The following is a 144,179-nucleotide window of genomic DNA, read 5'->3' as shown; positions in this document are numbered from 1 at the left end:
AAACTGACCGATGTCAGAACAATTTAAACATGCGGTATAAGCATATAGATTGCTTAGGGGAATTGTCACAATATGTTAATTCTATTTTAAATTAATATTTAATATGGTATTTATAATATAACTTAATTATACACAAAGCGATACAAAGGAGATTTAACTGCACCAAAATGTTAGTATACACGCTGATTAGAACACTGTTGCTATAACATGAGAATATGCACTGTAACATCTATAAACAGCACGTCCACAATTGTCCGCAAAAGACAAATCACACATTATAACCAACACCAACATATCCATATATATATATATATATATATATATATATATATAAATAAAAACAGAAAACCCAGCACTCACCATGTTTAAACACTCGCAATGATGTATAAATAGGTAAATAAATAATGGGGATTTAGTTCATGGATTGATCAAAGCATTTAAGCACGCAGCCCACATCACGGGACCCCACTTTCTGCAGGTCCTATACTATCCGTCACACTGATGGAAACCTGTTAGCTGCTATCACATAGTTTAGACTGAAAAAATGTTACCTGGTTTAAAGCTCACCAGCCAGCTAATGGCTTTTAAAGGTAAGGCAGTCACCTGACATAGCTTCTATCACACTACCAAAAAGATAGCTGACACAGGTTAATATAAATGAGTATGCACATGGGGTGCATGAGAAAGCTATGATCACAAAAGGTTAATAAAAATTAACCGCATAAACAAAGTCAGAAATCCACTGCACTCGCCACTCCTAGATCTGGGGTGCAGACCTGCACTCGCCATTCCCAGGACTGGGGTGCAAGTGGCCTGTGACCACATTGCTTAAATAAATAAAAACAGAAAACCCAGCACTCACCATGTTTAAACACTCGCAATGATGTATAAATAAGTAAATAAATAATGGGGATTTAGTTCATGGATTGATCAATGCATTTAAGCCCGCAGCCCACATCACGGGACCCCACTTTCTGCAGGTCCTACACTATCCGTCACACTGATGGAAACCTGTTAGCTGCTATCACATAGTTTAGACTGAAAAAATGTTACCTGGTTTAAAGCTCACCAGCCAGCTAATGGCTTTTAAAGGTAAGGCAGTCACCTGACATAGCTTCTATCACACTACCAAAAAGACAGCTGACACAGGTTAATATAAACGAGTATGCACATGGGGTGCATGAGAAAGCTATAATCACAAAAGGTTAATAAAAATTAACCGCATAAACAAAGTCAGAAATCCATTTATCCAGAAAATATATATATATATAAAATAAAATATTACATTTAAAAACAGAGTAAATATTTGTATGTAAAAATATTTTCAAAATAGACAATATTGGTAATACTTACATAGCTCTGTATCCATATGCTCTACCTCCAGGATTTTTTTAAAACTGTGGTGATTGGTAGGGACTTCTGTGTGCAGAGGGTGCTTTGCAACAGGTGTGCTTGGTAACTGACTCACATTTAAAAGCAAAGTTGCTGTGAGCTTTAAACCTTGATAGCATACCCTGAGTTTAACACTAATGTGATGGCTATGTCCATGTTATAATTCTGAGCAATAGAGTAGGGACTTGCAGTAAAGTGGGGTCCCGTGATGATGGGCTGCAAGCTTAAATGCATTGATCAATTCATGAACCAAAACCCTACTGTTTATTATGTTTATTATTATTATTATTATTATTATTATTATTATTATTATTATTATTAGTTATTATGGTGAGTGCAGAGCCCCTGTGATTTCTATTTAAACAATGTGGTCACATGCAATGTTGCACCCCAAAACAAGGAATGGTGAGTGCCGTGGATTAGTGCTTTTTGTTTATTATGATTAATTTTTATAATTAATCATTTTTGTGATCACATTTTCTCATGCACCCCTCTTAACTAGTTATCTAACTTGTGTCAGCTGTTTTCCTAGGTGCTTTGCAACAGGTGTGCTTGGTAACTGTCTCACATTTAAAAGCAAAGTTGCTGTGAGCTTTAAACCTTGATAGCATACCCTGAGTTTAATACTAATGTGATGGCTATGTCCATGTTATAATTCTGAGCAATAGAGTAGGGACTTGCAGTAAAGTGGGGTCCCGTGATGATGGGCTGCAAGCTTAAATGCATTGATCAATTCATGAATCAAAACCCCACTGTTTATTATGTTTATTATTATTATTATTATTAGTTATTATGGTGAGTGCAGAGCTCCTGTGATTTCTATATCTATATATAGATATATGCGCGCAATGTATTTATCATTTTCTTTCTAAATTACACAAGTGGTTTCATAATATACAACATTACACGGCATGTTATAAATTATTTAGAGATTAGTCAGCGCTCTTGATATTTTCATTTTTAAAACTTTCATAGGCTAGTAAGCGGTAATGTAAATTCACAAATACTAAATATAATAGAGAGTACCATTAGATTTTCTAAATGATGCATTTTATAAACACCAGGATTTTTTTTATGCTTAACTGAATATTCCAAAATAGTTCAGTGAATATACAACATATTTTTTAACAGTAACCATTTGAAATTAAAGACCTCCTAACAACGCACTATTTCAATTTAATCAGACCTGCTGCATAATATCTTACTACTGATATGCTGTCAAATGCTTAAAACAATTATTTGGTTTAAACTTATTTTACACCGCTTATCAATTGAAATTAAAGGTTGTCTAATAACGCTAATGAAAATTAAATCTGGTCATGTTCAATATTAAAATGTAATTTGAAATAAATATCCGTTCATGTTTTTTTCACAGATTCATCCTCAACCCCATCCTCCAGAATGCATCCTTTTAATTACAGTATTGTCAAGCGTGAAACAGAATTTGTGGCCAACATATGCTGTACACAAACATCTTCCAGCAGGCAAACATATGCAGAGCCGTAAAAACTTATACCATTCATCATATTTAGGTAGACACACATGTATTCCCATGGCCTTAATAATAACCGTGACATGTCCTGACTTGTTCACTACCATACCATATGGAAGAATAACAGGAACAAGTAATCCCCCTGCTGATTATGCAGGCCTACCTGAAGAAATAGCGCAGTGGTAATTAGGCTTACTGACATGTTCTCTCACTGATTAATGCCCTGGTATGCATGTGTACTTTGTAGGGAAACCTTATGCCTTTGTTTTTCATCCATTGTTTGTAGTAAGCACCATTTGTGCCTTTTTCACCTGTTGTTCGTAGTAATCACCACTCGTTCCTTTTTCACCCGCTGTTCCAAACAGATATAAAACACTATCCAAAAGATATCATTTAATATTAAATGCTATAAATTCATATACATTTTATATTAAACGATATCAAAAAGGGAGGAAAAGTGGGAGTGCCAGGGGGAGGGGTTAGGGGCTTGGTTGGGGGCGTGGTACCTGTCAAATTAAGTTTGATGAAAAAGGGTTCTCTATCTACTCCCCAGCACTGCTGGTCCTGATAAGTAACAGCCAGTGTTTGATGCTCTGTGACAGTGTCTAACCCTATTCTCCCTTTTTAACCTAACCCTAACCTTCCCATCTGACAATGTCAACATTTCATCTGTCGACATTCTAAGAATAATGATACATCTGTTGGCAATTTAACCATGTTAACATGATAACTGTTGACTTTGTGGTGTCAACATTCTGAATGTCAACATCAACCTTTTAGATACATCCCTAATTGTCCACTGTATATGAGTGAGATGTAGTAATAGTCCAGTATGCCTAAGTTGTCTGGGTTCTACTTTCTACTTCTACTTTCTTGCACAAAGGATGATAGATCAAAGGACAGTGGGAGGCTGCTGTTATGGAAAAAAGTAAGATTAGTGCTTCTGCTGTCAGTATGCATACAACGTACATGTCCTGGTGTCAGGAGATATTGCAGGACATGTAATGTGGCTACTGATGAGAGAGTAATTTGAGAGAGCAAAGCAATACCTGGTGAAGTGTAGATATTTTTAATATGAGCTTTGATGTCGGTCACTGTGTGCCATCAGAGCTGGCAGCATCTGGATTGAAGGAGGAAGATATGTATTTCATCTAGGGGGTTTTCGTCAGATTAAAGCCTGTGGTGTTGCTTCCCCTTGGATATGTATTATATTTACCAATCCTTAGAGTGGACAAATTAAATTAACATTAATCATATGCCCACTGCAATGATTGGTGGATCAAATTCATATGACGGTAGCCAAGGGGAAGCAATTCCACAGGTTGTGATGTGACCAAGCCCCCCAAGGTTTCATTCCACTTAGCATAGCTATGCATAGTGAGGGTCCCACTTCAGACCAGAATAGGTATTGGAAAAATACACAGTAGTACATTTGAAAACAGAACATATAAAGATGTATATTCCTTGTAAGTAATAGCACTGTATTGAGCAACAAAAAGGGAGGGTCCCACTTCAGATCACAGGTATTCAGGTTAGGTAACTAAGTAAATCACAACTTACATATGTTACAGTCTCTTAGCAATCACTGTGTAAGACCCCTAGTACCACTCAGATGAGGTCTTCTGCCAATAGCAACCACCCACATTTCCCATAGAACACGACATGTTCACCAGTACTTAGGCAGTTCCCTGGTCTTATACTCAGGATTGTAGAGGTTTACACGGTTATCCTAAGGCTACAGGATGTTACGCAACTGATGGATACAGACAAAGATTAGGTGAGAGTCTTTCAAGGTAGGCCAAAGGTAGCCGCGGTGCAGCCTTGAGGGCTATAGTGAATGCAAGCTGTGAGGCGCAGCCTAGAGAGCTGATTTGTGGCCTTGAGGGTCGAGTTCTGGCTTTGGAAGCTGAGGTGTGGCTAGAGAGCTGATGTGAATTCAGACTGAGGAGTGGCCTTGAGGGCCAGGATGTGACCTTGAGGGTCAAGCTGGGGCATTGGCAGCTGTGGTGTGGCTTGGGAGCCGATGTGAATGCAGACTGGGAGGTGCAGCCTAACGGGCAGGGATGCAACCTTGAGGGTCGAGGTGCGGCTAGGACAGCCAAGGTGTGACTTGAGAGCCGATGTGAATGCAGACTATGAGATGCAGCCTTGAGGGCCGAGATGCAACCTTGAGGGTCAAGGTGTGGCTAGGACAGTCAAGGTGTGGCTTGAGAGCCAATGTGAATACAGGCTATGAGATGCAGCTTTGGTAGCCAGGATGCGACCTTGAGGGTTGATGTGCGGCTTAAGAGCCAATGTGTATGCAAGCTGTGCGATGTGGCCTGGAGGGCCGGGATGCATCCTAGACAGCCGAGGTGCGGCTTGAAAGCAGATGTGTATGCAGGCTGTGAAATGGAATACTGTGGCCACATAAAAGGCAGAGACACAGTGATGGAATGACCCACAGAACACTGCAGCTCATGACACAACAGAACTCTAGATGGCGGAATGAGAGTACAGGATGAGAATCAACAAAGGAAGGTAGAAACAGGCTCAGATGGGCAGGAACACCACTAGCAGGAACTGGGAGGACACGTCAGACACACTATAGCCAGCAATCTGACAATGAACCAGCAGGCTTAAGAAAGGTGCTGATTAATGGAATCCACAGGTGAGGAGGAGACATCATCCAGTATCAGGTGCCGCGGTCCGGCGTTAAAATCTCCTAGCAACTGAAGGTGCCATCCCAGGTATGGCGTGTACGTTGTCCAGAAACAGAATTCCAGGAGTGTGGCTGGCAACCCGGAGAAGGAGAGACACCTGAAGCAGCAGTAAATAACAAGGTGCGCTGGCGACTTGTAACAAAATATATTTAATAGTTAATTGCAACATAATATATTTATGAGTGAGGTCAAAGGTTCCTAATCAATTCTTATTACAGAGATACATTTCAAATTATGCAAAATAAATTGTGCATGAAGTTTCAACAGTTGTGCATAAAAATTTAATACTTAGCAGTTTATAAAACCAATTTTATAATGAATATTGACCAGTGGATCCCAAACTGGGTGCCCTTGCAGGAGTGCCATGGGTTGGTGGTCCTGGACCATATTATTTATGGTCCATGTGATAGGCAAAACCAGTGCTGGTGACTGCTAATCATACAATACAAGTAGATGAACAAACAGAAGTGAGTGCAACCCTGACTACCACCAAAGAATTGAAGCTAAGGATGACAGTTAAGCACAATTTACTTAATTTAATAATTATTGCTGAATTTCTAAAAAAAACAAAACATTTCCATTATTGGAGTTGTGACAACAATGCTGATACTATAGGGCGCTGTGATTCAAAATAGTTTGGTAAACACTGGTTTAGAATTCCCAATTATTATTTATAGCAACAAGTTTTTTTATTTAAAAAAATAAAGTGTGTATGAACTTTTTCTCCCTTATTAATAGTTCAATATATTTACTGCGATAATTGTCCAGTGTGTATGTGTGAGATAGTCAGATGAAGTAATAGTCCAGTATGTATGTATTGTATGGTGGACTTTAGAGTGTTCTCTGTATTGTACGGTGGTCACAAGGATGCTCCCTGTATAGTTTGTACACAATAGGATGTAATGTATATCTACTTCAATGTTCTTTGTGTTGCACACTGGCCTCTGTAATAATCCCCTCCATATTGTAAATCTGTCTCTAGGATACTCTCGTTATTGTATATTAGTCTCTGGGATATTGTAAAGAAGTATTTTAAAGGTTTGACATTTTTGTGACTCAGCCTACTTTTGCATCTTGCACTGGGCTTGCCTATCATCAATGTGGCTAGAAAAATGGTTTGCTAACTCCACCCACTTTTGTGTTGGCCCCACCCATTTGTGTTGGTCTATATGACAGCATTTTTTTCAGAATTTTTCCAGGGCCATGCTAACTTTCCAATCCAACACTCATAACAAGAGCACCTGTAAAAACAATGACCAATACAGAGGGGTGAACTGAAGTGTGACCCAGCAAGGTCAGGAATAGCTGCAAAAGTTTAAATGTTACACTATTCAATGCAGGGGCATTTCTAGACAGGAGGGGGCCCATGTGCAGTCTCCATCACGTGTCCCCCTTCTCTCACTCCGGTGGCCAGCAGTGCACTGCACACAGCGCGGCAAGCGCCGCACTTATATACTCTGGGCATGAGAGTGTGCACAGAGTCTAGAGTGCATGAGAAGGTCACCAGGATAATGGCTGCAGAAGCCGTTTTTCTTGTACTGGGCATACACAAAACGATGGGAAAATGGCCACAGCGGCAAGTTTCCAGCCATTTTTACAGTGCTGACACCCGCGCCGACATGGGACTCCAGAGAGGTAAGTAGAATATGGGTGCAGGGTGTGCAGTGCAGGCACCCCCTGGATCCAGGGGCCCATTTGAACTGCACACCCTGCACCCATTATAAATATGCCCCTGATACAATAATACATTTTGCTTGGTTCTCTCTGAGAGATTACAAGATTAAAAGGTGCATGTGAGAATACCCAAAACTCTGGAGTCTCTGTTTAAACTGATGGTAAAAATTGGCCAACACCTGAGAGACATGAAGGGAAAGTGGAGGCATCCCAGGATGTACTTGGGGCGAGATGTAATAGAGATCAAGTCTGCCGGAAGTGCGGGTTGCAGACTGATCTTGATCATTTTTTTTAAAGTTGCAGTCATTTACAAAGCAACCCAAACCGGTTTTGCCTTGTAAATGACTGCAACTTAAAAAAATTATCGAGATCAGTCTGCATCCCGCACCTGCAGCAGACACGATCTCTATTACATCCCACCTTTGGTGCTTGTCTACAGCCACTCCATGTAATAAATCCACCACTACTTGTCTGAGAGGCAGTAACTGATGCAGATTGATTAATATGTCCTGCAATTTTCTGTTATATCCCTTTATATCTGTGCATATACAGAAGAGGAGCCCAGGCATTCCCTCCTAGGGACAGTTCAGGTATGTATCTCTCAGATAGAATGCCTCAATGTATACAATGAGCAATATAATAAAATTGTGTTAGCTCTATATTGGGCCGGCCCAAGTTCTACTAGCACTCTGGGCATGATTCAGACCCAGACGCTATGCTGCGCTCGCTCTCATTGAGCGATTTTTCACAATCTGCGCAAGCGTATGAGTCGCAATGCATGTGTGTGAACCAGTCATTGCGATGGGAAAATGCTCGCCCATAGCCCGCAGTCGGACCACTATTTTGAGTGACAGATAGTGCGATTTGTGTGTGGTAACGGGGGAAGGTGCTTGTAAATGGAGGTGTGGATGTGCGAACGCAGGCATGCCTGACCGTCAGAACGGCATTTAATGGGTGTGCATAATTAGCAAAGTAGCGCCATTACACACATGACTGGGTTGTATTTTAGCCTGAACTGCTCGCAATGTTGTGGTGGGAAAAGGCTACCACAAGTGCTGCGAGCAGCTACGATGGCTCTTGATGTTCCCGATTAATCCTACAACTGCCGGAGATGACGTGTGTTGCGAGTGGCAAAGGAGTGTCTTTATACAGATGCGAGCGCATAGTGCGACTGCTCACTACTACTTAGTGGGCTGTTTTACACGATGCAGTGCGAGCACATGATTTAAATAGCCGGCCCCTTTTAGCCAGCAAGCGGCCGCAAATAGCGTCAAGGTCTGAATCAGGCCCTCTGTTCAAGAAATTTTGAAATGCCCCCCCCCGAAAAAAAACCCCAACTATATCCATAATTAATACTTTTATGAGATGCCGGCGCAAGGGATCCCGACAAATTCCCGCTGCCGGCATCCCGACAGGGTTAGGATACTGACACCTATCGGTTGGTATCCTGACCCTCCCCTCTCCCTAACCCTCCTTACTCAGTGCCTAAACCTAAACCCCCTCGAGTGCCTAAACCTAACCTCCCCCTAGTGCCTAACCCTCCCACTAAACCCTCTACTTGCCTTTGGGACACAGGTGGTCAGGATGTTGGTGCCAGGATTCTGACAGGTGTCATGATTCCGGAGATGATATTCTAAGCGCCGGCATCCCCTTTGTTGGGATACTGAATGTATACCATATTGGCCACCATTGGAAAAAAAGAAAACATATTAATTTCCAGCCTCCACAGAAGATGGACCTGACCTGTTGGAAGCAAAAGAGAAGATAGAGAGCAGCTCCTAGTCCCTCCCTCTCCCTCAGGCAATGCCAGCAGCAGCTGTAGCCTCAGTGTCTGCAGAGACAGGTCTGGTATTTGGCAGGGAGAGAGAGCCTGCAGGTTCTGGTGTGGTAGAAGATAGGGAGAGAGTCTGTAGGGCAGGTTTGGTGGGTGACAGGGTGAGAGAGCCTGCAAGAGAGGTCTTGTGTTTGGCAGGGTGAGAGAGTCTGTGGGGACAGCCTAGTAACATAGCAGATATGACTAGTGTGATTTGCCGCTGGATGCAGCTGATGAAGAGAGCTGACCAGAGAACCAATGATGCTGGTGCTACCAAGCTGAGCAGTAGCTCAGGCTCAGCCCCTCAGTACTCTACCACAGCATGATGATAAGGTGAGAGTCTGTAGGGCAGGTTTGGTGGGTGACAGGGTGAAAGAGCCTGCAAGAGAGGTCTTGCATTTGGCAGGGTGAGAGAGTCTGTGTGGACAGCCTAGTAATAGAGCAGATGCGGCTAGTGTTTTTTGCCGCAAGATGCAGCTGATGAAGAAAGCTTCCCAGACATCCAATGGTGATGGTGCTACCAAGCTGAAGAGTAGCTCAGGCTCAGCCCCTCAGCTCCCTACCAAAGAAGACTGACTGACCTTTTGGTAGCAAAAGAGAGAGAGAGCAGCTCCGAGTCCCTTCCTCGCCCTCAGCCTCAGGCAACACCAGCAGCGGCTGCAGCCTCAGTGTCTGTGGAGACAGGTTTGGTGTTTGGCAGGGTGAGAGAGTCTGCAGGGATAGCCTAGTAACAGAGCAGATGCAGCTAGTGTGATAATTATTTTTTTAAATGAGTCAGAAGCATTTTTTTTTGTTTTTCTTTTTTATTTATTTTTCGATATTTTGGAACGTAAACATTGTCAAACACATAATGTTCAAATCCACATTATAAATAAAACACCAAAAGAAATAAAAAATTGTATAGGAAGGAAAGGGAGGCTTTGATTGGTAAAATATGGGGGGTAGCACAAGATTGCCAATGCTGTAATTTTTTGGCTTTTAAGACCTAGACTGAAGGGAAAGATTTGTACCAGTCGACTAGTGTTATACACCGACTGGCCTTGTGTGAGGTGGATGGGATAGGGTCAACTGTGGCCATAGGGTCGGGGCTGGCTGTTGGTATTCCAGAGGTGGTGGGCATTGATGTTGCTGCTTGAAGGGAGGTGCGATCCCACATGGCATCGCTGTTGATGATGTTTGCCTGCTCCATGGCTATGGCTAGATGTTCCAGGGCCCCAGCCATCCATTCCAGGGCCCCAGCTGTCCATTCCTGGGCCTCAGCTGTCTGCTCCTGGGCCTCACCCATTCTCACCAAGCCTGCCTCTAGATTTTTAAAGATGGCGGTGTTCCGGTGTGTTTCATCCAAAAGCTCGGTGAGAAGGACCTCGGGCCTTAGGAGAGGGGTGTCAGGAGCGGGGTTTGCAGGTGTAAGTGTTGCTTCATCCCCTGCAAACACTCCTGACAGGCTGGGCCCAGAAATAGACTCTGGAGCAGGCTCAGCATCACGTTGTTCTTGTAAAAAATAGAAGAAATGCCTAAAATAAACAATATTGACTATATTAATGTGAGCCACAATCAACGTTTCAATGTGTAAAATAATAAACCAAAAAAATGATTAAAAAAATACCCTCAACACCATGCGGGGCTGTAATGTTAGCCATGTCAGTCTCCATGTTGGACATGCCTATCACCTCCCCCTTTTCAATACGCCCCAGACCCATTTCCTCTAATGCAGTGTATTCAAGGGACTCTGGGGTGGGCCCAACACCTGTACCCCTGGCATGGGCCTCCCAATCCACCATCTTTCCCTTCAGCCTGTACTTGAAGTCAGCCCATGTGAATGTTTGTTAAATAATTTTAAAATAAACTAACTTCATAATTTTGAAATTTACTCAGTTTGTCAAACTTACCGTCTCTTGACTTCTCTAGTACTCCAGACGATGGACCCCTCCAAGTTGACAGCATTGGCAATCTCCACCCAGATGCTTTCTTTTTGTGCTGCCCCCATATTTCTGGGTGCATGGACTATGCGGTCCATGGCCATACCAATTAAAACCACCATGTCCTTCCTAGAGAATGCCAGCTGCCTAAGCCTTCTCCAGCAGTGGCTCATCCCTTCCACTTCATCTTGTGAAGTATTCTCCACATCCTGAGTGTCTTTAAACAAACATTGTAAAATAAAAAATTCAGGTTTAGCTTACATGACAATGATTACATTGCTCACAATTATATTTGTATCAATTCCAAACCATTAGTATGGTCTAACTTACACAATTCTCCAGGAGTCTCAGAGAGATGTTCTGTGGGCTCCATTGTAAATATTACTGTAGAAGCATATGCTTCTACATTAACATTGTCTGTAGAAGCATATGCATCAATATTTATAGATGCGAACGCATCACTGTTGAAGTGACAGAACCAGTTGTCACTTGGTGATCTGTGACTTGCTATTTAAGGGTCCGTTTTTACTTCTATTTGGTGTGCGTTCTTTGATGTCTTTGGATAATTTTTGCATGTTGTCTAGAGCTTGCTATTTCGTTTTTCTTGGGCAGGTAAGTCATTATGTGGCTTTACTGTTTCAACTCCCATAAGTCAAGGTGTGTTTGCATGCCAGGGTTACATATTGACTGATTTTTGTTTGCACTCTTAAAGGTTGCTTTTCACATCACTTGTTATGTTTGTATTTTTTTCATGTAATATTTCACATATATTTTAACCACTTTTTTCAAACACTCATTAATTAGTCTTACACATCTATACTTTACACTGCACTATCACCCTTTTTCCAATTTTCATGTGATGCCCTGGGGGTGTCCTGGGCTGGATGTTTTTCGGGGTGCACTGTGCCCCTGACATGAACCCCTTAGTGTTAGGGACTGCTAGTGACAGAGAAGCCGTGACGAGGCCTAGCAGCATCCCAGGTATTTGCAAATGCATGCAACCAATATCTCTGAATTTCTATGACCATGCAGTCTTCATATATTGTTGCAAGTACTATTCAGTGTGCTGAGGAATAATAGGGGGTTAAATCCCCCATCCTTTTTCATCCTTAAGGTTTGCCACATTTGCTTTCAGACAGTCCATTTCAGGTCATTTTTCTTGGGCAGGTAAGTCATTATGTGGTCTTACTCTTTCAACTCCATAAGTCAAGGTGTGTTTGCATGCCAGGGTTACATATTGACTGATTTTTGTTTGCACTCTTAAAGGTTTGCCATATTTGCTTTCAAACAGTCCTTTACAGGTTGGTTTCTTGGGCAGGTAAGTCATGTGGCCTTACTCTTTCAACTCCCATAAGTCAATGTGTGTTTGCATGCCAGGGTTACATATTGACTGTTTTATATTGTATTTAATTTACAGTGTCATTATCTTGCCATGTAATGTTTACTTTTTATTTGGTTATGTTTTTTTTTTTAAATGGAATATTTTTTTTTGTTTTAGCAAAACTATAAGAATGGCAAATGCAACCCCTGTAAGATAATTTCAAAAAAGCACTAAAGATAAGTTTGGCTTTTTTCTTTACAGTTTGAACAAACTATTTTTCAGATAACATTTGGTCAAATGATATACTCCGTACTGTCGCACCCCTACCAATCTGCTCATCCTCCAAGGCATAAGCAGAGTAGGCGTGCAAGGCTCCAGATATTTTGAACACGTGTCACCCTGTTTGGAATGCCTAACAATGTTGTTTTGCGGCAATATCATCTATGGCCCCAGGTTATGCTAGATACTCTATCGATAATAGAGTGTGATCTAGAAAGTCAAACAAACATTCCTACAGCAATACCATCACTCACCCAGTTGTTGTCGGTGTTACATTGTTGTGCCTCAGGATCCTTTCAAACCACCTTGGGTGTGGTGGGTGGGATTTCCCAGCCATAATTTTCTAGGATCCTGAGGCACGTAATTCTGAATTTTCTTGGTCGTATCAGCCAATACATATGCCTTTGGATATGGAAACCCTTGGTGTGGTGAAGCAGCAGTTTATGGCTATTGCTGGCTTCCCACATGTGATAGGGGTAGTGCATGGCACTCACATACCAATTGGGCCTCCAGCTGCCCAAGAAAGCATGTTTAGGAACCGTAAACATTTTCATTGAAGTGCCTCCCTCCAGATCCTTTCCCTGAATGCCAAATTTGCAGGAAGTGCACATGACTCCTTTGTCATCCGTCAATCACGGGTCTGGCAAAAATTATCTATGATGCAAGGTGATGATGTGTGGCTTCTGAGTCATTTTTTTTTTACAATCAAAATTATTTAGAGATTAACAATGTAACCCAATTTTTTTTTATTCTATTTTTTTTCTTATTTTGTCTGTGTACAAGTGTTTTTAAATATATAATCAATTGCCATTTGCTACCATACATTACCACATTAACAATAAATATAAAGGCCAATGCATCACTGATAGGACAAGACCATTCTCAAATGCCTGGTACTATGTGAATCGCTATATAAGGCCATGTTTGTACCCATGATTTAACATGCATTCTTTCCTTACTATTGCAAGATTGGCATTGAATCTGCATTTTTGCTGTCTTGGGGCAGGTAAAGGATCGTGTGGCTTTTCTCTTGCAACTCCATTAAGTGACGGTGTGCCTGCATGCCAAGGTAGCATGATATATGCATATGCAGTGTTGGACTGGGACTTGAAGGGCCCACTGGGGTTATGTATTGGTATGGGCCCATGCTTAAGGGCAGTGGTCTTCCACCAGAGGGGGTGTGGTCATCCATCACAGATTCTTGGCTAACCATTAGGCAAATTCTGGTATAGTTTCTGTAGAAGAGAACCATGCTGATCAGTGGTCCTGCTCCAGCAGGTAACTGACCATCTAATAGAGTGACAATCTATCATTTGAGGTCTGGAATTTGAAAACTAGAGGAGGAAGTGTGGGCCCACAGGCAGTGGGGCCCACCAGGGATTTCCCCTGTACCCCTGTGGGCCAGACCAACCTTGTGCATATGCATATATTACAAACACATGCGTATGCATATATTACAGTGCGAAAACAGTTAAAGCAGAAAAAGCCTCTATATAAATGCTAACAAACAGCCATGTGTCATGGTGGCATATATGGTGGGAAGATGATCATATCAGTCAGACATATTAAGTTTAAGAAATTGCTGGGACATTTGGAGATATGAGTGTGGAGAGAGGGAGAGATTCAGGGGAGGAAAGGTAGATCTGGGTATCATCAGCATAGAGATGATAATGGAGGTCAAAAGAGCTGATGAGTTTACCTAAAGAGGATGTATACAGGGAAAAAAGGAGTGGTCTAAGAACAGAACCTTGGGGAACACCTACTGGGAGAGGATGAGGGGGAGAAGTTAAGCCATGAGAGGAGACAGAAAAGGATCGGTCAGAGAGGTAGGAGGACAGCCAGGAGAGAGCGGTGTCACAGAGACCAAGAGAGTGAAGGATTTGCAGCAGGAGAGGGTGGTCCACAGTGTCAAAAGCAGCAGAAAGGTCAAGGAGAATGAGCAGAGTAGTGGCCTTTAGATTTGGCAGCAAGGAGGTCGTTGCTGACTTTAGTGAGGGCAGTTTCAGTGGAATCATTCACATACACAGGAACCACAACCCCCCACTGAGTACAGTACAGATTGTAGCCTTTCAAGCAGAGCAGAGGACTGACCCCTCCCTATTCCCCCCCAGAAAAGCAGCTGTTATATCTTCCAATGATGTGCCTCTGTGTAAAGCACCTGAAATGCCCGGTGACCATTGTGCATGGTCCAATGTGATAGGGATAGGTGCCAGACGTGACCCTCACAATTATAGGGACTAATGCAAGGAACCCGATATAGTGTGGAATGATGAAAAAACCCTAATACTGATATGTTTAGGAAGAGTACTGTCACCCATGCTCCTGGGTTAGAAGGTAAAACTATCTGTCCTCCAGGGCAAGAGTATCTAGATTGGGAAGCAGGGCAAGGCATTAGGAAAGAGGCATTTGCCTACTAATGGTTTGCTGAGGACAGATCTGGGAAGGTATTTGAAGGTCCCAAAGGAATGTTCTGTTGTCAAGAAGTCTGCTAACACCACTTCCCCTCTGGTACCCTTGGATGCTCATCTGGGCATGGGTAAAGATGCTATTATGGGTCTTTGTTGAGAAATGGCCTCTGGAACCCTTATGCTATACTGAACTTTCCTCTGAACTAACAAATACTTTGGTGAATATCTGTGGTATTGGTGGTAATACTTTTGCTGGGGAACATGTGTCAGAGACAGGCAGTCAGAGTGTGAGCCAGGACTAAGGTGATGTGATGCTGAGGGAGGTGTCAGTGGCAACTGAGGTCATACAGCCTACTCAAGTCTGTGAGGGAGACCTGTGTGATTCTGCAGACTCCCCCCTGACCCCCTCTTGCCATCAGTTCACTCACACACACAAAAGCAGATCTCTGCCCACCTCTTGAGCCCTCTGGGACAAGCTTAGCTATTCAGATGGATGAAGGGGCTGACCCATCCCTGGACTTCCTAAGCATACAAACAGATCAGCCTCTCAGTGCAGCCATTTATGAAAAGCTGTGCTGGGAGGAAGATTATTTGTGCCAGGGAAGGGCTGGTGCCAACCCAGCCCAGGGTCAGGATAGGATTGGGTGTGAAAGGGAGGTTGATGTATGTCCCACTGTGTGATAATGCTGAACCTTCTCTCACCCGTGTTGTAGCCATCCCTAGAAGCATGAACAGGGATTTGTTAGCAGCCATGGGTGTACCAAAATTTGTCGCTGCTGACACACTGCAGGTAGCACCCCTGCCCCCAAGAGCGGAGCTCATTAGACTGGTCACCATGGGCAATGAGGGGCCTGATATAGTAAGTCATGTGCTAGAATCTACTCTTGATAGTATGGAGATTGCTTGTCTTAAACTAGGGACAGATGAGTCAGGTCCCCAAGACATGATGTCTAAATCTGTAGTGAACAAGTTATGTTGCACATATGTTTCTGATGGGACATGTAGGATTTCTGGAGTACCAGCAACAGCAGATTGTCAAATGTTGCCTTGTACTGAGATGGTTTCAGAGGGGGGAGATTTGTCCAGCCCCCTGGAGCTGCCAGTTCAGGACATGCAGGTAATGATAGATAGTAATGCCTTGGCTGACACTGCTAAGAAGGGTCTGTCAGAGTCTCAACTATTACTCTTTGAAACCCCATCCCCTAAGCCAGCAACCCAGGAGAATGATAACCACATTTGTAAAAATATGGTGTCTGGTTGTGCTCTCTATCTTGATATAGGTCCCAGGGAATGAGACATGGACGATGTTTGTTCTCAGATGCTTTATATGGAAATGATAAGCCCCTGTTCTGTGAAGACAAGACAGAGGGACAAAGGCACCAGGTTCTGGGTGGGCTTCAGGAGTCTGAGTAAGCCCACAGTGTTTGATGCCTATCCCTTGCCCTGGATGGGTGAACTGGTAGCTCAACCCATCCAGGCAGGGTACTGACAGCTGTTAGGGCACAGCACACGTGACTGAGGCATGCGTTGCCTCTGCCCCGTGCTGAACTAAATTGGGAGGTGTCGCGAAAAGATGGTTTTAAATCCGCATGGGCATAACTTCGCCGAATGCAAATGGTATAAACAAGTAACTTGTTTTGTTTGTCTCTTTAACTTGTTATGGAATGTTATCTGTGTGTAGAAAATGACAAGCCTTTGAACAGGTTGAAAGATAGGTTAAGGAAGTTCTGTGTTCCTGCCCAGCCATAAATGTCCAATGGTGCTGTGTACAGTGTATGTACCATCTATCTATTTTCTGTAGGAGAATGTTTTTCAAATTGTATAGCTGAGAGGTAATGGAATGGCTAGTGTTTGCTTAATGACCTAGGCTCAGGGTACAAGTTGTTATTGTCTGTGGTTTCCTCACTTGAAGCAGAGATCAAAGGGTGGTGTCTGGTTATAACCCCACAGGGGGTCAGGCTTTCAGGCCGAGGAGAGACAGACCAAATAGCAAGGTATCAAATCTTTCCCCTAGCCAGCTGAAAGAAGTGTCCAGCTCTGTGGACACAGGCCTAATCTCTGAGCTCCAAACAGGATGGAGTGAGCAATGATTAATTAAATGAAATACCCCTGCTCAAATATCTGGAACTATAGTTAGAGGGACAATGCCCTCTGAGTTGACAAGGGTTAAAATCAGCTCTGGGGGGAGATGAGGGGGGTGTCTGGAGAAACAGGCATAAAGCTGTATCTGACTTCTGGGTCAGCATTCATTTCTGAGGGGCTATCGTGCATTACCGAGTGATCCAGAGTTCATCATTGAGACTGCCCCGTCTCGCACCACTTAGTCAACGTGGTTTGTTTATTCCCTTTTATTTTATTTCTGAATTTGTAAGTAATTTGTGTGCAACCTTTTATAAACACTATTATATCTTGCAATTTTTGTAACTAAGCTTTGAAGATTTTCTTGAATTATAACATTAATTCTAGTTCTGGAACTGTGTTATTATGAGCCAAGGCCTCATTTGGCCCACGTTACCTATTTTTACTAAGTGTGCATAATCGTATAGCAGGTAAACGTACATGCTTACCCTGTATTTAATACTAAAGTTCCCGTTTGCTGGAGGCAACTATCAGGTTTAATTAACCACATGTTGATTTAAAGTGTAAAAGTCACAGGCGGCGACTCTCAGATTGGCTTATCTGTAGAGATTGGCCGGCGGTCCTAGGACAACGGCGTCAAGCGAGAAGATCCCATGTTGTCTGACCACCATCCCTGCACCCTCTTCCCCCCAATTCCTCCCCTGCACATGAATCAGGCCCTATATTCCTTACCACACAGACATAGACACATGTCCTCTTTGGTTAGTTTGGGTAGAAGCAAAGAAATCTGCACACAATATAATTTACCCCCTGTAACATAAAATACACTAATGAACCTGTCATCTACACTACACATTGGTGTCTTTTCACAATTATGGACGAGCTTTATACTTTAGTTGGACATGCTACATTATACATAAAGTGAATAAATGAATGACTGAGTATATTTTTATTAGAGATGAGCAGTTTGGTTTTGGCTCGGATGCTTGGATCTTCCCACCAAGTTCAGATCTCAGAACAATGCAAAACTTCATCTTTCTTGGACATTTGTACTGAGATCTCTAATATTTAGGGTAAATACTGTATATTGGAATATATGTTAATATTATTTTGATTATGTACAGTAAGTGAAAGAAGCATAAATGTTAAAAAATATCCCCCTAGCCTTTTTATTTTCTGTTATTTTCATGCAGTTAGAGCAAACTCATACATGTAAATCGAGAAAACCTGTACATTGATTTGTGAATAAGGATGGAAAATACAGTATATCTTCTATACAAGAGGTTTAGACTAAGCATATGGGAATAAGATTTGTGTGTTGGTTAATTCATTTGTATCTGTTTCCTATTTGTGTTTTTATGTTGAATTCATGTTTCCTCTTTTGTGGGCAGGTCTTTACAAAGATCATTTGTCAGTACACTATAACATAAGCTTAAATGTCAGTGACATATATGATCATCACTGGCGTAACTGGGGCAGGGCCGCTGGGGCTCGTGCCCTGGGTGCCCGGGGATGCCCCTGAGCAGTTACCCAATAGCGCCAGTTGAAGGGTGGGAGGTGGGCTCAGGCTAGCCAGTGCATTTACACACATTGACGCCATTGCAGTGGTAATGTGTATGTTTCAGCAGCCAATGAGAGTCAGACAGACTCTCATTGGCTGCTGCTGCACCCACTGCAAAAGTTGGGCTGGAGTTCACTCATGAGCTCCGCCTTCCAGCTGCAGCTGTGAGTTATGGGAGAGACTTCATGATGTCATGCCATCTCTCCCATAATGCAGAGCATTCCTGCCCGGGAAGACCAAGGTGCAGATGGCGGCAGAAGGCCTGAGCGGGGATTCAAGTAAGAGGGGTTTTTTTTATATAACTTGTGTGTCTGCACTACTGGGGGCACTGCATCAGGGGGGACCACTATTAAGGGCACTGCATAGGGGGTACCACTATTGGGGGCACTGCATGGGGGGACTACTACTGGTGGCACTATATAAGGTGCACTGCATAGGGGGGACCACTACTGGGGGCACTGAATAGGGAGGACCACTACAGGGGGCACTGTATAAGGAACACTGGATATGGGTGATCCCTACTGGGGCCCTGCATAAGGGGGAACACTTCATGGGGCACTGCATAAGGGGGATCACTGCTGGGGCCTGCATAAGGGGGACCACTATTGGGGGCACTGTATAAGGGGCACTACTGGGGGCCAGTATAGTGGGGACCACAACTGGGGGCACTGTATAAGGGGAACTAATGGGGGGCTGCATAAGGGGGACCACTATTGGGGGCCTGCATAAGAGGGACCACTACTGGGGACATTGCATACTTGGGGTACTGTATAAGGGGCACTACTGGGAGGCCACTACTGGGGGCACTGCATAGGGGGGACTGTATAAGGGGCACTGCATTAAGGTGCAAATGGAATGGAAAGCAATGTTCAGAGTGATGAGAAAGGGGTGTGTGTCATGTTGACATGCCACATTTTTAAACGGCGACGTCCATTTTTTGGTGCACACGCACAGAGGTGGGGGGCCTCATTTTTTAATTTTGCCCTGGGCTCCAAATACCCTAGTTATGCCACTGATGATCATGTTCAAGTATGGTGTGTCATCAGCTAATGTTGGCTCCTCTGGCACCAAAGTTTTGACCCCTGCGCTTCCAGAATGTGTGCGTACCTAGAAAGGGAGTGTGACTGCTTAGACTACACCAAAACTAGAGAACTGGCAATGTATCCTCATCACTACATCTTCTTCCTCATGGGTTGTCAGCCTGTTACACATATTTCCATGATTTCCAAATCTATACTTAGGGCCATATTCAATTAGGTGCGAAAAGTTGCGTTTGATGAAAAGTGTTCTCCAGTGCATACATGCGTATCATGCTATCCAATTGCTTGCAAATTGTTCGCATGTGCAAAAACTCCATAGGCAGAAACAGGCAAAAAGTTTTCAACATCTCAGAACAGGTGATAAAATGTGCAAAATCTCTATTTGTTGCTAAAAATGTGAGGATTTGGGGCCTGATTCACTACAGTACACAACTGTGAATACGCACACAATCTGCCGATTGCTTTGCTCTGTGCATGAGTATGCATCACAGTGCGCGTGCGCAAAATGGCCACTGCGATCGGGACTGCAATCGCAGTGACTATGCAGACCCATCACAGAGTGATTGACAGAAAGTACCGTTTGTGGGTGGTTATGGGGGGTGGTCTGCAAAATGCAGGCATGCCAGGGCATTTGAATGCCGTTGCAGGGGCATGCATAAATTATCCAATATGCAGCATGAGGCCTGATAGTGCGTGCTGAAGGGATTGGGTATGAAATCCCGGCTGTCCAGATGCCACAGGTCAGAATACTGACAGCGGCATCCCAACAGCCAGTATCCCATAAGAACTAACGGAGTCTCCCACTAACCTCTACCCTAACCCTCCCTCCCCGGTGCCAACCCTAACCTACCCCCTAGTGCCTAAGTCTAACCTCCCCCTCCCTGCACCCTAAACCTAAAACCCCCTTCCCAATGCCTAAACCTAACCTTTCCCCCTAGTGACTAAACCTAACCTCCCCCTCCCTGCACCCTAACCCTCTATCCCCGGTGCCTAACCGTAGCCCTGCCTCTAGTGCCTAACCCCACTACCTAACCCTGACTTCCCCCTAACACTTCGATACTTACTTTCGGGATGCCGGCAGTGGGGATACTGGTGCCATGATCCCGACCTGTCAGAATTTTGGTGTCGGTATTCAGACCATCGGCATCCCGCACGCCGGGATGCCAACTATATCCCGTGCTGAAGTTGGAAATTTCTCAGTAAGGTCAGGGCTTGTGCAAGTGTGCATGAGGCTGCGATGGTACTCGATTGTACAAGTGGTTTCGCTATTCTGCTAAACATTACAGATGTGTGTGAGGTAAAGTGGGCATCCTTATGTTGTGCATTGTGATCACAGTAGATTAGCTTGCTATTGCAGTTGAACTGCATGCGTACGCAGAATTGATATCCGTAGTGAATCTGGCCATTGGTTCAGAACCCTCTGGACACCCCCCTAATGACTAATTAGGTAAACAAAAATTAATTGAGCTTAATTCACCCTAATAATACATGTCATTTTTGGGGTGAAAATCTAAAAAGTGTTGGAAAATGGGCTTAAAGTACTAGTAAAAAATCTCAGCGCCTGATGACCAACTGCTGATAGATCCTCTATGCACACCTGCAGCAGAATAGTATGAGGTGTTGCCAACCTCACAAACTTGAACAATAAAGAAAAAAGATTCTGCACTGGAGTGCAAATTCAATCAATTACGTTTATTCATACCATATGTTATCTCAATAAAAACAGCATATCATAGCATATATATAAGTGTGTAACTCTCTCTTATTAACTCTTATATGTAGTGTCTAAAATAGAAGGCAAATTAAATCACTACCTCTATATGTATATTCAGGTTGGAATGTGATCATAGCGGCACAGGAAAGATATGAAAGCAACAGGAACAACAGTTGTTCCTGTTGTTCCTGGTTCCTTAATATCTTTCCTGTGCTGCTATCCTTGAATACCTACCTGAATGGTACACAGCAGTCATTGGCATAGAACCAGCATATCTGACAAAGTGACGACGGCCAGTGCTCCTGCTCAAAAGCTGGATTGATTGCAACGCCGTCAGGGCTGCCATCAGAAATTGTGGGGCCTGGTACTGGCAAAATAGGCAGGGCCCCCCCCCGGGATGGACGGAGCAGAGGTGGTGGGGTGGGACATCAGGTGGCGTGTAAACCAGTTTAAATACTGCTATAAAATTCACACACACATAAACTAAATTGTGTATATATATATATATATATATAGTGAAATCAACACTGATTCTAATATATATATATATATATATATATATATATATATGTATAGGATGTGTAGAAGGGCGCTCTGGTTCAAGTCACAAGTGATATTGCAACGTAGTGCAAAAATAAAGTCCAGTTAGTGCTAACAGGTGAGACACTTAAATCCCTCTGGTGAAGGTGGCAGCAGTCTTCCCGTATTCCTGAATGGCAGTAAGGGTGAATGTGATCTGGAAATAGGGTATGGAAAGAACATGCGCCTAATAGTGTAGTATTTCAAAATGTTTTTAGCACCTGCTCGAATATAAATGTGCATACCAGAAAATAAATCTTTAACGCTTATCTGTAAGTCTTTTGGGTGTATTCACAGCTTCAGGGTGACCAGGAACCTTAAATAAGATTGGCTCGCATCGAGCTAGAACAAGCACATATAGGGCCAAATGTAATAGGTTGTCTGTTTTGGTAAATTGCGAGTTTGGTGCTAAACTCGCAATTTTTCACAACTCTCCAATGTAATAGGGTGTCTGTTCACTAAAACTCGCATTTTTCAGAGTTACTAAAACTCTCCATTCTCAAACTCGCATCCAGATGTTTTCACATTGAAAACAATCAACTCGCCCAATGTAATAGAGTGTCTGTTTCAGACTTGCAAAAAAAAGATTACCAAAAGTCCCCAAATAATAGACCTGTTTCAGGCTAGCGAGTTCATCCTGAGCAGGTCAGATTAACACAGAAACATGCACATAACCATGAGATATGTACATGCTTCTGTGTGTACTTATGTTAAATGTTATAAAATAAAAAAAAAATTATGTGCACCCCCTCCCCAAAAGCATAACCAGCCCCGGGCTTTATAAAGCCTGTTCTGGTTCTAAAAATACAGGGGCCAAAATGCGTAGGGGGCCCCTGTATATTAAGAACCAGCACAGGGCTTTGTTGAGCTGGTCCTGGTTCTGGAAAATCTGGGGACAAAACAAGTAGGGCTCCCTTGAAAATTCCAGAACCAGCACTGAACTCTTTCTAGCAGGGGGATAATGCCACAGCCAGGGAAAACCTTTCACCGGTTTTTCCGGCCAAAGCATTATCCCTGACTGCTAGTCAGTCCAGGCCGGGGATCCCTGGGGAGTTGGGTACCCCCCCAATAAAGGGGTACTCCTCTCCAGGGCACCCCAGGCCTAGACAGATAGCCCGGGGCTTTCCCCGGCACCCTAGGGCGATGGGTGCCGGGTTGATAGTGTAAAGTGTAAAGTGTAAAATTTAATTTTCCATATTATCTTTATTTGTAGAACCACACATCGCGACATTGTATCATTGATGTAACCACAAGATTAACATCAATTAATCTTGCGGCTACGATGTAGCGGTTCCCACAATAGACGTCTATGGGGATTTCTCACCATAGACGGCTATGGGACACACAGGCTGGCCGCATTCAGCTAATCAGGGAGCTGCTCCGACGGAGATGCTCCCTGATTGGCTGGCGGCCCCTTCACTGACGGGGCACATGTGTGCCCCGGTCATTTACGCGGAGCAAAGGTATGTGTACACACATACCTTTGCTCGGTCCGTATGGTTCGGTTTTTTGCGTTTTTTATTTTAACCCCTGGATTGCCTACTTGCAGAAGAGGACGTGATTGACGCATAGTAGAGGTGAGAATGGATTTTTTTTTCAGGTCCACCCCTATGGATTACTTTGGATACTAGGTGAGTATGTGTGAGTGTGAGTGTGCATGTATTTTTTATTAAAATTATACTTTCACTGTCAGTTTGTTTATTTACGTATTTCTTTAGTTGTGGAACTACAAGTGCCAGCGGGCCCGTAATGCCCCGCATGCTGGTATTTGTGGTTCTCCAAATACCAGCATGCAGGGGAGGCTTGCTGGTACTTGTGGTTCTACAAATAAAGACAATATGGAAAATTTAGTTTTACACTTTACACTATCAACCCGGCACCCACCGCCCTAGGGTGCCGGGGATAGCCCCGGGCTATCAGTGTAGGCCTGGGGTGCCCTGGAGAGAGGGACCCCTTTATTGGAGGGGTCCTCAACTCCCCAGGGATCCCCGGCCTGGACTGACTAGCGGTCAGGGCTAATGCTTTGGCCGGGGAAACCGGTGAAAAGTTTTCCCTGGCTGTGGCATTATGCCCCCGCTAGACAGAGTTCGGTGCTGGTTCTGGAATTTTCAGGGGACCCCTACTCATTTTGTCCCCTGATTTTCCAGAACCAGGACCAGCTCAACAAAGCCCTGTGCTGGTTCTTAATATAGAGGGGCCCCCCACGCATTTTGGCCCCTGTATTTTTAGAACCAGAACAGGCTTTATAAAGCCCAGGGCTGGTTATGCTTTTGGGGAGGGGGGTGCACGTTTTTTTTTTTAACACACACAGAAGCCATCACGGATCTCACTGATCTGTGATGGCTTCTCTAAAACTCACACCTTTTAATGCTACTCGCATTAAAAGGTGTCAGTTTACATAGTCCTAAACTCGCCTGCACTCGCAAATGCAGTAGCCTCGAGCTGAAAAGTTCGCAGGCTATTGAATTTGCGAGTTTCAGTACAAACTCGCACTTTTTAAAAGTGCGAGAAATTGCGAGTTTGTACTGTTACTAAAACTGACACCCTATTACATTTGGCCCATAGTGTAGTAATTTTATGTCCAAATAGAATAGTGTGATAAACAGTTAAGAATGCATACCAGAATGTTACTTGAATCTCTGCATAAAGTACTAAGTCACCTCTTCAAACTCCTACAATGGCCCCAGCATTAGCATGTGCAGGTGGAGTAGGTCAGCTTAAAATAAGCAGAAAATGACCCTTACTCAAAGGAGCTTCAACAAGTGTTTTTTTTAATAATACTTAGTACATGAGGAATACAAGGTACACAAAGGGTTTAAAAAACATAGAAGTAAGATAAAGGAATGCTTATCTGAATAATCAGTAGCGTGGAGAGGAGCTGGAACAGGGGTCCCAATGCATTTCGTCCAAATAGACTTCTTCAGGGGTTGCTAGTTTAATTAGTGTTAACGCTAGGCTGTTTTAGCAGGGTGCTGCGCCCTGCCCCAATTTTTAAAGGGCAAAATAAGCCCTGCCCTTTTTAGCGGCACCCTGCTAAAACAGCCTGGCCACTTCTGTTCTTCTGCCGCATGAATAGATGCCGGCATCTATTCACATTAAGGGTGAGCTCCGTAGGTGCTGGGCATGCCCCCATTAGTGACACTGCTGGCTGGGCACGCCTTATTTAGTGACATCGGTGGGGCCACATCGCCCCCAACAGTGACGTCAGTGGGGCCATGTTCCCTTCACCGTCTGGTCCCCGCACTCCTGCACCCTGCCTGTCCCAAATCCTGCCGGGAGCACTATTAATTATAACAACAAAGGAGCTGCTTGAGAGATGAACATTATGTGAATGGATCAGCCCATTTTTCTGTGTACTGTGCATGCTGTGGAGCCAAATGCAGATATCTATGGGAAATTCAGAGTCGTACCCACTCATTCACATCTCCACTGACTGAAAGGGCATAACTGCTATGGTAAATGGGTGTTTGCACAAGTGTAACGTGGGACTGCTGACAGAATTGTGACCTATAAGGAGCTGTGAGGGCACAAAGATAAGTCTATTTTCAGAAGGATCTCCTGCACCAAGGATAGCGCTGGTGCAAGTGCACACCACATGTATGGAGAGGGGCAGTGGTCACATAGATTCGTACAGTGCCGAAAACAGGCAAATATTTGCATTTGGTTTCGTATATGCTATGTGGAACCATTTACTGACGGCTTGAGTGCAACTAAACTAATTTGCTGGGTTTTTCAAAATTGAGCACATTGTGGAGTGGCCTGGATGTCAACAGATGCAGATGTGCCTAAGCTGTCTTCCTGTATATCAACGTTAAATGTATGACCTTCACAGGAGGAGCAGTGCAGGGAGGTGGTGTCAAGTCTCGTTACCGGCTGCAGAAGTCCTCTGGCAGCTCTCAGCGGATTGCTGATGGGTTCAGCGCTCCAGCTTAAGACGGCAACTAACTTGTGAACTCCATTACCTGCAGACACAGGGTTCTCTGCAGCACCTGCATCCCTTCTAAGTGCCCGAACTATTTGTGTCCCCTGAGAAGGCTGTCTCTTACAAGGCTGCCGGGTGAATGTGAAGATCTCCTCATTGTCTATTCCTTCTATGGGTTGCTGCCCTGATTAACTGCTTTCTTTGGCACTGCTGAGGGCTGGTCACACAGCTGGCTATATTGCACACAATGAGTCTTATGGACTGTCCCTATATGGTACAACCCTTCCAGCTGTTATGTAGTTGTACAGGTGTTGGGGTTACCTGCCAGAATGTCTTCTATCTAATGGCCTGTACTCAATAACACTACTTGTATTATTGCCACACCTCTTAGTCTGGTTTCTGAAGTTTTCATTGTTATTGCCTATCTACTATGGCCCCTACAGAGCAAAGTTGTCCTGTACAGTCTCACAGGTGGCTGTTTTCAAACCTTCCCCCCAGGCATAACAAGTATAAAAGCACGGGAGATTCTACTTCACAGAGGAAGTGTCAATCTACTAACTCCGTTGACATCTTCACGTCTTCTGCTTCTGGCTCTCCGCTGTGACAGATTAGTGACAGTAAGGCCCTCATGTTGGACTCCATGAAACACCTTTTGTCCCTTTTTAAAGAGGAAGTAGTGGCTGAATTTAGAGCAACCCTCCAGTCTTGTCAGCAATCTATAGATGATTTGGGAGGTCAGACAGATCACCTGGAAACTAAATTGGAAGAAAGTTGTGGCTCCCATAATGACCTGATCATTCTACATTAAACACTGCAGACAGAGGTAGTGGCTCTTAAAGAAAAAAATCACGATTTGGAATACAGATTACTCCACAACAATATTAAATTGTGAGGATGCATTAGTTTCATATTAAGGAGGCAATTCATAAGGTAACTAGGCCATCAGAAGAGTCAGCAGTGATCTTGGGCCAACTTCAAGTATGCAAAGTATTCAGAGTCCTCTCGCTGGCCACCCTAGCTAGGTGTTGAACCCTCCAGCCCATCACCATTGCTTTACGGAAAGCTAACATCCTCTACCATTGGGGATTCCCTACCAAGTTGCTTGTCTCTCACAATGGCTCCACAGTCATGATCTCTTCTTTGTAGGAAAGCACAAAAGTACTGGCCACATGGAATCTGGTTGGGACTTCTCCGCAATCCAGTTCTAGCCCTATGGTTCAGCAGTACTGGCCATATTGAGACCAATGGGATGAAGTCAGGTTCCTTGTTGCAGATACTTGCATTTATCTTTTCAGCTGTATCTCATTTGACAAGGCTGCTATGCAATTTTTCCTTACAGGTATTTGACATTGTTACATTTGGTCATTCCTTATAGTTCCCTTAGTGTATCGTTTTGTTCACTATGTTATCCAGTACAGATTTCAAATGCTGAGCATTGCATACTTTATTTCTGTACAAATTGGAGTCCCGACTGGATACTTTGTAGTTAGCTATCCTCCTATACGGGCCAGCTAGAGCCTAGAGCAATGAATTTAACCTGTCCTAGTTAGTTAGCTTTGATACTGCATACCCCATATTTTCAGCTCGACTTTCTACCTGTCACCATATGTTAATTTTGAGTTGCTTTGGTTAGTTGATGTTATACATTTTTATGGGAAGTTAAGCTTTTATGTGATAGGAGACAGGCCTGTCATGGTTTGGTGGCCACTCTTGGCTTCAAGTGAAGCCAAATTGAGTTGTTTTTGTTATTTTTTCCTTCTTCCCTTTTCACTTTTGTTGGCTCTTCAATCTTCTCATGTATGTTTTATAATGGTGAGTATTGTATCAATTAATACAAGGGCTAACTCTCCGCACAAACGGAAACCCGCTCTGAACCATTTTGACAGACTGAAAGTACATGTATTTGCAGTTCAGGAAACTCACTTCCAACAATCTGCTCCACCAATGTTCACCAATCCAAGCTTCCCTTTCTGCTATACAGCAAACAGTATACATAAAAAAGCAGGTGTGGCCATTCTGATATCTAAACATTGCCCCTTTGTACTGGCAAGCAAACACAGATTTAAATGGCAGGTATTTAATTCTAAATGGCTGTTTAGATTGGATAGAGATCACATTGGTGTCAATTTATGCACCTAACACCTGTCAGCTGTGTTATTACTTGACAATTTATATATGGTTCTAGATCCAGTACTGGAAAGGTCTCAAACTATTTCTCCTTGCACTTGTCAACTCCATGAGTTTCTACAGGTTTCCGACAACTCATAGCAGAGTACGAGCTACCATGTGTGAAGCTAAACACCGGCACCTAGGAACTATTTATTCTTTTCACATGTGCATAGCTCATACTCTAGGATTGACTTAGCCCTGTGATAAGTGGACTTTGCACTCTATTAAGAAATTTTATATTTTACCAATGTGATGGTCAGATCATTCCCCTTTGTTTCTTGTCTGAGATATTAGTCATAGGTGTCGGAATGGAAGGTGGGGGGGTGTAGCTCACCCCCCAAAACATCTGAAAGGCTCAGTGGATGGTCACGGGCTGTGCATTAAAGCAATAGGCTACACAGCCCCTGCACTGCATGATGGAGGTGTAATGTGTGATCTTAAAAGACCGCACATTACTGTGCAGCCTATTGCTATAAAGCACAGCCCCTGACCATCTGTGGTGTCGCTTCTTTCCCTGCGTGCCCAGCAACAGCCAGGTAAGTTGGAGGGATGGAGGTGGGGAGCGGCAGAGGCATCAAAATGATTTTTTGTTGCCCCCAAAATAAAATTGTTCCATTGCACCTGATGCTAGTGTTAGGTATGTCCCCCCTGGTGACTAAATGACTATTGCTATCACAAGTAGAATCTAAACAGGCTCTCCAGCAATCAATGTTCTTTTTTCTAGACACCAATAAACCTGATGATGCCTGTCTATAATTTCTGGTGTTCCTTGAAGGCAGTGGTTGGAGGTGCTGCAATTCAGGCAGTGTCTAGGCTCATATTCAACATAGGCTAGAATTAGAATCTGTAGTTGCTAAGCTGGAGGAGGGGCATAAAGCAAACCCTAATAATAGGGGACAATTTAAAAAATTACTCCAAGCGAAGGAGAAAGTTCATTTTTACTCTTTAGGAAGTCCATCTTTCTCGCCTCAACTAAAAATTCTTTGTTTCTGGTAATCGAGCCAATAAACTATTGGTATGCAGGATAAGGGGAAAGCAAACAAGAGAAAGAGTGCAGAACAAATTTAATTCCAAAGGGGTTAAGGTTTCTGATCCTCTAGTGATTGAAAATATGTTCATTGACTACTATTCTCGTTTGTACAACCTTGAGATCGATTCTAATACCCCCAAGCCCCCTGTGAGGGTATTGAAGAGTTCTTGAAAGGGATAAATCTTCCTTCTCATGGTCCCAAATTCTATCTCTCCCTGGATTCCCCTTGGTCGGTGGAAGAGGTTGAATGAGCTATTTATTTATATTTTTAATTTTTAGAAGACCTTTACGGGAGATTTGGTGTTGGTGTCTGCGTTCAAAGAGGCTTGTAAGGGACGTTCCCCCAAGAAATGTTAGAAGTACAGATTCTCGCTCTCTCCCCAAACCTGAGAAGGCTCCAACCTCTGTTCAAAATTACCATCCCATAGTCTTGTTGAACACGGATGTTAAACTGTAAGCTAAATTGGTTGCTATCAGATTATAGGCCTGATTCAGCTTGGATCGCAGTTGCTAATACGCACGCAATCTGGCGATTGTTGCATTCTGCGCATTTGTATGCATTGCAGTGCATGTGCGTGAACAGGCCACTGTGATTGGGACTACAATCGCAGAGACTACGCAGACCCATCGCAGAGTGGTTGACAGGAAGTGCCGTTTGTGGGTGGTGACGGGGGTGGTCGGCAAAACGCAGGAATGCCAGGGCATTTGAATGCCATTGCAGGGGTGTACATAAATTATCCACTACGATGCTCTACGCAGCCTGAGGCCTGATAGCGTGCACTGAAATTAGCAATTTCTGAGTAAGGTCAGGGCTTGTGCAAGTGTGCGCGAGGGTCCGATGGTACTAGTGCTATGAGGGCATAGCGATCACAATGCAGTAGCATAATTTTTTGCAGTGGAAATGCGTACGTATTAGCAATTTCATTAGCAGTTGTGTTCCTTGCTGAATCAGGTCCTATGTCCTTTACTTCCCTCATTGATACATGCAGACCAGGAGGTTTTCATTATGGGCAGACAGGCTCCGGATAACTTCTGCCATGTCCTTAATATCATAGAGTATTGCGAGACATGCAGGGAGCCTCTACTTTTGACAGTCTTCATTGGGGTTACCTTAAAGCTGTCCTACTCCATTTTGGGTTTGGAGGTTTGATTTTTGTCTCAATTCTAGCCTTATTCTTCCCTTTGGCGAGAATATTTGTAAATAGTTTTCTTTCTGCTGGTTTTACTTTATTCAATGGTACTTGCCAGGGTCGTCCACTTTCCTCTGATTTTTATGCTTGTAATGGAGCCTCTAGCTGCAAAAATTAGGAACATGGATTCCATCCAAGTCCCCCAGAGAGGCAGTGCCTCACACAAGATGTATGTTCGCAGAAATATCTTGCTCTGCCTTTCAAACCCAGAGTTATCCCTCCCATCTTTACATTCAGTGTTTAAAGATTTTTCGCAAGTCTCCTTTTACTAAAGAAATACTAATAAAACTGAGGCCCTTCCCTTATATATATCACACTCTATGGGGGTATTCAAATAGGCTGCAAAAAGTTGGAATCGGCGATCATTTATTGCCGATGACGTCATTTTCGCCTATTTCAATTATCCCTGTATTCAATTTCAAAGACTTATCGCAGGTTCGAAAAGTTTTTGAAAAAAAAACGGGGATAACTTTTCACCATGTTATACATGGCGAAAAGAAGTACAGAATTGGGGTTTAGGGGTGCAGGCTTAAAAAAATTAGCCTGCACCCCTGGGAATTACATTTAAAAATAAACTGTGTCAAAAAAAGTTTTAAAAATAAATAGGGACAACCCAAAAAAAGAAATATAAAATTCGGGGTGAAATAAAAAAAAAGGTACAACAGTGTTTAAAAATAGGGAAATAGGTTCAGGGCTATTCTGCAAGTATGCGGCAGGTGTATTCTAAAATAGATTATTAGCGGCAGATGCATTTTTGCAGAATTTTTAAAAAATGACTTTAGGGACTTAAACATATATGCTAGTACCCATTTTCATGTACCCCAAATTGCATGGGACCACTTAAAAAAATGAAAAAAGTAACCTAAGTGCTCTTCTGCATCACTTCTTATCGGGAAAAAACACCTGCCGCGGCTATTTAAAAATCGACTTTCTTTTGCAGGCAAAAACGGGGGTACCAATAGTGATCCCCCATGTCTGGACATCTTAAAGGGGGTCCTACAATTTTTCCCTGAAAATTCTCGGTTTTTTTCGTACATTCCAATTCGCCGGGTCCCGTTTTCACTGATTTTGAATTGAATATGGGGATAAATCGGGCACACGCCCGATACTTTATCCCAGGAAAAGCTCAAATGTGGAGCGAAAAGTCCAACACAGACTTTTTGCTCCCAAATTGAATATGGGCCTATATTGGTTAATCTGCGTTCCACTTATAAATATGCCGCAAACCCAATCTCTTAGTTATCTGGTGGTTTATATATCTTGTAAGCAGGATCTCATGGCCTGTAATTATAACCCGCTTCTTAAGGTTTTTGATAAGAGCACTAAAGATTGGATGTTTCAGGAGGTATCATGGTTGGGTAAGCTAGCTGCGACCAAGATGGTCCTGCAGCCAAAACTGTAATAATATTTATTCTACACTATCTCTAGACCAATTCTTAAATTCAATAAATGATATTCTTTGTTCACAAACTATGTATGGAGTGGCCATAGATCCAGATTAGCTACAGGAACGTTATCCCTGCCCAACCTGGAGGGAGGATTAGCATTTCCCAATTGGGAAAAATATCAATCTGTATGTTTGTTGAGTCAAGCCAGAGATTGGTTTGATGAGACTTCTAAATCTTGGGTGTTCTTAGAGACTTTACACAAACCTTTAAACTTTCATGGCTCCCTGGATCTATTAATCCTTGAGGTTTGGGACTATCTAAGGCAGTTTTGCCTGCTATACTGGCTTGGCATTGGCTGGTGTCCGCCTCAGACAATATCTTGTTACCATCTCCTTGCCTGGCATAGCTAATTTGATGCTAGATTTACAGTTAGATTCTTGGGCCAGCTGCGGTCTATCCACATTGGTGGATGCTATGTCTGAAAATGGGTTGCCTACATTCTCATATTTACAGTCTGTTTACAATATTCTGGCTCTGGATTTATATAAATATTTGCAATTCAAACACTGGCTGCAGGGTGTCTTGCCTGTCCCTCTTTGTATGACGGTTTTTCCTGCATGTGAGTTTGTGCCATTTACTGTTTCTTGACACAAAAGGGGTACAACTTGGTGGTATCACTTCCAAGTTTTGGATGCTAAAAGAGGCAAGCTTGCCTGTCACACTAAGAGGACTTATCTGGGAGAGTGACTTATCTCAGCCATTGTCGAAGGCGGTTTGGGCAATAATATTTTGCACTGCTTCAAAGTGTCCCTGTGTATACATTTTTGAGAAATATTTTATAAATTAATCCAGAGTGTATCTTACCCCAGATAGAAAGCATAAAATATGTCCCTCTCAATCAATATTTTCTTATTGTGGACAGGTGGGGTAATTTTCTATATTTTTAGAACTGTCCACTACTCCAGGCTATTTGGCTGGCAGTTTTTATCTTAAGAAAGTACAGGTTGAGTCTCCCATATCCAAAATGCTTGGGACCAGGGGTATTTTGGATATCGGAATATTCCGTATTTTGGAATAATTGCATACCATATTAAAATGTCTTAGGTATAGTGCCCAAATCTAAACAGAATGCATTTATGATTTATATACACCTTATACACACAGCCTGAAGGTAATGTTATACAATATTTTCAATAATTTTGTGCCTCAAAGTTTGTGTACATACATGAAATGTATTTGTGTCATATACACCATATACACACAGCCTATAGGTCAATTTATACTTTATTTTTAATAATTTTGTGCCTTAAACAAAGTTTGTGTGCATTGAACCGTCAAAAATCTAAGTTTTCACCATCTCAGTCATGCTAAAAATATTCCATATTTCGGAATATTTGGATATGGGATACTCAACCTGTAATAGTTGTGACATTACCTGCTTCCCGTTAGTCACTTTGTTTTATTACTATATACGGGGGAGATGACATCAAATGACTGGTACCTTTTAGGTCATATTTTGATAGCTACACAAGATGCCATTGCACATCACAAAGGGTAAGATACAGAAATTTTTTTAATTTGAGACAGCAGCTTGTAAATATTCATTCTCAGCCTCATCTCCTCTTATGAAATGATTCAGTAGAGGTGAACACCGAGAAACACAGGGAATCCCCTCCTCACATTGTAGGACATCGATCCTAGCATCCTGGATTCCGCTCGTCCTCGTAACTGAGAAGTGGAACTTAGCTACTGCCCTCTTTGCTGTGTGCTTCCTTTCCAGGTAGAGTTTGTATATCTACACATCTGTAGATTTCATAAAGCACTTACCGTATATACTCGAGTATAAGTCGACCCGAATATAAGCCGAGGTACCAACTTTTACCACAAAAAACTGGGAAAACTTATTGACTCGAGTATAAGCCTAGGGTGGGAAATGCAGCAGCTGGTAGTGCCCCCAGTAGTAATTCCCCCTGGTGGTGCCCCCAGTAGTAATCCCCCCTGGTAGAGCCCCCAGTGGTAATCCCCCCTTTCAGTGCCCCCAGTAGTAATCCCCCCTGGTAGTGCCCCCAGTGGTAATGCCCCCTTTCAGTGCCCCCAGTAGTAATCCCCCCCTGGTAGTGCCCCCAGTGGTAATGCCCCCTTTCAGTGCCCCCAGTAGTAATCCCCCTGGTAGTGCCCCCAGTGGTAATCCCCCCTTTCAGTGCCCCCAATAGTAATCCCCCCTGGTAGTGCCCCCAGTAATAATCCCCCCCTGGCAGTACCCCCAGTGGTAGTCCCTTTTAGTGCCCCCTGTAGTAATCGCCCCCTGGTAGTTCCCCCAGTAGTCCCCCCCCAGTAGAGAGAGATGTAATAAGAATATAAAAAAAAATCACTTACCTGAAACACCCGCTCCTGGTCCCGCCGCTAACAGCTCCTCCGGCCGCTTTGCATTGGAGAGACGTCATTACTCAAGACATCTCTCCCGTTACCCACTGCGGGAGCCGGAAGATGGCTCCCGCAGAGGGAGCAGCAGCCGTTGAGAGTCTGACAGACTCTCAGCGGCTGCTGATTACAACAAACACGCAGCTGCCAGCTCCGGCGGCTGCGTGAAGTGTAGCACTGACTCCATCCGGTCAGCGCTACACTTCACTCAAGTATAAGCCGAGGGGGTACTTTTTCTGCACAAAAGATGTGCTGAAAAACTCAGCTTATACTCAAGTATATACGGTACTGTGGTTTCCTGCATCATTTATATCATTATTATGTATTCATGCCTATCCCGGTATAGGTGTATTCTGTATGTTGTATAGAAATTACAGTCTATGACTTGCTGGGCTGCTGGCATAATCAGGATGTGAGGGTTGGGATATAAATATCACAACATCCCAAGATAGCATTTATTGGTGCAATTGTTTGTGACAGTCACTTCAAATGCATTATATGGGTACTTGAGATAGGGTATAGGTTTATTCTGTATGTTGTATACCCCTTCCTTTGGCCTTGGCGTGCCCTATATTATGCTCCCATTGTCCCCTTCTCTTTTCTGTAGCCTTTTTTCCTTATGTGTGAAAAATGTGATAAAATATGTTTTTTTTATCTTTTTATTAAGATTTTCAAAATAGGGAAATACAAATCAAGAGAAAAGAATATAGTACAAGGTGCATTACAGAACATTTTTCATGAAGAAAATTTGACAAAAACAATTGTCTTTAGCTGATCTACGTTCAGAGCACGATATTATGTTATTATCTGAGTCATTTAAAATCAACAAAATTTAAGCAGTGAATATATGTGCAAATAAACTCAGAGTCTTACAATATAATCAAGCAACCAATAAACTAACCATGCAATGATTTACATAGATTACAAAAGTAAATTTGAATGAACATAAACTGGATCATACAATGCCGGTTAAGGAGATTGTATTACATTGAATGACATAAAGTTAGAGTGAAATGGAATGGGACAAACTGAATTTTGGGCCTGATTCAGAGCCACTCGTAAGCGGCAGCTCGTTCGCTCCGAGCGATGTTTGCCCAACTGCGCATGCGTACGGATCGTTATACGCATGCGCGAACCAGTCAGTGCGGTCGAAATTCATGTGCTTGCAAAATAGCGAATGCCTGATAATTTGAGTGACAGAATGAGGTGTATGTGGGTGATAACAGGGAAAAGTGCTTGAAAACGGGGAGAGGAAATCCGATCGCAGGTGTGCTTAAAGGTCAAAACGGGCATTTTAAGGGAGTGCATAATTAATCCAGCAGCGTCATTGACAACGTCACTTGGTTGTTTTATAGTCAGAACTGCTCGCAAAATAGTGGTTGAAAAAACCAACCACAAGAATAGCGAGCAGTTCATACGCTGGTCGATGTACTCGATTAATCTAATAAATAGCGGACATGACGTATGGTGCGAGCGGCCAGGGAGTGTATTTTTCAAATTTACGTTCGCATGTTTTGCTCGCTCGTTCAGACTTAGAGGCGTGAACAGACCGCAAAGTGCGAGCGGTTCATTCGAATAGCCACCCCTTTTTAGAAAACGAATGACCGCAGATAGCGAGCGGCTCTGAATGAGGGCCTTTGTTCAATGTAAATGATATGATTTAAACTGAAATGAAACAAGACAAACTATAATAAAATTAAACAAAATAAAATAAAATGAGAGGGAGAAGGGAAACACATGAGGGAAGCAGGTGGGGGGACATTACTATGAATCGAGTAGTAATTGTTGATGAAGGTAAAAATATAATGTTTAAAAAAAGTAAACACATTACTCGTATTAACATATATCTAACATCTAGAAAAGGAGGAATACAGTCACACCAGTACAAGTCATTCACCACATACAGTGCAAAAGAATAAATATTACCCCATCGGTACAATATTAAACCAGGGAAAGTTCCAATGTATTAAATATAATCCAAGTAACTGTTATTTAGGACTCCATAGTATTTTATAAATTCTGTGATGTCCCCCCAGGAAACTAGATCAGTGTTTATTAACCTTTTAAAAGTGATCTTAACCCTCCAGTTTTCATAAAAAAAATTTCCAGACCCCATGTCAATTATTATGTAAGATAACTTTGCAGTAGGTAAATGAGTATATAGGGCATAAGCCAAATATGTGGATACACCTATTATTCTAATATATATAATGTTAGAGGAATGAAGAAGCATCCATCACAAGCTCAATGAACAATTTACCAAAAACTAACTAAATCCCCATTCTCCCTATCAACAATATTGAATTTATGATAATGTCATCATTTTAGTCACATCAAGAAATGCAGAAAGATAAACTTCAACCGTAATACGCAGTATGCACAGACACAGAGCTAGTGGGTCTTTTGTTGTTATTTTTCATCAGTGATGATCCTGAAACAAGATTCTTTGAAAAAAAAAAAATAGCCACACACGTCGCCACATACAAACGGTTCCTGGCCCCTCGCTTTGATAGGCACAAGTGTTGAGTAGCTGGTCACAAATGGCATGACCTTCAGAGTTCTCTCCGTTAACTGGGGGAATGTTTGAGTTGTGTATACTAGAAGGTTCTTGGGACATAATACTAGTGCCAAGTGCTGGAACGGAACACGTAACCAGCATGCACTGTACAAGTAGAAATTACAGTGTATGACTTGCTGAGCTGCTGGCATAAGCAGGATGTAAGGGTTGGTATATAAATATCACAACATCCCAAGATAGCATCTGTTGGTGCAATTGTTTACTGTGACAGTCACTTCAAAAGCATTATATGGGTACTCGAGATACAGGTAGATTAGCAAAATAGAATTTTCTTGATTAAAAAAAAATAAAAGTAAGACAAAGTTGATATTTGTCAACGTAAACCTTGTGGATGGATACAATAAATACATCTTTTATACGTAAATCTTGTATTTTGTTAATATTCTAGCAGATAGATATTCATTGTGATACATTTTTGAGGTTGCAATATTATCTTGTATGTTGTTTATATCAGAATATCTTTGTACAGGTATGAAGCAAAGGTGAATAGTTACATAACATAAATGAAAGTACAACTGGCCGACACACAGTTGCAACTTCTGCACCAAATTCAGAACACGAAGAGTTGGCCCTGTCCAATTTTGTATCCTAGGCAAGATTTTAGCTGGTGTCACTCTAACAACATGGTTACTGGCCATTATACATGCTATGCACCTCCTTGGAGCAATGGCGCCTTAGGCATTTGCCTATATGACCTATGCGCAGTGACGGATCTGTGCCCCCGTGTTATGCAACAAGGAACTTGAACTTAGACAATACCAACCTGGTACCCCAAAACAGAAGGCACAGCTGCCATAAACCTCTCTGCCAGTGCTAGTCCCCAATAAAATCAGAACACATCTCTTATGGCCTGTTACCCCAGCACACTTCTATTACTGCCAGGCATGTCATCATTCGCTATAGCAGATGAAAACCTCACTATATAATATCAATAACCTATACTGAAGCCTGGTTGTTCATTATATCAAATCTCTACCTTCAGCAAATAAACACAAAGTGTTACTAAGATAAAGTTAAGTCATGTCTTAAGCTGGGTACATACAGTGAGGACGGAATGGATCAATCGGCACACCGATCTCCCGTCAGAGCAGACGATTGGTAAGCTATAAACAATTACCAATCGGCAACTCTGAAGTGTCTGGGCTGACATCACAACGGGGCGGGCATTTAAATTTCCCATCCTATTGAGATGTCAGAGTCGGCGGTCTCCTGCAGCCAGTGTACGGGTGGTCAGCAGGTCGCCTGTGCACACAGCCAGACGTACCAATATATCTGCAAGATATATCAGCATCGGCTATGCTGCCGGGCAGACCTCATATATCTGTGAACTACATACTTCACAGGCATATCAGGTATACACACCTGCCGATACACTACCGTTATATTGCGCGTTGATGCAACGAGAGCTAAATTGACTAGTGTGCACCCTGCCTAACTTGGTATCCAACCACATCAGTATTATATTAATCAACCCCCTAGTCCAGGGTGACATTATAGAGAACAAGCAAGTAAGCAAAGTCACAATGTGCGCATAATTCAGGAAAAGACAGCATACATATCACATTTATTATGTGCAACATAAAATGTTTTCAGATGGTTCAGCAAAATCTTGTTTAAAATAAATGGAGAGTTTGTGCTTAAAGATAAAGGAGCTCATCCAGATATGCTCGCTAATTGCAGGCGCTCGCTCCCAGCGTATTTACATTTTGCAAAGTGTCATCAAGGCAGCCGCTTGCTCGGCAAGGCATGTGCACGCTCACTATTTTTTGGCGAGCGATCAATTGTCAAAGTAGACGCCCATTAGCGTGTATTTAGACGCCCACTAGTGCACGTCATCTCCAGGAGGTGTCTTAAAACATTGGTACATCGAAGACCATCGGAAGCGATCGCAGCGCTTCTGGTTGACTCTACCCTCCCGCAAGCACTGCGAGCAGTTCAGGCTAAAAAACAACCAAGTGACGTGTTCAATGACGCTACTCTGCTAATTATGCACACCCATTAAACTACGTTCTGACAGCCAGACATGCCTGCGTTCACAAATCCACTCCCCCGTTCCCAAGCACCTTCCCGTTACCACCCACAAACGGCACATTCTGTCACTCAAAGTAGAGGGCAGTCTGTGTACTACGAGGGCACGATTCCCCATCACTGAGACTGGTTTGCGCATGCGCACTGCGAATTATACGCATGCGCAGACAGCTACTATCGGTCAGTGCAAGCGGCTGCAGGTCTGAAGCAGGTCCAAAGTGTGGACTACAAAAAAATAAATCAGATGTGCTTTTATTAAAGTTTCAGTTATTTTAATAAATGTATTGATCCAAACCAGATAATGGCGTGTGGTTGCAATTATTTTGTTGTTTCATATTAATATATTGTTAATATTATTGTTATATTAACAATATTATTGTTTTTAAATCATATAGTTGTATATTTGACATAACACAAAATATACACTATCATACAGCCAATGTAATATACTAAAGAATAAGGGAGGACAGGAATAGAGGGTTCATATATAGTTTGCATGCTCCTGTAGGTAGTGCAGTCAGTACTCTTTGTCATCAATTTCCTTGAGATATAACCTGTGATTTGGTTAAAAAAATATTATCCAGTCCATGCACATTGGTGTCCTTATATAACCTCAATAATTCCCGGGTTGAGGAATGTAATTTATATAGACATTAGTGCTCCTTATAGTTGCACTCCTTCATCCTGTATATGAATGTTTTTAGGTAAGATAAGTCTCACTTAATACTATACGCAATAAAATGAGCAGCCTATTAATTAACTGCATGCGTTACATGTACAGTATCAACTATATGACAAGTATTTATCGTAGTACATAGGTGTGTCACGTGATAACTATTCCTGTTGTGACGTCATAGTACACTAAGTTCTGATTATGACACTACACACAGCTCCAGCCACAGGCACCGCAGTGCACCAAGCCATTGTTACTCCGCATCGCTCTCCTTTACCCCGGGAAGGACACCCCCCCTCCAACGCCGTTACACCGGGCAGGGCATCCCCACTCCTTTAACCTGGGTAGGGCTCCCCCACTGCTTTACTCCAGGCAAGGTCCCTCCCACTTATTAGCCCAGTTCCAACCACACCGCTATCCGCGCAGTGATGGGCCATGCTAGAGAGCGGAAAGGGTGAGGCTGGAGAGGAGCAGCTACCTGCGAGCCAACACACCGACCCGGCTTCCATTCCAGGACCCCTGGGTGAGTGATAACAATAAGCGCCTACCCCCGTACAGTCCTCCGCTCAGCAGCATCGGCACCGCCCACTCCTATGTTCACCAATGACTGACCGAGCAGTAGCAGCAGCTGCGCCACCACCACCAGGATCACCGACACCGATCATCTATCAGCTGAGACAGTGCAGCGCGAGACAAACACTGGTTGCTAGGGGGCGCTTCTACAGACTGGCTCCGCCGACCGCTAGGAACGCGCGCTCATCGTCTACCCCGCCCATTGTTGTAACCACGCCTACTCGAAAGGCTCTTTCACTATCCAGTGTCCACCATTGACGGACAGACCGCAAGTCCTTCCACCTCCACACCTATGGTAAGTATTATATTCTATTGTATATATACCAGAGTCACAGTGTAATGAGGTAGTCAGTGCTATGCTATATACCACATAGGGGCATATTCAATTAGATGCGATCATAGCAAAAGTTTACTCTTCAATTAGGTGCAGGATTATTTAGATATTGAGCACCAGGAGGTATTTGTTAGCGCACCTCCAGATTAAGTCTGATTTCTCCTACAATTGTAAATTTTAAGAAAAACCAACGGGACTTGTTCTGGGACCTGGCGGAACCCCCCATAAAGACTAATTAAGCAATTGGAAGTTTTTAATTAACTTAATTAGTCCTTACACACCGTCTGCAGCGCTGTCTTCTTCCTCCAGCGTCGGGTCCCGGTCTCCTGCAGCAGCGGTGAGTATGTCAGTGTATGAGTGCTTGTCTGTATGAGTGAGTGTGTGTGTGAGTTACCCCCCCCGTGTGAATGTACACCCCCCTGTACCGAGAGCTAGGAGAACTACATCTCCCAGCAGCCCTTGCACTACCCAGCACCCCCGGAGGCTTTCAGCAGCCCCCTCCCCAGTGATAAGAAGGAGGAGAGGCCACCGGGAGCCGAAGAGTCCACCCGACATGCAAGTTTTTTTTTTTTTTTTCACATGCCGCAGGGTTTTTTAGAGCCGAAAACCCTGCAACCACTTTTTTTGGGGGAGATACCGCTGATATCAGGAGTAATTCCAAATTAGGAGCAAGATTTTTTACCTAACTAAACCCCGCTCCCAAATGAATATGCCCCATAGTGTGATGAGGTAGTCAGTCATATATACCACATAGTGTAAGGAGGTAGTCAGTACATCAGCCTCACTATGTGTTATACAGTATATGTCTAAGCTCTGGAAAGTGATAAATTGGAGAGTGATGAAGTATCAACCAATAAGCTCCTAACTGTCATTTTTCAAATAGCCTGTAACATGACAGGAGCTGAGTGGCTAGTAGTTTATCACTCTCCAATTTATCACTTTTTGGAGCTTAGTACATTGCCCTCCAGTGTAAGGAGGCAGTCACTTATATATACAGTACCACATAATGTAAGGAGGCAGTCAGTTATATATACAGTACCACAGTTTAAGGAGGTAGTCAGTTATATATACAGTACCACATAGTCTAAGGAGGTAGTCAGTTATATATACAGTACCGCATAGTGTAAGGAGGTAGTCAGTTATATATACAGTACCGCATAGTGTAAGGAGGCAGTCAGTTATATATACAGTACCACATAGTGTAAGGAGGCAGTTAGTTATATATACAGTACCACATAGTCTAAAGAGGTAGTCAGTTATATATACAGTACCACATTGTGTAAGTAGGTAGGTAGTCAGTTATATATACAGTACCACATAGTGTAAGTAGGTAGTCAGTTATGTATACAGTACCACATAGTGCAGGCTTGGCCAACCTGTGGCTCTCCAGCTGTTGTAAAACTACAATTCCCAGCATGCCCTGCCACAGTTTTGCTATTAGGGAATGCTAAAAATCTGGCAAGGCATGCTGGAACTTGTAGTTTTACAACAGCTGGAGAGCCACAGGTTGGCCAGGCCTGACATAGTGTAAGTAGGTAGTCAGTTATATATACAGTACCACATAGTGTAAGCAGTGCCAGATTAAGGTCCACATGGGCCTGGAGCCAGGGCCGGATTTACAATGGGGCTGGTGGAGCTACAGCTCCAGGTCCCCAATGAAAATAGGCCCACATGAACCAGTGTAGTGTAGTCTAGAAAGTGCTGACAGGAATTTTTTTTCCTGTTCCCTCCACCAGCATTGCAAAGCCCCACTCACTCTCCTCCGATAGTCGTTAGCCACGCCCATCTATTCACCCACATTAGCTGAAGCCCCGCCCACCCACGGTAGTCAGAAGCCCCGCCCACCAGCGGCAGTGCGAAGCCCAGGCGACCCGTGACCATCCGAAGCCCCACCCATCTCTCTCCCTTGTCAACCGATGGGATCTGAGAGCCGCACAGGCTGAGCTGCTGGTGGAAATACCAGGCTGAGGAACACAAAGGCACAAGGCAGCTGTCACAAAAATCAACAGGTCAGTGTAATGTCTGGTTCTATTCTGACTGTATTTCTGTCTGTCTGTCTCTCACTCGAAGATATGTCCATATCTATGTACCTATCTCTCTTTCTCTATATCTATCTATATATATATATATATATATATATATATATACATACATATACAGTACACACACATATATATGTGTATATATATATATATATATATATATATATATATATACACACACACATGTACAGTATGTACATGTGTGTGTATGTAGTATATGTGTGTTTGAATATATGACCTCTCTTTATCTGCTGTCTGTGTAGCTCCGATATATTTATTTATTTAAAATATATATTTAAAAAAGATGGACGTTCCAGTAGTCCAATGTAGGTAGAGTGACAGAAATTAAACAATGTTGGTGATCAACATTTACAATATCAACAGCATTGATAACCTAAATAACAGTGCCGCCTGCAAAATATCGACATTATCAGAATATAGACATTGTAAATGTTGATTTTGTCATAAGGTGACATTTCCAGCAGGGTTAGAGTTGCCGTTAGGGTTAGGGACAGGAGAAGAAAACCTGCATTATAACAATGTCGACATAACATCCGTGTCAACTAGCTGCTGTCAACATCATTTACTATATATGATGATTGTCAACATTGTAACGCTCTAATTAATATATCAAACCCTTTTGAACTATACCTTGGAGTACCGTTCGCATCAGCAATCCATCCATCCATCCATACACATAATGGGCCTGATTCTGAGACAGACAGGTCTCTGTTCAAGGGCATAGATGGCGAGTGTTTGCATGCAGCGCATGCGCAGATGTAAATTGAAGGTTTATTTTTTGTATCACACCTTTCCGGCGACGTTCAAAGAAGTCATCACGCACAGACGCAACAGCGCACTGTGCTGACAACAAGTGGACCATACCCATAGGAACTGTATAACAAAACACAGGAACAAATCAATACACGCCAATCACATGGTATCAAAAGACAAAACAAACATAATAAATCAGGCATTGAATACAGACAAACAGATGGATTCATTTAAACCCCTAGGTGAAATTAAATCCTTGCGGTGGATCCAGTGAGATTCACAGCATAGGGGCATCAGATCATGGTTCCCACCCCGCATCGGTGTGGGAACGTGATCTATCATCCTATATTTTAGACTAGCCAAATTATGTTTGAATTCAGCAAAGTGGCGTGCGACAGGTTGGTCACTACTGCCACTGAGGAGTGCTGCCCTAATCGAAGAACGGTGGGTAGCCATCCGTTCTTTGAATTTACGTTGTGTCTTCCCAATATAGGATAATCCACATGGGCAAATAATCTGATAAATAACGTAAGAACTATTACATGTCAGTTGAAAATGAATAGAATATTTTTTACCAGAATGCGGATGACAGAACGTATCACCCTGGATCAAATACTGGCAGGTAACACAGTCACAACGAAAGCAGCCTAATTTTGTGTTCACCTGAAAAAATGCAGAAAAACTATCTACTTTCTGTTTACAAGTAATGTCCGATTTCACCAAAAGGTCATGGAGATTGCTACCACGTGAAAAACATGGCAGCAAATGGGTGGTGGATAGGCCTATGGAAGAATCAGATGTAATAATGGGCCGATGTTGCTTAACCGCATTCTTAATAACTGGTGACAACACATTGTACTGATTAACCCATGGGAACATGGCCTCAGAACTGGTATTCGTATTCTTGTTAAGCAGTGATTCCCTCTCAAAACACATAACTGTATCCTTAGTCTGCATCAACACATCTCTAGAATAACCCCTATCAACAAACTTATCAATAAGGAGATTGATTTGGCACTCAGCCATCTGCAAATCAGAATTGATTCTTCTGATTCTGATCATTTGGGAATATGGTAACCCTTTCTTTAAATTAAAGGGATGGCAACTCTGAGCCTGCAACAAAGTGTTACGATCTGTATCCTTATAATGAACAGATGTAGATAGTTGGGTACCATCCCTCCTGATCAGAACATCCAGAAAGTCAATTTGTGTCTGACTCAACCTAACAGTCAGTTTAACCGGACAATCACTGGCATTATGGGCTTCAATCACCTCTGAAAAAGCAATATCTGTGTCCTTCCAAACCACAAAGATATCGTCTATATACCTAGTATATAATATAATCTTAGACGATATCAAAGGGTCACCAAAGAACAACAGATGCTCCACATCGAACACATAAGCATTGGCATAGCTAGGTGCCACGCAGAGCCCATGGCACATCCATTGACCTGCCTATAAAAGGTACCATCAAAGAAAAATAAATTATTAGTTAAAATAAATTCCAATAACAAAAGGCAAAAGTTAATAAAGGCAGCATCATATAAGCCACTAGCAGTCAGCAACGCCGTCGTAGCTCTCATGCTAGCACCATGTGGAATGACCGTATATAAACTGGTAACATCCACACAGATTAACCTGGTATCCACAGGAATCTGTCCTAGACCTTTTAATTTATTAAGGAAAGATGTAGTATCCAATAAACAGTTCTCATGACTTTGTACTACAGGCTGTAATATTGTTTCCAAAAAAATTGATATAGGTTGTGCTAATGAGCCTCGGGCCGCAATAATAGGGCGGCCAGGTGGAGGATTGACCCCCTTATGCACCTTGGGTAAGGTATAGAATAAAGGTTCTATGGGAAATTCTGGCAACAAGGCTTTATGTAACTCTTTATCAATAATTTGATGCTCTAGTGCTGTATCAAGGATCAATTTTAATTCCTGTTTAAAGGTGCTCGTGGGGTCACCTTGCAGCTTCTGATAAACAGATATGTCATTTAATTGGCGCATAGCTTCACGTGTATAGTCATCACGATCCTGCAGAACAATTGCACCCCCCTTATCAGCGGGGCATATGATCAAACTCGCATTATTAGACAACTCCTTTAATGCTCGCCGTTCATCTTTGTTCAAATTCGGATGATGGTATTGTGATGTTTTAACAATATTAGAGACCTCATCCTCCAATAAATGGACAAAAGTTTTGATGCTAGCATTAATGGAGACAGGTTCAAACGTGGATTGTGGTAGAATCTTATGTAACTGTGGTGGAATGGAACATGATTTATTCACTGATACATTTTCAGGTTTAAAAAAATATTCTTTCATTTTCAATTGCCGCTGCAGCTGATACTTTTCAATTTGCCATTGAAAATCATTGAAGGGTACACTAGGGATAAAGGACAAACCCTTCATGAGTAAACTCGTCTCGCTCGGTGATAGTCTATGGGAAGATAAATTAAAATTTATTTATTTTTGGACAGAGGAGGTTTTCTTCCACGTGCACGTCCGCCGATTTTGGCGGCCCCTTCTGTTGAATTTGCTGTGTTTGCGATGGATTTTGAATGGGTCGATGTTCCTAAAAGGGACCCTTTGTTTACTGGTAGAAGGTTCAGTGTCACTGACTCCACTGTTAGAGTCATAGGAGGATTCTGTATCACCCAATTGCTTGGGATACCATCTCCTAAAAAAAGGTCTTTTAAATTCTTGTTGTCCACCACCTGATAACCACTGTTACATGCGATGTTGTTCATAATATGCTTCAACTTTTGATAATTTATCCTTTTTGAACTTTAACAGATTCCTCCTATATAGGGTGATCTGATTATTCAATTTAGCTTCCCAATCTGTCACTTTATCAAGAGACAAGGGAGGTAAATGCTCAACTTCAAATGTTGTTATTTTATCTTTAACCAACATAAGCTCCTTGCGAGAATGCTCAATCACAAGGAGCATGAGATCGAAGGAGCATTAGTTTAAAATCGCAATTCAGCGTTTACAGAATTGCGGATCATACCTCCCAATCGTTGGACAATTTTTCATGCGAAAGCCTCTGGGGATCATTTTAGCCCTGAAGTAATCACTCAGGGAGATACCATGATATTGAAAGTCAATCTCTCTCTTTTTCAGTTTAAACCAATCTTTATAGATACTTTCAGGGGAGATTGAATCACTGTGTTCACCCATATGTTCTTTCTCTAAAATAACATCGGCATCAGAATCGGAATAGCTGAATACATCACCAGCCGGAAATAATAATGGGTTAAAAGGTAATTCGCCTTGGGACTCAGCCATATTATCTCCTAACAAGAGGCTTGATTACGCAAGAAGCAGATATAAATCAAATTTATTCCAAACAATTACCAAAATAAAAATACAGAAAATTAAAAAGAAAAACAAAAATAATAATGAAGTGCAATAAATTGATGCTGAGTCAAAAAATATCTTTTTAGAGGTGCCCTGACAAAGGCAAAGACCACAAAAATAGTTCCCATGGGTTAATCAGTACAATGTGTTGTCACCAGTTATTAAAAATGCGGTTAAGCAACATCGGCCCATTATTACATCTGATTCTTTCTTAGGCCTATCCACCACCCGTTTGCTGCCATGTTTTTCACGTGGTAGCAGTCTCCGTGACCTTTTGGTGAAATCGGACATTACTTGTAAACAGAAAGTAGATAGTTTTTCTGCATTTTATCAGGTGAACAAAAAATTAGGCTGCTTTCGTTGTGGCTGTGTTACCTGCCATTATTTGATCCAGGGTGACACGTTCTGTCATCCGCATACTGGTAAAAAATATTCTGTTCGTTTTCAACTGACGTAATAGTTCTTACGTAATTTATCAGATTATTTGCCCATGTGGATTATCCTATATTGGGAAGACACAACGTAAATTCAAAGAACGGATGGCTACCCACCATTCTTCGATTAGGGCAGCACTCCTCAGTGGCAGTAGTGACCAACCTGTCACACGGCACTTTGTTGAATTCAAACATAATTTGGCTAGTTTAAAATATAGGATGATAGATCACATTCCCACACCGATGCGGGGTGGGAACCATGATCTGATGCCCCTACGCTGTGAATCTCGCTGGATCCACCGCCTGGATGTAGTTGCACCTAGGGGTTTAAATGAATCCATCTGTTTGTATGTATTCAATGCCTGATTTATTATGTTTGTTTTGTCTTTTGATACCATGTGATTGGTGTGTATTGATTTGTTCCTGTGTTTTGTTATACAGTTCCTATGGTGATGGTCCACTTGTTGTCAGCACAGTGCACGGTTGCGTCTGTGCGTGATGACTTCTTTGAACGTCGCCGGAGGGGTGTGCGGTCCTGTCTACGGCGCGATGTGTGCACTTGGGTGATGTGTCTACTTAAGGTAAGACGTCTTTTAATCTTTGTATCCTGATGATAGTGTCGTGAACACTGAAACGTTGATGACCAAACTTGTGTAGTTGTGTTCATTTATGGAGCTGAGTGCCGCACCTCTTGTTCTCTGTTGTCTTTATTTATGAGGGCACCAGTCATATTTGCTGGTTGTACGGAGAGTGCCGGACCATTGGAATTGCTATATATATATATATATATATATATATTTGATGGTGGGCTATTTAATTTAATAGTGCTGCTCCAAGGGAGGGTACTCCACCCATACACATCTGCAAAGCAGTACATTAACCCTTAACACCCTAGACCAGTATTGCCATTGCAGCTATTTATTTTTTGAAAAAGGCTACAGATAAAGCAGTTCATATATCATTTGCTTCAGTGGCTAGTGATGTGTGATAAACACTTCTAGAAATATGGCAATAAACTGAACAGTTTTAGATATTTTTCTTTTTTATTAATCTAAACTATTCTGGCCCTCAAAAAAAGGCAGACAATACAGTTCGCAAAAAAAAAAATTGTTATACAGTAGCTGCACTATAAAGAAAACTGGCTAAAGGTAGGCGCTAGCTATGTCTTCCATGGCACTAGTCACATTCCCCATGCAGACCACATACACACAGCACTGGTCACACCTCCACATGACTAGTCTCCGCCACCACAGCTCCAATCACCACCTCCCCCACAGTGGCACACAATAGGCCCTTCATAAATTTCAGCTCCAGGCCCATATCAACCTTAATCTGGCACTGCCTGGAGCTGAACTTTATCAAGGGTCTATTGTGAGATGTTCTGCCGGGTGAACATTGGGGGTGTGGTGGCACAGTACATCACTACGCTACCTCTCCACAGTACATCACTGCGCTACCTCTCCCCACTACATCACTAAGCTACCTCTCCACACTACATCACTACGCTACCTCTCCACACTACATCACTAAGCTACCTCCACAGTACATCACTACGCTACCTCTCCACACTACATCACTAAGCTACCTCTCCACACTACATCACTGTGCTACCTCTCCACACTACATCACTGTGCTACCTCTCCACACTACATCACTACGCTACCTCTCCACACTACATCACTACGCTACCTCTCCACACTACATCACTACGCTACCTCTCCACATTGAGGGCCGGTGCGAGGTTTGCAGGCACTCCAGGCACAGCTACACAACCCTCCCCCCATATAGAAATTGTATTCAATGAGGATAACTTATGTTATGTAATATTATATATATATATATGTGTATATATATATATATATATATATATATATACATAAAGCACTTGAAAAAAGAACGTACCCACCAGGGCTTTGTAACCTGAAGAGAAGCCCTGGTGAAAGCGTTCTTTTTTTCAAATGCTTTGTATTTTGGTACCTTATTGGGTACCAGTGAATGATCACCCTAGGCAACATGTCTGGGTCTTCCAAGTGAGTGCTGATCCTTTCTGGATATATATATATATATATACAGGGTTGCAAAATATGCGCTATAGCGCGTATTTACGTGCTACAGGCTGTTGGGGACCCAATTTTTAAAACCAAGAGGGTCCCGCAGGATGCGCTATTTGCAGCCGATCATCGCCGGTGGCGGCGTCCTCACAACCAATTGCCACCGGCAGCATTTCCTGATCTACATCTAGTCCCTGCAACTCACCCAATCTCCAGGCAGCTCCGACCAGACACCAGGACAGCCAGGCTCCGCCCACTCCCCGGGAGAAACAGCAGCAGCACCTCCAGCCAATCACTGGCTTTGTCTCTTTAGCCAATTGCAGCCTACATTGTCTTCCTCCCCCTCTCTGAGCCAGCCAGCGCAGCGCGTCGATCTGCTCATCTCTTTCCTCCAGCTCTGGTTGGTCTCCTGTGGTGCCTCTGCATCCTCCACAGGACGCGCTGATCCCTGCCGCAGAGACTGTCCCGACTCACCCAGTACTGTGCAGCCACCCTCCTTCTCCGCAAAGGTAAGCGCTGCTCTCTGTCACTTCCCCATGATGTGTGGTCTGGTCTGTCTGCCTGCCTGCACTCCCCTACATTGCATCTATGCCAGGAGAGATGGTTAGGCTTAAGGCTATGACCCTGTATGTGTAGATGTGTCTCCCCTGCAGTAGTGTGTGCCTGCAGTGCCTTAGAGCATATTCCCAGTACTGCCTGTACTATCTATCCATCTGCTATCTACCCTTACCCCTTCCCTACTCCTCACCTAACCCCATCCTTGCCCCTCAGTCCTGCCCAGCTGCTTTCTACCCTTGCCCCCTCCCTATCCCCATAGTGCCTGCCCCTAACGTAATCCTTGCAACCCAGTACTGTCCTAGCTGCTATCTACCTCCTCCCTTCCCCCAAAGCACTGTCCCCAGTGCTGCCTGCCCCAAACCCCTCCTTGCTCCAATGCTGTCCTAGATGATTTCTACTCTTACCCCCCTACCCTTAGCAATGTCTGCCCCTAGCTCTATCCTTGCCCCCATCACGTTTCCAACTGCTGTCTGCACATACCTCCTCCCTGCCCCCAGCACTACCTGTCCTTACCCCCACTTCTCCCTGCCTCTGTATCCAGCTCTACCCCAACTACTGCTTACCCTTAACCCTCTATACCCCAACTGCTACCTTCCCCCAGGATTGTATCAATATAATGTGAAGGGACCCAGAAAAAGAGGAATAGGACTCCAGTTTTTTAAAGTTTTTTCGCTCACCGCGATCACTGATATATATATAAGCAATGTATGACAAATTGCATGTTAATATATAAATATATGTATATATATATATATATATATATATATATATATTCATAATGTGTCCACACAGCTCTTATGTACAGCCAATATGCCAGGGTGCTTACCACAATATGGTGTAGATAGGTCCACATCCAGCATGCATAGTTCCTCAAATTAGGGGTGCACTCACCAGCCTTTAAGTTGCAGTAAAAAAGGCTTTTATTCCATAATATCAGAGCATGACAACACCAACGTTTCGTTCTCTTCTGGACCTTTGTCAAGGTACAAAGGCCCAGAAGGGACCGAAACGTTGGTGTTATCATGCTCTGATATTATGGAATAACAGCCTTTTTTACTGCAACTTACAGTCTGGTGAGTGCACCCCTAATTTTAGGAACTATATATATATATATATATATATATATATTTATATATATATATTTTTTTTTTATAGCAGTCCAGATACTCACTACTACCTAAATGAATTGCAACGGTGGTCGGTGCCTTCCTCCAAATCAAATACCGACATGTAACAAAGTTTTAGGTGGCACTTGGACAGTTAATAAAAAATTAAGACATGGACATCCCGCAAGTCACTGTCATTACAAAACATACATACTGATTACACATGAGTCCACTCAAATACAGTCCCTCTCCCAGCGCGGGCGTCATCTATTCCCCGCTCATCTCTGAGAGGAAGAGAGGAGGAGCAAAAGGGGAAGTATAGAGAGCCAGGGGGGCGGGAAATGAGAAAGTGTACAGCGCTGTTGCTCCACACTGTCTCAATCACTGACAGAGGGGTGGTCGTGGCTGGCTTTACAAGTGCTGCAGGCGCCGCTCGGACTGTACTGTACACAGTAGGGATGTGACGGGGTCTGTCACTACTGGCTTTACAAGTTCAGCAGCCATAGCCTGGCTTTACAAGTGCCATGGCAGGAGGTCTATCACTGCTCAGTAACACAACAGGACGGCGAGTGGCGCCCTCCAGTGGCCGGCGCCTGAGGCAGCTGCCTAATGGTGGGGCCGGCCCTGTCCACATTACATCACTATGCTATCTCCCCACACTACATCACTATGATACATTCCTGCACTATATCACTGCACAGCCTTCCCAGGCTATATACCTACACTGCCTCCCTACACTACATAACTACACTACATCACTACACTAGCTGGTGTGTGCAGATCAAGTTTGTAAGTCCCAAATACATTATGACAACTGAAGATGGTCACAATTTGATTTTGTTATCATTTAAACTTGTCACTTTGAATCAAGTTATAATTTGTTATAGAAAATTGCTGCTTGAAGATAACTTGGTTTTTCTGGGCATAAAAGCTGAATTATGATTGGTTTATGAATAAACAGGAGGCAGACCCAGCACCTTGCTTTATCTGGAAAAGTGGAAGAAGGTGCACTGCTTGATATGGAGTGATCTGTGTTGTAGTGCTTGGTATGGAGGGTCAATTATTTAGGGCTACGTGATGTAGTGCTAGTTAGTGAAAAATCAATTATGTAATGCAGAGAGGTAGTGTTGGGTATGGAGAGGTTTGAGCAGTATGGCAGAGAGGTAGTGGTTGGCATTGAGAGGTCATTGGGGTAATGCAAAGAGGTAGTAGTGGGCATAAATATGTCAGGGAAGGGGTAATGCAGTGAGGTAGAAGTGGGCATGGAGATGTCAGGGGCATTAATGCAGATAGGTAATGGTGGGCATGGAGGGGTCAGGGGGTAGTGAAGAGAGATAGTGGTGGGTATGGAGGGGTCACGTTGGTAGTGCAGAGAGTTTGTAGAGAGCATGAAGTAGTCAGGGAATTGAAGCAGAGAAGTGGAATCTATGAAAGTGTGAGGGAGGTAATTCAGATTCGTATTGGGTGGGTATGGAGGGGTCAGGGAGCTGGTAAAGGGGAACACACAGACTTTGGGACTGGCTATGACATGTCTCCACCTTTAGCTTCATGTAAGTTAGTAACATGTATAATAGGTGACAATTACACCTCAGCCAGACTGACACTGTTCACAGCCCCCCTCCCCCAATGATGTCATGCAGGTGGGCAGGGGGTGGGAGAGTAAAAAACTGAATGGGGAATATTTTGGACTGGAGTCAATTCCACATCATGAATGGGCCTGAGACTGCTGGGAGAATGCTCCCGGAACCTGTTGCTGCTCTGCATTTGGTGACAGGCTGGGAAGAGGTCGGAAGAGGGTAAAAGCCGGAAAGGTAGTAAATGCATTGAAAAAGCCGGAAAGCCATAGTAAATGTATTAGATAAGCCGGAAATTATATTACATGTATTGAAAAAGCCGGAAATCCATAGTAAATGCATTATAAAAGCCGGAAATCATAGTAAATATATTAGAAAAGCCAAAAATCATAGTAAATGTATTAGAAAAGCCGGAAATCCATAGTAATTGTATTAGAAAAGCCAGAAATCATAGTAAATGTTTTAGAAAAGCCGGAAATCATAGCACATGTATTAAAAAATGTAAAAAATTTGCATGTACGAAAAGCCGCGGCTAATTGGATAGCATGATACACATTTTTGGTGAAAAGTTTGCGCAAGTGTAAACTTTGACAAACTGCAGCTTTTTACACCTTGTTGGATCTGGCCCTCAATATGATTTCCAGATTTTTTCAATACACTTTACATGGTTTTTCAATGCATTTAATAAGATTTCCGGCTTTTTCAATTCATTTACTATGGTTTCCGGCTGTTTCAATGCATTTAATAAGATTTACGGCTTTTTCAATACATTTACTATGGTTTCCGCTTATTCAATGCATTTAATAACATTTCCGGGTTTTTCAATGCATTTACTATGGTTTCCGGCTTATTCAATGCATTTAATAAGAATTTCGGCTTTTTCAATACATTTAATAAGATTTCCGGCTTTTTCAATACATTTACTATGGTTTCCGGCTTTTTCAATACATTTAATAAGATTTCCTTGTTTTTCAATACACTTTTCATGGTTTCCGGCTTTTTCAATGCATATACTAGGGTTTCCGGCTTTTTCAATACACTTTTCATAGTTTCTGGCTTTTTCAATGCATTTACTATGTTTCCGTCTTTTACCCACACCCGAGAGGTCTCAGTCTGATTGTGTAGGAATGGGGGATTGCTGCTACTGACTGTACATACTGTGCCTCCCCTGTGAATTAGGAGCAGCTACTGGAACAATCAAATTACAAGCCTCTTGTACATTTCACTTACATTTGCTGCTTCCAGAGGCATAGTAGCCAGTTCTGTGACACAGCCAGGCAGCAGCAGAAGACTCCCCAGTGTGCAGTCACACTGCATCAGCTGACTCATGTGTTTCTTCATGTGCCCCGGACCCAGATGGTGGAGGTGAGAATCTCCCCTGCCCCTATGTAGCCCAGTACAGGAGCCCCTGTACAATGACTAACCTCTTGCTTCAGGCTTTGTGCCTTCATGCAGTTTGTCCTTCTAGCTCCTCCCACCATGCTCCTTCTGCCTTTCTGTTCTCCTCTGCGATGGCTGGACCTGGTAGTCAGTAAAGAGGTACTTAGTGATATATACCACCAGAGATGTAGCGTGAAGCCACGGCAGCCTGAGAATGTCTATGTAACTGCGCCCCACCTTGTCCATTTTAACTGAATTTCACCAAAGACAACATGGCTAGCATATTAGGCTAATTTGAGGTGGACGAACAAATCAAATAGTCTACGCTCTTCTGCTGTATGATTGCCCCTAATATGCCATCACAGTACTCAACATACCCCTTTTATACCACCAGACCCCTCCTGGTGCCACTTTTATGCCATCAGAATTCTATACATGTGCATTTTATGCCACCAGACTACAACACGTTTCCAGTTTAGGCCACAAGACCATGCAACATGCACCTAGTAGGCCATCACACTTCTCCACATGCCACTTTTATGCCACCAGACTCATCCATGCCCCTTTTATTCCACCAAAATCTGCCACATGCCCCTATGAGATAGTCACTGGAATACCCTTTCCCCTTATGAGATAGTCACTGGTATATATCACCACAACAGTAATAGTCTATGATATAGCTATGAGATAGTCACTGGAATATACCACAGCAGTAATAAATCTATTAGATAGTCCAATGGTTCCCAAACTTTCTTGAATCACGGCACCCTACAGTATTAGCATAGTTTTTACGGCACCCCGAAGCCAAAAGTTTGTTACTGAAAAATTCAGAAAAATATGTAGTAAAGTAGTAAAGTGAGGTAAATTGTGCTTACCTCTCATCCTTTCGTTCAGTTATGTGTTGGTGGACAGGTTTGTCCATATATTTACATTACATTGACCATTCATAATTTGATTTGGTGCTGTACCACCAACCTGAGGCACCCCTGCAAGTGTCCTGATGCACCTCTGGGTGCCACGGCACACAGTCTGGGAACCACTGAGATAGTTACTGGTATATACCACAACACTTAATAGTCTATAAGATAGCTATGAGATAGTCACTGGTATATACCACAACAGTAATAGTCTATGAAATAGTTAAGATATAGTCACTGGAATATACCACAGCAGTAATAAATCTATGAGATAGTCACAGTTATATACCACAACACTAATAGTCTATGAGATAACTATCAGATAGTCCCTGGTATATACCACAACAGTAATAGTCTATGAGATAGTCACTGGAATATATCACAGCAGTAATAAATCTATGAGATAGTCACTGGTATATACCACAACGGTAATAGTCTATGAGATAGTCACTGGAATATACCACAGCAGTAATAAATCTATGAGATAGACACTGGTATATATCACAACAGTAATAGTCTATGAGATAGCTATGAGATAGTCACTGGTATATACCACTCTAATAGTCTATGAGATAGCTATGAGATAGTCACTGGTATATACCACAACACTAATAGACTATGAGATAGCTATGAGATAGTCACTGGAAAATACCACAACACTAATAGACTATGATATAGCTATGAGATAGTCACTGGAATATACTACATGAGTAATAAATCTATGAGATAGTCACTGGTATATACCACAACAGTAATAGTCTATGAGATAGCTATGAGATAGTCACTGGGATATACCACAGCAGTAATAAATCTATGAGATAGTCACTGGTATATACCACAACAGTAATAGTCTATGAGATAGCTATGAGATAGTCACTGGAATATACCACAGCAGTAATAAATCTATGAGATAGTCACTGGTATATACCACAACACTAATAGTCTATGAGATAGTCACTGGTATATACCACAACAGTAATAGCACATGAGATAGGACCTGATTCAGAGTAGTATGCAAACCCGATGGTTTACATACTACAATCATGAGAGACCTGCGTATGCGCAGGATTTGTACTGCACATGTGCAAGTCTCCCTCTGCAAGAACTCTGCAGTTCCCCCAACCTGATTAACAGGTTGAGGCAGTTTAGGGACGGCTAGTGGGTGGGGACAGCCTCCATTCCCAGAAACATTGTCTTGAGAGTGCCAAAACCTGGGTCTGCGACTTAATGGACTTGGTACCAGAGCTGCAAGGGGCAATCTGAGTAATCTCATGGTTACTCAGATTGCCAATGGTTTTGCAGAATATTCAATGCTGCTTCTTAGGACGCAGAACTCTGATCTGTGATGCAGTCAGGAGGTGTCTATTTACATCAAACACCACCTACTGCATTTGCTTATGAGTTGTATGGTATTACATAGCCGCTTCCCTGAGGCAGTCACTGGCATATACCACACCAGTAATAGTCTATGAGGTAGTCACTGGCATATACCACAGCAGTAATAGTCCCTGGGACCCACAATTTGTTGCACTCAGTGAGATCACTGCTATATTGAGTATTTCTGGGGAGAAAATGTGAAGGGGAATATTTCCGAAGTGGTCTCATGTTAGACTTTGATGTGACGTGTTAAAGTATTGAAAAGCCTATCTGCAAACCTGCAAATGTTCGTGCCAACTGTTTTTACGTGCATGTTTCCAAGATTTTTGAGTGTATATATACGCCTTAACGTGTTAGATGAACAAGAAGGCGGACTGTGTATATAAAGAAGCATTGGCAGTTCACACTGTTTGCATTTTGTAAGTAATCATTAATGTATCCCAGTATGTTACTGGTTAGGAGAGGAAAAATATTTTTTAACAGAGGATTTCACCTGTACGAGCCCTGTGCTCTAGGGGGTGTTGGGTATGTATTCTCGGCGGTCAGGATGCTGCTGGTAAGATTACCGACAGCGGCATCCAGACAGAATCCTGACACCCATATGTAAGTATAGTAACCCTACCCTAACCCTCCCTCCCTTGTGCCTAAACATAACCTCAGCGCACCCTAAACCTAACCCCCCTTAGTGCCTAACCCTAACATTCACCTAGTGCCTAAAGCTAACCCTGCCTTAACTCCCGATACTTACCTTCGGGATGCCAGCGACCAGGATACTGGAGCCAGGATCCTGTTGCTGTCGGGATTTCAGCACCGGTATTTAGACCGTCTGCATCCTGCATGCCGGGATGCTGACTACATCCCCTCTATGAGTGTGGACCAGCATTGATATTTAACATATAGGGGCTGATTTAGAGTTAGGATCGAATCATAAAAAGGAGCAGTTTGCTTGTGGAACAAACCATGTTGCATTGCAAGGGGCACAAATGTATTTGTTTTGCATGCAGGGATAATACAGTCTGCTTTTGCATGTAGAAAACAAATATTGTACAGCTCTATTCACACTTGTCTACTCTCCCAGAAGGTGTGGTAGGCTCACGATTTTTCCTGGAAGAGTGGATTTATGTGCCGCATCCTGCCCAATTCCCAGTTAAGTGGGCAGGATTGGAAGATAATTACCAGGAATCACGACATTTAGCCCAGAACGGTCAGCTGCATCACTTCTTTAGGCTTCTCAAATTACTATTTGGGCGCCATAATCACATCTTTAGATGGGTTTGGCAGCTTTGCGCAAATAAACCATGTGCTTTTAGGTGCAATAATTACTAAATGGCGCCCGAACAGCGAAGCAATTGAATTGCTATCCATATAGATACCCAGTATGTGTACCTCTGTATGTATGTGTCGGTTATCTTAGGTATAACTCCCTTACACAGAGTGTGTAGATGCAAATCAGATCCATTATACAGCCTTGTGTAATGTATCAAACACAATGCCTGATTCAGCAAGGATCGCAGTTGCTAATTTGCACGCAATCGTCCATATGTTGAGTATTGCATATGAATCACAGTGCGCATGCGTGAACCGCCCTCTGCGATCAGGGCTGCGATTGCAGTGACTACGCAGATCCTTCACAAAGTGACTGTCCGGAAGTGCCATTTGTGGGTGTTGACGGAGGGATGGTCAGCATTATGTGTTTTAACGCTGTTTCGTGGGCATGCAGTAATTATCCACTGCAATGCTCTACCCAGCCTGAGGTCTCATAGCATGCGCTGAAGTTAGCAATTTCTCAGTAGTGTCAGACCTTGTGCAAGTGTGCATGAGGCTGCGATGGTACTCGATTGTACAGATGGTTTCGCAGTCTTGTAAACATTACGGATGTGTGTAAGGTAAAGTGGGTGTCTTTGTGTATTGCTGCGACGGCATAGCGATTGCAATGGATTAACATATTATAGCAGTGGAACTGCATGCATAATCGTAGCTGCCACTGCAATAGCGATCCGTAGTGAATTAGGCCCAGAATCCACAGAACTGTGTCAGCATGCTTAATTCATTTCAGGGCATCAGGATTGTGTTATGCTCGTACAAACTGATGAACTTTAGTGCATGGAATTAGGGTTGACAGAGTTGCATTTTTTTTTTAGTTCAAATGTGTTTTTTCTCAGTGCACCTTTTTTAGCATTTGCAAGTCTGAATTGTGAATGTGTGCGGCTAGGGTGCAGGAGTGGAAAGGTATGTTGAAAGGTTGGGAGCTGGACCGAGGGTATTGGGGGGAGCAAGGGTGGCATTTACGTAGCTTTGCCTAGGGTGACTAGAAACTCTACATGGATGGATTATGTATGGATGGATGGCAACTTCTAGATCTAAATAGTTGTTTCTATTGTTTTCTCTTTTTAAAACCATAGGGCCTGATTCAGACCCACTCGCGAGCGGCTGTCCGCTCGCAAGTGGGTCGATGGTGTGCACTGAGCATGCGCACGACGGAGGGAGCTCCGTCGTGCGCATGCGCCAGACGCGACGAGCGAAGGAAAGTCCTTCGCTCGTTGTGTCCGATCAAAGGGGGCGTGCTGTCAATGTTGATTGACAGCACGCCCCCTTTGGTGGGCGTGCCGGGGGCGTGCCTCCCTGACGGGGGCGTTCCTAAGGGAACGCCTCCCGTCAGAAGCCGGCCCACTGACATCACTAGTGATGTCAGTGGGAGTGATTTTGGCTCTGATAGAGCCAAAATCACTCCGGAGCTTGCGGTTGAAAACCTCAACCGCAGGCTCCGGCTCGCAAATTCGATGGTCGCGATGGGTGGTGACCCACAGCTATACGAGCGTCCAGGAGGACGCTCCATGAAAATGGAGCCCGGCCCTCATTCAGAGCGTGCGCTCTGCTCAGAGCGTACGGCTCTGAATGAGGGCCATAGTTGGCAGCAGTGATTTGCCTTTACTTTTCAGTGCCATTAGGTCCTTTCCGTCTCTTTTTTTTGCAGGATATTTCATGGGCTTACTCTCCCTGTTTTTATGCAGATATTGTGCTTAGGGATTGAAGTCCTAAATAGCATTGAACTCGTATATCTCAACCATGAGTCCTGTGGCTCTTTGAAGACACTTGTGGATCACTGTGGGAAATGTGACTATTTGTGATTTGTTGGTTTGTTCCCAATCTTATAGTATAAAATCTCTTTGCCCAATCCTGGTATGGGTGTTAAATCAATCTGCAAACAGGGGCATGTGTAATGTGATGTATATGCATTTTCAGTGTATCACAGGAACATTATTAAAACTCTAGGTTTTTCCAAGTGGGACCATTCCATCCAACATTATGTGAGGTCAACAGCCAAGCAATATTCATTGCCGATTAGTTCACCCTTAACTTCACCTCAGGACAACTGTGAAGTTGTCTTTGTCACAAAATGTTTACTCATGATAGGGTGAAGTAAAATATTTATGTTAGGTATGGACATTTTAACTTAGGCAAAACTACCTGTATATGTGCATGTATAGTGTATAGCATGAACATATTATCACGCCTCTAACTTTTTCCAGGTGGGCCTTCTCCATGGAACAAAATGTGAGGTCAACAGCCAAGCATACTACATTGCTGGACTATTAGAAGGTCACCTTCAGTCCAAATGTCTACTTGGGACAACTGTGAGCTCATCTTTACCACAAGACATATACTAAAGAAATAAGTTGAGTCACGTGCCTCTGCTGACACCACAGGAGCAAAGCTTGGATCTGGAGGAGAAGCACAAGATAAGAAGACACAGGACAGGTAATTAATTATTATTAATTATTGGTAACTCCCAGGCTGGACCCTTGTTCTAGACCTGCAGAGACATGATAATATGTTCCTGCTATACATTCATACTGTTAGGGCTCACCTTGGAAACCACATGAACTCCTAGAATCAAGCTAGAGAGGTCTTCACCTATAGCAGCTGCCGTTCCCATAGAGATTTATATTCTCACAAGTACTTAGATGCCCCCCAAGACTTAATCTCAATATAGTTGGAGCTTAAGTAAGAAACAAGGTTGCCGCAGAGAGTTGAGCTGGAGTAGCAACGGGCAGTAAAGTAATCTGAGGCAGGTAATTGTACAGGTAGTTATAGACCAGAGACAGAGTCAGATTGAGTAAAGGTATGCCAGGAACACATGCTAAACCATCACCTGAGTGTAGTTTTGCCGCAGCAGTCTGCCTGTGGGCATCAGAATCAGAAGAGAAGAGGCTACCCTCCACCAACGGGTGTATCTGTGTAACTTTATATATGTGTCTATGTAACTGTTTATATGTATCTGTATAACTGTAGTTATGTGTCTGTAACAATATATATATATATATATATATATATATATATATATTTGAGTTACTGTATATATATATAAATGTGTCTGTATATATGTATCACTGTAACTATATGTGTCTGTAACTATGTAACTGGTAACTACATGTACCAGCATGTCCCTGGAGCCTTCCCCAATAAAAGGTTCCCCCTCTCCAGGGCACCCCTAGCCCAGGCTGGTGGGTGCCGGGTTGATTATGTAATTTTTAGTGCATAATCAAGATATAATTTATTGTCTTTTGTAGAAGCACTACAGGCCCCAGCAAGCCTTCCCCACATGCTGGTATATGTCTTTTTAACTGTATATATCTGTCTGTGTATAAGTTTCCGAGTCACTATGTATATTATAAGGGCACAGTCGTGCCCTTATATTAAGGCTGAATTTAAAAAAACTGAATTCTCCCATAGAGAACTCCCGAGGAAGGGCATGGTGTTTAAGGGGCTACACCCCCAAAGTTATCGGAGGTACTGTGCTGAAATTTGGCATGGGCGGGTAGAACTGTTGCTCATTGCTGCATTCCAAATTACAAGGCAAAAATATAAAAATTAGGTTTTGGAAGTAATCTGAATGTCCAAATGTCAGTTTTTTCTGACACTCTCAATTAGGACCACTTTTCTGCTATTCTCTATAAGGGATTTTTGGGAAGGCATAACTCATGGTAGGGGTGAATTTAGACTTGGATTTGTTTGATTATGTACCCTTTTGTTCCAAGATAGGTACTTTTGGGGTTTAGGTTACTGAGAAAGTTACCGTATTACCTCACGAATCTGCCATTGTAGAGATAGGGAGTTCCAACTTGTTTCGCAGCATCAGTAGGAGCCTCCAGCAGGTGTACTCACTGTGGCTTCACTTGGGTGCACCAAGATGGCTGGCCAGTGCGGGCAGTAGTGGTGCTGGGCTCGGGGGATGAAAGTGGCCGCTAGCTGCAGCCTGGATCTGGGGGAGGCGGGGTAGCAGTTGTTAGCTGCAGTTGGGATGCAAGGACGGTATCGGGTGTTAGTGGTGGAAGTGCAGCGGCAGTGCAGGCTGCAGTTGTGCATGTGGCAGGACCTGAGTTAGGTAGCAGCAGACAAATGCAGGCTCGGATTTTAAAGATCTGTGATACCTGCATTTGTGTATATATAAACAAACAGAAGCACAGACGGGATCTTTGTTTAAAAAAAAACCTGTGTAAAAAAAAATATGGCGTGCCCCACCCCACCCCCCCAAAAAAACAAAAAAAACAAAAACCAGTATCGGGCTTTGGAAACCCAGGACTGGTTGTGCTAATAATTACAGTGGACAAACAACGTAGGAGTCCCCCATATTTAGCACAACCAGCAACAAGCTTTTCAGAACCAGTCCTGGTTGCCAGAATATGGGGGACAAATGACGAAGGGGTCCCTTGTATTCAGCGCAACCAGCACTGGGCTCTGAGTTGTTTCTGGTTCTCTAAATACTGGGGGGAAAACATGGGCAGGGTCCCGCTGTATTTACCAGAACCAGCACTGGACCCTTTCTAGAGGGGGCTAATGCCACAGCCAGGGGAGCCCTTTGGCAGCAGAGAAGACCTGCCGAAGAAAGAAGACGCCGGGAAAGTCCTGGATGGGTGGCGGCCATGAAAAAGAGCTTAAAGGCCACCACCCTCCAGGTGAAGACGCCGGAGAAGTCCTGGGGGTAGCAGCAGCCATGCAAAAGAGCTTAGATGCTGCCATCCCCCAGGTGATGGTACAGATAAATAACATTTTAAAACAATCGGTGTCTGTGTTTTTTCTATAAATTTCTTTTACAGGGGTATTATAGGTATCAGCGGAGCTCTTTATGCCGTGCTTGTTGATACTTGTGGTTCTACAAGTACCAGCATGTGGGGAAGGCTTGCTGGGGCCTGTAGTGCTTCTGCAAAAGACAATAAATTATATCTTTCTTATGCACTAAACATTACATAATCAACCCGGCACCCACCAGCCTGGGCTTGGGGTGCCCTGGAGAGGGGGAACCCTTTATTGGAGGAAGTCCCCAGGGATCCCCGGCCTCTTCTGACTAGCGGTCAGTGTTGATGCTTCTACTGGGGGTCCCAGTGAAAGGGCTTTCTTGGCTGTGGAATTAGCCCCAGCTAGAAAAAGTCCTGTGCTGGTTCTGGTAAATGCATGGGGACCCTACGCATGTTTTTCACCTGTATTTCCAGGACCGACTCAAAGCCTAGTGCTGGTTACACTGAATACGGGAGACCCCTACATCGTTTGTCCCGCCGTATTTTGGCAACCAGGACTGGTTCTGAAAAGCCTGGTGCTGGTTGTGCTTAATATGGGGGACCCCTATGTCGTTTGTCCCCTGTATTTAGCACCACCAGTACTGGGTGTCCAAAGCCCGCTGCTAGTTGTTGTTTTTTGGGGGGCCATACCCTGAATAATAGCTACCTAATAAAATAAACCCCAAGTCTAAATTCGCTACATAGACTGCATGTGTGTATTCCAATAAGCACACAATTTTGTGAATTAGCATTTCCACCATTTTGTGAGTGACAGCAATTTCACTCTGTGAGAGTGCTGAATCTGCAGTTAACCACGGTGTGATGGCATACCATATTTTTTTTGCGCAAGGAACCCTTCCATTAAGGTGATCGGAATTTCATTGCTTTTTTTAGTTTAAGTGGCACAAATTTAGTAGGTTTTGTGAAATTTCAGATCATGTCTAAGAAGCCTTAATGGGACATGTGAAACCGTAAGGTTTTTGGTCTAAGGAATATTTATATATACAATATATATATATATATATATATATATATATATATATATATGTGTGTATGTGCCTGTGTCACTGGATTATTATTTCTGTGTACCTACAGTATATATGTGTCTGTGTAACTGTAAATATCTGTCTGTATATGTTTTTGTGTAACTATACTGTATATGTGTTTCTACATGTTTTTATGCAACTGTATATACTGTATGTCTGTACCTATTTTTGTTTCCGTGTAACTGTATAAATTTATATGTGTATATAGGTTTCTGAAACTGTATATTTGTGTCTGTGTATATGTCAGCATAATTACATATGTGTGTAACTTTCTTTTTTTAAAAACACCATGTTTTTTTCTGGTGGGCTGCAGTGATTGCCTGTATTTTTTAGTGCCATTGGTTCCTTTCTGTCTCTTTTTTCTGTGCAGGATATTTATTGGGTTCACTCTCCCTATTTTTATGTAGATATTGGGCTTGGGTGTCAAAGTACTAAACAACATTGCACTCACATTTCCCAACCATGAGACCTGTGGGTGTTTAAAGACACTTGTGGATTGAGGTGGGAAATGTGGCTTTAAAGTATCGGTGTTAAATCAACCTGCAAACAGAGAGAGGTGTAATGTGATATATATGCATTTTACTGCATCGCAGGAACATTATTAAAACTCTAGGTTTGTCCAAGTGGGACCATTCCATCCAACAATATGTGAGGTCAACAGCCAAGCAATATTCATTTATGAATTATTCACCCGTAATTTCACCTCAGGACAACTGTGAAGTTGTCTTTACCACAAAACATTTACTCAAGATAGGGTGAAGTAAAATATTTATGTTAGGTATGGACATTTTACTTAGGCAAAACTACCTGTATATGTGCATGTATAATGTATAGCAGGAACATATTATCACACCTCTAACTTTTTCCAGGAGGGCCTTCTCCAATGAACCAAATGTGAGGTCAACAGCCAAGCATACTACATTGCTGGACTATTAGAAGGTCACCTTCAGTCCAAACGTCTACTTGGGACAACTGTGAGGTCATCTTTACCACAAAACATATACTAAAGAAACAAGTTGAGTCACCTGCCTCTGCTGACACCACAGGAGCAAAGCTTGGACCTGGAGGAGAAGCACAATATAAGAAAACACAGGACAGGTAATTAATTATTATTAATTACTGGTAACTCCCAGGCTGGACCCTTATTCTAGACCTGGAGAGGTGTGATAATATGTTCCTGCTATACATTCATACTGTTAGGGCTCACCTAGGAAACCACATGAATTCATAGAATCAAGCTAGAGAGGTCTTCACCTAAAGCAGCTGCCATTTCCATACAGTTTTATATTCTCACAAGTACTTAGATGCCCCCCAAGACATAAGCTCAAGATAGTAGGAGCTTAAGTAAGAAACGAGGTGGCTGCAGAGAGTTAAGCTGGAGTAGCAACGGGCAGTAATGTAACCTGAGGCAGATAATTGTACAGGTAGTTATAGACCAGAGACTGAGACAGACTGAGTAAAGGTATGCCAGGAACACATGTTAAACTATCACCTGAGTGTAGTTATGCAGCAGCAGTCTGGCTGAGGGCATCAGAATCAGAAGACAACTGGTGTATCTGTGTAACTGTATATATGTGTCTATGTAACAGTTTATATGTATCTGTAACTGTAGTTATGTGTCTGTAACAATATGTATGTCTGAGTTACTGTATATATATATATATATATAAATATGTCTGTATATATGTATCACTGTAACTATATGTGTCTGTAACTGTATACATGTGTCTGTGTAACTATATGTTCTGTGTACCTGTATATGTCTTTGTAACTGTATATATCTGTCTGTGTATAAGTTTCCGTGTCACTATGTATATTATAAGGGCACAGTCGTGCCCTTATATTAAGGCTGAATTTAAAAAAACTGAATTCTCCCATAGAGAACTCCCGAGGAAGGGCATGGTGTTTAAGGGGTTACACCTCCAAAGTTATCTGATGTACTGTGCTGAAATTTAGTATGGGCGGGTAGAACTGTCGCTCGTGCTGCATTCCAAATTTCATGGAAAAAACATAAATAAATAGGTTTTGGAAGTAATCTGAATTTCCAAATGTCAGTTTTTTCTGACACTCTCAATTAGGACCACTTTTCTGCTGTTCTCTATAATGGATTTTTGGGAAGGCATAACTCAGGGTAGTGGATGAATTTAGACTTGGGTTTGTTTTATTAGGTTGCTTTGGTTCCAAGATAGGTACTTTTGGGGTTTAGGTTACTGAGAAAGTTACCGTATTTCCTCACAAATCCGCCATTGTAGAGATAGGTAGTTCCAACTTGTTGCACAGCATCAGTAGGAGCAGATGTACTCACTGTGGCTTCACTTGGGTGCACCAAGATGGCTGGCCAGTGCGGGCGGTAGTGGTGCAGGGCTCTTTCTAGAGGGGGCTAATGCAACAGCCAGGGGAGCCCTTTGGCAGCACAGAAGAACTGCCAAAGAAAGAAGACACCGGGAAAGTCCTGGATGGGTGGCGGCCATAAAGAAGAGCTTAAAGGCCGCCGCCCTACAGGTGAAGGCGCCGGAGAAGTCCTGGGGGAAGTGGCAGCCATGCAAAAGAGCTTAAAGGCTGCCGTCCCCCAGGTGATGGTATAAAAAAATTAAATTTTAAAACAATCGGTGTCTGTGTTTTTGCTATAAATTTCTTTTACAGGGGTACTATAGGTATCAGCGGAGCTCTTTATGCCGTGCTTGTTGGTCATTGTGGTTCTCCAAGTTCCAGCATGTGGGGAAGGCTTGCTGGGGCCTGTAGTACTTCTGTAAAAGACAATAAATTATATCTTTCTTATGCACTAAACATTACATAATCAACCCAGCACCCACCAACCTGGGCTTGGGGTGCCCTGGAGAGGGGGAACCCTTTATTGGAGGAAGTCCCCAGGCATTTCCGGCCTGGGGGCTGACTAGCGGTCATTGTTGATGCTTCGGCCGGGGGTCCCAGTAAAAGGGCTTTTTCTTGCTGTGGAATTAGCCCCCGCTAGAAAAAGTTTGGTGCTATCTCTGGTAAATACATATGGACCCTTCGCATATTTTTCACCTGTATTTCCAGGACCGACTCAAAGCCCATTGCTGGTTACGCTGAATACGGGGGCCCCCTACATCTTTTGTCCTCCTGTATTTTGGCAACCAGGACTGGTTCTAAAAAGCCTGGTGCTGGTTGTGCTTAATATGGAGGACCCTATGTCATTTGTCCCATGTATTTAGAACAACCAGTACTGGGTGTCCAAAGGCCGCTGCTAGTTGTTGTTTTTTTTGGGGGGGCCATACCCTGAATAATAGCTACCAAATAAAACAAACCCCAAGTCTAAATTCGCTACATAGACTGCATGTGTGTATTCCAATAAGCACACAATTTTGTGAATTAGCATTTACACCATTTTGTGAGTGACAGCAATTTCACTCTGTGAGAGTACTGAATCTGCAGTTAACCACAGGGTGTGATGGCATACCATATTTTTTTGCGCAAGGAACACTTCCATTAAGGTGATCAGAATTTCATTTTTTTTTTTTTTAAGTGGCACAAATTCAGTAGGTTTTGTGAAATTTCAAATCATGTCTAAGAATCCTTAATGGGACATGTGAAACCGTAAGGTTTTTTGTCTAAGGAATATATATATACAGTATATATATATATATATATATATATATCTGTGTATGTGCCTGTGTCACTGGATAAATGTTTCTGTGTACCTACAGTATATATGTGTCTGTGTAACTGTAAATATCTGTCTGTATATGTTTTTGTGTAACTGTATACTGTTTATGTGTTTGTACATGTTTTTATGTAACTGTATATGCTGTATGTCTGTACCTATATTTGTTTCAGTGTAACTGTATAAATGTGTATGTGTATATAGGTTTCTGAAACTGTATATTTGTGTCTGTGTATATGTCTGCATAATTACATATGTGTGTAACTTTCTTTTTTAAATAACACCATGTTTTTTCTAGTGGGCTGCAGTGATTTGCCTTTATTTTTTAGTGCCATTAGTTTCTTTCTGTCTCTTCTGTGCAGGATATTTATTGGGTTCACTCTCCCTGTTTTTATGTAGATATTGGGCTTCGGTGTCAAAGTCCTAAACAGCATTGCACTCACATTTCCCAAACATGAGACCTGTGGGTGTTTAAAGACACTTTTGGATTGAGGTGGGAAATGTGACTATTTGTGATTTGGCGTTTTGTCCCCAATCTTATACTACAAAATCTCTTTTGCCTAATTCCAGTATCGGTGTTAAATCAACCTGCAAACAGAGAGAGGTGTAATGTGATATATATTCATTTTACTGCATCACTGGAACATTATTAAAACTCTAGGTTTGTCCAAGTGGGACCATTCCATCCAACAATATGTGAGGTCAACAGCCAAGCAATATTCATTTATGAATTATTCACCCGTAATTTCACCTCAGGACAACTGTGAAGTTGTCTTTACCACAAAACATTTACTCAAGATAGGGTGAAGTAAAATATTTATGTTAGGTATGGACATTTTACTTAGGCAAAACTACCTGTATATGTGCATGTATAATGTATAGCAGGAACATATTATCACACCTCTAACTTTTTCCAGGTGGGCCTTCTCCAATGAACAAAATGTGAGGTCAACAGCCAAGCATACTACATTGCTGGACTATTAGAAGGTCACCTTCAGTCCAAACGTCTACTTGGGACAACTGTGAGGTCATCTTTACCACAAAACATATACTAAAGAAACAAGTTGAGTCACCTGCCTCTGCTGACACCACAGGAGCAAAGCTTGGACCTGGAGGAGAAGCACAAGATAAGAAAACACAGGACAGGTAATTAATTATTATTAATTACTGGTAACTCCCAGGCTGGACCCTTGTTCTAGGCCTGCAGAGGTGTGATAATATGTTCCTGCTATACATTCATACTGTTAGGGCTCACCTAGGAAACCACATGAATTCCTAGAATCAAGCTAGAGAGGTCTTCACCTATAGCAACTGCCATTTCCATAGAGTTTTATATTCTCACAAGTACTTAGATGCCCCCCAAGACATAAGCTCAAGATAGTAGGAGCTTAAGTAAGAAACGAGGTGGCTGCAGAGAGTTAAGCTGGAGTAGCAACGGGCAGTAAAGTAACCTGAGGCAGATAATTGTACAGGTAGTTATAGACCAGAGACTGAGACAGACTGAGTAAAGGTATGCCAGGAACACATGTTAAACTATCACCTGAGTGTAGTTATGCAGCAGCAGTCTGGCTGAGGGCATCAGAATCAGAAGACAACTGGTGTATCTGTGTAACTGTATATATGTGTCTATGTAACAGTTTATATGTATCTGTAACTGTAGTTATGTGTCTGTAACAATATGTATGTCTGAGTTACTGTATATATATATAAATATGTCTGTATATATGTATCACTGTAACTATATGTGTCTGTAACTGTATACATGTGTTTGTGTAACTATATGTTCTGTGTACCTGTATATGTCTTTGTAACTGTATATGTCTGTCTGTGTATAAGTTTCCGTGTCACTATGTATATTATAAGGGCACAGTCATGCCCTTATATTAAGGCTGAATTTAAAAAAACTGAATTCTCCCATAGAGAACTCCCGAGGAAGGGCATGGTGTTTAAGGGGCTACACCTCCAAAGTTATCGGAGGTACTGTGCTGAAATTTAGCATGGGCGGGTAGAACTGTCGCTCGTGCTGCATTCCAAATTTCATGGAAAAAACATAAATAAATAGGTTTTGGAAGTAATCTGAATTTCCAAATGTCAGTTTTTTCTGACACTCTCAATTAGGACCACTTTTCTGCTGTTCTCTATAATGGATTTTTGGGAAGGCATAACTGAGGGTAGTGGATGAATTTCGACTTGGGTTTGTTTTATTAGGTTGCTTTTGTTCCAAGATAGGTACTTTTGGGGTTTAGGATACTGAGAAAGTTACCGTATTACCTCACAAATCCGCCATTGTAGAGATAGGTAGTTCCAACTTGTTGCGCAGCATCAGTAGGAGCAGATGTACTCACTGTGGCTTCACTTGGGTGCACCAAGATGGCTGGCCAGTGCAGGCGGTAGTGGCGCTGGGCTCTTTCTAGAGGGGGCTAATGCAACAGCCAGGGGAGCCCTTTGGCAGCACAGAAGACCTGCCAAAGAAAGAAGACACCGGGAAAGTCCTGGATGGGTGGCGGCCATAAAGAAGAGCTTAAAGGCTGCCGCCCTCCAGGTGAAGACACCGGAGAAGTCCTGGGGAAGTGGCAGCCATGCAAAAGAGCTTAAAGGCTGCCATCCCCCAGGTAATGGTACAGAAAAATAAAATTTTAAAACAATCGGTGTCTGTGTTTTTTCTATAAATTTCTTTTACAGGGATACTATAGGTATCAGCGGAGCTCTTTATGCCGTGCTTGTTGGTACTTGTGGTTCTCTAAGTACCAGCATGTGGGGAAGACTTGCTGGGGCCTGCAGTGCTTCTGTAAAAGATAATAAATTATATCTTTCTTATGCACTAAACATTACATAATCAACCCGGCACCCACCAGCCTGGGCTTGGGGTGCCCTGGAGAGGGGGAACCCTTTATTGGAGGAAGTCCCCAGGCATTCCCGGCCTTGGGGCTGACTAGCGGTCATTGTTGATGCTTCGGCCGGGGGTCCCAGTAAAAGGGCTTTCCTTGCTGTGGAATTAGCCCCCGCTAGAAAAAGTTTGGTGCTATCTCTGGTAAATACATATGGACCCTTCGCATATTTTTCACCTGTATTTCCAGGACCGACTCAAAGCCCATTTCTGGTTACGCTGAATACGGGGGCCCCTACATCTTTTGTCCTCCTGTATTTTGGCAACCAGGACTGGTTCTAAAAAGCCTGGTGCTGGTTGTGCTTAATATGGATGACCCTATGTCGTTTGTCCCATGTATTTAGCACAACCAGTACTGGGTGTCCAAAGCCCGCTGCTAGTTGTTGTTTTTTTGGGGGGCCATACCCTGAATAATAGCTACCGAATAAAACAAACCCCAAGTCTAAATTCGCTACATAGACTGCATGTGTGTATTCCAATAAGCACACAATTTTGTGAATTAGCATTTACACCATTTTGTGAGTGACAGCAATTTCACTCTGTGAGAGTACTGAATCTGCAGTTAACCACAGGGTGTGATGGCATACCATATTTTTTTGCGCAAGGAACACTTCCATTAAGGTGATCAGAATTTCATTTTTTTTTAGTTTAAGTGGCAAAAATTCAGTAGGTTTTGTGAAATTTCAGATCAAGTCTAAGAATCCTTAATGGGACATGTGAAACCGTAAAGTTTTTTATCTAAGGAATATATATATACAATATATATATATATATATATATATATATATCTGTGTATGTGCCTGTGTCACTGGATAAATGTTTCTGTGTACCTACAGTATATATGTGTCTGTGTAACTGTAAATATCTGTCTGTATATGTTTTTGTGTAACTGTATACTGTTTATGTGTTTGTACATGTTTTTAAGTAACTGTATATGCTGTATGTCTGTACCTATATTTGTTTCAGTGTAACTGTATAAATGTGTATGTGTATATAGGTTTCTGAAACTGTATATTTGTGTCTGTGTATATGTCTGCATAATTACATATGTGTGTAACTTTCTTTTTTAAAAATCACCATGTTTTTTCTAGTGGGCTGCAGTGATTTGCCTTTATTTTTTAGTGCCATTAGTTCCTTTCTGTCTCTTTTCTGTGCAGGATATTTATTGGGTTCACTCTCCCTGTTTTTATGTAGATATTGGGCTTCGGTGTCAAAGTCCTAAACAGCATTGCATTCACATTTCCCAAACATGAGTCCTGTGGGTGTTTAAAGACAATTTTGGATTGAGGTGGGAAATGTGACTATTTGTGATTTGGCGTTTTGTCCCCAATCTTATACTACAAAATCTCTTTTGCCTAATTCCAGTATCGGTGTTAAATCAACCTGCAAACAGAGAGAGGTGTAATGTGATATATATGCATTTTACTGCATCACTGGAACATTATTAAAACTCTAGGTTTGTCCAAGTGGGACCATTCCATCCAACAATATGTGAGGTCAACAGCCAAGCAATATTCATTTATGAATTATTCACCCGTAATTTCACCTCAGGACAACTGTGAAGTTGTCTTTACCACAAAACATTTACTCAAGATAGGGTGAAGTAAAATATTTATGTTAGGTATGGACATTTTACTTAGGCAAAACTACCTGTATATGTGCATGTATAATGTATAGCAGGAACATATTATCACACCTCTAACTTTTTCCAGGTGGGCCTTCTCCAATGAACAAAATGTGAGGTCAACAGCCAAGCATACTACATTGCTGGACTATTAGAAGGTCACCTTCAGTCCAAACGTCTACTTGGGACAACTGTGAGGTCATCTTTACCACAAAACATATACTAAAGAAACAAGTTGAGTCACCTGCCTCTGCTGACACCACAGGAGCAAAGCTTGGACCTGGAGGAGAAGCACAAGATAAGAAAACACAGGACAGGTAATTAATTATTATTAATTACTGGTAACTCCCAGGCTGGACCCTTGTTCTAGGCCTGCAGAGGTGTGATAATATGTTCCTGCTATACATTCATACTGTTAGGGCTCACCTAGGAAACCACATGAATTCCTAGAATCAAGCTAGAGAGGTCTTCACCTATAGCAACTGCCATTTCCATAGAGTTTTATATTCTCACAAGTACTTAGATGCCCCCCAAGACATAAGCTCAAGATAGTAGGAGCTTAAGTAAGAAACGAGGTGGCTGCAGAGAGTTAAGCTGGAGTAGCAACGGGCAGTAAAGTAACCTGAGGCAGATAATTGTACAGGTAGTTATAGACCAGAGACTGAGACAGACTGAGTAAAGGTATGCCAGGAACACATGTTAAACTATCACCTGAGTGTAGTTATGCAGCAGCAGTCTGGCTGAGGGCATCAGAATCAGAAGACAACTGGTGTATCTGTGTAACTGTATATATGTGTCTATGTAACAGTTTATATGTATCTGTAACTGTAGTTATGTGTCTGTAACAATATGTATGTCTGAGTTACTGTATATATATATAAATATGTCTGTATATATGTATCACTGTAACTATATGTGTCTGTAACTGTATACATGTGTCTGTGTAACTATATGTTCTGTGTACCTGTATATGTCTTTGTAACTGTATATGTCTGTCTGTGTATAAGTTTCCGTGTCACTATGTATATTATAAGGGCACAGTCGTGCCCTTATATTAAGGCTGAATTTAAAAAAACTGAATTCTCCCATAGAGAACTCCCGAGGAAGGGCATGGTGTTTAAGGGGCTACACCTCCAAAGTTATCGGAGGTACTGTGCTGAAATTTAGCATGGGCGGGTAGAACTGTCGCTCGTGCTGCATTCCAAATTTCATGGAAAAAACATAAATAAATAGGTTTTGGAAGTAATCTGAATTTCCAAATGTCAGTTTTTTCTGACACTCTCAATTAGGACCACTTTTCTGCTGTTCTCTATAATGGATTTTTGGGAAGGCATAACTCAGGGTAGTGGATGAATTTCGACTTGGGTTTGTTTTATTAGGTTGCTTTTGTTCCAAGATAGGTACTTTTGGGGTTTAGGATACTGAGAAAGTTACCGTATTACCTCACAAATCCGCCATTGTAGAGATAGGTAGTTCCAACTTGTTGCGCAGCATCAGTAGGAGCAGATGTACTCACTGTGGCTTCACTTGGGTGCACCAAGATGGCTGGCCAGTGCAGGCGGTAGTGGCGCTGGGCTCTTTCTAGAGGGGGCTAATGCAACAGCCAGGGGAGCCCTTTGGCAGCACAGAAGACCTGCCAAAGAAAGAAGACACCGGGAAAGTCCTGGATGGGTGGCAGCCATAAAGAAGAGCTTAAAGGCTGCCGCCCTCCAGGTGAAGACACCGGAGAAGTCCTGGGGAAGTGGCAGCCATGCAAAAGAGCTTAAAGGCTGCCATCCCCCAGGTGATGGTACAGAAAAATAAAATTTTAAAACAATCGGTGTCTGTGTTTTTTCTATAAATTTCTTTTACAGGGATACTATAGGTATCAGCGGAGCTCTTTATGCCGTGCTTGTTGGTACTTGTGGTTCTCTAAGTACCAGCATGTGGGGAAGACTTGCTGGGGCCTGCAGTGCTTCTGTAAAAGACAATAAATTATATCTTTCTTATGCACTAAACATTACATAATCAACCCGGCACCCACCAGCCTGGGCTTGGGGTGCCCTGGAGAGGGGGAACCCTTTATTGGAGGAAGTCCCCAGGCATTCCCGGCCTGGGGGCTGACTAGCGGTCATTGTTGATGCTTCGGCCGGGGGTCCCAGTAAAGGGGCTTTCCTTGCTGTGGAATTAGCCCCCGCTAGAAAAAGTTTGGTGCTATCTCTGGTAAATACATATGGACCCTTCGCATATTTTTCACCTGTATTTCCAGGACCGACTCAAAGCCCATTTCTGGTTACGCTGAATACGGGGGCCCCTACATCTTTTGTCCTCCTGTATTTTGGCAACCAGGACTGGTTCTAAAAAGCCTGGTGCTGGTTGTGCTTAATATGGATGACCCTATGTCGTTTGTCCCATGTATTTAGCACAACCAGTACTTGGTGTCCAAAGCCCGCTGCTAGTTGTTGTTTTTTTGGGGGGCCATACCCTGAATAATAGCTACCGAATAAAACAAACCCCAAGTCTAAATTCGCTACATAGACTGCATGTGTGTATTCCAATAAGCACACAATTTTGTGAATTAGCATTTACACCATTTTGTGAGTGACAGCAATTTCACTCTGTGAGAGTACTGAATCTGCAGTTAACCACAGGGTGTGATGGCATACCATATTTTTTTGCGCAAGGAACACTTCCATTAAGGTGATCACAATTTCATTTTTTTTTTAGTTTAAGTGGCAAAAATTCAGTAGGTTTTGTGAAATTTCAGATCATGTCTAAGAATCCTTAATGGGACATGTGAAACCGTAAGGTTTTTTATCTAAGGAATATATATATACAGTATATATATATATATATATATATATATATATATATCTGTGTATGTGCCTGTGTCACTGGATAAATGTTTCTGTGTACCTACAGTATATATGTGTCTGTGTAACTGTAAATATCTGTCTGTATATGTTTTTGTGTAACTGTATACTGTTTATGTGTTTGTACATGTTTTTAAGTAACTGTATATGCTGTATGTCTGTACCTATATTTGTTTCAGTGTAACTGTATAAATGTGTATGTGTATATAGGTTTCTGAAACTGTATATTTGTGTCTGTGTATATGTCTGCATAATTACATATGTGTGTAACTTTCTTTTTTAAAAATCACCATGTTTTTTCTAGTGGGCTGCAGTGATTTGCCTTTATTTTTTAGTGCCATTAGTTCCTTTCTGTCTCTTTTCTGTGCAGGATATTTATTGGGTTCACTCTCCCTGTTTTTATGTAGATATTGGGCTTCGGTGTCAAAGTCCTAAACAGCATTGCATTCACATTTCCCAAACATGAGTCCTGTGGGTGTTTAAAGACAATTTTGGATTGAGGTGGGAAATGTGACTATTTGTGATTTGGCGTTTTGTCCCCAATCTTATACTACAAAATCTCTTTTGCCTAATTCCAGTATCGGTGTTAAATCAACCTGCAAACAGAGAGAGGTGTAATGTGATATATATGCATTTTACTGCATCACTGGAACATTATTAAAACTCTAGGTTTGTCCAAGTGGGACCATTCCATCCAACAATATGTGAGGTCAACAGCCAAGCAATATTCATTTATGAATTATTCACCCGTAATTCACCTCAGGACAACTGTGAAGTTGTCTTTACCACAAAACATTTACTCAAGATAGGGTGAAGTAAAATATTTATGTTAGGTATTGACATTTTACTTAGGCAAAACTACCTGTATATGTGCATGTATAATGTATAGCAGGAACATATTATCACACCTCTAACTTTTTCCAGGTGGGCCTTCTCCAATGAACAAAATGTGAGGTCAACAGCCAAGCATACTACATTGCTGGACTATTAGAAGGTAACCTTCAGTCCAAACGTCTACTTGAGACAACTGTGAGGTCATCTTTACCACAAAACATATACTAAAGAAACAAGTTGAGTCACCTGCCTCTGCTGACACCACAGGAGCAAAGCTTGGACCTGGAGGAGAAGCACAAGATAAGAAAACACAGGACAGGTAATTAATTATTATTAATTACTGGTAACTCCCAGGCTGGACCCTTGTTCTAGGCCTGCAGAGGTGTGATAATATGTTCCTGCTATACATTCATACTGTTAGGGCTCACCTAGGAAACCACATGAATTCCTAGAATTAAGCTAGAGAGGTCTTCACCTACAGCAGCTGCCATTTCCATAGAGTTTTATATTCTCACAAGTACTTAGATGCCCCCCAAGACATAAGCTCAAGATAGTAGGAGCTTAAGTAAGAAACGAGGTGGCTGCAGAGAGTTAAGCTGGAGTAGCAACGGGCAGTAAAGTAACCTGAGGCAGATAATTGTACAGGTAGTTATAGACCAGAGACTGAGACAGACTGAGTAAAGGTATGCCAGGAACACATGTTAAACTATCACCTGAGTGTAGTTATGCAGCAGCAGTCTGGCTGAGGGCATCAGAATCAGAAGACAACTGGTGTATCTGTGTAACTGTATATATGTGTCTATGTAACAGTTTATATGTATCTGTAACTGTAGTTATGTGTCTGTAACAATATGTATGTCTGAGTTACTGTATATATATTTAAATATGTCTGTATATATGTATCACTGTAACTATATATGTCTGTAACTGTATACATGTGTCTGTGTAACTATATGTTCTGTGTACCTGTATATGTCTTTGTAACTGTATATGTCTGTCTGTGTATAAGTTTCCGTGTCACTATGTATATTATATGGGCACAGTCGTGCCCTTATATTAAGGCTGAATTAAAAAAAACTGAATTCTCCCATATAGAACTCCCGAGGAAGGGCATGGTGTTTAAGGGGCTACACCTCCAAAGTTATCGGAGGTACTGTGCTGAAATTTAGCATGGGCGGGTAGAACTGTCGCTCGTGCTGCATTCCAAATTTCATGGAAAAAACATAAATAAATAGGTTTTGGAAGTAATCTGAATTTCCAAATGTCAGTTTTTTCTGACACTCTCAATTAGGACCACTTTTCTGCTGTTCTCTATAATGGATTTTTGGGAAGGCATAACTCAGGGTAGTGGATGAATTTAGACTTGGGTTTGTTTTATTAGGTTGCTTTTGTTCCAAGATAGGTACTTTTGGGGTTTAGGTTACTGAGAAAGTTACTGTATTACCTCACAAATCCGCCATTGTAGAGATAGGTAGTTCCAACTTGTTGCGCAGCATCAGTAGGAACAGATGTACACACTGTGGCTTCACTTGGGTGCACCAAGATGGCTGGCCAGTGCAGGCGGTAGTGGCGCTGGGCTCTTTCTAGAGGGGGCTAATGCAACAGCCAGGGGAGCCCTTTGGCAGCACAGAAGACCTGCCAAAGAAAGAAGACACCGGGAAAGTCCTGGATGGGTGGCGGCCATAAAGAAGAGCTTAAAGGCCGCCGCCCTCCAGGTGAAGACACCGGAGAAGTCCTGGGGAAGTGGCAGCCATGCAAAAGAGCTTAAAGGCTGCCATCCCCCAGGTGATGGTACAGAAAAATAAAATTTTAAAACAATCGGTGTCTGTGTTTTTTCTATAAATTTCTTTTACAGGGATAATATAGGTATCAGCGGAGCTCTTTATGCCGTGCTTGTTGGTACTTGTGGTTCTCTAAGTACCAGCATGTGGGGAAGACTTGCTGGGGCCTGTAGTGCTTCTGTAAAAGACAATAAATTATATCTTTCTTATGCACTAAACATTACATAATCAACCCGGCACCCACCAGCCTGGGCTTGGGGTGCCCTGGAGAGGGGGAACCCTTTATTGGAGGAAGTCCCCAGGCATTCCCGGCCTGGGGGCTGACTAGCGGTCATTGTTGATGCTTCGGCCGGGGGTCCCAGTAAAAGGGCTTTCCTTGCTGTGGAATTAGCCCCCGCTAGAAAAAGTTTGGTGCTATCTCTGGTAAATACATATGGACCCTTCGCATATATTTCACCTGTATTTCCAGGACCGACTCAAAGCCCATTTCTGGTTACGCTGAATATGGGGGCCCCCTACATCTTTTGTCCTCCTGTATTTTGGCAACCAGGACTGGTTCTAAATAGCCTGGTGCTGGTTGTGCTTAATATGGAGGACCCTATGTCGTTTGTCCCATGTATTTAGCACAACCAGTACTGGGTGTCCAAAGCCCGCTGCTAGTTGTTGTTTTTTTGGGGGGCCATACCCTGAATAATAGCTACCGAATAAAACAAACCCCAAGTCTAAATTCGCTACATAGACTGCATGTGTGTATTCCAATAAGCACACAATTTTGTGAATTAGCATTTACACCATTTTGTGAGTGACAGCAATTTCACTCTGTGAGAGTACTGAATCTGCAGTTAACCACAGGGTGTGATGGCATACCATATTTTTTTGCGCAAGGAACACTTCCATTAAGGTGATCAGAATTTCATTTTTTTTTAGTTTAAGTGGCAAAAATTCAGTAGGTTTTGTGAAATTTCAGATCATGTCTAAGAATCCTTAATGGGACATGTGAAACCGTAAGGTTTTTTATCTAAGGAATATATATATACAGTATATATATATATATATATATATATATATATATATATATATATATCTGTGTATGTGCCTGTGTCACTGGATAAATGTTTCTGTGTACCTGCAGTATATATGTGTCTGTGTAACTGTAAATATCTGTCTGTATATGTTTTTGTGTAACTGTATACTGTTTATGTGTTTGTACATGTTTTTATGTAACTGTATATGCTGTATGTCTGTACCTATATTTGTTTCAGTGTAACTGTATAAATGTGTATGTGTATATAGGTTTCTGAAACTGTATATTTGTGTCTGTGTATATGTCTGCATAATTACATATGTGTGTAACTTTCTTTTTTAAAAATCACCATGTTTTTTCTAGTGGGCTGCAGTGATTTGCCTTTATTTTTTAGTGCCATTAGTTCCTTTCTGTCTCTTTTCTGTGCAGGGTATTTATTGGGTTCACTCTCCCTGTTTTTATGTAGATATTGGGCTTCGGTGTCAAAGTCCTAAACAGCATTGCATTCACATTTCCCAAACATGAGTCCTGTGGGTATTTAAAGACACTTTTGGATTGAGGTGGGAAATGTGACTATTTGTGATTTGGCATTTTGTCCCCAATCTTATACTACAAAATCTCTTTTGCCTAATTCCAGTATCGGTGTTAAATCAACCTGCAAACAGAGAGAGGTGTAATGTGATATATATGCATTTTACTGCATCACTGGAACATTATTAAAACTCTAGGTTTGTCCAAGTGGGACCATTCCATCCAACAATATGTGAGGTCAACAGCCAAGCAATATTCATTTATGAATTATTCACCCGTAATTTCACCTCAGGACAACTGTGAAGTTGTCTTTACCACAAAACATTTACTCAAGATAGGGTGAAGTAAAATATTTATGTTAGGTATGGACATTTTACTTAGGCAAAACTACCTGTATATGTGCATGTATAATGTATAGCAGGAACATATTATCACACCTCTAACTTTTTCCAGGTGGGCCTTCTCCAATGAACAAAATGTGAGGTCAACAGCCAAGCATACTACATTGCTGGACTATTAGAAGGTCACCTTCAGTCCAAACGTCTACTTGGGACAACTGTGAGGTCATCTTTACCACAAAACATATACTAAAGAAACAAGTTGAGTCACCTGCCTCTGCTGACACCACAGGAGCAAAGCTTGGACCTGGAGGAGAAGCACAAGATAAGAAAACACAGGACAGGTAATTAATTATTATTAATTACTGGTAACTCCCAGGCTGGACCCTTGTTCTAGGCCTGCAGAGGTGTGATAATATGTTCCTGCTATACATTCATACTGTTAGGGCTCACCTAGGAAACCACATGAATTCCTAGAATCAAGCTAGAGAGGTCTTCACCTATAGCAACTGCCATTTCCATAGAGTTTTATATTCTCACAAGTACTTAGATGCCCCCCAAGACATAAGCTCAAGATAGTAGGAGCTTAAGTAAGAAACGAGGTGGCTGCAGAGAGTTAAGCTGGAGTAGCAACGGGCAGTAAAGTAACCTGAGGCAGATAATTGTACAGGTAGTTATAGACCAGAGACTGAGACAGACTGAGTAAAGGTATGCCAGGAACACATGTTAAACTATCACCTGAGTGTAGTTATGCAGCAGCAGTCTGGCTGAGGGCATCAGAATCAGAAGACAACTGGTGTATCTGTGTAACTGTATATATGTGTCTATGTAACAGTTTATATGTATCTGTAACTGTAGTTATGTGTCTGTAACAATATGTATGTCTGAGTTACTGTATATATATAAATATGTCTGTATATATGTATCACTGTAACTATATGTGTCTGTAACTGTATACATGTGTCTGTGTAACTATATGTTCTGTGTACCTGTATATGTCTTTGTAACTGTATATGTCTGTCTGTGTATAAGTTTCCGTGTCACTATGTATATTATAAGGGCACAGTCGTGCCCTTATATTAAGGCTGAATTTAAAAAAACTGAATTCTCCCATAGAGAACTCCCGAGGAAGGGCATGGTGTTTAAGGGGCTACACCTCCAAAGTTATCGGAGGTACTGTGCTGAAATTTAGCATGGGCGGGTAGAACTGTCGCTCGTGCTGCATTCCAAATTTCATGGAAAAAACATAAATAAATAGGTTTTGGAAGTAATCTGAATTTCCAAATGTCAGTTTTTTCTGACACTCTCAATTAGGACCACTTTTCTGCTGTTCTCTATAATGGATTTTTGGGAAGGCATAACTGAGGGTAGTGGATGAATTTCGACTTGGGTTTGTTTTATTAGGTTGCTTTTGTTCCAAGATAGGTACTTTTGGGGTTTAGGATACTGAGAAAGTTACCGTATTACCTCACAAATCCGCCATTGTAGAGATAGGTAGTTCCAACTTGTTGCGCAGCATCAGTAGGAGCAGATGTACTCACTGTGGCTTCACTTGGGTGCACCAAGATGGCTGGCCAGTGCAGGCGGTAGTGGCGCTGGGCTCTTTCTAGAGGGGGCTAATGCAACAGCCAGGGGAGCCCTTTGGCAGCACAGAAGACCTGCCAAAGAAAGAAGACACCGGGAAAGTCCTGGATGGGTGGCAGCCATAAAGAAGAGCTTAAAGGCTGCCGCCCTCCAGGTGAAGACACCGGAGAAGTCCTGGGGAAGTGGCAGCCATGCAAAAGAGCTTAAAGGCTGCCATCCCCCAGGTGATGGTACAGAAAAATAAAATTTTAAAACAATCGGTGTCTGTGTTTTTTCTATAAATTTCTTTTACAGGGATACTATAGGTATCAGCGGAGCTCTTTATGCCGTGCTTGTTGGTACTTGTGGTTCTCTAAGTACCAGCATGTGGGGAAGACTTGCTGGGGCCTGCAGTGCTTCTGTAAAAGACAATAAATTATATCTTTCTTATGCACTAAACATTACATAATCAACCCGGCACCCACCAGCCTGGGCTTGGGGTGCCCTGGAGAGGGGGAACCCTTTATTGGAGGAAGTCCCCAGGCATTCCTGGCCTGGGGGCTGACTAGCGGTCATTGTTGATGCTTCGGCCGGGGGTCCCAGTAAAGGGGCTTTCCTTGCTGTGGAATTAGCCCCCGCTAGAAAAAGTTTGGTGCTATCTCTGGTAAATACATATGGACCCTTCGCATATTTTTCACCTGTATTTCCAGGACCGACTCAAAGCCCATTTCTGGTTACGCTGAATACGGGGGCCCCTACATCTTTTGTCCTCCTGTATTTTGGCAACCAGGACTGGTTCTAAAAAGCCTGGTGCTGGTTGTGCTTAATATGGATGACCCTATGTCGTTTGTCCCATGTATTTAGCACAACCAGTACTTGGTGTCCAAAGCCCGCTGCTAGTTGTTGTTTTTTTGGGGGGCCATACCCTGAATAATAGCTACCGAATAAAACAAACCCCAAGTCTAAATTCGCTACATAGACTGCATGTGTGTATTCCAATAAGCACACAATTTTGTGAATTAGCATTTACACCATTTTGTGAGTGACAGCAATTTCACTCTGTGAGAGTACTGAATCTGCAGTTAACCACAGGGTGTGATGGCATACCATATTTTTTTGCGCAAGGAACACTTCCATTAAGGTGATCAGAATTTCATTTTTTTTTTAGTTTAAGTGGCAAAAATTCAGTAGGTTTTGTGAAATTTCAGATCATGTCTAAGAATCCTTAATGGGACATGTGAAACCGCAAGGTTTTTTATCTAAGGAATATATATATACAGTATATATATATATATATATATATATATCTGTGTATGTGCCTGTGTCACTGGATAAATGTTTCTGTGTACCTACAGTATATATGTGTCTGTGTAACTGTAAATATCTGTCTGTATATGTTTTTGTGTAACTGTATACTGTTTATGTGTTTGTACATGTTTTTAAGTAACTGTATATGCTGTATGTCTGTACCTATATTTGTTTCAGTGTAACTGTATAAATGTGTATGTGTATATAGGTTTCTGAAACTGTATATTTGTGTCTGTGTATATGTCTGCATAATTACATATGTGTGTAACTTTCTTTTTTAAAAAACACCATGTTTTTTCTAGTGGGCTGCAGTGATTTGCCTTTATTTTTTAGTGCCATTAGTTCCTTTCTGTCTCTTTTCTGTGCAGGATATTTATTGGGTTCACTCTCCCTGTTTTTATGTAGATATTGGGCTTCGGTGTCAAAGTCCTAAACAGCATTGCACTCACATTTCCCAAACATGAGACCTGTGGGTGTTTAAAGACACTTTTGGATTGAGGTGGGAAATGTGACTATTTGTGATTTGGCGTTTTGTCCCCAATCTTATACTACAAAATCTCTTTTGCCTAATTCCAGTATCGGTGTTAAATCAACCTGCAAACAGAGAGAGGTGTAATGTGATATATATGCATTTTACTGCATCGCAGGAACATTATTAAAACTCTAGGTTTGTCCAAGTGGGACCATTCCATCCAACAATATGTGAGGTCAACAGCCAAGCAATATTCATTTATGAATTATTCACCCGTAATTTCACCTCAGGACAACTGTGAAGTTGTCTTTACCACAAAACATTTACTCAAGATAGGGTGAAGTAAAATATTTATGTTAGGTATGGACATTTTACTTAGGCAAAACTACCTGTATATGTGCATGTATAATGTATAGCAGGAACATATTATCACACCTCTAACTTTTTCCAGGTGGGCCTTCTCCAATGAACAAAATGTGAGGTCAACAGCCAAGCATACTACATTGCTGGACTATTAGAAGGTCACCTTCAGTCCAAACGTCTACTTGGGACAACTGTGAGGTCATCTTTACCACAAAACATATACTAAAGAAACAAGTTGAGTCACCTGCCTCTGCTGACACCACAGGAGCAAAGCTTGGACCTGGAGGAGAAGCACAAGATAAGAAAACACAGGACAGGTAATTAATTATTATTAATTACTGGTAACTCCCTGGCTGGACCCTTGTTCTAGGCCTGCAGAGGTGTGATAATATGTTCCTGCTATACATTCATACTGTTAGGGCTCACCTAGGAAACCACATGAATTCCTAGAATCAAGCTAGAGAGGTATTCACCTATAGCAGCTGCCATTTCCATAGAGTTTTATATTCTCACAAGTACTTAGATGCCCTCCAAGACATAAGCTCAAGATAGTAGGAGCATAAGTAAGAAACGAGGTGGCTGCAGAGAGTTAAGCTGGAGTAGCAACGGGCAGTAAAGTAACCTGAGGCAGATAATTGTACAGGTAGTTATAGACCAGAGACTGAGACAGACTGAGTAAAGGTATGCCAGGAACACATGTTAAACTATCACCTGAGAGTAGTTATGCAGCAGCAGTCTGGCTGAGGGCATCAGAATCAGAAGACAACTGGTGTATCTGTGTAACTGTATATATGTGTCTATGTAACAGTTTATATGTATCTGTAACTGTAGTTATGTGTCTGTAACAATATGTATGTCTGAGTTACTGTATATATATAAATATGTCTGTATATATGTATCACTGTAACTATATGTGTCTGTAACTGTATACATGTGTCTGTGTAACTATATGTTCTGTGTACCTGTATATGTCTTTGTAACTGTATATGTCTGTCTGTGTATAAGTTTCCGTGTCACTATGTATATTATAAGGGCACAGTCGTGCCCTTATATTAAGGCTGAATTTAAAAAAACTGAATTCTCCCATAGAGAACTCCCGAGGAAGGGCATGGTGTTTAAGGGGCTACACCTCCAAAGTTATCGGAGGTACTGTGCTGAAATTTAGCATGGGCGGGTAGAACTGTCGCTCGTGCTGCATTCCAAATTTCATGGAAAAAACATAAATAAATAGGTTTTGGAAGTAATCTGAATTTCCAAATGTCAGTTTTTTCTGACACTCTCAATTAGGACCACTTTTCTGCTGTTCTCTATAATGGATTTTTGGGAAGGCATAACTGAGGGTAGTGGATGAATTTAGACTTGGGTTTGTTTTATTAGGTTGCTTTTGTTCCAAGATAGGTACTTTTGGGGTTTAGGATACTGAGAAAGTTACCGTATTCCCTCACAAATCTGCCATTGTAGAGATAGGTAGTTCCAACTTGTTGCGCAGCATCAGTAGGAGCAGATGTACTCACTGTGGCTTCACTTGGGTGCACCAAGATGGCTGGCCAGTGCAGGCGGTAGTGGCGCTGGGCTCTTTCTAGAGGGGGCTAATGCAACAGCCAGGGGAGCCCTTTGGCAGCACAGAAGACCTGCCAAAGAAAGAAGACACCGGGAAAGTCCTGGATGGGTGGCGGCCATAAAGAAGAGCTTAAAGGCTGCCGCCCTCCAGGTGAAGACACCGGAGAAGTCCTGGGGAAGTGGCAGCCATGCAAAAGAGCTTAAAGGCTGCCATCCCCCAGGTGATGGTACAGAAAAATAAAATTTTAAAACAATCGGTGTCTGTGTTTTTTCTATAAATTTCTTTTACAGGGATACTATAGGTATCAGCGGAGCTCTTTATGCCGTGCTTGTTGGTACTTGTGGTTCTCTAAGTACCAGCATGTGGGGAAGACTTGCTGGGGCCTGCAGTGCTTCTGTAAAAGACAATAAATTATATCTTTCTTATGCACTAAACATTACATAATCAACCCGGCACCCACCAGCCTGGGCTTGGGGTGCCCTGGAGAGGGGGAACCCTTTATTGGAGGAAGTCCCCAGGCATTCCCGGCCTGGGGGCTGACTAGCGGTCATTGTTGATGCTTCGGCCGGGGGTCCCAGTAAAAGGGCTTTCCTTGCTGTGGAATTAGCCCCCGCTAGAAAAAGTTTGGTGCTATCTCTGGTAAATACATATGGACCCTTCGCATATTTTTCACCTGTATTTCCAGGACCGACTCAAAGCCCATTTCTGGTTACGCTGAATATGGGGGCCCCCTACATCTTTTGTCCTCCTGTATTTTGGCAACCAGGACTGGTTCTAAAAAGCCTGGTGCTGGTTGTGCTTAATATGGAGGACCCTATGTCGTTTGTCCTATGTATTTAGCACAACCAGTACTGGGTGTCCAAAGCGCGCTGCTAGTTGTTGATTTTTTGGGGGGCCATACCCTGAATAATAGCTACCGAATAAAACAAACCCCAAGTCTAAATTCGCTACATAGACTGCATGTGTGTATTCCAATAAGCACACAATTTTGTGAATTAGCATTTACACCATTTTGTGAGTGACAGCAATTTCACTCTGTGAGAGTACTGAATCTGCAGTTAACCACAGGGTGTGATGGCATACCATATTTTTTTGCGCAAGGAACACTTCCATTAAGGTGATCAGAATTTCATTTTTTTTTTAGTTTAAGTGGCAAAAATTCAGTAGGTTTTGTGAAATTTCAGATCATGTCTAAGAATCCTTAATGGGACATGTGAAACCGTAAGGTTTTTTGTCTAAGGAATATATATATACAGTATATATATATATATATATATATATATATATATCTGTGTATGTGCCTGTGTCACTGGATAAATGTTTCTGTGTACCTACAGTATATATGTGTCTGTGTAACTGTAAATATCTGTCTGTATATGTTTTTGTGTAACTGTATACTGTTTATGTGTTTGTACATGTTTTTATGTAACTGTATATGCTGTATGTCTGTACCTATATTTGTTTCAGTGTAACTGTATAAATGTGTATGTGTATATAGGTTTCTGAAACTGTATATTTGTGTCTGTGTATATGTCTGCATAATTACATATGTGTGTAACTTTCTTTTTTTAAAAACACCATGTTTTTTCTAGTGGGCTGCAGTGATTTGCCTTTATTTTTTAGTGCCATTAGTTCCTTTCTGTCTCTTTTCTGTGCAGGATATTTATTGGGTTCACTCTCCCTGTTTTTATGTAGATATTGGGCTTCGGTGTCAAAGTCCTAAACAGCATTGCACTCACATTTCCCAAACATGAGACCTGTGGGTGTTTAAAGACACTTTTGGATTGAGGTGGGAAATGTGACTATTTGTGATTTGGCGTTTTGTCCCCAATCTTATACTACAAAATCTCTTTTGCCTAATTCCAGTATCGGTGTTAAATCAACCTGCAAACAGAGAGAGGTGTAATGTGATATATATGCATTTTACTGCATCGCAGGAACATTATTAAAACTCTAGGTTTGTCCAAGTGGGACCATTCCATCCAACAATATGTGAGGTCAACAGCCAAGCAATATTCATTTATGAATTCACCCGTAATTTCACCTCAGGACAACTGTGAAGTTGTCTTTACCACAAAACATTTACTCAAGATAGGGTGAAGTAAAATATTTATGTTAGGTATGGACATTTTACTTAGGCAAAACTACCTGTATATGTGCATGTATAATGTATAGCAGGAACATATTATCACACCTCTAACTTTTTCCAGGTGGGCCTTCTCCAATGAACAAAATGTGAGGTCAACAGCCAAGCATACTACATTGCTGGACTATTAGAAGGTCACCTTCAGTCCAAACGTCTACTTGGGACAACTGTGAGGTCATCTTTACCACAAAACATATACTAAAGAAACAAGTTGAGTCACCTGCCTCTGCTGACACCACAGGAGCAAACTTGGACCTGGAGGAGAAGCACAAGATAAGAAAACACAGGACAGGTAATTAATTATTATTAATTACTGGTAACTCCCAGGCTGGACCCTTGTTCTAGGCCTGCAGAGGTGTGATAATATGTTCCTGCTATACATTCATACTGTTAGGGCTCACCTAGGAAACCACATGAATTCCTAGAATCAAGCTAGAGAGGTCTTCACCTATAGCAGCTGCCATTTCCATAGAGTTTTATATTCTCACAAGTACTTAGATGCCCCCCAAGACATAAGCTCAAGATAGTAGGAGCTTAAGTAAGAAACGAGGTGGCTGCAGAGAGTTAAGCTGGAGTAGCAACGGGCAGTAAAGTAACCTGAGGCAGATAATTGTACAGGTAGTTATAGACCAGAGACTGAGACAGACTGAGTAAAGGTATGCCAGGAACACATGTTAAACTATCACCTGAGTGTAGTTATGTAGCAGCAGTCTGGCTGAGGGCATCAGAATCAGAAGACAACTGGTGTATCTGTGTAACTGTATATATGTGTCTATGTAACAGTTTATATGTATCTGTAACTGTAGTTATGTGTCTGTAACAATATGTATGTCTGAGTTACTGTATATATATATAAATATGTCTGTATATATGTATCACTGTAACTATATGTGTCTGTAACTGTATACATGTGTCTGTGTAACTATATGTTCTGTGTACCTGTATATGTCTTTGTAACTGTATATGTCTGTCTGTGTATAAGTTTCCGTGTCACTATGTATATTATAAGGGCACAGTTATATTAAGGCTGAATTTAAAAAAACTGAATTCTCCCATAGAGAACTCCCGAGGAAGGGCATGGTGTTTAAGGGGCTACACCTCCAAAGTTATCGGAGGTACTGTGCTGAAATTTAGCATGGGCGGGTAGAACTGTCGCTCGTGCTGCATTCCAAATTTCATGGAAAAAACATAAATAAATAGGTTTTGGAAGTAATCTGAATTTCCAAATGTCAGTTTTTTCTGACACTCTCAATTAGGACCACTTTTGCTGTTCTCTATAATGGATTTTTGGGAAGGCATAACTCAGGGTAGTGGATGAATTTAGACTTGGGTTTGTTTTATTAGGTTGCTTTTGTTCCAAGATAGGTACTTTTGGGGTTTAGGTTACAGAGAAAGTTACCGTATTACCTCACAAATCCGCCATTGTAGAGATAGGTAGTTCCAACTTGTTGCGCAGCATCAGTAGGAACAGATGTACTCACTGTGGCTTCACTTGGGTGCACCAAGATGGCTGGCCAGTGCAGGCGGTAGTGGCGCTGGGCTCTTTCTAGAGGGGGCTAATGCAACAGCCAGGGGAGCCCTTTGGCAGCACAGAAGACCTGCCAAAGAAAGAAGACACCGGGAAAGTCCTGGATGGGTGGCAGCCATAAATAAGAGCTTAAAGGCCGCCGCCCTCCAGGTGAAGACACCGGAGAAGTCCTGGGGAAGTGGCAGCCATGCAAAAGAGCTTAAAGGCTGCCATCCCCCAGGTGATGGTACAGAAAAATAAAATTTTAAAACAATCGGTGTCTGTGTTTTTTCTATAAATTTCTTTTACAGGGATACTATAGGTATCAGCGGAGCTCTTTATACCGTGCTTGTTGGTACTTGTGGTTCTCTAAGTACCAGCATGTGGGGAAGACTTGCTGGGGCCTGTAGTGCTTCTGTAAAAGACAATAAATTATATATTTTTTATGCACTAAACATTACATAATCAACCCGGCACCCACCAGCCTGGGCTTGGGGTGCCCTGGAGAGGGGGAACCCTTTATTGGAGGAAGTCCCCAGGCATTCCCTGCCTGGGGGCTGACTAGCGGTCATTGTTGATGCTTCGGCCAGGGGTCCCAGTAAAAGCGCTTTCCTTGCTGTGGAATTAGCCCCCGCTCGAAAAAGTTTGGTGCTATCTCTGGTAAATACATATGGACCCTTCGCATATTTTTCACCTGTATTTCCAGGACCGACTCAAAGCCCATTTCTGGTTATGCTGAATACGGGGGCCCCCTACATCTTTTGTCCTCCTGTATTTTGGCAACCAGGACTGGTTCTAAAAAGCCTGGTGCTGGTTGTGCTTAATATGGAGGACCCTATGTCGTTTGTCCTATGTATTTAGCACAACCAGTACTGGGTGTCCAAAGCGCGCTGCTAGTTGTTGATTTTTTGGGGGGCCATACCCTGAATAATAGCTACCGAATAAAACAAACCCCAAGTCTAAATTCGCTACATAGACTGCATGTGTGTATTCCAATAAGCACACAATTTTGTGAATTAGCATTTACACCATTTTGTGAGTGACAGCAATTTCACTCTGTGAGAGTACTGAATCTGCAGTTAACCACAGGGTGTGATGGCATACCATATTTTTTTGCGCATGGAACACTTCCATTAAGGTGATCAGAATTTCATTTTTTTTTTAGTTTAAGTGGCAAAAATTCAGTAGGTTTTGTGAAATTTCAGATCATGTCTAAGAATCCTTAATGGGACATGTGAAACCATAAGGTTTTTTGTCTAAGGAATATATGTATACAGTATATATATATATATATATATATATCTGTGTATGTGCCTGTGTCACTGGATAAATGTTTCTGTGTACCTACAGTATATATGTGTCTGTGTAACTGTAAATATCTGTCTGTATATGTTTTTGTGTAACTGTATACTGTTTATGTGTTTGTACATGTTTTTATGTAACTGTATATGCTGTATGTCTGTACCTATATTTGTTTCAGTGTAACTGTATAAATGTGTATGTGTATATAGGTTTCTGAAACTGTATATTTGTGTCTGTGTATATGTCTGCATAATTACATATGTGTGTAACTTTCTTTTTTTAAAAACACCATGTTTTTTCTAGTGGGCTGCAGTGATTTGCCTTTATTTTTTAGTGCCATTAGTTCCTTTCTGTCTCTTTTCTGTGCAGGATATTTATTGGGTTCACTCTCCCTGTTTTTATGTAGATATTGGGCTTCGGTGTCAAAGTCCTAAACAGCATTGCACTCACATTTCGCAAACATGAGACCTGTGGGTGTTTAAAGACACTTTTGGATTGAGGTGGGAAATGTGACTATTTGTGATTTGGCGTTTTGTCCCCAATCTTTTACTACAAAATCTCTTTTGCCTAATTCCAGTATCGGTGTTAAATCAACCTGCAAACAGAGAGAGGTGTAATGTGATATATATGCATTTTACTGCATCGCAGGAACATTATTAAAACTCTAGGTTTGTCCAAGTGGGACCATTCCATCCAACAATATGTGAGGTCAACAGCCAAGCAATATTCATTTATGAATTATTCACCCGTAATTTCACCTCAGGACAACTGTGAAGTTGTCTTTACCACAAAACATTTACTCAAGATAGGGTGAAGTAAAATATTTATGTTAGGTATGGACATTTTACTTAGGCAAAACTACCTGTATATGTGCATGTATAATGTATAGCAGGAACATATTATCACACCTCTAACTTTTTCCAGGTGGGCCTTCTCCAATGAACAAAATGTGAGGTCAACAGCCAAGCATACTACATTGCTTGACTATTAGAAGGTCACCTTCAGTCCAAACGTCTACTTGGGACAACTGTGAGGTCATCTTTACCACAAAACATATACTAAAGAAACAAGTTGAGTCACCTGCCTCTGCTGACACCACAGGAGCAAAGCTTGGACCTGGAGGAGAAGCACAAGATAAGAAAACACAGGACAGGTAATTAATTATTATTAATTACTGGTAATTCCCAGGCTGGACCCTTGTTCTAGGCCTGCAGAGGTGTGATAATATGTTCCTGCTATACATTCATACTGTTAGGGCTCACCTAGGAAACCACATGAATTCCTAGAATCAAGCTAGAGAGGTCTTCACCTATAGCAGATGCCATTTCCATAGAGTTTTATATTCTCACAAGTACTTAGATGCCCCCCAAGACATAAGCTCAAGATAGTAGGAGCTTAAGTAAGAAACGAGGTGGCTGCAGAGAGTTAAGCTGGAGTAGCAAAGGGCAGTAAAGTAACCTGAGGCAGATAATTGTACAGGTAGTTATAGACCAGAGACTGAGACAGACTGAGTAAAGGTATGCCAGGATCACATGTTAAACTATCACCTGAGTGTAGTTATGCAGCAGCAGTCTGGCTGAGGGCATCAGAATCAGAAGACAACTGGTGTATCTGTGTAACTGTATATATGTGTCTATGTAACAGTTTATATGTATCTGTAACTGTAGTTATGTGTCTGTAACAATATGTATTTCTGAGTTACTGTATATATATATAAATATGTCTGTATATATGTATCACTGTAACTATATGTGTCTGTAACTGTATACATGTGTCTGTGTAACTATATGTTCTGTGTACCTGTATATGTCTTTGTAACTGTATATGTCTGTCTGTGTATAAGTTTCCGTGTCACTATGTATATTATAAGGGCACAGTCGTGCCCTTATATTAAGGCTGAATTTAAAAAAACTGAATTCTCCCATAGAGAACTCCCGAGGAAGGGCATGGTGTTTAAGGGGCTACACCTCCAAAGTTATCGGAGGTACTGTGCTGAAATTTAGCATGGGCGGGTAGAACTGTCGCTCGTGCTGCATTCCAAATTTCATGGAAAAAACAAATAAATAGGTTTTGGAAGTAATCTGAATTTCCAAATGTCAGTTTTTTTCTGACACTCTCAATTAGGACCACTTTTCAGCTGTTCTCTATAATGGATTTTTGGGAAGGCATAACTCAGGGTAGTGGATGAATTTAGACTTGGGTTTGTTTTATTAGGTTGCTTTTGTTCCAAGATAGGTACTTTTGGGGTTTAGGTTACTGAGAAAGTTACCGTATTACCTCACAAATCCGCCATTGTAGAGATAGGTAGTTCCAACTTGTTGCGCAGCATCAGTAGGAACAGATGTACTCACTGTGGCTTCACTTGGGTGCACCAAGATGGCTGGCCAGTGCAGGCGGTAGTGGCGCTGGGCTCTTTCTAGAGGGGGCTAATGCAACAGCCAGGGGAGCCCTTTGGCAGCACAGAAGACCTGCCAAAGAAAGAAGACACCGGGAAAGTCCTGGATGGGTGGCGGCCATAAAGAAGAGCTTAAAGGCCGCCGCCCTCCAGGTGAAGACACCGGAGAAGTCCTGGGGAAGTGGCAGCCATGCAAAAGAGCTTAAAGGCTGCCACCCCCCAGTTGATGGTACAGAAAAATAAAATTTTAAAACAATCGGTGTCTGTGTTTTTTCTATAAATTTCTTTTACAGGGATACTATAGGTATCAGCGGAGCTCTTTATGCCGTGCTTGTTGGTACTTGTGGTTCTCTAAGTACCATCATGTTTGGAAGACTTGCTGGGGCCTGTAGTGCTTCTGTAAAAGACAATAAATTATATCTTTTTTATGCACTAAACATTACATAATCAACCCGGCACCCACCAGCCTGGGCTTGGGGTGCCCTGGAGAGGGGGAACCCTTTATTGGAGGAAGTCCCCAGGCATTCCCGGCCTGGGGGCTGACTAGCGGTCATTGTTGATGCTTCGGCCGGGGGTCCCAGTAAAAGCGCTTTCCTTGCTGTGGAATTAGCCCCCGCTAGAAAAAGTTTGGTGCTATCTCTGGTAAATACATATGGACCCTTCGCATATTTTTCACCTGTATTTCCAGGACCGACTCAAAGCCCATTTCTGGTTACGCTGAATACGGGGGCCCCCTACATCTTTTGTCCTCCTGTATTTTGGCAACCAGGACTGGTTCTAAAATGCCTGGTGCTGGTTGTGCTTAATATGTAGGACCCTATGTCGTTTGTCCCATGTATTTAGCACAACCAGTACTGGGTGTCCAAAGCGCGCTGCTAGTTGTTGATTTTTTTGGGGGCCATACCCTGAATAATAGCTACCAAATAAAACAAACCCCAAGTCTAAATTCGCTACATAGACTGCATGTGTGTATTCCAATAAGCACACAATTTTGTGAATTAGCATTTACACCATTTTGTAAGTGACAGCAATTTCACTCTGTGAGAGTACTGAATCTGTAGTTAACCACAGGGTGTGATGGCATACCATATTTTTTTGCGCAAGGAACACTTCCATTAAGGTGATCAGAATTTCATTTTTTTTTTAGTTTAAGTGGCAAAAATTCAGTAGGTTTTGTGAAATTTCAGATCATGTCTAAGAATCCTTAATGGGACATGTGAAACCGTAAGGTTTTTTGTCTAAGGAATATATATATATACAGTATATATATATATATATATATATATCTGTGTATGTGCCTGTGTCACTGGATAAATGTTTCTGTGTACCTACAGTATATATGTGTCTGTGTAACTGTACATATCTGTCTGTATATGTTTTTGTGTAACTGTATACTGTTTATGTGTTTGTACATGTTTTTATGTAACTGTATATGCTGTATGTCTGTACCTATGTTTGTTTCAGTGTAACTGTATAAATGTGTATGTGTATATAGGTTTCTGAAACTGTATATTTGTGTCTGTGTATATGTCTGCATAATTACATATGTGTGTAACTTTCTTTTTTTAAAAACACCATGTTTTTTCTAGTGGGCTGCAGTGATTTGCCTTTATTTTTTAGTGCCATTAGTTCCTTTCTGTCTCTTTTCTGTGCAGGATTTTTATTGGGTTCACTCTCCCTGTTTTTATGTAGATATTGGGCTTCGGTGTCAAAGTCCTAAACAGCATTGCACTCACATTTCCCAAACATGAGACCTGTGGGTGTTTAAAGACACTTTTGGATTGAGGTGGGAAATGTGACTATTTGTGATTTGTCGTTTTGTCCCCAATCTTATACTACAAAATCTCTTTTGCCTAATTCCAGTATCGGTGTTAAATCAACCTGCAAACAGAGAGAGGTGTAATGTGATATATATGCATTTTACTGCATCGCAGGAACATTATTAAAACTCTAGGTTTGTCCAAGTGGGACCATTCCATCCAACAATATGTGAGGTCAACAGCCAAGCAATATTCATTTATGAATTATTCACCCGTAATTTCACCTCAGGACAACTGTGAAGTTGTCTTTACCACAAAACATTTACTCAAGATAGGGTGAAGTAAAATATTTATGTTAGGTATGGACATTTTACTTAGGCAAAACTACCTGTATATGTGCATGTATAATGTATAGCAGGAACATATTATCACACCTCTAACTTTTTCCAGGTGGGCCTTCTCCAATGAACAAAATGTGAGGTCAACAGCCAAGCATACTACATTGCTGGACTATTAGAAGGTCACCTTCAGTCCAAACGTCTACTTGGGACAACTGTGAGGTCATCTTTACCACAAAACATATACTAAAGAAACAAGTTGAGTCACCTGCCTCTGCTGACACCACAGGAGCAAAGCTTGGACCTGGAGGAGAAGCACAAGATAAGAAAACACAGGACAGGTAATTAATTATTATTAATTACTGGTAACTCCCAGGCTAGACCCTTGTTCTAGGCCTGCAGAGGTGTGATAATATGTTCCTGCTATACATTCATACTGTTAGGGCTCACCTAGGAAACCACATGAATTCCTAGAATCAAGCTAGAGAGGTCTTCACCTATAGCAGCTGCCATTTCCATAGAGTTTTATATTCTCACAAGTACTTAGATGCCCCCCAAGACATAAGCTCAAGATAGTAGGAGCTTAAGTAAGAAACGAGGTGGCTGCAGAGAGTTAAGCTGGAGTAGCAACGGGCAGTAAAGTAACCTGAGGCAGATAATTGTACAGGTAGTTATAGACCAGAGACTGAGACAGACTGAGTAAAGGTATGCCAGGAACACATGTTAAACTATCACCTGAGTGTTGTTATGCAGCAGCAGTCTGGCTGAGGGCATCAGAATCAGAAGACAACTGGTGTATCTGTGTAACTGTATATATGTGTCTATGTAACAGTTTATATGTATCTGTAACTGTAGTTATGTGTCTGTAACAATATGTATGTCTGAGTTACTGTATATATATATAAATATGTCTGTATATATGTATCACTGTAACTATATGTGTCTGTAACTGTATACATGTGTCTGTGTAACTATATGTTCTGTGTACCTGTATATGTCTTTGTAACTGTATATGTCTGTCTGTGTATAAGTTTCCGTGTCACTATGTATATTATAAGGGCACAGTCGTGCCCTTATATTAAGGCTGAATTTAAAAAAACTGAATTCTCCCATAGAGAACTCCCGAGGAAGGGCATGGTGTTTAAGGGGCTACACCTCCAAAGTTATCGGAGGTACTGTGCTGAAATTTAGCATGGGCGGGTAGAACTGTCGCTCGTGCTGCATTCCAAATTTCATGGAAAAAACATAAATAAATAGGTTTTGGAAGTAATCTGAATTTCCAAATGTCAGTTTTTTCTGACACTCTCAATTAGGACCACTTTTCAGCTGTTCTCTATAATGGATTTTTGGGAAGGCATAACTCAGGGTAGTGGATGAATTTAGACTTGGGTTTGTTTTATTAGGTTGCTTTTGTTCCAAGATAGGTACTTTTGGGGTTTAGGTTACTGAGAAAGTTACCGTATTACCTCACAAATCCGCCATTGTAGAGATAGGTAGTTCCAACTTGTTGCGCAGCATCAGTAGGAACAGATGTACTCACTGTGGCTTCACTTGGGTGCACCAAGATGGCTGGCCAGTGCAGGCGGTAGTGGCGCTGGGCTCTTTCTAGAGGGGGCTAATGCAACAGCCAGGGGAGCCCTTTGGCAGCACAGAAGACCTGCCAAAGAAAGAAGACACCGGGAAAGTCCTGGATGGGTGGCGGCCATAAAGAAGAGCTTAAAGGCCGCCGCCCTCCAGGTGAAGACACCGGAGAAGTCCTGGGGAAGTGGCAGCCATGCAAAAGAGCTTAAAGGCTGCCACCCCCCAGTTGATGGTACAGAAAAATAAAATTTTAAAACAATCGGTGTCTGTGTTTTTTCTATAAATTTCTTTTACAGGGATACTATAGGTATCAGCGGAGCTCTTTATGCCGTGCTTGTTGGTACTTGTGGTTCTCTAAGTACCATCATGTTTGGAAGACTTGCTGGGGCCTGTAGTGCTTCTGTAAAAGACAATAAATTATATCTTTTTTATGCACTAAACATTACATAATCAACCCGGCACCCACCAGCCTGGGCTTGGGGTGCCCTGGAGAGGGGGAACCCTTTATTGGAGGAAGTCCCCAGGCATTCCCGGCCTGGGGGCTGACTAGCGGTCATTGTTGATGCTTCGGCCGGGGGTCCCAGTAAAAGCGCTTTCCTTGCTGTGGAATTAGCCCCCGCTAGAAAAAGTTTGGTGCTATCTCTGGTAAATACATATGGACCCTTCGCATATTTTTCACCTGTATTTCCAGGACCGACTCAAAGCCCATTTCTGGTTACGCTGAATACGGGGGCCCCCTACATCTTTTGTCCTCCTGTATTTTGGCAACCAGGACTGGTTCTAAAATGCCTGGTGCTGGTTGTGCTTAATATGGAGGACCCTATGTCGTTTGTCCCATGTATTTAGCACAACCAGTACTGGGTGTCCAAAGCGCGCTGCTAGTTGTTGATTTTTTTGGGGGCCATACCCTGAATAATAGCTACCAAATAAAACAAACCCCAAGTCTAAATTCGCTACATAGACTGCATGTGTGTATTCCAATAAGCACACAATTTTGTGAATTAGCATTTACACCATTTTGTAAGTGACAGCAATTTCACTCTGTGAGAGTACTGAATCTGTAGTTAACCACAGGGTGTGATGGCATACCATATTTTTTTGCGCAAGGAACACTTCCATTAAGGTGATCAGAATTTCATTTTTTTTTTAGTTTAAGTGGCAAAAATTCAGTAGGTTTTGTGAAATTTCAGATCATGTCTAAGAATCCTTAATGGGACATGTGAAACCGTAAGGTTTTTTGTCTAAGGAATATATATATATACAGTATATATATATATATATATATATATATATCTGTGTATGTGCCTGTGTCACTGGATAAATGTTTCTGTGTACCTACAGTATATATGTGTCTGTGTAACTGTACATATCTGTCTGTATATGTTTTTGTGTAACTGTATACTGTTTATGTGTTTGTACATGTTTTTATGTAACTGTATATGCTGTATGTCTGTACCTATGTTTGTTTCAGTGTAACTGTATAAATGTGTATGTGTATATAGGTTTCTGAAACTGTATATTTGTGTCTGTGTATATGTCTGCATAATTACATATGTGTGTAACTTTCTTTTTTTAAAAACACCATGTTTTTTCTAGTGGGCTGCAGTGATTTGCCTTTATTTTTTAGTGCCATTAGTTCCTTTCTGTCTCTTTTCTGTGCAGGATTTTTATTGGGTTCACTCTCCCTGTTTTTATGTAGATATTGGGCTTCGGTGTCAAAGTCCTAAACAGCATTGCACTCACATTTCCCAAACATGAGACCTGTGGGTGTTTAAAGACACTTTTGGATTGAGGTGGGAAATGTGACTATTTGTGATTTGTCGTTTTGTCCCCAATCTTATACTACAAAATCTCTTTTGCCTAATTCCAGTATCGGTGTTAAATCAACCTGCAAACAGAGAGAGGTGTAATGTGATATATATGCATTTTACTGCATCGCAGGAACATTATTAAAACTCTAGGTTTGTCCAAGTGGGACCATTCCATCCAACAATATGTGAGGTCAACAGCCAAGCAATATTCATTTATGAATTATTCACCCGTAATTTCACCTCAGGACAACTGTGAAGTTGTCTTTACCACAAAACATTTACTCAAGATAGGGTGAAGTAAAATATTTATGTTAGGTATGGACATTTTACTTAGGCAAAACTACCTGTATATGTGCATGTATAATGTATAGCAGGAACATATTATCACACCTCTAACTTTTTCCAGGTGGGCCTTCTCCAATGAACAAAATGTGAGGTCAACAGCCAAGCATACTACATTGCTGGACTATTAGAAGGTCACCTTCAGTCCAAACGTCTACTTGGGACAACTGTGAGGTCATCTTTACCACAAAACATATACTAAAGAAACAAGTTGAGTCACCTGCCTCTGCTGACACCACAGGAGCAAAGCTTGGACCTGGAGGAGAAGCACAAGATAAGAAAACACAGGACAGGTAATTAATTATTATTAATTACTGGTAACTCCCAGGCTAGACCCTTGTTCTAGGCCTGCAGAGGTGTGATAATATGTTCCTGCTATACATTCATACTGTTAGGGCTCACCTAGGAAACCACATGAATTCCTAGAATCAAGCTAGAGAGGTCTTCACCTATAGCAGCTGCCATTTCCATAGAGTTTTATATTCTCACAAGTACTTAGATGCCCCCCAAGACATAAGCTCAAGATAGTAGGAGCTTAAGTAAGAAACGAGGTGGCTGCAGAGAGTTAAGCTGGAGTAGCAACGGGCAGTAAAGTAACCTGAGGCAGATAATTGTACAGGTAGTTATAGACCAGAGACTGAGACAGACTGAGTAAAGGTATGCCAGGAACACATGTTAAACTATCACCTGAGTGTTGTTATGCAGCAGCAGTCTGGCTGAGGGCATCAGAATCAGAAGACAACTGGTGTATCTGTGTAACTGTATATATGTGTCTATGTAACAGTTTATATGTATCTGTAACTGTAGTTATGTGTCTGTAACAATATGTATGTCTGAGTTACTGTATATATATATAAATATGTCTGTATATATGTATCACTGTAACTATATGTGTCTGTAACTGTATACATGTGTCTGTGTAACTATATGTTCTGTGTACCTGTATATGTCTTTGTAACTGTATATGTCTGTCTGTGTATAAGTTTCCGTGTCACTATGTATATTATAAGGGCACAGTCGTGCCCTTATATTAAGGCTGAATTTAAAAAAACTGAATTCTCCCATAGAGAACTCCCGAGGAAGGGCATGGTGTTTAAGGGGCTACACCTCCAAAGTTATCGGAGGTACTGTGCTGAAATTTAGCATGGGCGGGTAGAACTGTCGCTCGTGCTGCATTCCAAATTTCATGGAAAAAACATAAATAAATAGGTTTTGGAAGTAATCTGAATTTCCAAATGTCAGTTTTTTCTGACACTCTCAATTAGGACCACTTTTCAGCTGTTCTCTATAATGGATTTTTGGGAAGGCATAACTCAGGGTAGTGGATGAATTTAGACTTGGGTTTGTTTTATTAGGTTGCTTTTGTTCCAAGATAGGTACTTTTGGGGTTTAGGTTACTGAGAAAGTTACCGTATTACCTCACAAATCCGCCATTGTAGAGATAGGTAGTTCCAACTTGTTGCGCAGCATCAGTAGGAACAGATGTACTCACTGTGGCTTCACTTGGGTGCACCAAGATGGCTGGCCAGTGCAGGCGGTAGTGGCGCTGGGCTCTTTCTAGAGGGGGCTAATGCAACAGCCAGGGGAGCCCTTTGGCAGCACAGAAGACCTGCCAAAGAAAGAAGACACCGGGAAAGTCCTGGATGGGTGGCGGCCATAAAGAAGAGCTTAAAGGCCGCCGCCCTCCAGGTGAAGACACCGGAGAAGTCCTGGGGAAGTGGCAGCCATGCAAAAGAGCTTAAAGGCTGCCATCCCCCAGGTGATGGTACAGAAAAATAAAATTTTAAAACAATCGGTGTCTGTGTTTTTTCTATAAATTTCTTTTACAGGGATACTATAGGTATCAGCGGAGCTCTTTATGCCGTGCTTGTTGGTACTTGTGGTTCTCTAAGTACCAGCATGTGGGGAAGACTTGCTGGGGCCTGTAGTGCTTCTGTAAAAGACAATAAATTATATCTTTTTTATGCACTAAACATTACATAATCAACCCGGCACCCACCAGCCTGGGCTTGGGGTGCCCTGGAGAGGGGGAACCCTTTATTGGAGGAAGTCCCCAGGCATTCCCGGCCTGGGGGCTGACTAGCGGTCATTGTTGATGCTTCGGCCGGGGGTCCCAGTAAAAGCGCTTTCCTTGCTGTGGAATTAGCCCCCGCTAGAAAAAGTTTGGTGCTATCTCTGGTAAATACATATGGACCCTTCGCATATTTTTCACCTGTATTTCCAGGACCGACTCAAAGCCCATTTCTGGTTACGCTGAATACGGGGGCCCCCTACATCTTTTGTCCTCCTGTATTTTGGCAACCAGGACTGGTTCTAAAATGCCTGGTGCTGGTTGTGCTTAATATGGAGGACCCTATGTCGTTTGTCCCATGTATTTAGCACAACCAGTACTGGGTGTCCAAAGCGCGCTGCTAGTTGTTGATTTTTTGGGGGGCCATACCCTGAATAATAGCTACCAAATAAAACAAACCCCAAGTCTAAATTCGCTACATAGACTGCATGTGTGTATTCCAATAAGCACACAATTTTGTGAATTAGCATTTACACCATTTTGTAAGTGACAGCAATTTCACTCTGTGAGAGTACTGAATCTGTAGTTAACCACAGGGTGTGATGGCATACCATATTTTTTTGCGCAAGGAACACTTCCATTAAGGTGATCAGAATTTCATTTTTTTTTTAGTTTAAGTGGCAAAAATTCAGTAGGTTTTGTGAAATTTCAGATCATGTCTAAGAATCCTTAATGGGACATGTGAAACCGTAAGGTTTTTTGTCTAAGGAATATATATATATACAGTATATATATATATATATATATATATCTGTGTATGTGCCTGTGTCACTGGATAAATGTTTCTGTGTACCTACAGTATATATGTGTCTGTGTAACTGTACATATCTGTCTGTATATGTTTTTGTGTAACTGTATACTGTTTATGTGTTTGTACATGTTTTTATGTAACTGTATATGCTGTATGTCTGTACCTATGTTTGTTTCAGTGTAACTGTATAAATGTGTATGTGTATATAGGTTTCTGAAACTGTATATTTGTGTCTGTGTATATGTCTGCATAATTACATATGTGTGTAACTTTCTTTTTTTAAAAACACCATGTTTTTTCTAGTGGGCTGCAGTGATTTGCCTTTATTTTTTAGTGCCATTAGTTCCTTTCTGTCTCTTTTCTGTGCAGGATTTTTATTGGGTTCACTCTCCCTGTTTTTATGTAGATATTGGGCTTCGGTGTCAAAGTCCTAAACAGCATTGCACTCACATTTCCCAAACATGAGACCTGTGGGTGTTTAAAGACACTTTTGGATTGAGGTGGGAAATGTGACTATTTGTGATTTGGCGTTTTGTCCCCAATCTTATACTACAAAATCACTTTTGCCTAATTCCAGTATCGGTGTTAAATCAACCTGCAAACAGAGAGAGGTGTAATGTGATATATATGCATTTTACTGCATCGCAGGAACATTATTAAAACTCTAGGTTTGTCCAAGTGGGACCATTCCATCCAACAATATGTGAGGTCAACAGCCAAGCAATATTCATTTATGAATTATTCACCCGTAATTTCACCTCAGGACAACTGTGAAGTTGTCTTTACCACAAAACATTTACTCAAGATAGGGTGAAGTAAAATATTTATGTTAGGTATGGACATTTTACTTAGGCAAAACTACCTGTATATGTGCATGTATAATGTATAGCAGGAACATATTATCACACCTCTAACTTTTTCCAGGTGGGCCTTCTCCAATGAACAAAATGTGAGGTCAACAGCCAAGCATACTACATTGCTGGACTATTAGAAGGTCACCTTCAGTCCAAACGTCTACTTGGGACAACTGTGAGGTCATCTTTACCACAAAACATATACTAAAGAAACAAGTTGAGTCACCTGCCTCTGCTGACACCACAGGAGCAAAGCTTGGACCTGGAGGAGAAGCACAAGATAAGAAAACACAGGACAGGTAATTAATTATTATTAATTACTGGTAACTCCCAGGCTGGACCCTTGTTCTAGGCCTGCAGAGGTGTGATAATATGTTCCTGCTATACATTCATACTGTTAGGGCTCACCTAGGAAACCACATGAATTCCTAGAATCAAGCTAGAGAGGTCTTCACCTATAGCAGCTGCCATTTCCATAGAGTTTTATATTCTCACAAGTACTTAGATGCCCCCCAAGACATAAGCTCAAGATAGTAGGAGCTTAAGTAAGAAACGAGGTGGCTGCAGAGAGTTAAGCTGGAGTAGCAATGGGCAGTAAAGTAAACTGAGGCAGATAATTGTACAGGTAGTTATAGACCAGAGACTGAGACAGACTGAGTAAAGGTATGCCAGGAACACATGTTAAACTATCACCTGAGTGTTGTTATGCAGCAGCAGTCTGGCTGAGGGCATCAGAATCAGAAGACAACTGGTGTATCTGTGTAACTGTATATATGTGTCTATGTAACAGTTTATATGTATCTGTAACTGTAGTTATGTGTCTGTAACAATATGTATGTCTGAGTTACTGTATATATATATAAATATGTCTGTATATATGTATCACTGTAACTATATGTGTCTGTAACTGTATACATGTGTCTGTGTAACTATATGTTCTGTGTACCTGTATATGTCTTTGTAACTGTATATGTCTGTCTGTGTATAAGTTTCCGTGTCACTATGTATATTATAAGGGCACAGTCGTGCCCTTATATTAAGGCTGAATTTAAAAAAACTGAATTCTCCCATAGAGAACTCCCGAGGAAGGGCATGGTGATTAAGGGGCTACACCTCCAAAGTTATCGGAGGTACTGTGCTGAAATTTAGCATGGGCGGGTAGAACTGTCGCTCGTGCTGCATTCCAAATTTCATGGAAAAAACATAAATAAATAGGTTTTGGAAGTAATCTGAATTTCCAAATGTCAGTTTTTTCTGACACTCTCAATTAGGACCACTTTTCAGCTGTTCTCTATAATGGATTTTTGGGAAGGCATAACTCAGGGTAGTGGATGAATTTAGACTTGGGTTTGTTTTATTAGGTTGCTTTTGTTCCAAGATAGGTACTTTTGGGGTTTAGGTTACTGAGAAAGTTACCGTATTACCTCACAAATCCGCCATTGTAGAGATAGGTAGTTCCAACTTGTTGCGCAGCATCAGTAGGAACAGATGTACTCACTGTGGCTTCACTTGGGTGCACCAAGATGGCTGGCCAGTGCAGGCGGTAGTGGCGCTGGGCTCTTTCTAGAGGGGGCTAATGCAACAGCCAGGGGAGCCCTTTGGCAGCACAGAAGACCTGCCAAAGAAAGAAGACACCGGGAAAGTCCTGGATGGGTGGCGGCCATAAAGAAGAGCTTAAAGGCCGCCGCCCTCCAGGTGAAGACACCGGAGAAGTCCTGGGGAAGTGGCAGCCATGCAAAAGAGCTTAAAGGCTGCCATCCCCCAGGTGATGGTACAGAAAAATAAAATTTTAAAACAATCGGTGTCTGTGTTTTTTCTATAAATTTCTTTTACAGGGATACTATAGGTATCAGCGGAGCTCTTTATACCGTGCTTGTTGGTACTTGTGGTTCTCTAACTACCAGCATGTGGGGAAGACTTGCTGGGGCCTGTAGTGCTTCTGTAAAAGACAATAAATTATATATTTTTTATGCACTAAACATTACATAATCAACCCGGCACCCACCAGCCTGGGCTTGGGGTGCCCTGGAGAGGGGGAACCCTTTATTGGAGGAAGTCACCAGGCATTCCCTGCCTGGGGGCTGACTAGCGGTCATTGTTGATGCTTCGGCCGGGGGTCCCAGTAAAAGCGCTTTCCTTGCTGTGGAATTAGCCCCCACTAGAAAAAGTTTGGTGCTATCTCTGGTAAATACATATGGACCCTTCGCATATTTTTCACCTGTATTTCCAGGACCGACTCAAAGCCCATTTCTGGTTACGCTGAATACGGGGGCCCCCTACATCTTTTGTCCTCCTGTATTTTGGCAACCAGGACTGGTTCTAAAAAGCCTGGTGCTGGTTGTGCTTAATATGGAGGACCCTATGTCATTTGTCCTATGTATTTAGCACAACCAGTACTGGGTGTCCAAAGCGCGCTGCTTGTTGTTGATTTTTTGGGGGGCCATACCCTGAATAATAGCTACTGAATAAAACAAACCCCAAGTCTAAATTCGCTACATAGACTGCATGTGTGTATTCCAATAAGCACACAATTTTGTGATTTAGCATTTACACCATTTTGTGAGTGACAGCAATTTCACTCTGTGAGAGTACTGAATCTGCAGTTAACCACAGGGTGTGATGGCATACCATATTTTTTTGCGCAAGGAACACTTCCATTAAGGTGATCAGAATTTCATTTTTTTTTTAGTTTAAGTGGCAAAAATTCAGTAGGTTTTGTGAAATTTCAGATCATGTCTAAGAATCCTTAATGGGACATGTGAAACCGTAAGGTTTTTTGTCTAAGGAATATATATATACAGTATATATATATATATATATATATATATATATCTGTGTATGTGCCTGTGTCACTGGATAAATGTTTCTGTGTACCTACAGTATATATGTGTCTGTGTAACTGTAAATATCTGTCTGTATATGTTTTTGTGTAACTGTATACTGTTTATGTGTTTGTACATGTTTTTATGTAACTGTATATGCTGTATGTCTGTACCTATATTTGTTTCAGTGTAACTGTATAAATGTGTATGTGTATATAGGTTTCTGAAACTGTATATTTGTGTCTGTGTATATGTCTGCATAATTACATATGTGTGTAACTTTCTTTTTTTAAAAACACCATGTTTTTTCTAGTGGGCTGCAGTGATTTGCCTTTATTTTTTAGTGCCATTAGTTCCTTTCTGTCTCTTTTCTGTGCAGGATATTTATTGGGTTCACTCTCCCTGTTTTTATGTAGATATTGGGCTTCGGTGTCAAAGTCCTTAACAGCATTGCACTCACATTTCCCAAACATGAGACCTGTGGGTGTTTAAAGACACTTTTGGATTGAGGTGGGAAATGTGACTATTTGTGATTTGGCGTTTTGTCCCCAATCTTATACTACAAAATCTCTTTTGCCTAATTCCAGTATCGGTGTTAAATCAACCTGCAAACAGAGAGAGGTGTAATGTGATATATATGCATTTTACTGCATCGCAGGAACATTATTAAAACTCTAGGTTTGTCCAAGTGGGACCATTCCATCCAACAATATGTGAGGTCAACAGCCAAGCAATATTCATTTATGAATTATTCACCCGTAATTTCACCTCAGGACAACTGTGAAGTTGTCTTTACCACAAAACATTTATTCAAGATAGGGTGAAGTAAAATATTTATGTTAGGTATGGACATTTTACTTAGGCAAAACTACCTGTATATGTGCATGTATAATGTATAGCAGGAACATATTATCACACCTCTAACTTTTTCCAGGTGGGCCTTCTCCAATGAACAAAATGTGAGGTCAACAGCCAAGCATACTACATTGCTTGACTATTAGAAGGTCACCTTCAGTCCAAACGTCTACTTGGGACAACTGTGAGGTCATCTTTACCACAAAACATATACTAAAGAAACAAGTTGAGTCACCAGCCTCTGCTGACACCACAGGAGCAAAGCTTGGACCTGGAGGAGAAGCACAAGATAAGAAAACACAGGACAGGTAATTAATTATTATTAATTACTGGTAACTCCCAGGCTGGACCCTTGTTCTAGGCCTGCAGAGGTGTGATAATATGTTCCTGCTATACATTCATACTGTTAGGGCTCACCTAGGAAACCACATGAATTCCTAGAATCAAGCTAGAGAGGTCTTCACCTATAGCAGCTGCCATTTCCATAGAGTTTTATATTCTCACAAGTACTTAGATGCCCCCCAAGACATAAGCTCAAGATAGTAGGAGCTTAAGTAAGAAACGAGGTGGCTGCAGAGAGTTAAGCTGGAGTAGCAACGGGCAGTAAAGTAACCTGAGGCAGATAATTGTACAGGTAGTTATAGACCAGAGACTGAGACAGACTGAGTAAAGGTATGCCAGGAACACATGTTAAACTATCACCTGAGTGTTGTTATGCAGCAGCAGTCTGGCTGAGGGCATCAGAATCAGAAGACAACTGGTGTATCTGTGTAACTGTATATATGTGTCTATGTAACAGTTTATATGTATCTGTAACTGTAGTTATGTGTCTGTAACAATATGTATGTCTGAGTTACTGTATATATATATAAATATGTCTGTATATATGTATCACTGTAACTATATGTGTCTGTAACTGTATACATGTGTCTGTGTAACTATATGTTCTGTGTACCTGTATATGTCTTTGTAACTGTATATGTCTGTCTGTGTATAAGTTTCCGTGTCACTATGTATATTATAAGGGCACAGTCGTGCCCTTATATTAAGGCTGAATTTAAAAAAACTGAATTCTCCCATAGAGAACTCCCGAGGAAGGGCATGGTGTTTAAGGGGCTACACCTCCAAAGTTATCGGAGGTACTGTGCTGAAATTTAGCATTGGCGGGTAGAACTGTCGCTCGTGCTGCATTCCAAATTTCATGGAAAAAACATAAATAAATAGGTTTTGGAAGTAATCTGAATTTCCAAATGTCAGTTTTTTCTGACACTCTCAATTAGGACCACTTTTCTGCTGTTCTCTATAATGGATTTTTGGGAAGGCATAACTCAGGGTAGTGGATGAATTTAGACTTGGGTTTGTTTTATTAGGTTACTTTTGTTCCAAGATAGGTACTTTTGGGGTTTAGGTTACTGAGAAAGTTACCGTATTACCTCACAAATCCGCCATTGTAGAGATAGGTAGTTCCAACTTGTTGCGCAGCATCAGTAGGAACAGATGTACTCACTGTGGCTTCACTTGGGTGCACCAAGATGGCTGGCCAGTGCAGGCGGTAGTGGCGCTGGGCTCTTTCTAGAGGGGGCTAATGCAACAGCCAGGGGAGCCCTTTGGCAGCACAGAAGACCTGCCAAAGAAAGAAGACACCGGGAAAGTCCTGGATGGGTGGCGGCCATAAAGACAGAAGAGCTTACAGGCCGCCGCCCTCCAGGTGAAGACACCGGAGAAGTCCTGGGGAAGTGGCAGCCATGCAAAAGAGCTTAAAGGCTGCCATCCCCCAGGTGATGGTACAGAAAAATAAAATTTTAAAACAATTGGTGTCTGTGTTTTTTCTATAAATTTCTTTTACAGGGATACTATAGGTATCAGCGGAGCTCTTTATACCGTGCTTGTTGGTACTTGTGGTTCTCTAAGTACCAGCATGTGGGGAAGACTTGCTGGGGCCTGTAGTGCTTCTATAAAAGACAATAAATTATATATTTTTTATGCACTAAACATTACATAATCAACCCGGCACCCACCAGCCTGGGCTTGGGGTGCCCTGGAGAGGGGGAACTCTTTATTGGAGGAAGTCACCAGGCATTCACTGCCTGGGGGCTGACTAGCGGTCATTGTTGATGCTTCGGCCGGGGGTCCCAGTAAAAGCGCTTTCCTTGCTGTGGAATTAGCCCCCGCTAGAAAAAGTTTGGTGCTATCTCTGGTAAATACATATGGACCCTTCGCATATTTTTCACCTGTATTTCCAGGACCGACTCAAAGCCCATTTCTGGTTACGCTGAATACGGGGGCCCCCTACATCTTTTGTCCTCCTGTATTTTGGCAACCAGGACTGGTTCTAAAAAGCCTGGTGCTGGTTGTGCTTAATATGGAGGACCCTATGTCGTTTGTCCTATGTATTTAGCACAACCAGTACTGGGTGTCCAAAGCGCGCTGCTAGTTATTGATTTTTTGGGGGGCCATACCCTGAATAATAGCTACCGAATAAAACAAACCCCAAGTCTAAATTCGCTACATAGACTGCATGTGTGTATTCCAATAAGCACACAATTTTGTGAATTAGCATTTACACCATTTTGTGAGTGACAGCAATTTCACTCTGTGAGAGTACTGAATCTGCAGTTAACCACAGGGTGTGATGGCATACCATATTTTTTTGCGCAAGGAACACTTCCATTAAGGTGATCAGAATTTCATTTTTTTTTTAGTTTAAGTGGCAAAAATTCAGTAGGTTTTGTGAAATTTCAGATCATGTCTAAGAATCCTTAATGGGACATGTGAAACCGTAAGGTTTTTTGTCGAAGGAATATATATATATACAGTATATATATATATATATATATATATATATATATATCTGTGTATGTGCCTGTGTCACTGGATAAATGTTTCTGTGTACCTACAGTATATATGTGTCTGTGTAACTGTACATATCTGTCTGTATATGTTTTTGTGTAACTGTATACTGTTTATGTGTTTGTACATGTTTTTATGTAACTGTATATGCTGTATGTCTGTACCTATGTTTGTTTCAGTGTAACTGTATAAATGTGTATGTGTATATAGGTTTCTGAAACTGTATATTTGTGTCTGTGTATATGTCTGCATAATTACATATGTGTGTAACTTTCTTTTTTTAAAAACACCATGTTTTTTCTAGTGGGCTGCAGTGATTTGCCTTTATTTTTTAGTGCCATTAGTTCCTTTCTGTCTCTTTTCTGTGCAGGATATTTATTGGGTTCACTCTCCCTGTTTTTATGTAGATATTGGGCTTCGGTGTCAAAGTCCTAAACAGCATTGCACTCACATTTCCCAAACATGAGACCTGTGGGTGTTTAAAGACACTTTTGGATTGAGGTGGGAAATGTGACTATTTGTGATTTGGCGTTTTGTCCCCAATCTTATACTACAAAATCTCTTTTGCCTAATTCCAGTATCGGTGTTAAATCAACCTGCAAACAGAGAGAGGTGTAATGTGATATATATGCATTTTACTGCATCGCAGGAACATTATTAAAACTCTAGGTTTGTCCAAGTGGGACCATTCCATCCAACAATATGTGAGGTCAACAGCCAAGCAATATTCATTTATGAATTATTCACCCGTAATTTCACCTCAGGACAACTGTGAAGTTGTCTTTACCACAAAACATTTACTCAAGATAGGGTGAAGTAAAATATTTATGTTAGGTATGAACATTTTACTTAGGCAAAACTACCTGTATATGTGCATGTATAATGTATAGCAGGAACATATTATCACACCTCTAACTTTTTCCAGGTGGGCCTTCTCCAATGAACAAAATGTGAGGTCAACAGCCAAGCATACTACATTGCTGGACTATTAGAAGGTCACCTTCAGTCCAAACGTCTACTTGGGACAACTGTGAGGTCATCTTTACCACAAAACATATACTAAAGAAACAAGTTGAGTCACCTGCCTCTGCTGACACCACAGGAGCAAAGCTTGGACCTGGAGGAGAAGCACAAGATAAGAAAACACAGGACAGGTAATTAATTATTATTAATTACTGGTAACTCCCAGGCTGGACCCTTGTTCTAGGCCTGCAGAGGTGTGATAATATGTTCCTGCTATACATTCATACTGTTAGGGCTCACCTAGGAAAACCACATGAATTCCTAGAATCAAGCTAGAGAGGTCTTCACCTATAGCAGCTGCCATTTACATAGAGTTTTATATTCTCACAAGTACTTAGATGACCCCCAAGACATAAGCTCAAGATAGTAGGAGCTTAAGTAAGAAACGTGGTGGCTGCAGAGAGTTAAGCTGGAGTAGCAACAGGCAGTAAAGTAACCTGAGGCAGATAATTGTACAGGTAGTTATAGACCAGAGACTGAGACAGACTGAGTAAAGGTATGCCAGAAACACATGTTAAACTATCACCTGAGTGTAGTTATGCAGCAGCAGTCTGGCTGAGGGCATCAGAATCAGAAGACAACTGGTGTATCTGTGTAACTGTATATATGTGTCTATGTAACTGTTTATATGTATCTGTAACTGTAGTTATGTGTCTGTAACAATATGTATGTCTGAGTTACTGTATATATATATAAATATGTCTGTATATATGTATCACTGTAACTATATGTGTCTGTAACTGTATACATGTGTCTGTGTAACTATATGTTCTGTGTACCTGTATATGTCTTTGTAACTGTATATGTCTGTCTGTGTATAAGTTTCCGTGTCACTATGTATATTATAAGGGCACAGTCGTGCCCTTATATTAAGGCTGAATTTAAAAAAACTGAATTCTCCCATAGAGAACTCCCGAGGAAGGGCATGGTGTTTAAGGGGCTACACCTCCAAAGTTATCGGAGGTACTGTGCTGAAATTTAGCATGGGCGGGTAGAACTGTCGCTCGTGCTGCATTCCAAATTTCATGGAAAAAACATAAATAAATAGGTTTTGGAAGTAATCTGAATTTCCAAATGTCAGTTTATTCTGACACTCTCAATTAGGACCACTTTTCTGCTGTTCTCTATAATGGATTTTTGGGAAGGCATAACTCAGGGTAGTGGATGAATTTAGACTTGGGTTTGTTTTATTAGGTTGCTTTTGTTCCAAGATAGGTACTTTTGGGGTTTAGGTTACTGAGAAAGTTACCGTATTACCTCACAAATCCGCCATTGTAGAGATAGGTAGTTCCAACTTGTTGCGCAGCATCAGTAGGAACAGATGTACTCACTGTGGCTTCACTTGGGTGCACCAAGATGGCTGGCTAGTGCAGGCGGTAGTGGCGCTGGGCTCTTTCTAGAGGGGGCTAATGCAACAGCCAGGTTAGCCCTTTGGCAGCACAGAAGACCTGCCAAAGAAAGAAGACACCGGGAAAGTCCTGGATGGGTGGCGGCCATAAAGACAGAAGAGCTTAAAGGCCGCCGCCCTCCAGGTGAAGACACCGGAGAAGTCCTGGGGAAGTGGCAGCCATGCAAAAGAGCTTAAAGGCTGCCATCCCCCAGGTGATGGTACAGAAAAATAAAATTTTAAAACAATTGGTGTCTGTGTTTTTTCTATAAATTTCTTTTACAGGGATACAATAGGTATCAGCGGAGCTCTTTATACCGTGCTTGTTGGTACTTGTGGTTCTCTAAGTACCAGCATGTGGGGAAGACTTGCTGGGGCCTGTAGTGCTTCTATAAAAGACAATAAATTATATATTTTTTATGCACTAAACATTACATAATCAACCCGGCACCCACCAGCCTGGGCTTGGGGTGCCCTGGAGAGGGGGAACCCTTTATTGGAGGAAGTCACCAGGCATTCACTGCCTGGGGGCTGACTAGCGGTCATTGTTGATGCTTCGGCCGGGGGTCCCAGTAAAAGCGCTTTCCTTGCTGTGGAATTAGCCCCCGCTAGAAAAAGTTTGGTGCTATCTCTGGTAAATACATATGGACCCTTCGCATATTTTTCACCTGTATTTCCAGGACCGACTCAAAGCCCATTTCTGGTTACGTTGAATACGGGGGCCCCCTACATCTTTTGTCCTCCTGTATTTTGGCAACCAGGACTGGTTCTAAAAAGCCTGGTGCTGGTTATGCTTAATATGGAGGACCCTATGTCGTTTGTCCCATGTATTTAGCACAACCAGTACTGGGTGTCCAAAGCGCGCTGCTAGTTGTTGATTTTTTGGGGGGCCATACCCTGAATAATAGCTACCGAATAAAACAAACCCCAAGTCTAAATTCGCTACATAGACTGCATGTGTGTATTCCAATAAGCACACAATTTTGTGAATTAGCATTTACACCATTTTGTGAGTGACAGCAATTTCACTCTGTGAGAGTACTGAATCTGCAGTTAACCACAGGGTGTGATGGCATACCATATTTTTTTGCGCAAGGAACACTTCCATTAAGGTGATCAGAATTTCATTTTTTTTTTAGTTTAAGTGGCAAAAATTCAGTAGGTTTTGTGAAATTTCAGATCATGTCTAAGAATCCTTAATGGGACATGTGAAACCGTAAGGTTTTTTGTCTAAGGAATATATATATATATACAGTATATATATATATATATCTGTGTATGTGCCTGTGTCACTGTATAAATGTTTCTGTGTACCTACAGTATATATTTGTCTGTGTAACTGTACATATCTGTCTGTATATGTTTTTGTGTAACTGTATACTGTTTATGTGTTTGTACATGTTTTTATGTAACTGTATATGCTGTATGTCTGTACCTATGTTTGTTTCAGTGTAACTGTATAAATGTGTATGTGTATATAGGTTTCTGAAACTGTATATTTGTGTCTGTGTATATGTCTGCATAATTACATATGTGTGTAACTTTCTTTTTTTAAAAACACCATGTTTTTTCTAGTGGGCTGCAGTGATTTGCCTTTATTTTTTAGTGCCATTAGTTCCTTTCTGTCTCTTTTCTGTGCAGGATATTTATTGGGTTCACTCTCCCTGTTTTTATGTAGATATTGGGCTTCGGTGTCAAAGTCCTAAACAGCATTGCACTCACATTTCCCAAACATGAGACCTGTGGGTGTTTAAAGACACTTTTGGATTGAGGTGGGAAATGTGACTATTTGTGATTTGGCGTTTTGTCCCCAATCTTATACTACAAAATCTCTTTTGCCTAATTCCAGTATCGGTGTTAAATCAACCTGCAAACAGAGAGAGGTGTAATGTGATATATATGCATTTTACTGCATCGCAGGAACATTATTAAAACTCTAGGTTTGTCCAAGTGGGACCATTCCATCCAACAATATGTGAGGTCAACAGCCAAGCAATATTCATTTATGAATTATTCACCCGTAATTTCACCTCAGGACAACTGTGAAGTTGTCTTTACCACAAAACATTTACTCAAGATAGGGTGAAGTAAAATATTTATGTTAGGTATGAACATTTTACTTAGGCAAAACTACCTGTATATGTGCATGTATAATGTATAGCAGGAACATATTATCACACCTCTAACTTTTTCCAGGTGGGCCTTCTCCAATGAACAAAATGTGAGGTCAACAGCCAAGCATACTACATTGCTGGACTATTAGAAGGTCACCTTCAGTCCAAACGTCTACTTGGGACAACTGTGAGGTCATCTTTACCACAAAACATATACTAAAGAAACAAGTTGAGTCACCTGCCTCTGCTGACACCACAGGAGCAAAGCTTGGACCTGGAGGAGAAGCACAAGATAAGAAAACACAGGACAGGTAATTAATTATTATTAATTACTGGTAACTCCCAGGCTGGACCCTTGTTCTAGGCCTGCAGAGGTGTGATAATATGTTCCTGCTATACATTCATACTGTTAGGGCTCACCTAGGAAAACCACATGAATTCCTAGAATCAAGCTAGAGAGGTCTTCACCTATAGCAGCTGCCATTTCCATAGAGTTTTATATTCTCACAACTACTTAGATGCCCCCCAAGACATAAGCTCAAGATAGTAGGAGCTTAAGTAAGAAACGTGGTGGCTGCAGAGAGTTAAGCTGGAGTAGCAACGGGCAGTAAAGTAACCTGAGGCAGATAATTGTACAGGTAGTTATAGACCAGAGACTGAGACAGACTGAGTAAAGGTATGCCAGAAACACATGTTAAACTATCACCTGAGTGTAGTTATGCAGCAGCAGTCTGGCTGAGGGCATCAGAATCAGAAGACAACTGGTGTATCTGTGTAACTGTATATATGTGTCTATGTAACTGTTTATATGTATCTGTAACTGTAGTTATGTGTCTGTAACAATATGTATGTCTGAGTTACTGTATATATATATATAAATATGTCTGTATATATGTATCACTGTAACTATATGTGTCTGTAACTGTATACATGTGTCTGTGTAACTATATGTTCTGTGTACCTGTATATGTCTTTGTAACTGTATATGTCTGTCTGTGTATAAGTTTCCGTGTCACTATGTATATTATAAGGGCACAGTCGTGCCCTTATATTAAGGCTGAATTTAAAAAAACTGAATTCTCCCATAGAGAACTCCCGAGGAAGGGCATGGTGTTTAAGGGGCTACACCTCCAAAGTTATCGGAGGTACTGTGCTGAAATTTAGCATGGGCGGGTAGAACTGTCGCTCGTGCTGCATTCCAAATTTCATGGAAAAAACATAAATAAATAGGTTTTGGAAGTAATCTGAATTTCCAAATGTCAGTTTTTTCTGACACTCTCAATTAGGACCACTTTTCTGCTGTTCTCTATAATGGATTTTTGGGAAGGCATAACTCAGGGTAGTGAATGAATTTAGACTTGGGTTTGTTTTATTAGGTTGCTTTTGTTCCAAGATAGGTACTTTTGGGGTTTAGGTTACTGAGAAAGTTACCGTATTACCTCACAAATCCGCCATTGTAGAGATAGGTAGTTCCAACTTGTTGCGCAGCATCAGTAGGAACAGATGTACTCACTGTGGCTTCACTTGGGTGCACCAAGATGGCTGGCCAGTGCAGGCGGTAGTGGCGCTGGGCTCTTACTAGAGGGGGCTAATGCAACAGCCAGGGGAGCCCTTTGGCAGCACAGAAGACCTGCCAAAGAAAGAAGACACCGGGAAAGTCCTGGATGGGTGGCGGCCATAAAGACAGAAGAGCTTAAAGGCCGCCGCCCTCCAGGTGAAGACACCGGAGAAGTCCTGGGGAAGTGGCAGCCATGCAAAAGAGCTTAAAGGCTGCCATCCCCCAGGTGATGGTACAGAAAAATAAAATTTTAAAACAATTGGTGTCTGTGTTTTTTCTATAAATTTCTTTTACAGGGATACTATAGGTATCAGCGGAGCTCTTTATACCGTGCTTGTTGGTACTTGTGGTTCTCTAAGTACCAGCATGTGGGGAAGACTTGCTGGGGCCTGTAGTGCTTCTATAAAAGACAATAAATTATATATTTTTTATGCACTAAACATTACATAATCAACCCGGCACCCACCAGTCTGGGCTTGGGGTGCCCTGGAGAGGGGGAACCCTTTATTGGAGGAAGTCACCAGGCATTCACTGCCTGGGGGCTGACTAGCGGTCATTGTTGATGCTTCGGCCGGGGGTCCCAGTAAAAGCGCTTTCCTTGCTGTGGAATTAGCCCCCGCTAGAAAAAGTTTGGTGCTATCTCTGGTAAATACATATGGACCCTTCGCATATTTTTCACCTGTATTTCCAGGACCGACTCAAAGCCCATTTCTGGTTACGCTGAATACGGGGGCCCCCTACATCTTTTGTCCTCCTGTATTTTGGCAACCAGGACTGGTTCTAAAAAGCCTGGTGCTGGTTGTGCTTAATATGGAGGACCCTATGTCGTTTGTCCTATGTATTTAGCACAACCAGTACTGGGTGTCCAAAGCGCGCTGCTAGTTGTTGATTTTTTGGGGGGCCATACCCTGAATAATAGCTACCGAATAAAACAAACCCCAAGTCTAAATTCGCTACATAGACTGCATGTGTGTATTCCAATAAGCACACAATTTTGTGAATTAGCATTTACACCATTTTGTGAGTGACAGCAATTTCACTCTGTGAGAGTACTGAATCTGCAGTTTACCACAGGGTGTGATGGCATACCATATTTTTTTGCGCAAGGAACACTTCCATTAAGGTGATCAGAATTTCATTTTTTTTTTAGTTTAAGTGGCAAAAATTCAGTAGGTTTTGTGAAATTTCAGATCATGTCTAAGAATCCTTAATGGGACATGTGAAACCATAAGGTTTTTTGTCTAAGGAATATATATATACAGTATATATATATATATATATCTGTGTATGTGCCTGTGTCACTGGATAAATGTTTCTGTGTACCTACAGTATATATGTGTCTGTGTAACTGTAAATATCTGTCTGTATATGTTTTTGTGTAACTGTATACTGTTTATGTGTTTGTACATGTTTTTATGTAACTGTATATGCTGTATGTCTGTACCTATATTTGTTTCAGTGTAACTGTATAAATGTGTATGTGTATATAGGTTTCTGAAACTGTATATTTGTGTCTGTGTATATGTCTGCATAATTACATATGTGTGTAACTTTCTTTTTTAAAAAACACCATGTTTTTTCTAGTGGGCTGCAGTGATTTGCCTTTATTTTTTAGTGCCATTAGTTCCTTTCTGTCTCTTTTCTGTGCAGGATATTTATTGGGTTCACTCTCCCTGTTTTTATGTAGATATTGGGCTTCGGTGTCAAAGTCCTAAACAGCATTGCACTCACATTTTCCAAACATGAGACCTGTGGGTGTTTAAAGACACTTTTGGATTGAGGTGGGAAATGTGACTATTTGTGATTTGGCGTTTTGTCCCCAATCTTATACTACAAAATCTCTTTTGCCTAATTCCAGTATCGGTGTTAAATCAACCTGCAAACAGAGAGAGGTGTAATGTGATATATATGCATTTTACTGCATCGCAGGAACATTATTAAAACTCTAGGTTTGTCCAAGTGGGACCATTCCATCCAACAATATGTGAGGTCAACAGCCAAGCAATATTCATTTATGAATTATTCACCCGTAATTTCACCTCAGGACAACTGTGAAGTTGTCTTTACCACAAAACATTTACTCAAGATAGGGTGAAGTAAAATATTTATGTTAGGTATGGACATTTTACATAGGCAAAACTACCTGTATATGTGCATGTATAATGTATAGCAGGAACATATTATCACACCTCTAACTTTTTCCAGGTGGGCCTTCTCCAATGAACAAAATGTGAGGTCAACAGCCAAGCATACTACATTGCTTGACTATTAGAAGGTCACCTTAAGTCCAAACGTCTACTTGGGACAACTGTGAGGTCATCTTTACCACAAAACATATACTAAAGAAACAAGTTGAGTCACCTGCCTCTGCTGACACCACAGGAGCAAAGCTTGGACCTGGAGGAGAAGCACAAGATAAGAAAACACAGGACAAGTAATTAATTATTATTAATTACTGGTAACTCCCAGGCTGGACCCTTGTTCTAGGCCTGCAGAGGTGTGATAATATGTTCCTGCTATACATTCATACTGTTAGGGCTCACCTAGGAAACCACATGAATTCCTAGAATCAAGCTAGAGAGGTCTTCACCTATAGCAGCTGCCATTTCCATAGAGTTTTATATTCTCACAAGTACTTAGATGCCCCCCAAGACATAAGCTCAAGATAGTAGGAGCTTAAGTAAGAAACGAGGTGGCTGCAGAGAGTTAAGCTGGAGTAGCAACGGGCAGTAAAGTAACCTGAGGCAGATAATTGTACAGGTAGTTATAGACCAGAGACTGAGACAGACTGAGTAAAGGTATGCCAGGAACACATGTTAAACTATCACCTGAGTGTAGTTATGCAGCAGCAGTCTGGCTGAGGGCATCAGAATCAGAAGACAACTGGTGTATCTGTGTAACTGTATATATGTGTCTATGTAACAGTTTATATGTATCTGTAACTGTAGTTATGTGTCTGTAACAATATGTATGTCTGAGTTACTGTATATATATATAAATATGTCTGTATATATGTATCACTGTAACTATATGTGTCTGTAACTGTATACATGTGTCTGTGTAACTATATGTTCTGTGTACATGTATATGTCTTTGTAACTGTATATGTCTGTCTGTGTATAAGTTTCCGTGTCACTATGTATATTATAAGGGCACAGTCGTGCCCTTATATTAAGGCTGAATTTAAAAAAACTGAATTCTCCCATAGAGAACTCCCGAGGAAGGGCATGGTGTTTAAGGGGCTACACCTCCAAAGTTATCGGAGGTACTGTGCTGAAATTTAGCATGGGCGGGTAGAACTGTCGCTCGTGCTGCATTCCAAATTTCATGGAAAAAACATAAATAAATAGGTTTTGGAAGTAATCTGAATTTCCAAATGTCAGTTTTTTCTGACACTCTCAATTAGGACCACTTTTCTGCTGTTCTCTATAATGGATTTTTGGGAAGGCATAACTGAGGGTAGTGGATGAATTTAGACTTGGGTTTGTTTTATTAGGTTGCTTTTGTTCCAAGATAGGTACTTTTGGGGTTTAGGTTACTGAGAAAGTTACCGTATTACCTCACAAATCCGCCATTGTAGAGATAGGTAGTTCCAACTTGTTGCGCAGCATCAGTAGGAACAGATGTACTCACTGTGGCTTCACTTGGGTGCACCAAGATGGCTGGCCAGTGCAGGCGGTAGTGGCGCTCGGCTCTATCTAGAGGGGGCTAATGCAACAGCCAGGGGAGCCCTTTGGCAGCACAGAAGACCTGCCAAAGAAAGAAGACACCGGGAAAGTCCTGGATGGGTGGCGGCCATAAAGAAGAGCTTAAAGGCCGCCGTCCTCCAGGTGAAGACACCGGAGAAGTCCTGGGGAAGTGGCAGCCATGCAAAAGAGCTTAAAGGCTGCCATCCCCCTGGTGATGGTACAGAAAAATAAAATTTTAAAACAATCGGTGTCTGTGTTTTTTCTATAAATTTCTTTTACAGGGATACTATAGGTATCAGCGGAGCTCTTTATGCCATGCTTGTTGGTACTTGTGGTTCTCTAAGTACCAGCATGTGGGGAAGACTTGCTGGGGCCTGTAGTGCTTCTGTAAAAGACAATAAATTATATCTTTCTTATGCACTAAACATTACATAATCAACCCGGCACCCACCAGCCTGGGCTTGGGGTGCCCTGGAGAGGGGGAACCCTTTATTGGAGGAAGTCCCCAGGCATTCCCGGCCTGGGGGCTGACTAGCGGTCATTGTTGATGCTTCGGCCGGGGGTCCCAGTAAAAGCGCTTTCCTTGCTGTGGAATTAGCCCCCGCTAGAAAAAGTTTGGTGCTATCTCTTGTAAATACATATGGACCCTTCGCATATTTTTCACCTGTATTTCGAGGACCGACTCAAAGCCCATTTCTGGTTATGCTGAATACGGGGGCCCCCTACATCTTTTGTCCACCTGTATTTTGGCAACCAGGACTGGTTCTAAAAAGCCTGGTGCTGGTTGTGCTTAATATGGAGGACCCTATGTCGTTTGTCCCATGTATTTAGCACAACCAGTACTGGGTGTCCAAAGCCCGCTGCTAGTTGTTTTTTTGGGGGGGCCATACCCTGAATAATAGCTACCGAATAAAACAAACCCCAAGTCTAAATTCGCTACATAGACTGCATGTGTGTATTCCAATAAGCACACAATTTTTGTGAATTAGCATTTACACCATTTTGTGAGTGACAGCAATTTCACTCTGTGAGAGTACTGAATCTGCAGTTAACCACAGGGTGTGATGGCATACCATTTTTTTTTGCGCAAGGAACACTTCCATTAAGGTGATCAGAATTTCTTTTTTTTTTTAGTTTAAGTGGCAAAAATTCAGTAGGTTTTGTGAAATTTCAGATCATGTCTAAGAATCCTTAATGGGACATGTGAAACCGTAAGGTTTTTTGTCTAAGGAATATATATATACAGTATATATATATATATATATATATATATATATATATCTCTGTGTATGTGCCTGTGTCACTGGATAAATGTTTCTGTGTACCTACAGTATATATGTGTCTGTGTAACTGTAAATATCTGTCTGTATATGTTTTTGTGTAACTGTATACTGTTTATGTGTTTGTACATGTTTTTATGTAACTGTATATGCTGTATGTCTGTACCTATATTTGTTTCAGTGTAACTATATAAATGTGTATGTGTATATAGGTTTCTGAAACTGTATATTTGTGTCTGTGTATATGTCTGCATAATTACATATGTGTGTAACTTTCTTTTTTAAAAAACACCATGTTTTTTCTAGTGGGCTGCAGTGATTTGCCTTTATTTTTTAGTGCCATTAGTTCCTTTCTGTCTCTTTTCTGTGCAGGATATTTATTGGGTTCACTCTCCCTGTTTTTATGTAGATATTGGGCTTCGGTGTCAAAGTCCTAAACAGCATTGCACTCACATTTCCCAAACATGAGACCTGTGGGTGTTTAAAGACACTTTTGGATTGAGGTGGGAAATGTGACTATTTGTGATTTGGCGTTTTGTCCCCAATCTTATACTACAAAATCTCTTTTGCCTAATTCCAGTATCGGTGTTAAATCAACCTGCAAACAGAGAGAGGTGTAATGTGATATATATGCATTTTACTGCATCGCAGGAACATTATTAAAACTCTAGGTTTGTCCAAGTGGGACCATTCCATCCAACAATATGTGAGGTCAACAGCCAAGCAATATTCATTTATGAATTATTCACCCGTAATTTCACCTCAGGACAACTGTGAAGTTGTCTTTACCACAAAACATTTACTCAAGATAGGGTGAAGTAAAATATTTATGTTAGGTATGGACATTTTACTTAGGCAAAACTACCTGTATATGTGCATGTATAATGTATAGCAGGAACATATTATCACACCTCTAACTTTTTCCAGGTGGGCCTTCTCCAATGAACAAAATGTGAGGTCAACAGCCAAGCATACTACATTGCTGGACTATTAGAAGGTCACCTTCAGTCCAAACGTCTACTTGGGACAACTGTGAGGTCATCTTTACAACAAAACATATACTAAAGAAACAAGTTGAGTCACCTGCCTCTGCTGACACCACAGGAGCAAAGCTTGGACCTGGAGGAGAAGCACAAGATAAGAAAACACAGGACAGGTAATTAATTATTATTAATTACTGGTAACTCCCAGGCTGGACCCTTGTTCTAGGCCTGCAGAGGTGTGATAATATGTTCCTGCTATACATTCATACTGTTAGGGCTCACCTAGGAAACCACATGAATTCCTAGAATCAAGGTAGAGAGGTCTTCACCTATAGCAGCTGCCATTTCCATAGAGTTTTATATTCTCACAAGTACTTAGATGCCCCCCAAGACATAAGCTCAAGATAGTTTGAGCTTAAGTAAGAAAGGTGGTGGCTGCAGAGAGTTAAGCTGGAGTAGCAACGGGCAGTAAAGTAACCTGAGGCAGATAATTGTACAGGTAGTTATAGACCAGAGACTGAGACAGACTGAGTAAAGGTATGCCAGAAACACATGTTAAACTATCACCTGAGTGTAGTTATGCAGCAGCAGTCTGGCTGAGGGCATCAGAATCAGAAGACAACTGGTGTATCTGTGTAACTGTATATATGTGTCTATGTAACTGTTTATATGTATCTGTAACTGTAGTTATGTGTCTGAAACAATATGTATGTCTGAGTTACTGTATATATATATATAAATATGTCTGTATATATGTATCACTGTAACTATATGTGTCTGTAACTGTATACATGTGTCTGTGTAACTATATGTTCTGTGTACCTGTATATGTCTTTGTAACTGTATATGTCTGTCTGTGTATAAGTTTCCGTGTCACTATGTATATTATAAGGGCACAGTCGTGCCCTTATATTAAGGCTGAATTTAAAAAAACTGAATTCTCCCATAGAGAACTCCCGAGGAAGGGCATGGTGTTTAAGGGGCTACACCTCCAAAGTTATCGGAGGTACTGTGCTGAAATTTAGCATGGGCGGGTAGAACTGTCGCTCATGCTGCATTCCAAATTTCATGGAAAAAACATAAATAAATAGGTTTTGGAAGTAATCTGAATTTCCAAATGTCAGTTTTTTCTGACACTCTCAATTAGGACCACTTTTCAGCTGTTCTCTATAATAGATTTTTGGGAAGGCATAACTGAGGGTAGTGGATGAATTTAGACTTGGGTTTGTTTTATTAGGTTGCTTTTGTTCCAAGATAGGTACTTTTGGGGTTTAGGTTACTGAGAAAGTTACCGTATTACCTCACAAATCCGCCATTGTAGAGATAGGTAGTTCCAACTTGTTGCGCAGCATCAGTAGGAGCAGATGTACTCACTGTGGCTTCACTTGGGTGCACCAAGATGGCTGGCCATTGCAGGCGGTAGTGGCGCTGGGCTCTTTCTAGAGGGGGCTAATGCAACAGCCAGGGGAGCCCTTTGGCAGCACAGAAGACCTGCCAAAGAAAGAAGACACCGGGAAAGTCCTGGAAGGGTGGCGGCCATAAAGACAGAAGAGCTTAAAGGCCGCCGCCCTCCAGGTGAAGACACCGGAGAAGTCCTGGGGAAGTGGCAGCCATGCAAAAGAGCTTAAAGGCTGCCATCCCCCAGGTGATGGTACAGAAAAATAAAATTTTAAAACAATCGGTGTCTGTGTTTTTTCTATAAATTTCTTTTACAGGGATACTATAGGTATCAGCGGAGCTCTTTATGCCATGCTTGTTGGTACTTGTGGTTCTCTAAGTACCAGCATGTGGGGAAGACTTGCTGGGGCCTGTAGTGCTTCTGTAAAAGACAATAAATTATATCTTTCTTATGCACTAAACATTACATAATCAACCCGGCACCCACCAGCCTGGGCTTGGGGTGCCCTGGAGAGGGGGAACCCTTTATTGGAGGAAGTCCCCAGGCATTCCCGGCCTGGGGGCTGACTAGCGGTCATTGTTGATGCTTCGGCCGGGGGTCCCAGTAAAAGCGCTTTCCTTGCTGTGGAATTAGCCCCCGCTAGAAAAAGTTTGGTGCTATCTCTGGTAAATACATATGGACCCTTCGCATATTTTTCACCTGTATTTCCAGGACCGACTCAAAGCCCATTTCTGGTTATGCTGAATATGGGGGCCCCCTACATCTTTTGTCCACCTGTATTTTGGCAACCAGGACTGGTTCTAAAAAGCCTGGTGCTAGTTGTGCTTAATATGGAAGACCCTATGTCATTTGTCCCATGTATTTAGCACAACCATTACTGGGTGTCCAAAGCCCGCTGCTAGTTGTTGTTTTTTTGGGGGGGCCATACCCTGAATAATAGCTACCGAATAAAACAAACCCCAAGTCTAAATTTGCTACATAGACTGCATGTGTGTATTCCAATAAGCACACAATTTTGTGAATTAGCATTTACACCATTTTGTGAGTGACAGCAATTTCACTCTGTGAGAGTACTGAATCTGCAGTTAACCACAGGGTGTGATGGCATACCATATTTTTTTGCGCAAGGAACACTTCCATTAAGGTGATCAGAATTTCATTTTTTTTTTAGTTTAAGTGGCAAAAATTCAGTAGGTTTTGTGAAATTTCAGATCATGTCTAAGAATCCTTAATGGGACATGTGAAACCGTAAGGTTTTTTGTCTAAGGAATATATATATACAGTATATATATATATATATATATATATATATATATATATCTGTGTATGTGCCTGTGTCACTGGATAAATGTTTCTGTGTACCTACAGTATATATGTGTCTGTGTAACTGTAAATATCTGTCTGTATATGTTTTTGTGTAACTGTATACTGTTTATGTGTTTGTACATGTTTTTATGTATCTGTATATGCTGTATGTCTGTACCTATATTTGTTTCAGTGTAACTGTATAAATGTGTATGTGTATATAGCTTTCTGAAACTGTATATTTGTATCTGTGTATATGTCTGCATAATTACATATGTGTGTAACTTTCTTTTTTTAAAAACACCATGTTTTTTCTAGTGGGCTGCAGTGATTTGCCTTTATTTTTTAGTGCCATTAGTTCCTTTCTGTCTCTTTTCTGTGCTGGATATTTATTGGGTTCACTCTCCCTGTTTTTATGTAGATATTGGGCTTCGGTGTCAAAGTCCTAAACAGCATTGCACTTACATTTCCCTAACATGAGACCTGTGGGTGTTTAAAGACACTTTTGGATTGACGTGGGAAATGTGACTATTTGTGATTTGGCGTTTTGTCCCCAATCTTATACTACAAAATCTCTTTTGCCTAATTCCAGTATCGGTGTTAAATCAACCTGCAAACAGAGAGAGGTGTAATGTGATATATATGCATTTTACTGCATCGCAGGAACATTATTAAAACTCTCGGTTTGTCCAAGTGGGACCATTCCATCCAACAATATGTGAGGTCAACAGCCAAGCAATATTCATTTATGAATTATTCACCCGTAATTTCACCTCAGGACAACTGTGAAGTTGTCTTTACCACAAAACATTTACTCAAGATAGGGTGAAGTAAAATATTTATGTCAGGTATGGACATTTTACTTAGGCAAAACTACCTGTATATGTGCATGTATAATGTATAGCAGGAACATATTATCACACCTCTAACTTTTTCCAGGTGGGCCTTCTCCAATGAACAAAATGTGAGGTCAACAGCCAAGCATACTACATTGCTGGACTATTAGAAGGTCACCTTCAGTCCAAACGTCTACTTGGGACAACTGTGAGGTCATCTTTACCACAAAACATATACTAAAGAAACAAGTTGAGTCACCTGCCTCTGCTGACACCACAGGAGCAAAGCTTGGACCTGGAGGAGAAGCACAAGATAAGAAAACACAGGACAGGTAATTAATTATTATTAATTACTGGTAACTCCCAGGCTGGACCCTTGTTCTAGGCCTGCAGAGGTGTGATAATATGTTCCTGCTATACATTCATACTGTTAGGGCTCACCTAGGAAACCACATGAATTCCTAGAATCAAGCTAGAGAGGTCTTCACCTATAGCAGCTGCCATTTCCATAGAGTTTTATATTCTCACAAGTACTTAGATGCCCCCCAAGACATAAGCTCAAGATAGTAGGAGCTTAAGTAAGAAACGTGGTGGCTGCAGAGAGTTAAGCTGGAGTAGCAACGGGCAGTAAAGTAACCTGAGGCAGATAATTGTACAGGTAGTTATAGACCAGAGACTGAGACAGACTGAGTAAAGGTATGCCAGAAACACATGTTAAACTATCACCTGAGTGTAGTTATGCAGCAGCAGTCTGGCTGAGGGCATCAGAATCAGAAGACAACTGGTGTATCTGTGTAACTGTATATATGTGTCTATGTAACTGTTTATATGTATCTGTAACTGTAGTTATGTGTCTGAAACAATATGTATGTCTGAGTTACTGTATATATATATAAATATGTCTGTATATATGTATCACTGTAACTATATGTGTCTGTAACTGTATACATGTGTCTGTGTAACTATATGTTCTGTGTACCTGTATATGTCTTTGTAACTGTATATGTCTGTCTGTGTATAAGTTTCCGTGTCACTATGTATATTATAAGGGCACAGTCGTGCCCTTATATTAAGGCTGAATTTAAAAAAACTGAATTCTCCCATAGAGAACTCCCGAGGAAGGGCATGGTGTTTAAGGGGCTACACCTCCAAAGTTATCGGAGGTACTGTGCTGAAATTTAGCATGGGCGGGTAGAACTGTCGCTCGTGCTGCATTCCAAATTTCATGGAAAAAACATAAATAAATAGGTTTTGGAAGTAATCTGAATTTCCAAATGTCAGTTTTTTCTGACACTCTCAATTAGGACCACTTTTCAGCTGTTCTCTATAATGGATTTTTGGGAAGGCATAACTGAGGGTAGTGGATGAATTTAGACTTGGGTTTGTTTTATTAGGTTGCTTTTGTTCCAAGATAGGTACTTTTGGGGTTTAGGTTACTGAGAAAGTTACCGTATTACCTCACAAATCCGCCATTGTAGAGATAGGTAGTTCCAACTTGTTGCGCAGCATCAGTAGGAGCAGATGTGCTCACTGTGGCTTCACTTGGGTGCACCAAGATGGCTGGCCAGTGCAGGCGGTAGTGGCGCTGGGCTCTTTCTAGAGGGGGCTAATGCAACAGCCAGGGGAGCCCTTTGGCAGCACAGAAGACCTGCCAAAGAAAGAAGACACCGGGAAAGTCCTGGATGGGTGGCGGCCATAAAGACAGAAGAGCTTAAAGGCCGCCGCCCTCCAGGTGAAGACACCGGAGAAGTCCTGGGGAAGTGGCAGCCACGCAAAAGAGCTTAAAGGCTGCCATTCCCCAGGTGATGGTACAGAAAAATAAAATTTTAAAACAATCGGTGTCTGTGTTTTTTCTATAAATTTCTTTTACAGGGATACTATAGGTATCAGCGGAGCTCTTTATGCCATGCTTGTTGGTACTTGTGGTTCTCTAAGTACCAGCATGTGGGGAAGACTTGCTGGGGCCTGTAGTGCTTCTGTAAAAGACAATAAATTATATCTTTCTTATGCACTAAACATTACATAATCAACCCGGCACCCACCAGCCTGGGCTTGGGGTGCCCTGGAGAGGGGGAACCCTTTATTGGAGGAAGTCCCCAGGCATATCCGGCCTGGGGGCTGACTAGCGGTCATTGTTGATGCTTCGGCCAGGGTTCCCAGTAAAAGCGCTTTCCTTGCTGTGGAATTAGCCCCCGCTAGAAAAAGTTTGGTGCTATCTCTTGTAAATACATATGGACCCTTCGCATATTTTTCACCTGTATTTCCAGGACCGACTCAAAGCCCATTTCTGGTTATGCTGAATACGGGGGCCCCCTACATCTTTTGTCCACCTGTATTTTGGCAACCAGGACTGGTTCTAAAAAGCCTGGTGCTGGTTGTGCTTAATATGGAGGACCCTATGTCGTTTGTCCCATGTATTTAGCACAACCAGTACTGGGTGTCCAAAGCCCGCTGCTAGTTGTTGTTTTTTTGGGGGGGCCATACCCTGAATAATAGCTACCGAATAAAACAAACCCCAAGTCTAAATTCGCTACATAGACTGCATGTGTGTATTCCAATAAGCACACAATTTTGTGAATTAGCATTTACACCATTTTGTGAGTGACAGCAATTTCACTCTGTGAGAGTACTGAATCTGCAGTTAACCACAGGGTGTGATGGCATACCATATTTTTTTGCGCAAGGAACACTTCCATTAAGGTGATCAGAATTTCATTTTTTTTTAGTTTAAGTGGCAAAAATTCAGTAGGTTTTGTGAAATTTCAGATCATGTCTAAGAATCCTTAATGGGACATGTGAAACCGTAAGGTTTTTTGTCTAAGGAATATATATATATACAGTATATATATATATATATATATATATATATATATATCTGTGTATGTGCCTGTGTCACTGGATAAATGTTTCTGTGTACCTACAGTATATATGTGTCTGTGTAACTGTACATATCTGTCTGTATATGTTTTTGTGTAACTGTATACTGTTTATGTGTTTGTACATGTTTTTATGTAACTGTATATGCTGTATGTCTGTACCTATGTTTGTTTCAGTGTAACTGTATAAATGTGTATGTGTATATAGGTTTCTGAAACTGTATATTTGTGTCTGTGTATATGTCTGCATAATTACATATGTGTGTAACTTTCTTTTTTTAAAAACACCATGTTTTTTCTAGTGGGCTGCAGTGATTTGCCTTTATTTTTTAGTGCCATTAGTTCCTTTCTGTCTCTTTTCTGTGCAGGATATTTATTGGGTTCACTCTCCCTGTTTTTATGTAGATATTGGGCTTCGGTGTCAAAGTCCTAAACAGCATTGCACTCACATTTCCCAAACATGAGACCTGTGGGTGTTTAAAGACACTTTTGGATTGAGGTGGGAAATGTGACTATTTGTGATTTGGCGTTTTGTCCCCAATCTTATACTACAAAATCTCTTTTGCCTAATTCCAGTATCGGTGTTAAATCAACCTGCAAACAGAGAGAGGTGTAATGTGATATATATGCATTTTACTGCATCGCAGGAACATTATTAAAACTCTAGGTTTGTCCAAGTGGGACCATTCCATCCAACAATATGTGAGGTCAACAGCCAAGCAATATTCATTTATGAATTATTCACCCGTAATTTCACCTCAGGACAACTGTGAAGTTGTCTTTACCACAAAACATTTACTCAAGATAGGGTGAAGTAAAATATTTATGTTAGGTATGGACATTTTACTTAGGCAAAACTACCTGTATATGTGCATGTATAATGTATAGCAGGAACATATTATCACACCTCTAACTTTTTCCAGGTGGGCCTTCTCCAATGAACAAAATGTGAGGTCAACAGCCAAGCATACTACATTGCTGGACTATTAGAAGGTCACCTTCAGTCCAAACGTCTACTTGGGACAACTGTGAGGTCATCTTTACCACAAAACATATACTAAAGAAACAAGTTGAGTCACCTGCCTCTGCTGACACCACAGGAGCAAAGCTTGGACCTGGAGGAGAAGCACAAGATAAGAAAACACAGGACAGGTAATTAATTATTATTAATTACTGGTAACTCCCAGGCTGGACCCTTGTTCTAGGCCTGCAGAGGTGTGATAATATGTTCCTGCTATACATTCATACTGTTAGGGCTCACCTAGTAAACCACATGAATTCCTAGAATCAAGCTAGAGAGGTCTTCACCTATAGCAGCTGCCATTTCCATAGAGTTTTATATTCTCACAAGTACTTAGATGCCCCCCAAGACATAAGCTCAAGATAGTAGGAGCTTAAGTAAGAAACGTGGTGGCTGCAGAGAGTTAAGCTGGAGTAGCAACGGGCAGTAAAGTAACCTGAGGCAGATAATTGTACAGGTAGTTATAGACCAGAGACTGAGACAGACTGAGTAAAGGTATGCCAGAAACACATGTTAAACTATCACCTGAGTGTAGTTATGCAGCAGCAGTCTGGCTGAGGGCATCAGAATCAGAAGACAACTGGTGTATCTGTGTAACTGTATATATGTGTCTATGTAACTGTTTATATGTATCTGTAACTGTAGTTATGTGTCTGAAACAATATGTATGTCTGAGTTACTGTATATATATATATAAATATGTCTGTATATATGTATCACTGTAACTATATGTGTCTGTAACTGTATACATGTGTCTGTGTAACTATATGTTCTGTGTACCTGTATATGTCTTTGTAACTGTATATGTCTGTCTGTGTATAAGTTTCCGTGTCACTATGTATATTATAAGGGCACAGTCGTGCCCTTATATTAAGGCTGAATTTAAAAAAACTGAATTCTCCCATAGAGAACTCCCGAGGAAGGGCATGGTGTTTAAGGGGCTACACCTCCAAAGTTATTGGAGGTACTGTGCTGAAATTTAGCATGGGCGGGTAGAACTGTCGCTCGTGCTTCATTCCAAATTTCATGGAAAAAACATAAATAAATAGGTTTTGGAAGTAATCTGAATTTCCAAATGTCAGTTTTTTCTGACACTCTCAATTAGGACCACTTTTCAGCTGTTCTCTATAATGGATTTTTGGGAAGGCATAACTGAGGGTAGTGGATGAATTTAGACTTGGGTTTGTTTTATTAGGTTGCTTTTGTTCCAAGATAGGTACTTTTGGGGTTTAGGTTACTGAGAAAGTTACCGTATTACCTCACAAATCCGCCATTGTAGAGATAGGTAGTTCCAACTTGTTGCGCAGCATCAGTAGGAGCAGATGTGCTCACTGTGGCTTCACTTGGGTGCACCAAGATGGCTGGCCAGTGCAGGCGGTAGTGGCGCTGGGCTCTTTCTAGAGGGGGCTAATGCAACAGCCAGGGGAGCCCTTTGGCAGCACAGAAGACCTGCCAAAGAAAGAAGACACCGGGAAAGTCCTGGATGGGTGGCGGCCATAAAGACAGAAGAGCTTAAAGGCCGCCGCCCTCCAGGTGAAGACACCGGAGAAGTCCTGGGGAAGTGGCAGCCATGCAAAAGAGCTTAAAGGCTGCCATCCCCCTGGTGATGGTACAGAAAAATAAAATTTTAAAACAATCGGTGTCTGTGTTTTTTCTATAAATTTCTTTTACAGGGATACTATAGGTATCAGCGGAGCTCTTTATGCCATGCTTGTTGGTACTTGTGGTTCTCTAAGTACCAGCATGTGGGGAAGACTTGCTGGGGCCTGTAGTGCTTCTGTAAAAGACAATAAATTATATCTTTCTTATGCACTAAACATTACATAATCAACCCGGCACCCACCAGCCTGGGCTTGGGGTGCCCTGGAGAGGGGGAACCCTTTATTGGAGGAAGTCCCCAGGCATTCCCGGCCTGGGGGCTGACTAGCGGTCATTGTTGATGCTTCGGCCGGGGGTCCCAGTAAAAGCGCTTTCCTTGCTGTGGAATTAGCCCCCGCTAGAAAAAGTTTGGTGCTATCTCTTGTAAATACATATGGACCCTTCGCATATTTTTCACCTGTATTTCGAGGACCGACTCAAAGCCCATTTCTGGTTATGCTGAATACGGGGGCCCCCTACATCTTTTGTCCACCTGTATTTTGGCAACCAGGACTGGTTCTAAAAAGCCTGGTGCTGGTTGTGCTTAATATGGAGGACCCTATGTCGTTTGTCCCATGTATTTAGCACAACCAGTACTGGGTGTCCAAAGCCCGCTGCTAGTTGTTTTTTTGGGGGGGCCATACCCTGAATAATAGCTACCGAATAAAACAAACCCCAAGTCTAAATTCGCTACATAGACTGCATGTGTGTATTCCAATAAGCACACAATTTTTGTGAATTAGCATTTACACCATTTTGTGAGTGACAGCAATTTCACTCTGTGAGAGTACTGAATCTGCAGTTAACCACAGGGTGTGATGGCATACCATTTTTTTTTGCGCAAGGAACACTTCCATTAAGGTGATCAGAATTTCTTTTTTTTTTTAGTTTAAGTGGCAAAAATTCAGTAGGTTTTGTGAAATTTCAGATCATGTCTAAGAATCCTTAATGGGACATGTGAAACCGTAAGGTTTTTTGTCTAAGGAATATATATATACAGTATATATATATATATATATATATATATATATATATCTCTGTGTATGTGCCTGTGTCACTGGATAAATGTTTCTGTGTACCTACAGTATATATGTGTCTGTGTAACTGTAAATATCTGTCTGTATATGTTTTTGTGTAACTGTATACTGTTTATGTGTTTGTACATGTTTTTATGTAACTGTATATGCTGTATGTCTGTACCTATATTTGTTTCAGTGTAACTATATAAATGTGTATGTGTATATAGGTTTCTGAAACTGTATATTTGTGTCTGTGTATATGTCTGCATAATTACATATGTGTGTAACTTTCTTTTTTAAAAAACACCATGTTTTTTCTAGTGGGCTGCAGTGATTTGCCTTTATTTTTTAGTGCCATTAGTTCCTTTCTGTCTCTTTTCTGTGCAGGATATTTATTGGGTTCACTCTCCCTGTTTTTATGTAGATATTGGGCTTCGGTGTCAAAGTCCTAAACAGCATTGCACTCACATTTCCCAAACATGAGACCTGTGGGTGTTTAAAGACACTTTTGGATTGAGGTGGGAAATGTGACTATTTGTGATTTGGCGTTTTGTCCCCAATCTTATACTACAAAATCTCTTTTGCCTAATTCCAGTATCGGTGTTAAATCAACCTGCAAACAGAGAGAGGTGTAATGTGATATATATGCATTTTACTGCATCGCAGGAACATTATTAAAACTCTAGGTTTGTCCAAGTGGGACCATTCCATCCAACAATATGTGAGGTCAACAGCCAAGCAATATTCATTTATGAATTATTCACCCGTAATTTCACCTCAGGACAACTGTGAAGTTGTCTTTACCACAAAACATTTACTCAAGATAGGGTGAAGTAAAATATTTATGTTAGGTATGGACATTTTACTTAGGCAAAACTACCTGTATATGTGCATGTATAATGTATAGCAGGAACATATTATCACACCTCTAACTTTTTCCAGGTGGGCCTTCTCCAATGAACAAAATGTGAGGTCAACAGCCAAGCATACTACATTGCTGGACTATTAGAAGGTCACCTTCAGTCCAAACGTCTACTTGGGACAACTGTGAGGTCATCTTTACAACAAAACATATACTAAAGAAACAAGTTGAGTCACCTGCCTCTGCTGACACCACAGGAGCAAAGCTTGGACCTGGAGGAGAAGCACAAGATAAGAAAACACAGGACAGGTAATTAATTATTATTAATTACTGGTAACTCCCAGGCTGGACCCTTGTTCTAGGCCTGCAGAGGTGTGATAATATGTTCCTGCTATACATTCATACTGTTAGGGCTCACCTAGGAAACCACATGAATTCCTAGAATCAAGGTAGAGAGGTCTTCACCTATAGCAGCTGCCATTTCCATAGAGTTTTATATTCTCACAAGTACTTAGATGCCCCCCAAGACATAAGCTCAAGATAGTTTGAGCTTAAGTAAGAAAGGTGGTGGCTGCAGAGAGTTAAGCTGGAGTAGCAACGGGCAGTAAAGTAACCTGAGGCAGATAATTGTACAGGTAGTTATAGACCAGAGACTGAGACAGACTGAGTAAAGGTATGCCAGAAACACATGTTAAACTATCACCTGAGTGTAGTTATGCAGCAGCAGTCTGGCTGAGGGCATCAGAATCAGAAGACAACTGGTGTATCTGTGTAACTGTATATATGTGTCTATGTAACTGTTTATATGTATCTGTAACTGTAGTTATGTGTCTGAAACAATATGTATGTCTGAGTTACTGTATATATATATATATAAATATGTCTGTATATATGTATCACTGTAACTATATGTGTCTGTAACTGTATACATGTGTCTGTGTAACTATATGTTCTGTGTACCTGTATATGTCTTTGTAACTGTATATGTCTGTCTGTGTATAAGTTTCCGTGTCACTATGTATATTATAAGGGCACAGTCGTGCCCTTATATTAAGGCTGAATTTAAAAAAACTGAATTCTCCCATAGAGAACTCCCGAGGAAGGGCATGGTGTTTAAGGGGCTACACCTCCAAAGTTATCGGAGGTACTGTGCTGAAATTTAGCATGGGCGGGTAGAACTGTCGCTCATGCTGCATTCCAAATTTCATGGAAAAAACATAAATAAATAGGTTTTGGAAGTAATCTGAATTTCCAAATGTCAGTTTTTTCTGACACTCTCAATTAGGACCACTTTTCAGCTGTTCTCTATAATAGATTTTTGGGAAGGCATAACTGAGGGTAGTGGATGAATTTAGACTTGGGTTTGTTTTATTAGGTTGCTTTTGTTCCAAGATAGGTACTTTTGGGGTTTAGGTTACTGAGAAAGTTACCGTATTACCTCACAAATCCGCCATTGTAGAGATAGGTAGTTCCAACTTGTTGCGCAGCATCAGTAGGAGCAGATGTACTCACTGTGGCTTCACTTGGGTGCACCAAGATGGCTGGCCATTGCAGGCGGTAGTGGCGCTGGGCTCTTTCTAGAGGGGGCTAATGCAACAGCCAGGGGAGCCCTTTGGCAGCACAGAAGACCTGCCAAAGAAAGAAGACACCGGGAAAGTCCTGGATGGGTGGCGGCCATAAAGACAGAAGAGCTTAAAGGCCGCCGCCCTCCAGGTGAAGACACCGGAGAAGTCCTGGGGAAGTGGCAGCCATGCAAAAGAGCTTAAAGGCTGCCATCCCCCAGGTGATGGTACAGAAAAATAAAATTTTAAAACAATCGGTGTCTGTGTTTTTTCTATAAATTTCTTTTACAGGGATACTATAGGTATCAGCAGAGCTCTTTATGCCATGCTTGTTGGTACTTGTGGTTCTCTAAGTACCAGCATGTGGGGAAGACTTGCTGGGGCCTGTAGTGCTTCTGTAAAAGACAATAAATTATATCTTTCTTATGCACTAAACATTACATAATCAACCCGGCACCCACCAGCCTGGGCTTGGGGTGCCCTGGAGAGGGGGAACCCTTTATTGGAGGAAGTCCCCAGGCATTCCCGGCCTGGGGGCTGACTAGCGGTCATTGTTGATGCTTCGGCCGGGGGTCCCAGTAAAAGCGCTTTCCTTGCTGTGGAATTAGCCCCCGCTAGAAAAAGTTTGGTGCTATCTCTGGTAAATACATATGGACCCTTCGCATATTTTTCACCTGTATTTCCAGGACCGACTCAAAGCCCATTTCTGGTTATGCTGAATATGGGGGCCCCCTACATCTTTTGTCCACCTGTATTTTGGCAACCAGGACTGGTTCTAAAAAGCCTGGTGCTGGTTGTGCTTAATATGGAAGACCCTATGTCATTTGTCCCATGTATTTAGCACAACCATTACTGGGTGTCCAAAGCCCGCTGCTAGTTGTTGTTTTTTTGGGGGGGCCATACCCTGAATAATAGCTACCGAATAAAACAAACCCCAAGTCTAAATTCGCTACATAGACTGCATGTGTGTATTCCAATAAGCACACAATTTTGTGAATTAGCATTTACACCATTTTGTGAGTGACAGCAATTTCACTCTGTGAGAGTACTGAATCTGCAGTTAACCACAGGGTGTGATGGCATACCATATTTTTTTGCGCAAGGAACACTTCCATTAAGGTGATCAGAATTTCATTTTTTTTTTAGTTTAAGTGGCAAAAATTCAGTAGGTTTTGTGAAATTTCAGATCATGTCTAAGAATCCTTAATGGGACATGTGAAACCGTAAGGTTTTTTGTCTAAGGAATATATATATACAGTATATATATATATATATATATATATATATCTGTGTATGTGCCTGTGTCACTGGATAAATGTTTCTGTGTACCTACAGTATATATGTGTCTGTGTAACTGTAAATATCTGTCTGTATATGTTTTTGTGTAACTGTATACTGTTTATGTGTTTGTACATGTTTTTATGTATCTGTATATGCTGTATGTCTGTACCTATATTTGTTTCAGTGTAACTGTATAAATGTGTATGTGTATATAGCTTTCTGAAACTGTATATTTGTATCTGTGTATATGTCTGCATAATTACATATGTGTGTAACTTTCTTTTTTTAAAAACACCATGTTTTTTCTAGTGGGCTGCAGTGATTTGCCTTTATTTTTTAGTGCCATTAGTTCCTTTCTGTCTCTTTTCTGTGCTGGATATTTATTGGGTTCACTCTCCCTGTTTTTATGTAGATATTGGGCTTCGGTGTCAAAGTCCTAAACAGCATTGCACTTACATTTCCCTAACATGAGACCTGTGGGTGTTTAAAGACACTTTTGGATTGACGTGGGAAATGTGACTATTTGTGATTTGGCGTTTTGTCCCCAATCTTATACTACAAAATCTCTTTTGCCTAATTCCAGTATCGGTGTTAAATCAACCTGCAAACAGAGAGAGGTGTAATGTGATATATATGCATTTTACTGCATCGCAGGAACATTATTAAAACTCTCGGTTTGTCCAAGTGGGACCATTCCATCCAACAATATGTGAGGTCAACAGCCAAGCAATATTCATTTATGAATTATTCACCCGTAATTTCACCTCAGGACAACTGTGAAGTTGTCTTTACCACAAAACATTTACTCAAGATAGGGTGAAGTAAAATATTTATGTCAGGTATGGACATTTTACTTAGGCAAAACTACCTGTATATGTGCATGTATAATGTATAGCAGGAACATATTATCACACCTCTAACTTTTTCCAGGTGGGCCTTCTCCAATGAACAAAATGTGAGGTCAACAGCCAAGCATACTACATTGCTGGACTATTAGAAGGTCACCTTCAGTCCAAACGTCTACTTGGGACAACTGTGAGGTCATCTTTACCACAAAACATATACTAAAGAAACAAGTTGAGTCACCTGCCTCTGCTGACACCACAGGAGCAAAGCTTGGACCTGGAGGAGAAGCACAAGATAAGAAAACACAGGACAGGTAATTAATTATTATTAATTACTGGTAACTCCCAGGCTGGACCCTTGTTCTAGGCCTGCAGAGGTGTGATAATATGTTCCTGCTATACATTCATACTGTTAGGGCTCACCTAGGAAACCACATGAATTCCTAGAATCAAGCTAGAGAGGTCTTCACCTATAGCAGCTGCCATTTCCATAGAGTTTTATATTCTCACAAGTACTTAGATGCCCCCCAAGACATAAGCTCGAGATAGTAGGAGCTTAAGTAAGAAACGTGGTGGCTGCAGAGAGTTAAGCTGGAGTAGCAACGGGCAGTAAAGTAACCTGAGGCAGATAATTGTTCAGGTAGTTATAGACCAGAGACTGAGACAGACTGAGTAAAGGTATGCCAGGAACACATGTTAAACTATCACCTGAGTGTAGTTATGCAGCAGCAGTCTGACTGAGGGCATCAGAATCAGAAGACAACTGGTGTATCTGTGTAACTGTATATATGTGTCTATGTAACAGTTTATATGTATCTGTAACTGTAGTTATGTGTCTGTAACAATATGTATGTCTGAGTTACTGTATATATATAAATATGTCTGTATATATGTATCACTGTAACTATATGTGTCTGTAACTGTATACATGTGTCTGTGTAACTATATGTTCTGTGTACCTGTATATGTCTTTGTAACTGTATATGTCTGTCTGTGTATAAGTTTCCGTGTCACTGTATATTATAAGGGCACAGTCGTGCCCTTATATTAAGGCTGAATTTAAAAAAACTGAATTTTCCCATAGAGAACTCCCGAGGAAGGGCATGGTGTTTAAGGGGCTACACCTTCAAAGTTATCGGAGGTACTGTGCTGAAATTTAGCATGGGCGGGTAGAACTGTCACTCGTGCTGCATTCCAAATTTCATGGAAAAAACATAAATAAATAGGTTTTGGAAGTAATCTGAATTTCCAAATGTCAGTTTTTTCTGACACTCTCAATTAGGACCACTTTTCTGCTGTTCTCTATAATGGATTTTTGGGAAGGCATAACTGAGGGTAGTGGATGAATTTAGACTTGGGTTTGTTTTATTAGGTTGCTTTTGTTCCAAGATAGGTACTTTTGGGGTTTAGGTTACTGAGAAAGTTACCGTATTACCTCACAAATCCGCCATTGTAGAGATAGGTAGTTCCAACTTGTTGCGCTGCATCAGTAGGAGCAGATGTACTCACTGTGGCTTCACTTGGGTGCACCAAGATGGCTGGCCAGTGCAGGCGGTAGTGGCGCTGGGCTCTTTCTAGAGGGGGCTAATGCAACAGCCAGGGGAGCCCTTTGGCAGCACAGAAGACCTGCCAAAGAAAGAAGCCACCGGGAAAGTCCTGGATGGGTGGCGGCCATAAAGAAGAGCTTAAAGGCCGCCGCCCTCCAGGTGAAGACACTGGAGAAGTCCTGGGGAAGTGGCAGCCATGCAAAAGAGCTTAAAGGCTGCCATCCCCCAGGTGATGGTACAGAAAAATAAAATTTTAAAACAATCGGTGTCTGTGTTTTTTCTATAAATTTCTTTTACAGGGATACTATAGGTATCAGCGGAGCTCTTTATGCCGTGCTTGTTGGTACTTGTGGTTCTCTAAGTACCAGCATGTGGGGAAGACTTGCTGGGGCCTGTAGTTCTTCTGTAAAAGACAATAAATTATATCTTTCTTATGCACTAAACATTACATAATCAACCCGGCACCCACCAGCCTGGGCTTGGGGTGCCCTGGAGAGGGGGAACTCTTTATTGGAGGAAGTCCCCAGGCATTCCCAGCCTGGGGGCTGACTAGCGGTCATTGTTGATGCTTCGGCCGGGGGTCCCAGTAAAAGCGCTTTCCTTGCTGTGGAATTAGCCCCCGCTAGAAAAAGTTTGGTGCTATCTCTGGTAAATACATATGGACCCTTCGCATATTTTTCACCTGTATTTCCAGGACCGACTCAAAGCCCATTTCTGGTTACGCTGAATACGGGGGCCCCCTACATCTTTAGTCCTCCTGTATTTTGGCACCCAGGACTGGTTCTAAAAAGCCTGGTGCTGGTTGTGCTTAATATGGAGGACCCTATGTTGTTTGTCCCATGTATTTAGCACAACCACTACTGGGTGTCCAAAGCCCGCTGCTAGTTGTTGTTTTTTTTGGGGGCCATACCCTGAATAATAGCTACCGAATAAAACAAACCCCAAGTCTAAATTCGCTACATAGACTGCATGTGTGTATTCCAATAAGCACACAATTTTGTGAATTAGCATTTACACCATTTTGTGAGTGACAGCAATTTCACTCTGTGAGAGTACTGAATCTGCAGTTAACCACAGGGTGTGATGGCATACCATATTTTTTTGCGCAAGGAACACTTCCATTAAGGTGATCAGAATTTCATTTTTTTTTTAGTTTAAGTGGCAAAAATTCAGTAGGTTTTGTGAAATTTCAGATCATGTCTAAGAATCCTTATTGGGACATGTGAAACCGTAAGGTTTTTTGTCTAAGGAATATATATATACAGTATATATATATATATATATATATATATATATATACAGTATATATATATATATATATATATATATATATCTGTGTATGTGCCTGTGTCACTGGATAAATGTTTCTGTGTACCTACAGTATATATGTGTCTGTGTAACTGTAAATATCTGTCTGTATATGTTTTTGTGTAACTGTATACTGTTTATGTGTTTGTACATGTTTTTATGTAACTGTATATGCTGTATGTCTGTACCTATATTTGTTTCCGTGTAACTGTATAAATGTGTATGTGTATATAGGTTTCTGAAACTGTATATTTGTGTCTGTGTATATGTCTGCATAATTACATATGTGTGTAACTTTCTTTTTTAAAAAACACCATGTTTTTTCTAGTGGGCTGCAGTGATTTGCCTTTATTTTTTAGTGCCATTAGTTCCTTTCTGTCTCTTTTCTGTGCAGGATATTTATTGGGTTCACTCTCCCTGTTTTTATGTAGATATTGGGCTTCGGTGTCAAAGTCCTAAACAGCATTGCACTCACATTTCCCAAACATGAGACCTGTGGGTGTTTAAAGACACTTTTGGATTGAGGTTGGAAATGTGAATATTTGTGATTTGGCGTTTTGTCCCCAATCTTATACTACAAAATCTCTTTTGCCTAATTCCAGTATCGGTGTTAAATCAACCTGCAAACAGAGAGAGGTGTAATGTGAAATATATACATTTTACTGCATCACTGGAACATTATTAAAACTCTAGGTTTGTCCAAGTGGGACCATTCCATCCAACAATATGTGAGGTCAACAGCCAAGCAATATTCATTTATGAATTATTCACCCGTAATTTTACCTCAGGACAACTGTGAAGTTGTCTTTACCACAAAACATTTACTCAAGATAGGGTGAAGTAAAATATTTATGTTAGGTATGGACATTTTACTTAGGCAAAACTACCTGTATATGTGCATGTATAATGTATAGCAGGAACATATTATCACACCTCTAACTTTTTCCAGGTGGGCCTTCTCCAATGAACAAAATGTGAGGTCAACAGCCAAGCATACTACATTGCTGGACTATTAGAAGGTCACCTTCAGTCCAAACGTCTACTTGGGACAACTGTGAGGTCATCTTTACCACGAAACATATACTAAAGAAACAAGTTGAGTCTCCTGCCTCTGCTGACACCACAGGAGCAAAGCTTGGACCTGGAGGAGAAGCACAAGATAAGAAAACACAGGACAGGTAATTAATTATTATTAATTACTGGTAACTCCCAGGCTGGACCCTTGTTCTAGGCCTGCAGAGGTGTGATAATATGTTCCTGCTATACATTCATACTGTTAGGGCTCACCTAGGAAACCACATGAATTCCTAGAATCAAGCTAGAGAGGTCTTCACCTATAGCAGCTGCCATTTCCATAGAGTTTTATATTCTCACATGTACTTAGATGCCCCCCAAGACATAAGCTCAAGATAGTAGGAGCTTAAGTAAGAAACGAGGTGGCTGCAGAGAGTTAAGCTGGAGTAGCAACGGGCAGTAAAGTAACCTGAGGCAGATAATTGTACAGGTAGTTATAGACCAGAGACTGAGACAGACTGAGTAAAGGTATGCCAGGAACACATGTTAAACTATCACCTGAGTGTAGTTATGCAGCAGCAGTCTGGCTGAGGGCATCAGAATCAGAAGACAACTGGTGTATCTGTGTAACTGTATATATGTGTCTATGTAACTGTTTATATGTATCTGTAACTGTAGTTATGTGTCTGAAACAATATGTATGTCTGAGTTACTGTATATATATATAAATATGTCTGTATATATGTATCACTGTAACTATATGTGTCTGTAACTGTATACATGTGTCTGTGTAACTATATGTTCTGTGTACCTGTATATGTCTTTGTAACTGTATATGTCTGTCTGTGTATAAGTTTCCGTGTCACTATGTATATTATAAGGGCACAGTCGTGCCCTTATATTAAGGCTGAATTTAAAAAAACTGAATTCTCCCATAGAGAACTCCCGAGGAAGGGCATGGTGTTTAAGGGGCTACACCTCCAAAGTTATCGGAGGTACTGTGCTGAAATTTAGCATGGGCGGGTAGAACTGTCGCTCGTGCTGCATTCCAAATTTCATGGAAAAAACATAAATAAATAGGTTTTGGAAGTAATCTGAATTTCCAAATGTCAGTTTTTTCTGACACTCTCAATTAGGACCACTTTTCTGCTGTTCTCTATAATGGATTTTTGGGAAGGCATAACTCAGGATAGTGGATGAATTTAGACTTGGGTTTGTTTTATTAGGTTGCTTTTGTTCCAAGATAGGTACTTTTGGGGTTTAGGTTACTGAGAAAGTTACCGTATTTCCTCACAAATCCGCCATTGTAGAGATAGGTAGTTCCAACTTGTTGCGCAGCATCAGTAGGAACAGATGTACTCACTGTGGCTTCACTTGGGTGCACCAAGATGGCTGGCCAGTGCAGGCGGTAGTGGCGCTGGGCTCTTTCTAGAGGGGGCTAATGCAACAGCCAGGGGAGCCCTTTGGCAGCACTGAAGACCTGCCAAAGAAAGAAGACACCGGGAAAGTCCTGGATGGGTGGCGGCCATAAAGAAGAGCTTAAAGGCTGCCATCCCCCAGGTGATGGTACAGAAAAATAAAATTTTAAAACAATCGGTGTCTGTGTTTTTTCTATAAATTTCTTTTACAGGGATACTATAGGTATCAGCAGAGCTCTTTATGCCGTGCTTGTTGGTACTTGTGGTTCTCTAAGTACCAGCATGTGGGGAAGACTTGCTGGGGCCTGTAGTGCTTCTGTAAAAGACAATAAATTATATCTTTTTTATGCACTAAACATTACATAATCAACCCGGCACCCACCAGCCTGGGCTTGGGGTGCCCTGGAGAGGCGGAACCCTTTATTGGAGGAAGTCCCCAGGCATTCCCGGCCTGGGGGCTGACTAGCGGTCATTGTTGATGCTTTGGCTGGGGGTCCCAGTAAAAGCGCTTTCCTTGCTGTGGAATTAGCCCCCGCTAGAAAAAGTTTGGTGCTATCTCTGGTAAATACATATGGACCCTACGCATATTTTTCACCTGTATTTCCAGGACCGACTCAAAGCCCATTTCTGGTTACGCTGAATACGGGGGCCCCCTACATCTTTTTTCCTCCTGTATTTTGGCAACCAGGACTGGTTCTAAAAAGCCTGGTGCTGGTTGTGCTTAATATGGAGGACCCTATGTCGTTTGTCCCATGTATTTAGCACAACCAGTACTGGGTGTCCAAAGCGCGCTGCTAGTTGTTGATTTTTTGGGGGGCCATACCCTGAATAATAGCTACCGAATAAAACAAACCCCAAGTCTAAATTCGCTACATAGACTGCATGTGTGTATTCCAATAAGCACACAATTTTGTGAATTAGCATTTACACCATTTTGTGAGTGACAGCAATTTCACTCTGTGAGAGTACTGAATCTGCAGTTAACCACAGGGTGTGATGGCATACCATATTTTTTGCGCAAGGAACACTTCCATTAAGGTGATCAGAATTTCATTTTTTTTTTAGTTTAAGTGGCAAAAATTCAGTAGGTTTTGTGAAATTTCAGATCATGTCTAAGAATCCTCAATGGGACATGTGAAACCGTAAGGTTTTTTGTCTAAGGAATATATATATACAGTATATATATATATATATATATATATATATATATATATATATCTGTGTATGTGCCTGTGTCACTGGATAAATGTTTCTGTGTACCTACAGTATATATGTGTCTGTGTAACTGTAAATATCTGTCTGTATATGTTTTTGTGTAACTGTATACTGTTTATGTGTTTGTACATGTTTTTATGTAACTGTATATGCTGTATGTCTGTACCTATATTTGTTTCAGTGTAACTGTATAAATGTGTATGTGTATATAGGTTTCTGAAACTGTATAATTGTGTCTGTGTATATGTCTGCATAATTACATATGTGTGTAACTTTCTTTTTTAAAAAACACCATGTTTTTTCTAGTGGGCTGCAGTGATTTGCCTTTATTTTTTAGTGCCATTAGTTCCTTTCTGTCTCTTTTCTGTGCAGGATATTTATTGGGTTCACTCTCCCTGTTTTTATGTAGATATTGGGCTTCGGTGTCAAAGTCCTAAACAGCATTGCACTTACATTTCCCAAACATGAAACCTGTGGGTGTTTAAAGACACTTTTGGATTGAGGTGGGAAATGTGACTATTTGTGATTTGGCGTTTTGTCCCCAATCTTATACTACAAAATCTCTTTTGCCTAATTCCAGTATCGGTGTTAAATCAACCTGCAAACAGAGAGAGGTGTAATGTGATATATATGCATTTTACTGCATCGCAGGAACATTATTAAAACTCTAGGTTTGTCCAAGTGGGACCATTCCATCCAACAATATGTGAGGTCAACAGCCAAGCAATATTCATTTATGAATTATTCACCCGTAATTTCACCTCAGGACAACTGTGAAGTTGTCTTTACCACAAAACATTTACTCAAGATAGGGTGAAGTAAAATATTTATGTTAGGTATGGACATTTTACTTAGGCAAAACTACCTGTATATGTGCATGTATAATGTATAGCAGGAACATATTATCACACCTCTAACTTTTTCCAGGTGGGCCTTCTCCAATGAACAAAATGTGAGGTCAACAGCCAAGCATACTACATTGCTGGACTATTAGAAGTCACCTTCAGTCCAAACATCTACTTGGGACAACTGTGAGGTCATCTTTACCACAAAACATATACTAAAGAAACAAGTTGAGTCACCTGCCTCTGCTGACACCACAGGAGCAAAGCTTGGACCTGGAGGAGAAGCACAAGATAAGAAAACACAGGACAGGTAATTAATTATTATTAATTACTGGTAACTCCCAGGCTGGACCCTTGTTCTAGGCCTGCAGAGGTGTGATAATATGTTCCTGCTATACATTCATTCTGTTAGGGCTCACCTAGGAAACCACATGAATTCCTAGAATCAAGCTAGAGAGTCTTCACCTATAGCAGCTGCCATTTCCATAGAGTTTTATATTCTCACAAGTACTTAGATGCCCCCCAAGACATAAGCTCAAGATAGTAGGAGCAAAAGTAAGAAACGAGATGGCTGCAGAGAGTTAAGCTGGAGTAGCAACAGGCAGTAAAGTAACCTGAGGCAGATAATTGTACAGGTAGTTATAGACCAGAGACTGAGACAGACTGAGTAAAGGTATGCCAGGAACACATGTTAAACTATCACCTGAGAGTAGTTATGCAGCAGCAGTCTGGCTGAGGGCATCAGAATCAGAAGACAACTTGTGTATCTGTGTAACTGTATATATGTGTCTATGTAACAGTTTATATGTATCTGTAACTGTAGTTATGTGTCTGTAACAATATGTATGTCTGAGTTACTGTATATATATAAATATGTCTGTATATATGTATCACTGTAACTATATGTGTCTGTAACTGTATACATTTGTCTGTGTAACTATATGTTCTGTGTACCTGTATATGTCTTAGTAACTGTATTTGTCTGTCTGTGTATAAGTTTCCGTGTCACTATGTATATTATAAGGGCACAGTCGTGCCCTTATATTAAGGCTGAATTTAAAAAAACTGAATTCTCCCATAGAGAACTCCCGAGGAAGGGCATGGTGTTTAAGGGGCTACACCTCCAAAGTTATCGGAGGTACTGTGCTGAAATTTAGCATGGGCGGGTAGAACTGTCGCTCGTGCTGCATTCCAAATTTCATGGAAAAAACATAAATAAATAGGTTTTGGAAGTAATCTGAATTTCCAAATGTCAGTTTTTTCTGACACTCTCAATTAGGACCACTTTTCTGCTGTTCTCTATAATGGATTTTTGGGAAGGCATAACTCAGGATAGTGGATGAATTTAGACTTGGGTTTGTTTTATTAGGTTGCTTTTGTTCCAAGATAGGTACTTTTGGGGTTTAGGTTACTGAGAAAGTTACCGTATTACCTCACAAATCCGCCATTGTAGAGATAGGTAGTTCCAACTTGTTGCGCAGCATCAGTAGGAACAGATGTACTCACTGTGGCTTCACTTGGGTGCACCAAGATGGCTGGCCAGTGCAGGCGGTAGTGGCGCTGGGCTCTTTCTAGAGGGGGCTAATGCAACAGCCAGGGGAGCCCTTTGGCAGCACTGAAGACCTGCCAAAGATAGAAGACACCGGGAAAGTCCTGGATGGGTGGCGGCCATAAAGAAGAGCTTAAAGGCCGCCGCCCACCAGGTGAAGACACCGGAGAAGTCCTGGGGAAGTGGCAGCCATGCAAAAGAGCTTAAAGGCTGCCATCCCCCTGGTGATGGTACAGAAAAATAAAATTTTAAAACAATCGGTGTCTGTGTTTTTTCTATAAATTTCTTTTACAGGGATACTATAGGTATCAGCGGAGCTCTTTATGCCGTGCTTGTTGGTACTTGTGGTTCTCTAAGTACCAGCATGTGGGGAAGACTTGCTGGGGCCTGTAGTGCTTCTGTAAAAGACAATAAATTATATCTTTTTTATGCACTAAACATTACATAATCAACCCGGCACCCACCAGCCTGGGCTTGGGGTGCCCTGGAGAGGCGGAACCCTTTATTGGAGGAAGTCCCCAGGCATTCCCGGCCTGGGGGCTGACTAGCGGTCATTGTTGATGCTTCGGCCGGGGGTCCCAGTAAAAGCGCTTTCCTTGCTGTGGAATTAGCCCCCGCTAGAAAAAGTTTGGTGCTATCTCTGGTAAATACATATGGACCCTACGCATATTTTTCACCTGTATTTCCAGGACCGACTCAATGCCCATTTCTGGTTACGCTGAATACGGGGGCCCCCTACATCTTTTTTCCTCCTGTATTTTGGCAACCAGGACTGGTTCTAAAAAGCCTGGTGCTGGTTGTGCTTAATATGGAGGACCCTATGTCGTTTGTCCCATGTATTTAGCACAACCAGTACTGGGTGTCCAAAGCGCGCTGCTAGTTGTTGATTTTTTGGGGGGCCATACCCTGAATAATAGCTACCGAATAAAACAAACCCCAAGTCTAAATTCACTACATAGACTGCATGTGTGTATTCCAATAAGCACACAATTTTGTGAATTAGCATTTACACCATTTTGTGAGTGACAGCAATTTCACTCTGTGAGAGTACTGAATCTGCAGTTAACCACAGGGTGTGATGGCATACCATATTTTTTTGCGCAAGGAACACTTCCATTAAGGTGATCAGAATTTCATTTTTTTTTTAGTTTAAGTGGCAAAAATTCAGTAGGTTTTGTGAAATTTCAGATCATGTCTAAGAATCCTCAATGGGACATGTGAAACCGTAAGGTTTTTTGTCTAAGGAATATATATATACAGTATATATATATATATATATATATATATATATCTGTGTATGTGCCTGTGTCACTGGATAAATGTTTATGTGTACCTACAGTATATATGTGTCTGTGTAACTGTAAATATCTGTCTGTATATGTTTTTGTGTAACTGTATACTGTTTATGTGTTTGTACATGTTTTTATGTAACTGTATATGCTGTATGTCTGTACCTATATTTGTTTCAGTGTAACTG

The sequence above is a fragment of the Taudactylus pleione genome, unplaced genomic scaffold (assembly GCF_031769625.1).
Source record: "Taudactylus pleione unplaced genomic scaffold, aTauple2 ptg000032l, whole genome shotgun sequence".
Classification (NCBI taxonomy): domain Eukaryota; kingdom Metazoa; phylum Chordata; class Amphibia; order Anura; family Myobatrachidae; genus Taudactylus; species Taudactylus pleione.
Note: the sequence above shows the minus strand (reverse complement) of the source record.